The sequence below is a fragment of the Tympanuchus pallidicinctus genome, unplaced genomic scaffold (genome assembly GCF_026119805.1).
Source record: "Tympanuchus pallidicinctus isolate F22 unplaced genomic scaffold, pur_lepc_1.0 scaffold5, whole genome shotgun sequence".
NCBI lineage: Eukaryota > Metazoa > Chordata > Aves > Galliformes > Phasianidae > Tympanuchus > Tympanuchus pallidicinctus.
Window position 1 is genome coordinate 19,815,983 of NW_026294769.1, and position 144,179 is coordinate 19,960,161.

Here is a 144,179-nt window from a genome sequence, read left to right on the forward strand (position 1 = left end):
GCAAGGATGTCCCATACTGTGCCCAGAGCATAGACTGCCGCCTTTGAATTAGAGTGGTACTGAAAGAGCAGTGTATCTAATCTTAATCTTATGTAAACTTGTTTTAATTCTTTTTCATTGCTTTGGTTTGCAGAGCCCTCAAGGAAGATTGTGAAATGTGTATTAGCTACCTGAAAGGGCAGTTGTCTGCTATATGAATAAGTATTTAGAAACTATTCCAAAGTCCACTGAAGTTAATGGAAATATTTCCATTGATTTCAGTGGGCTTGGGTATGGCCTTTAGGCAGTTGTCTAAAAGGAACAGTTTTACTGACTTTATAACTCTACTCCCATTATTTACTGAATAAAAATAGAGGCAAAGCAAGAAAGCCTTCCTAAATAGGAACAAAACCAGAAACATGGGTTACCATAGTCTGTTTCTCTAGTGCCAGTTTCATCTCTCCTTTGGAGGCATTGTAGGCTTTATGTGGGATGGTTTTTGAGAAGAAAAGCACAGGAGAGTAACAAAAAGGGATAGAAAACTGACAAAATGCATGCCACTGAGAACAGAATTGAGCATGGGGCTACTATGAATGGTACAAGGCTTGCACTGATTTAGGCAAGTAGAAAGATTTGCTACCTCTGTCCCTTTTATCTACTAAACACTGTTACCTGTCTGATTGTGTTGAACTTCAAATCCTGTTCTCCATGCTAGTCCCATTTGCCTGAGGCCTGGTGAAAGCCATGTTCAGGAATAATGCAGAGATGAAAGTACAAAATGGCAGATTTGAGAGTGAGTGCTGCAGGGGAAAGACCGTACTGGAAGAAGGCATGAGATGGTTAAGTATTACCATAGGAAAAGCATGGAAATGGTTGCTTGCTCATAAGCAACATCCAAAAATTCCCTAAATCAGTTTCTTTATGAACAGAGGAAGCTGAACTATGGGGTTAGGGGCAAATAGATAGATAGATAAATAGATAGATAATGCAGTTTCAGAAAACCCTTAAAGAGCTCCACTGCCATGAAGGTTGAGAAGGTCATCCTGAAGTCTAGGGAAGCAGAGTGAAAAATAAGATTAAAGAAAACATAAAAGGGAAGTGTAGCATGCCTTTTTTTAATGAAGAAATGGCGTTTACAAACATGCTTTCCACTTTGTGCCAAAGCAGTGAAGGGATTCATACCCCGGGGCCTCCAACAGAAGAATGAAAGTAAGCATGGCACCCCCAGCTCCTGGCTACCAGGACTGTGAGTATGGGGTTATTTACTGTCTGGACAGGGTTTATAGGAGCCTAAAGGCATATCTTTATTGATATTACAGAGCACTGCTTCAGAGCTATATTTCACTCCATACTTTCTACCTGCTGTAAGACTCTTCTGGACAGCAGCTCACCATATGTCCGTCTTTCTGGGACAATCTGGATGCCTGCTTTCTGTTGAGTGAGGGTTCAATAGTGTCAGGGCTCAGCTCCCTCCTCCTTCTTGGGGGGCACAGCCTGACTGGGATGTGGGCCTGGCAGTTATGGTGCACCACACTCTGGGCCTGTGGGATGATGGAAACCATTACGCCATATTATACGAGTGTCAGGGGACTTGTAAAACTTTTATTGTCATTTAAATACATATTTAGAGATTGTTCTGCATGGATAATATTTAATTTTCACACCTGGTTATTTACTGTGATTGAAGTCTATAATTAAGCACCTTTGAAAAAAGGTTTTTAATAGGCCCCATAGATGTTAGTAGGTTGGAAGGACCAGGGGCAGTTTGTCACTGTGAAGAGTGAGAGGGAGCCCAAGCCCCGCTATGGGATAACTCCACACACAGGCATGGACATTTGCTTACATGGAAATTTTGGCCTCGTAATGGATCAGTCACTGCATCTGCCTTGCTTCTGCTAACAGATATTGGCAGGTCTCAGCATCTGGTCTAGCTGTCTGTGACACTGTGGGATTTCCACCTCTTTTTTAAAAGAGGAACTGACTCTTTCCAGTCTGTCTGATACCTTCAGGATCTGTCTGATTATTTCATACTTTGATGGAACACAAATCTGTTTTTCTTTTATTGGAAATAAATACTAGTTTGTTATGCATTGTACAATAGTCTTACAGATGCAAAAGACCTATTTTTTCACTGACTAGCATCTTGCTACTGTTGTGCAACCACTGGAGTTGATGGTTTTGCAAGGCTTTTTTTTCAGGAGCTAAGAACTCAGTCCAATACAGTAGTTGACTCAGGTCCTTTCCACATACACTTTTCATACATGAGCGTACATGGAAATAGCAGGAAGTTCTGGTGTGGGTTTTTACAAATGGAATGACCCCCATAAAAGACGAGATTTTGATTCAATAAAGGAAGTGACTTAAGCTCACTACAAGGAGAATATGCCACTTACACTCAAAACAGATTTTTCTACCAGTACAACGCGGGCTGTGGGTTCATCTCTTTGACATACTGGCAGTGTCTCTTAGCAGGCTGTCCTGAGCAAAATTGCCTCACGTTAATTTATGCAGATGTCCTTACTGTGAGTCAGAAATTTGAGCACGCTGTGTGACATCTCTAGTCTTCCTGCCTGTTCCCAACCACACCACAGTGATACACAGGCTTTACCAGAGGACAGAAGTGACCATGCAAGTAGACGTGGAGGGGCAGGACCGGGAGGAGGAGAGCAAAGCCTCACAAACTTTGCTATCTTCATTCCCTTGTGCTTTTGCACAGCTTTGCTCCACTTCCCATTGTGTAGACTCAAGTAATAATTTATTTCTCTCACTGGGACAAAATCAGGGAGGTGCTCCCTCATAGATCATCCACCTACATTAGGTCTGCAATGCTTTCCCATGGGAGTACTTTTGACATGTCTCTCTCACACCCTCATGTCCAAAAGTGCTTTGCTCTTCAGAGATGTTCAGGCAAGGCAGGTCTTAGTGGTAGCATTTTTGTTGAGGAAGAACTGCACCACCGCTAACAATAAGCACTTCTTCAAGAGCTAATTGAAGATAGAATGTATAACACCATCTGTAACCAGCCATCTGGTGATTCCCAATAACACTGCCTTCCATACCACAAGGAGGGGAGGAATTTATAGAATAGCAATCTCATTTGAACAATCTGATTTGGATAAAACTCGAGCCCCTCTTTGCCACCTCCTCAGCCATTATCTGCATTCACACTGGGTGAAAACACAGTTCTTGTGAGGGTTTAAAAAAACCGCTATCAGACTATGAATAAAAATGATGATGATAATCAGAAATGTATTTATTGGCTACCTTTGAACTTTCAAATTCCAGTCAGACAAGATGCAGGAAACTGAAATCTCAGGAGAGCCTTTATTCACAGAACTGGCAGACCAGTTTTGCATTCCCAAGGGATACTGCTAGCAGAGATAAGTATCTAAAGTTGGGACTGATTATCTGAGTTGAACTTCCAAACCTTCTGCAGTTTGCCATAATTCCCTATGCCTTCTTGTATTAATACATGAAGGGACTGCAAATTAATGACCACCGACCTGTCAGTTGTGAATCAACAATATATTGCAGGAATGCAAAAACAAAACAAACCCCCCTCCAGCACCAGTGGCTTCTAACGTGCTCTCGCAACATAAAAACATCTGACATTATTTTTACCACATATCATTAGTGAAATTTGAACCTGTGGTGAAACCTCAAGCGTCATTTTCTTTAAACTGTGAGAAAATTCTAGCAACTGCATTCGGTATCCTTGCAAATACAGATAGAGAATAGTAATGTGGACAGACCTGCACTTTTAGCAACACAAATGGCACCAACTATAATAAATATGAGGAGTGATTCCCAAACCGAAGACTGGCAAATAGTTACCCAGCTGCTACAGAAATAGCAAGATAGATTTTTTTTTTTTTTTAAAGAAAAGAAATTAAATGAAATGGATATTAGCTAGAAACATCTGTGTTCACCACAGAGCAAAATGCATATTCAGCAGCCAGTTTATTGGCTCTTTAGAGGATGTGAATGGTGCATTGTAAATAATGACACGCCTGTAATAAATTCCCAGTAAAAAAGAGAGGGGGACTGAGCTTGTTCCTCCCACAATTCACATTTCTGGGTCCCTGCTGTGAGTGATGATTCACAGCAGTCACAAATTCCTGTTTTCAAAATGCTATTGTATACTCCAGGGCTTTCATTAAGTTTTACACTAGCAAGGGAAATTTAAAACTTGAGAGAGAGAGAGAGAGGCTCTGTGGTGACATTCATTTAACACTCACTGTACTGCACTGATAGATGTGATAGGAGGGTGCATGTCAGAAATCAGTCTGTGTTGCTTTCTTTAAATGTAAAGAACAGTGCATGAAGCCCTGACAGTGTATAAGAAACAACTCAAAAACCACCAAAATTGTGACTTGACAGCTTTTGTGTTTTGGAGGTGTATAAAACATTGCATAAATGTATTGGGCTTCAGCATTTAATTTGTGCTCCTGCGGGACAGGCAGCTGTCTTAATTTCCTTCCTGACGCAAGTATATCAGGTCTGTGAGTGTTATGTATAAAAGATGTACTGCTCCAGCCTAACGGTTCCAGGATTGAGCTGGCTGCAAAGAAAGATCTCACTGCAGAGAATATACCTTTTCCTGTCAAACCTGGGTATCAAGATGTGCAGATGAATTTTCTTGCCCTGGCCAGGGAATTCCTAGGACATCATTCTGGTGCACGGTGTTCCAGCATACTCCCTCAACCGGGCCTTTCACCTCCAGGACGTGGTTTTATATTCAGCCTACATCATTTCAGCCAAACGGTTGTTCTACAGCTGCAAAGCACACTAATGAGATGAGTTTTTGGCAGACTCACAAAGTTCTCAGTGCCCAGAGTTACACATGTTGTACACTGTCTGCTGGCTACCTCTGTCTGCACTTAAGGAGACACTGTAAGGTTTTTTTGGAAGAGAATATATAACCTGGTAGATAATATCTTACACAAGCTTCTTCTCACAGTAGCAAATTTACCATACTCCATCCATTTGAAGAGGAGGAATCCTTATTCTCAGCTAAATTAAGGGCAGATTTTCTGAGAGCCAGGGCCTTTTTAAAAAATGATTTATTTTATTTTTTACCCAAGTGAAATTTCATCTTTTCTCTGGGACTTCTCAATCAAAGAAAAACTGTGTGTTGTTCATCTGGCTATACAGCATGTCGCTCTGCTTTTTTTGTTGTTGTTGGTGGTGGTGGTGGTGGTGGTGATGGGTTTTTTGCCCAGAAATTTGAAACATTCTTGCACACTTTTTAGGTATATTTACTCAATTCAGATTTTCACACTGGGAGCTGCACCCCACAAAGGTATGAAGACACAGTGGCACGAAAGAAAGTAAGATTATGCTGAATAAAATCTGTAACAGTTCCTCAGCATCACAGGCCTTTAAAGTTCATGGTCATTTGTGAGATTTGGGCCATTTTCCACTTTGAACAAGCAATTGGCCTAAAGCTTGAAACAGAACCATTATATTGAATTAAAACATAAAAATGAAAATTTTGTCATCTTTCCCTTCCCTGCCCTTACATTTCATTCTCCTCCAAAAGGGTAAAAGTTATGGCTTGTTTTGCTTTAAAAGAATATGTATAAGGTGGAAGATGTTTGAAACAGCAAACTAGTGGTAGTTTATTACTAATTTTACTTTGTTCAGGTGCTGGAGTATATAAAATGCATTGTTCTCAATGCACCAGGCTGTAAGAGTTCAGGGCAGCAGCTACCTGATGCCATCCCAGCTCAATATCTCCTTCCGTTCCCAAGCAGATGTCCTTGAGGCTATCCAGCCCTGAACCACAGCACACACCCCTACCTCACCCCACCCCGAGACTACATTCTGGGAGCCAGCACGGCAGGATGTGTAGCTCCATGGCAGCTGTTTAATTTTCCAGGGAGTATCACGTCACCTTTCTCAGAAGCTACTGTCTGCCAGCCAGCTGCCATTTTGTGGAGCAGTGTTGATACAGTGTGCTGTAGAAGCAGCAAAACCTGCATGCTCTCAGAGTAGATACTATTTTTGGTTCTTCTTTTTTTTGTTCTACGCTGAAGAACTATAGCTATTCAAATTGACTGCCTCTGCACGCTGAAAGTATGGAAAAACTTTTCTTTCTCAGGTAGGAGGAATTGCACAGCATGAAGGTGCTTCTTCCAGCAGATGAATGGGCAGTGTGTCACCACCCTAGCCCTGTGATGTCAGCATAGCAGGGAACGCTGACACCTTCTAACATCATGGCCATAGGAGGTAGTACGAATAGTGAGAAGCAGAAGAACTTTATGCCTGCAATAAAGTGTTTTTCTGGGGATTTTTTTACTTCTTTTGTTGAAGGCTTGAATTTTCAAAATAATTTTGTTTTAAATGTCACATTCATTGGCATAAAATACATCAAGCTATGTGAGTAGATCTGTCAATAGGTTTGTTTTCAGAAATAATATTTAATTTGAGACATGCCAAAAAAAAAATGAAACCACGACCCTGAGGTAGAATAATGGAAGGACTCATTTCTCTCTGTGTCATAAGAAAAAAATACTTTTGGTAGGACTCAGAAATTAGCAAATCACCAAAATTAACCTCTCTTTAATATCCAGCATTCTTAAGAGGAATTTTCTTTTATCTCTGAATTTTGATAGGTGTCTCTTTTTCTCCACTCAATTTCATGTTAATTAGTTTCATCTGATCCTCTCAGATATGTAGAGTTCTGACTTTAACATGGAATGTTGCTAGAAAACATTTACTCGGGGATATTATTGTTCTAAGAAAGCCCAAGTCTTTTGAATGCCACAGTATATTCCAAAAATGCATTTCTTTTGCTTTTGTAGAAACATGAGCTGATGCAGGTCCAAGTAGGAAAGAACATCACTAGAAGAAGTTAAGATGTGAAAACTGGATTTGGCAGAGCAAGTACTGTTTGCTAATTTAGCAGATGATTTCCTCATGCAGGCAGAACAAAGCCTGCATGTGTGTTTTAAGAACCTGAAACAAATGAATTAATGTTCCTTCTTAAGATACTGAATACTGTTTACATTCTGATTTTAAACTAAGACATTGTAAATCATCCAGTTTTTAAGAAACTCAATGCAATAGGAACGATTTCCAATATTATTTTAAAATATTATCGCATTGTCTTTCATAGAAATAATTCATGCTTTTTCTCCCAATTCTAGGAATCTTTTTCCCTGTCTCAAGGTGACATTCAGCCTAGTCACTTTCCACCATTCTTTAGAGCTTTTCATCACCCTGTTTGCAAGTGTCTTTTCAGTTAATATCATCAGGGACAGCTGTCTCTGGGGTGCTCTTTTTGATGTAAAAAGTCTTTACAGACCTTTCCTTTGGGTCTCCAAGCACAAAATCAACCATTGACATATGCCCTGCAGAGAGAGGAAGCCAGTAAAATGATATCATGGCTATTAAATGGGTTCAACTATTTTTGTCTTTTTTTTTTTCCTATTCCAATAAATTTTTTTGGAACCTACCCTAACGTCATTGATTCTACCCCAAGAGAAGGAAGTAGAAAATCAGTCATTGTGAGAGTCTGAAGCATTGCGCAGCAAACTGCTTTTAGCTCCCAGGAGAAACTGAAATATGTTCCCAAATAGAGGATTTAGAAACTTTTCTCTAAATTGCAAGAATGTGAATTATTCTGCTTAGAGAGAGATAGAGCATGAGAGAGAAGTGAGAAGAGTAGCTATACTTTCTCATCACAGCCCTATTCTTCCCTTCACCACTTATCAACATATAAACTTTGTTTTCCTGGGAGCAATGATTTTACAATCAATAGGGACAGTAGGAATTGTCAGACAAGAGATTCACTACACATCAAAGCAGCCCAACCTACAAAACTGGTACAAAATTCAGGAAGAGTAAGTGGAATTTTAGATGGTTATGTTTTGTTTAAAAGTGGCCTCTAAATAATAATAAAATTTGTTGGACTTTTATTAAAACCTATGCTCATGGTTCTTTGTTTCCCTCTTTGTAGCAAATTTGAAGGTTCCCTGAATTTTCATTCAATACTTCCATCTCCTTTTCAACCCCGGGGGGGGGGGGGGAGGGGGGTAGGGAATTCAGAACCAGAAGAAAGTTCAGACATAAACTTTGTGACTTCTGCTTATTTCTCACTGCATTCCACCACACATAGCAAAAGGAGGTAGCTGGCAACACGTATGTATAGCTTTCAGCTACTGTATAATGGATTTTGACACAGGCCACTGTGGTGATGACCTGTGCGAAGTGGACACCTGTTACGAAATCTCATATGATTTTGCAAAGAGCTCATGATAAATGTTGTCAGTTGAACAGTCAAGCTCTACAGGCCATGAATTCCTAATGGATTTCTTGGTTGTGACTACTCAGGCTGGGATATAAAGGTTGTGAAATGAAATCCAGCTGATAGCCAAATTCCTTTCTTTTCTCTGTGATACCACAAGCCACACAAATAGGATGAAAAAGGTCCTTGAATTTTAGCTCTAAAGGATTTTTCACCAGTGGTACTGACTAAGAGCACTTTTTGGAGGTCATCAGTTTATGTTAAATGAAATCATGATTGGAACTCCTGTCACTGGCTAGGCTTTCTTAGTGTCTGTTGCCTTGTATATATTACCCATTAAGTGAAGCAAGGTCCTAATCATCTCAGTAAGCCTTGCTTCTATTGTAACAGGAAAGCATAATGTGCAACATGTAGTTTGGACTGAGAAAACTCAAGTGAACAAAAGCTAATAAGAACAATCTTGTCCTGAATGCCTCAGATTTAGCAGATCTGCTTTGAACATTCAGCTGATTGCATCACTAGATAACTTAATTTTTAAGTTACTTCTACGTTTATGACTGTCTTCACTGTGCTAGTGTCAACAAACATGGAAACCACAATGATCTTAAATAACTGCTGGAGAGGGCTAGCACATTTACCATTTCCCTAATCATTATACAGTATTTGCTTAACAGAGGTGGTCTGATAAAAATTAGCTATAGTGTAGGGCCCCATTCCACATAGGAGCAAATAAAAAAGGGAAAATGTAATAACTCCACAACTTTAAGGATCACAAATGCAAAATGAATGCAGGTCAGTGTAGCTGCATGAGATCTCAAGTAAATACCAAGGTTAATTACTACTCCAGCTAATGATTTACTGTGGCTCCTTCCATACCTTTCTCTGACTCAGATAATATTTTAATCTGCCTTCTACAATTTGAGTAAGGCTGACAACTTCTCTGTCTGACATTTCATGTGGTTTCTAATGTAAGTGTTGTATGTAAAAGTAAATAAAAAAGACCCCATGTGATGTGCTAATGCCCAAGCAAAACATATGATTTCTTTCACTTAAAAGATGTGACACATTGCAACTCAGGCAGAATTTTCGATCCTAAGACCAGGAGACAAAGGCTATCAAGGAACCTGCTTATTAGAACTGAATGAATCCCATATGATATTATCACACATTTAGTTGCAGGGATTGTCCATAAATTTTAGATGTTTTAACCAGAGGAGCACCCCATCGTCTGCTGTTCTATTCACGGTCCAGCCTGAATAGAATCAGACTTAGGTCCTCTCAGATAGTACTAATCATTATATATACAGCTCTTTCCTATTCATTAATTTAATCCAACATTGTAACCACTCTCTGTCTGCCATAGGCAGCTCTAGAAAATATAGAAACCAACTGAATACATCCACAAACTGGGAGAAGTGTTTCACTGTGACTTTCACCAAAGTGGGATGTTGTGATACTTATCAGATGGTTGGCTTCCACTCTAGACTTTTGGAGCTGAAGTTTTGCCTCTTTCAAAGCATAAAGTCAATATTAATAATAATAACAATAGATCGAGATATAACAGTGCCCTAGAAAATAATAAATCATTCAGCACTTGTCCATCCTCAACCAAATTTGCTGCAGCCTTCAGTGTTTTTTAATTATTTTCTGCTGTAGGTTTTAGTTCTTTACTGGAAGAAAATGATAAGAAGGTCTATTTTAGCTCAAAAGCAGTTCCTATTCCAACTATGAGATCAAAGATGATTTCCTTTTAGCTCTAACTAAAATAATAAATCATGCACTGTTTTCTGGACATGTAATTGCAAATTCCTTTGTTAAACCTATTTGTTTGCCAGTTGCACTATGAATTATAGATTAATTACTCAATAACAGTTTTGAAGGTGATGCTTGATTGGGGACTCACACTCTCAAATTGCGGAGTGAAGTCAAACACACGTTTAGTTTCAGTCTGGCTTTAGCATATGAACCACTCTACAAAGGAGTCATAAAACAAAGTACAACTTGACAACCATGGATATTGCTGATGTTCCTTGTGTGAAAGAGATAAGATGAAGGGATATCTACCATGGAGAACCAGATGGAAAGGTCCTTATAGATGCTTGGTCTCCCGATTCCAACACATCTGTTCGGTTGAATTTATTACTCTCCAGCAATGACAGCCTGAACCATAGCTCATTGACATCAACACAAGTCTTTCTACTGACTTCAGAGCATTAAGATCAGATTCTGAAGGTGAATGCAAGTCTTCCTATTGGCATCAGTAGATGCTAGGTAGAGAAGATATTTGAAGAGCTGTGCCTAATTGATTTCACAACATTTTATCTTCTACAAAAACTCCTAACTGCTTTTTGATATATCACTTGGTCTGTTGTTTTTACAACCTTTATTAAAGTACGAAATTTATAAGCATGTAAATGCAGTACCATTGAAATATAATATAAAAGTTCATAAGATTGATAAGACATGGCAAACAAAAGAAGAAAAGCGGTTCATAGTTATTGTAAACATATAAACTACAATACAAATACTTTGTTTTGGTCATTCGAGAGTGCAAGAATTTTTAGTGAGAAAGTTTAGAAACTTACACATGGAAGCCTGGCTTGATTTAGGTCTCCTTACAATTCAACCGGTTAAAATTAATTGACTGAAGAAGGGAAGCTGTATAAAGATTCTATTAAAGTAGAAGTTTACTATTGCTATAAAGTATTTCAGCATGTAAGGTCATCAGTGCAGATCAAGAAAAAACAAACACCTTTTCCTGATGGTACTAATTGCATATTAATTTAATGTCATTCTGATGTAGAACTCCTGTGACAGCTTTTGCACTTTTAGAAATGAGGTAAAAAGTAGTTATCCCTAGTCTCTTGCAAAGTGAGGAACAATTTAAGCAAGAACTCTTCCATTTTGTATTTACTTTGCAGTACTAAAACTGTTCAGAAAATCCTTATGTGAAGCACAATTCTGCCATTCTAAATGATTTTATATTACATTAGTGAAGAATATTATTTACTCACTCCGATACAGGGAGAAGGATGAACTATGTCTTCTGTGGCATTAATATTTAGAAATACTGCACGAGAACTGTTAAAATATTTAAAAGCACACCCTTAGAAAAGGACATTATTTTGATGACTAGAGTGGTGTTGGAGAGATTTCAATAAAAGCACAATGACAACATCACCATGGGATGCTGAAGTGCATCTCTGAATGCATTCACAAAGACTTGGGACCAGGAAGACTCTGCTGGATGTTAGCCTTGCCATAGTTTCTCCCAGCATTACCCATCCAGTGATCAGGAACAGAGAAGTTTGGCCTATCTGTTTTTTCCTAGATCTAATATGAATATATTGCATGAAGGAGGGTCATTTTCAAGAGTCCTCCAACCACTTGGACTACACTTGCTCCAGCATGCTTAACAGCATGTAGCAGTGGCCGTGGCTGTATCCAGAAGCCTTTCAGTTTTAGAGTGTACTTAACCATTTTTGAAGATGCTGAACCTACCCCCACACCATACAGTTTATCTTGCATTAAGTACACTCATACAAGAGATGCTTTTCTACAGTTATTCAGTTTTACTTGCAGAGTATACTTGCAGAGGTTTATGCTAAGTCCAGACAATCCATGTTGACTCCACTGAGAAGCAAAGAGAAAGTCTATAGCTGTAATAAACCAGCAGTGGTTTCTAACTGCTTTAAGCCAAGTAGACCTCAGGACATTTTGATGGAAGTGATATAATCTGCATTTCCTACTTGCATATGCATACACATTCTTCCCTACATGCTAGTTTGGTGCTCACCAGCTCATACAGGTTATCAGAAATCATCTCATGCTTCTAGCTTACAGTCAGCAAACATTCCACCTCCCAACTCACCCTCAGAGATTTGCATAAACGATGAATTGCTGTTTGTCATCAGAGACCTCATGTGTTTTGCTGAGAAAGGTTTTAGAAACAGATAGTCTTTTCATTTTCAAGTTCAGTTTCAAATAACTAGATGAGGAGGAAATAGTTGTCATCTGTTGAAAAGTGAGGAGAAAAGAGACTGAGAAATACTAGCATAATTTTGGACAACTTCCAGGAAGAAAGAGGACATATTAGTCCTTTCTGAGGTTGAACAAGGTAAGTTAGTACTGCTGCACACTATATGCAAGCTGATGTTGAGGTCTGATATTCACCAGAACATAAAATGATTAGGAAACATTCATGCCTGAATCCAGATTTTCACATCCACAGAAAGCAATGCAGACTGGTAAGACTCTGACCATTGGGATGTTCCCAAGAGACAAAAACACAAGCTGAGAAACTGTGGCTCCAAGTAAGTTGGAGGAAACAGCGTATAAAACTACAAAAATATACATCAGCTGGTTAATAACCAACTTTGGATGGGAACCATGATTTGCACCTGAGTTTTACTGCTGTAAATAAGTTGGTTTGTCTAAATACATTAAAAAACAAAGAAAGAAAAAAAAAAAAAGCTTAATAGAGATATGGGGGCAAAAAAATAAATAAATAAATAAAATACTGATTAAAAACCACAGATACTTCTTGCCATTGGGTCTTATCTCCAAAGTGTTCAACTAGCATATATCTGGTATTGCAAACATCAGCGTTCCTTTCTTTTTTAGAAGCTGTTAGTATTTCTTACTGTCTCCACAAGTCCTAGCTCTCACCTTGTAAAGGCATGTGCTACATCTACCATTATGTTCACACATGCATTCACAGAGTACAGTCAAGTTTCTCACTGGGGTAAAATTACGGATAGGATTATTTTCCAGAAGTGCTGGACAGCATGTGCAATCATTCTATGGGTGCCAAAGAACAAATCAACAAGTAGGTCATGCAGAAGGACATTCTAGGGCATCAGATTTCTTGAATCAGCTGATTTTACAGAGAGCCATGACTAACTATTCCCCACAGACATGCAGCCATTTGGGCAGTCCTGCACAATTCAGGAGACTTGAGGCAAATAACGACAAGCTATACACCATACCTTTTTTCTTAGTAGTTCAAGGCTTGCGCTTTCATTTTTTATGAATTGAGTTATTTACTAGAAAGCAAATATATCTGTGCTTTGCATAAAAGTGGAAAGGCATGGCTGCTGCTCATTGAATCTTCTGGCTGAGGACAAATTCTGACCACTTCATGTACGGCCATGACTATTCCTATGCAGAAGATTTCTGAATTAAAATGGGCTGCATGTGGAAGTAGGAGGGTTCACATACACTGTAGTTTGTAATGTAAAGAGCAAATTTTTGAAATGATATAGTTTGAAAGGTGTGGAAGGGGAAGTAAAGATGTTATTGTGGGTTTATGTCTTTGAAAGCATTTTTTCTGTTGCAGAGGAGCCCAGTACAAAGGCAGATTCCTTCTCCCCTATCATTTCCCATCAGGTCACCTGGGTCCTCCTTAGCACCCCAGCTTTTTGCGCATCGAGTGCCACTGCCTTGCTGTGAGACCGCAGCAGGCTGTCTCTCATCAGCCCCTGCTGTGATACTCCTAACACTTTCACTCCAGGGAGTGCTTCCCCGCTTGATGCTGCTAGCAGATTAAAGCTGTTCTAATTTTCTATCCTAAGCCAAATAGATGCATAAGCAAGCTGTTGGATTGTTTCACTACAAGTGCAGCATGCCATCAGCCCACTTCCCACTCCCCCCCGCCTGAGCACTCATACCGGTGGACATTTGCAAGTAAAATGTGGGGTGGAGGGCAGAGGTGAGGGTAAGACACGCGACAGACAAGGAAGAGTTCCAGGAATATTTTTCTGCCAAACCCTATTTTTCAAGCCACTCTCCTTACTCCTATCTTTGTGTTAGTGTCAGGAGATGACTTGAAAATTAGGGAGTCTTTTTCTAGGATCAGAAAAGTCATCAAGATTCATTGGATCAGAAGAGTCTTTAAGATCCAATGTTTTTCAGAAATGGGCTGAATGAGCTCAGTAAAGATTAGATGCCAGTCCAAAAATACAGTGCAATACAATTTATTTTTATATGCCATCCTTCACACAAAGTACCACAAAACACTTTAGAGAGATGGAGAGATAATGCTTTACAGAGTTAGGTACAGCAACTCCCAGACAGGCAGAAAAGGAAAATGACATATGGAAATAGAGCAGAGTAAAAGGGAAAGCTGAAATTTAAAAGCAGTACAGATACAAGCAAGGATCCTCATGGATAAGTCCCCGCGAAAGGACTGTAGAACAATTCGGTGAGAGGGCGAGAGGATGATAAGAGAAAATTAGTGTCAGAAAGTAGGCTGGGAAACACAGGACAAAACTAGTAGCATTTTCATAGAGGAAAAAATAAAGAGGGATATCTGACTGTCACAGCAGAAGCTAAATGCTTTTTTTACAAATCCAATGCCATTGATAGGTGCAATAGTTGTAATAATGCATTAGAATGAGGCCCAGACTGAGTCTTACACACTAGAGGACCTACTCTTGTCTCAGAAATCCGCCCATCTGTGATGTGAAGGTTTTACGATGCCTGAGCACTTCAGAGGCATTGCAGTCATTGCAGGGAAGCTGCTAAGCACACGATACAGAGCTGGCTTTGTCTGGGGCAGCAGGCAGAAATACTGTGTGCATACACACATGCACACAGATGCTAACTTTACCTAGGAATACCTGTAAAAATACATTGTCAGGTTAAAGTTGAAACCATGCTTGATGATCCTAAAGAAATCTAAAGGGCTAGAGGATATTTATTTGTTGCGGGGGAGAGGGAAGCAGGTGCTGTGTGTGTGGAAAGATTCTCTTTCCCAGAGGATCACTACAGCCGGCTGGAAGATGAAAAGGCACAGGCTGCTGAGGAGTAGGGAATGGAGAAAGGAAAAAGAATGAAAAAAGGGAAGAAATTTTCAAAAATACGATAAAAGTATGCTAATTCTATTTTGTGATTTTGTCACTGCTGGCTGTGGCAGGCTTTTCTGACTGTAACAGCCCTGATGATTGTTTCTGAGAGCACATGGATGGCATTACAGCAAGCATACGGTGCAGCCAGCGCTGCCTCAACAGAATAGGCGCTGGACCAGGAGGTTATCACATGCCTCGTATCGTTCAAGCATTGCTGCAGTGATATGTCATTACATATACTTAATTCAAAGACATGAAGCTGGAGATGCCGTCGATGCTGCTGCTGTTATTTACCAACATCCCAGCAGCCAGGCTCTGACGAAAGGCAGGTGAGATAGCTCTGTTACACACCTCAGGATTTTCAGGGCTTTGTTTGTTGTCCTTGCCCTGCTAGCAATGAGCTGAAGCATACAGAACATCACTGTGGAAATGTGGGACCTGACTGTGCATGAGCTTGTCCCTACATAGGTCAGTGAATCCAGGTTCCCTCTCTCTGGCCAGATTCTGTCATTTGGCACAAGTCATTTAACACTTTGTGCTATTACCAGGTATTATTCTAAGAGTAGTATGTCTACCTCATTACTTTTGTCTTTCTTTGTTTTTTTTTTTTTTATTTTAATTCACAAACCTGAAGTCTGATGAGGTATCCATCTTTTGATGCCTATCAATGTACATCCAGGACAGTTCCCTGATTTACAAAAGAAACTTCAGCTACAATTACAGCACTGCTGCTTTTCCCTCTTGTACAATTATATCTTCATTATAACATACAGCCAAAATGGTGGTTAAAAACACATGAAAGAGATATGATTTTTTTCAGTTCTCATTGCTTATCTTTTTAATTTTTAATTGTTGCATGGCTGTGATCAAACACTGCTAGAATATTTTCTAATTTATTTCAAGAAACCATGCACCATTTTTAGACCTCGGCCAGATGAAATATCACACAATAGCTCACACAAGGTCTATTGGATGATCACCAATTCAAGTTCATGTGACATTCACTAACAAATACGCACTGTTATAACAAGCATATATTAAAATGGCAAGTTTGGGATGATGAGTGAGAGCCTCTCTGGGTATTGTTCATGTGCCTTTTAACTAAATTGTGACTTGTTTTATTAGCTTTATATTTAGTTTATTGGCACAGCCTCCTGAGACAGAATCAGCTGTTGTCCCAGTCTCAAAGAAGAGGCAATGTGCTCCTCTTGCCTCTGGCAGCTCTAATGACAAGCTCATGCTGAGAGTGAAGTGTGGCCTTTTGCAAGGACTTGCAGGAGCAGTGGCAATAGAATTGTGTGGTTTTAACATGCAAACTCACCTGAGCAGCTCCAATGTGCTGGGTGCCAGCCAGAGAATGGCACTTTTTGGACTGGCTTCACATTTGGAATCATAAAACTACAGGCTATCCCAAGTTGGAAAGAACCCATAAGGATCACTGAGTTCAACTCCTGACTCCACACAGCACAACCAATATTCAAATCTCTATGTCTGAGAGCGGTGTCCAAACGCTGCTTGAACTCCATCAGTTCAGTGCTGTGCCCACAGCCCTGTGCATCCCATTTCATGCCCACCGCCCTGTGGTGCAGACCCTCTCCCTGACCCCCAGCTGCCCCTACCCTGACACAGCTCCATGCCGTTCCCTCGGGCTCAGTGCTGCTCCTCCGCTCCCTGTGAGGAGCTGCAGCAGCCATCATGCCTCCCTTCACGTCCTCTGCTCTGCACTGAGCCAACACAGGGATCTCAGCCTCTCCTCATGCATGTAGTCCCCTGGACCTCTTCATCCAGTTACAGAGAGCTCCAGGAAGATGAGAGCTGAACTAAACAGCAGTTGCCAGTATTAGATCAGCAATGACTTTGCCTCTGTGAACTCTTCAGGATTGGACCATGTGACAATTCGCTTCTGACTCTGAGGGCCTTCAGATTGGTGCGCTAAGCGAAAGAGAGTGCAGCATTCTTTTAAAGATAAAAGGACTTGTGCAAATTTTACATAATCGTAGAATTATTCTTTACAGTGGATTTACATAGACATTGTCAGTGGGGAATTCTCTCAGCAGCTTCAATTACTGTATTTTCGTGCGCATTGTCTGATAGGAGATGTGCTGGATCTCAAATACCTGCTTACCTGATTAATGTGGATTATTCATCCCATTGTAATTACCTGTGAATTTTAGGGTAGCGAACATGTGAGAAGAATTTGTATAAAAGGCGCAGGATTTTTGAAAGGCAAATATTTCCCAGAAATCCTTCTATGCAGGCTGACACATTTCATTCCTTATGGTGATATTCTCTGCATTACAGCATTCGACTTGATGTAAATGTGATAGTGCTAAGTAATACTGACACACTGCAGTGGAATGCACTAAATAACCACACTAGAAAACACCTGGCTATTGAACAGTTTCAAAAACTGAAAGCTTTTCATCATCAATTCAGCTCTCAACAGAATGTCCCTCCGATGTCTGTTGTCTTCTATTTTTCCTCCTAATTAAAAACACACCATTTTAGCCTGTCACGCTGGTAAACCAGGCACACCAAATTCCCCAGCAGCACAAATGCATGCTAACAAACACAGTCTTAGTGTTAGGCACCGTTTTGCACGTTGCCTGACAACTAGGTCAGAGCAGCAACTGGTTCTGAGCTGTCTGCAGATGGATACAAATGCTGTTGAGCTTATTGGGTGTGATTCTGTTTTCATGGGATACATGCTCTTAAATCACTCAGTGCTCATCTCTGCAGGTATGGGCAGGCAGAACTGAAAGTCTCTGTTCATGCAAGGGGCAGGATGCAAGCATGCTTTGTTGTTTTAGAAGTCCTGCAGATTCATCTCTGTATCTGTGTGTATGACTAACAATTTCTTGAAAATCCCAGACTTACCTTTTATGGATTGTATTATTTCGTGGGTGCCAGAGGAAGAAGCCCTCTGCTAGAATTACCTGCCTGCATATTAGCTTATTTGCCTTTGGATACAAGACTTCTCAATAACTATTTTTTGCCTCTGATTTTTAATTGGCAAAGTACTTTCACCAGTAGGATTCCCACTGAACCCAAGGGAGATGGTGCAGAAACATGGCCATACTGCAAGAGGAGGTCACAAAGACAGACTCTGATGTTGGCTGGATTCTGCTAAGAGTTTTAGAAATATTCTTCTGAATTATATTTACTGACCTTGCTAATTTTCACCAATGCAATTCCACAGCATCAGGTCAAAACAGTCTGAAGCAAGAGTAAAGAGGAGCCAGAATCGTCTGAGCTACATTTAAAGTTAAACAGGGTTGCTGATAAGAGCTTTATGATCTTGAGCTCATTATTGCCTGTGCAAGCAGAACTATATTGATACATCAAATTGAACATTACCACTGTAAACCTGTGAGCAGCCTTCTTGTTCCACATTCCCAGCTCTGTGGGAATTGTGTACATTCCATGCCAGCACAGAAAGCAAATTCACAGAATCACAGAATAGGCAGGGTTGGAAGGGACCTCAAGGATCATGAATCTCCAACCCCCCTGCCACATGCAGGGCCACCAACCTCCACATTTAATACCAGACCGGGCTGCCCAGGGCCTCATCCAACCTGGCCTTGAACACCTCCGAGGATGGGGCATCCACAACCTTCTGGGCAGCCTGTTCCAGCACCTCACCACTCTCTGGATAAAGAATTTCCCCCTGATGTCCGACCTAAATCTCCCCTTCCACAACTTAAAACCATTTCCCCTCATCCTACACATATCAACCCTTTCAAAGAGTTGATTCCCCTCCCCTCTGTAGGCTCCCTTTAGGTATTGAAAGGCTGCAATGAGGTCACCCCCCAGCCTTCTCTAAATTCACAGTTTTTAAGAAGATGTGAGCGTTCCCATTTGTGTAAAAGTTCTCCAGCTATCCTTTTTTTTTTCCCTCTACCACATAATAGGCACAGTGTCCATCACCTTCCTCTGAAAGCCTTTTTTATTATCAGTGACCATAATCCAGGGTTACTGCTTCCTGACAGTGATGTATTGCATCTCTGCAGTTAACAACAAAATCTCACATAGCCCTCTAAGGACTCAAAGGATTTTGTCTCCTCTTCTGGGCATTGCTTCCATTTACAGTTACAGAGAGATGATGGTGAGCATGGGTTAGATCTGTACTGATAGGACCCAAATCCCTAGAGCCTGTTTATCATGTCATCACCAGTTCAGTGTTTTACCTATTTATTTGGTGGCAAAGAGTGTGCTTGTGCTGTTACCACTGGAAGTCTCAACCTTCTACATGTGTATGCATGAGCTGAGTCTGGAGGCTACAAAGTTAGAGAGCTGCAATAGTTCCCACAGTTGCCAGGTAGTGATCCAGAAATCAGTCTCAACTTTGAGCCAATAGACTCTGTTTCTGTTGTTCCTCAAGGGGACAAGCCAACGTCTGCCTCTTTGAGAAATCCAGCTCAACTCGTGCCTGGAACACAGTGCCAGACATGCTGACGTGCATTGAGTGAAGTGTTATAATTGAATGGTTTGGACAATTTGAGACTTGAGATGTGATGAATACTTCAGCAGAAATCCTCCTGATACTTTCCCTTCATCTACAAAGGGAGTGGGTGGTTTGATATCTGCATCACTAGTTATCCACCAAATCTTACTGGGAATAATTAACACCTGATCCAAAGCCATAGCAGTTATTTCTTAAAAAAAAAAAAAAAAGAAAAAAAAAAGAAAGAAAGAAAGAAAAAAAAAAAGAATTACATGCAGAAATGAAGAGATGCCATTTTATTATTAACCTGCTGTGCTGTACAGAAGAAATGCCATCATGTTAAGGACCAGATCCTGGTCTCAGTTATGTGTGTGAAACTTCACTAAAACCAAGAGGGGTTTGCACACATGTGGGCAAGATTTTGCCCAGAAACTCTGATAGCACCTTTCCTCACAGTTCATATTCAATGTGGTATCAATCTGTCTGAGAAATTCTGAGGTATACGAAAGTGGCAACAAGCTGAATTAGGTAGATGGTAAACAAAAATGCAGGTGATATAATAAACATACTAAAGGAGAGGTTTTTTTTAGTATGATTATGCATTATCTAATTCTCTTGTTAATAAGACCACTCTGATATCATTGTCAATTTGTATTTAGCTGTGTTATTGATAGATCTGAAAGGGTTGCCTACAGCAAAAGTTGTTCAGTTTTTCTCAATGTAAAATTCTGATTTTATTGCTTATAATTTTGCCCCTGTGCTGAAATGCTATCAGCTGCCTTTCTAGGGAGAAATTCTGTTGATATACTTTTGGGAAGTTGCTTTTCTACTGCTTCATCTAATTTTTTTTCACCTGTTCCTGAGAATGAGATAAAATAAAAATGCAGTTTATCAAATTAGAAATAAATTTACAGCTGTTTTACTGAGAACTAGCTCTTTGACCTTGGGCAAGGGATTGGCAGGTTGACAGAAAAGCCGCTTTGGCAGCAACCACCAAGAAAATCTACTTTAATTCCCCTGAACTGTGAGCCCTGAAAAATCTCAGCAACAAATTTGATTCAGTTAATTTTAGGAATTTCTTAAAATTTTCAAAGCACTTACTTCCAGATTTAATTAGAAATTGTCACTACCAACTCGTGCCCCACCCATTTCCTTGTCTAGACCCATGGTGCAGACATACAGCTGGGCCGACACTACCTTTCTTTGGCCCCTGCCTTCACCCTCACCTTGCCTTCAGCACTGCCTGCTCTTCTTCACAGTCGTTTACCCACCGAGGAGTTGACGGCAGAGGGATTTTCAGAAGCTATCTTGCTTTCTAACCATTCCAGGTGTCAGGATTGAAAAATCCCTGAGATCTGCACTCAGACGTGCAAGTCTTTCTTTGGGTCTTGAAATCAGAGCTTGTATGCCAAAAGCGTCTTTATTTTTCAAATATGACTAACTGGTCTATTTATTCATATGAAGTGGAAAAGTGTCAACAGGATGGTATGGCAGTACACATATCCAAGCTGGGGGATTGCCTTCAGACAGAGGAAGGAATTTATCTTGGATCTGTTAGTTCTTGGACTTTTCATATATCTTTCAACTTTCAAGACCTTTTGGAAATAGGAAACCATTCTTATTCCTTTTCCAGTTTAGGCTAGATCAGGCCATTTGCCTCTGAAATAAAGACTTCAGCTGTGGGTCAAGGCAGTGAATACAATGGCATTTTTTCTTGCTGTTAATTTTAGGAAAACATTTCACATTCCCTTCAGTCCAAACTGAAACTTGAGTTCAGTAATTCCTTGGCTTCATTTCAGAACTGACCCAGAATTTCTCAGTGTATGTCTTGTTTAGCACAATGCCTTGTATCTCTACTGCTTCTTGGTGGCAAATATCCGAGGGCTGGGAGGATAATTTAGGCGACAGCTATTCAACCCAGCAGACTTTCTATTAATTACAGCAGAGTGGGAGTATTGGTTTTTGTCTAGCTGGGAAAAATTATATGAGAAGAGTACATACCACTGCAGGTCAAACCCCCATGTTGTCCTGCAAGCTGCAATATGTCATGCCTGTGGAGCTGCACCCGCTTACAGAAGGTCTGAATTTGGTCTTGCTCTTTTCTGATATTTTCCCTTAGTTGCTCACTTTGTGGTCATTTAACAGGAACCTAGCACACATGCAGGAGATGTGTCACAACATCAGTTACCTGGGATTATTGTAAATGATGTGCCAGCACCTGAAGGAGATGTTAGGATGTATGTCAGATCATCATAATAGATACAGTGTTGTACCAGGCAGCACAAAAACAGATGTATTTATAATTCTTGCAGCTGCAACCCTGCTATTAGTTAAGCCTAAGAATGGAGCCACTGATAGATTTGTCATAGATGAGTTCTCTCTCTAATAGAAAGAAAGTGATGAAAGGGAATAGATGGTGTCTCAAGTTATTGGCAACACAGAGAGTCTCTAACTATATGTCTTCGATTCAGAGCCTGCCAGATGCCCATGCTTGTCATTTTTTCTTCCCCAAAGCATTCAGTGCCCTCTGTGCTATAAGCTGCTGAGGTCTCATTCTAGGTCACAAGGAGAGGGGGCAGATATATATATCAGAAGTCGTGCAATTACTAATAGTTTCCCTAAAGAGATGGATGATGAGGAAGCAGTGAGATTGACTTCTGCAATCATAATGTTGGAAAGCTGGGGAAAAATAGCTTGGCCAGGCTGGGAAGGATCATTCTCATTGGGTTTGTCTCTGCTGAAACTTCCGGGGAAGGAAGAGAGATAATGTTCACAGATGGCTCAGGGACCCATAAAGTAAATTCAGAAAGGAACTGAAGTCCTGGAAACATCATAACCACTTTGGTGTCATCCTGCACTGACACTGTTAAATCAGCTCTGGCCCTAACGTGGCAGTTTCTGCACCATATTTAATTACTTTCACCCTGTAATTGAGTAACTTCACTAACTGTTAATTAATTTTTCACATTAAAAAAAAAATAAAAAAGAGAAGGGTATATGTCTAGAAGTTTGGGAGACATCCATTAGAGATCAGCTGCCAAGCAAGGCTCCTAGGGTGAGAGCTGATTATTCAGACCTCATCATGAATATTCGGAGATGAAAATAAGAAGGCAGAGAGTGTAGCAGAGTGAGACGATCAGGTAATATTGTTATCAGGGAAGCAACTAGGGAGAAAGGAAAGCTAAATAGATTTCCTTCTTCTGGTGGGAGAAAAGGTATACAAAATGTGCTACATAACTTAAACACTAGGAACTAAGCTTGCCAAGGGACTGATGCAAGAGTCATGTTTTTCTGGGTTTTGAATATAGATGTTATCTCATTGTAGACAATTCTCTATGTGTCTTCAGAGAAACAACTATGTTAAGCCTACCTATGACCTCTGCTTTTAAAGACACTTTAGAATGCATGAACTTCAGCTATAACACAATTTTGATATACTTGGTTTCTTCTATTAATATTTGCCCTAATAATGGATCCAAAAGCCTACATCAAGCAATGTGGGAAGCAATATTTAGAAGAGTTAAAATTTGTGCTTTTAGATCAAAGTCCTGATGTAACACTAGAACCTGTTGATAATATCGTAGGACCACATGAAAAAAATCAATGTGTGTTTTCTGTTAAAAGGTTTCAGAAAAGTGGAAAATGCCCCAGCTGTGAAAGACTAGAAAAAACTGGGTATTATTAAGCGTGCCTTTTTGTGATTCTTAATGTCTATGTGCATAATTCCAAATCAAACATATTCACATTATTAACTTTTATAAGTTTATTAGTCTCAGTGCTAATGAAACCATTCATCCTTTGCAAATGCACATGGCTCCCTAATGAAACTTCAATAGATGGATCAGCAGTTAAGTGAGTACATCCAAATGTTTATGCCAAATTCTGCTTGCTGCAATGAACAGGGAGACCAAATCTCTTCCAGGCAGATATCTATACTAAGTAGCTCACAGATGTAATGATACCACCTATGTAATAAAAATTCTTTTTACGTATAAAGAAAGCTATGCATTTTATAGAATAATGGGATTTCAAATCTACTTTTCCTTTTGCTTACTCTGATATCAGCCAGAGAAATTTTACTTGAGACAACCATCATGAAAATTAGTGGAAATTCAAGAAAAATTAGAGGAAAAAATCATATATAATAAATATTTAAAAATATATTTTTGAACAAGAATGCAACAAGAATTCAGCATTCAGCATTCATGTGCTCATTAGCTGAGTTTTGAAATCTAAAGTTCACGTTGTTAATTACCTTTTTAAAACTGTTTTCACCCTTCCATCTCTTTTCTTTGTTTTCCCTTCCTGTATCTTCCCAGTTCTATTTTCTGGGTAGGTGTATATTTAGATGTTAAAATGAGAAGTAGCTGATATCCCATCTGACAGAATTCCTTTTGCTTGAATAATAGCTGTTAGTTTTCTTTTTTGACTTTCAATTCAGAAAGGGATGTTGAAAAGACACTTCTGACTTTCGGAGTTTCTGCATTGCTACTGTTTACATTCCTAGCCCAAACATTTGTGTCTTGACACTATAATATGTAATTTTTTTCTTAGTATGAATTGATTAAAAATGTTTTTGGTTTGAGACCTCGAAATTCTTTTTCATGAATTGAGAGAAAAGTGTTGGTTTTTTTTTTATAATTATGTTAAGCAAGAGAGAAAATACATTTGCTTGTGGACTATATATATTATCTTAATATTCATTATTTTCTACACTGAGGTATAAATACTATGCCTGTAGCCAAATATGTATCTGCACAAAACAAACAGAAAGCATTCTTAAACCAATGAAGTATTTACTTTTTTAAAGACATTTTAATCCTATTAACAGTAAATTATATTACCTATTGAAAAAGCAGACATGAAAGAAATATCTGAAGCATGCAGTTAATTATGATACCAAGTGAAACATAATATTTATGCTCTTCTTATGTAGCTGGAACAATTTTTCTTTCACTAACTGTGAGTCATCCACTGATTGAAGTCTTGAAATTGATGATGAGAGAGTTGGCTGGCACATCTGCCATAAAGGTTTCATTCTATAGATAATTAATACTAAAAGAAATAACTGAGTTTTATTCTTTTATATTCCCAGTTCTCTATTTTTTAAACAAAATCTCCTCCTCCTTCAACTCCATGTCTCTTTGTTTAGAGGTTATGTGCTTAAGAATATTAAAAGACATCAAAGTCTCTGACAAATCCAGGGAATGGAGAGTTCACTAAACAAGAGTCTCAACCACAATTTCATATCAAAGTTGCACTTCAGCATCAGAACATTCAAAATCTTTGGATCTGAAGTTTTATATGTTCATTTTAACGGGTGGCTCAGTATGTAAGCCTCCAGCTCTCTCCAGGAAGTTGAAGATGTTCAGGTAGCCAATTCTTATTACAGTACCATTCTGTTTTAAGAGGATGCTTTCTTCCCATTGTCTTGCTTAATTTTTGGACTTGTTTGTATTAGGTGTTTGCAGCGACTGTTTAATTAGTAAACTAATGCAATTGTGCTCAATTCTTACAGTCCTGATTCCGCATTCCAAACCAGCAGTGAAGTTGCAGAATGGCAGAGAATCTCATCTACTCCACCCTCTTTGCCGCTTTTTTACAATGATCATTCTTCATTGTTTTTTTTTTTCCTTCTATTTGATTTTTCTATCTTATTTTTGTTTTCCTTCCTTTGCTTTCTACTTTTTGTTTTCCTTCTTTCTCCAAAGCATGACCTTATTTTACCACTTGCTTTGAAATTCTGTTCGTATGCACCCTTCGGAAAAGTTACAAAGAACAAACAAAAAAGGTGTTCAGTGAGGAATACAGCTGCTCTCCTCCCCCAGGAAAACTAATTCATCAGCTCTTTGAAACTGTTTTCATTGTTCAGAAGCCAAGAGCTATGGATTTTGTTTGTTAATATTAGTGCCCTGCAAAGAAATGTCATCTGGTGTTACAAGTAGGAGGCAACCAACTCCGTGGAACTCAAGATGTCAGTTTTTCATTCCATCCTTAATAATTTTATGGGTTTTAGATACTAAAGGGTCTTAAGAACCAGGTTTTTTTCTTTTCTCTTTGTAGTGTTATGATTAAAAATATATATATATTGTTTACACTGCAACCTATCCATTTAGTCTGGAGTTGCCTTGCAAGTTCTTCTGTTTAATCCTTTAAAAAATTCTCTTTCTACAACAGATGACAGCCATCTCTTCAGTTTGAAGGACTCTTCCTGACTCTCTTAACAGTACATGCTCCAAACTTGCTACCAAATATTAGTCTACAGGTATATTTGAGTCCTATGTAATTACAGAGAGATGGAGAGCACTATGTAGGTACATTTTTTCCATTGCCTTTGTGCTGACTGGGCTGCATCACCATATATTAGCTAGACATGGCCCATAGCAGAGCTAGTTGCAGCATTTCTTCCTTCCTTTACAATAACCAGGCAGATACTGTCTGACTACATCTTACATGTGGTGACATGCATAAAAACTCTTTGACGTCCATAGAGAAAAGATCCAGTTGCTAAAATTAAACACAATTCAGAAGACAACAGTATAAGAAAATCTGAATGTCTAATATTTTCAGCACAGTCCCAATTTTCCAAATGCATGACTCCATTTGCCTTACCTAAATATTCACTGATAATTTTTATCCATCATTCTCAACTCTATAAGCTGTTAGGGACAGCATTTTGTTGTTTCTAGCTATCACCTCTTTACAACAAAAAGATGTTATCAGTTAAAAAGTGAGAAATGCAGTGTGGTCTGAAGAGCGCAATCGTAGAGAACACTATCAAAATACAGTATAAGTACTGTATTCCAATATATTCATATTCCAATCCATTGCTCCTATTTTTTTCATAGGTTGCAAAATGCTAGCAGTAGTAGTAGTAAGTGTGCATCAGTATAAAAAAGCAGTTATAATAGATAAAATAAAAGCCTCTCTAATCCCTATTAGCAATTTGGACTAAAAAGCAGGAGTAAATTCCCTGCTAAAAAATTTGTCTAGGAATTTATAGTAACATCTTATTTCTGCTAGTGTGACTTCTTTTAGCATCTCAGTTTAGTTTGCTACTGGAGTTGATAATCCTTGAATGTGAATAGGTACATACGGGTACACTGAATGCATGTAAATAGGAAGGACACCACTACCCTTCAAAACCCTGTAAAAGTTGACAGATTTTGTGATTTCCTTAAAAAAATAAATAAATAAATCAACTTTTATCCAAATTATACTTTCAAAAAGGGCTTTTTGTTTACTTTTGTTCTATTCTTCTGAAAATCTCATTGAATAGATCTCTTTGCAAGCTCAAGAAATTTGATCAGCATTTAGCTGTACTGAATAACATGACTTTGAGTGATGGAATTCGCATCCCATGACCATTGTCCAGCAAACATTCCTAAAAAAATGCCACTAAAGCCAAAGTTGAATATCTGAAAGTGGACATTTGCAATAGGAACCAAAATGTTTCTGTCTTGGTGAGACTCACTCTCTGACCAGGCAGCCTGCATCTCAATTATCCCTGGATTCACCTGCAGAAGGACACTTTTGCAAAAGCCTGCTGAAAATGAAAGGTATGAATGAAAAGCTGGGAGCACAACCTGGTCCACACAGTCTGACCTGTCTCCTGAACATCTACTGAAACTGATTGATCTACTGTCTTGCATCTGCCATTCAGTCCACAGTGTATTTAGATGAAGACAAGGAAAACATGGCAAAAATGAGTTTGTGTGTCTGCTCATTGGAGAATCTTTGAACTCATAAACACAGTAAAATTAGCTTATTGGAAAGTCTATGCCCACGATGAAATGGCTTCATTAAATGATGGGAAGAGGGGAAGTGCTGTTTGAGGAGTTAGTAGATTTCTTCCCTTGATTCGTGCCTGAAAGAAAAAAATATCCCAGATGTCTGCTGCATTGTGTGAACATATACATGCATTTAAATTACTTATATCATTACTTACAGATGTAATTGTGAAATATGTTCTTTTTGCATTCAAAATTAGGGGCAGAACAGATGGCGAAAATTCAGTTTAAGGCAATATGTCCATTAAAATAACCCATACTGTTTGTGTATTATAACAATAGCAGTCTTCAGTATAGCTGAGATTTTTAGCAGTGCCAGATTATGATAGAAATACAAATAGACTGTGAGACAAAATTCAGTTTGACTGAAAATTCACCCTGAAAGCATTCAGCTAATTTTTCTTCAGTGACTGTCAACAGAGGAACTCACCTCTGCATCCCTCTCCTTTTGCAACCTTGACTGCTTTGTACCTGAAAGTGAACAGAAAACTTCTGGAATTTCATGTGCTGGCAAAGCCTACACCATATTTTTTGATTCCCTGAGACTAACAAAAGAGTGCAAATTCCTCTGCTGGGACCTTTCTTTCCCTAAAGGAGTTATATATTATGAACATATATATTTATATGCTATATATATATTATTGCTACTGACAATGCAGCGTCTTGGTAGAAAAGGGAAAACGAGTGTGTTTAGCTGGGCTGCAGTATACAGTGGCCTGTATTCCAAATTATCCTTTCAGTTTTCCCTTAGTAGATCTTGAATTTATTAGCAATGAAGTTTCGATCATGTGATTTGAATTCACGATATTCAAGGAAATTTAAGAAAGAATTGCTAAAATGTCCACTGTATTATTAGTGTTAGTCTTCAAAGCACAACAGCGATAAAATTTCTTGAATCATAGCCAACTGTCCAGCAGTGTGTCCTGCCAATATCAGATAGGTTATCTAGGGCATTTTGGAAAAAGTGAACCCCATTTTGGCAGGCTGTTTCTTGATGGAAGGACAGCTAGCTCGAAAAGCTGCAGGCCACAAAGCTTGTCATGTTGTTTTCTAAAAAATCTTACGTAGTTTGCAGCCCAGCTCACTCTTTGCTAACACTGAATGTTGCAAGTGGTTTTAGTCTCGAAGAATATTTTTTTCTAAAACCAGTCAAATGACAATTTACAAACTAAAAACAAGACAAAAAAGGTGTATCATATTTTGGACTGAATCACCCATAAGTAAAGCACCAACAAAATATTTCATGCCCTTCATTTTCTTGTGATTCAGAGCAATAAAGAAACATAATAGCCACAAGTCTTATGTTTTGCCATAAAGTCTGGCACACTCTATATCATTTTGGAGAAGTAATTTCTGCTCTATTTTGTTCACTTGCACATGGTAAAGTAGTTAACAGGAACATTTATCCTTTTCCCTTATTCCATCAGTCCTGACATTTCAAACTATAATTCCCAGTACATTGAATATGCATGTTTTCAGTTCATTCAAGCAAATAAAAATGATGCTTACCTCTTACAGAAATAACGATCATTTGTGAGAAATTTAAAATCAGACTGTGCTTGTCTTTGGTGTTTGTACAGCACCAGGCACAACAAGAATCACACCTCTGGCTCGCATTAAACAAGGATTAGAAAGGTATGTCTTCCTGTCGCACATGCATGTCGAGGAGAATTTACAAGAAAGATGTAGGAGTTCTTAAGCAATCAGCTCAATAATATATTTACTGGAATTTGTTAAAATGCAGTTATCAGTGAGACACTGTTTCTTTAAATCCTATTTGTAAATACCCTAGCCTGTCTTGCTCCCATGGACTGGTAGAGCAGTTGGGAGTAGGAAGACTAACAGAAGATTGAAAGAGCTTGACTTTGTTTCTTCTGTTTGTTTACATAGACAAGGAGTCTCAATGAGGACTATGAAGTGATCTTTAGTAGATTTAAGCGGCAAATAATACTAAGAATTAACCATGAGAAAAAACAGTTCTAAACTCATGCTCTGAATGTGTATGTGTTTGTGTGGAAGGAGTGAGTTTGGAGATGGGAGCTTTATGAGCTGTAGGAGAGGATAGAAGTGTTTTCAGGATGCATGAGATACTTGAACATAATTTACATATAATTGCATGATGTAAGTCTTCCACTGGATCATTTTTAAGGACTGAGGAGCAGCTTTTGCTATGCATTGATTCAAATCTCTCTCCAAGTAGAACACTGTAGTTTTTGTGGGTTTGAGCCCTTTGTATAAAACTTCTCACGTTGTTATAGAAGGAGAAATAGAAGAATAATTTATAATTTCTGGGCTTCTTGTCTATCATAGCATCAGTATCTACTTTCAAGATCTCTTCAACTTTCTGTTCTAACTGCCTTTATCTCCAAGGTCTCACTGACTTTGCAGCAAAGAGCAAAGAGGCTTAATGGAAGATGACTTCAGTGCAGCTGTCCCCAGGTTTCCCTGTCTTTCAAGAAAACTGAAAGAAATATGCTTTATGATTTATGCTTTTCAGACCAGGGTCTATATTTTCTTAACCTTTTAGATCCAAATGAAACTCAGAGGAAAGTATTTGGCTTCTCTGAATTCGCTAGTTCTCCTAATTACTTTTTTAAGAAACCGTATTATTAATCATGTTTCTAAAACAGCCAAATAAGCCTTTTGAAATAGATTTAATTACTAGAAGGTCCAAACACTCTCTCCTCCTGTCAAGTTGGACAAGAGAAACCAAATACTTTATAGCAGCAGCAGAACCTTCCATTGATCTTAGAACAGCCATTAATAAAGCCAAGATCAACAAAAAGATTAATTAATTCAAGATTTAGATTGGTGTAAATGGGAAATGTGGCTAGAAACAATGAAATGGTTAGCATTTCACTTACAAATATCAGTTTTGTGGGTGTGAAAGGTGTGTATCACCGTTTTCCTAATTGCTTAAAATATGATATTGTTTACCATATTACAGTCTATTACTAAGAAACAGGAAAAGCAAATCCAGTAACAGACTTGTGCAGGCTGTGGATTCACTTGTTTACTAGGTGACTGATGCTAATCAGAGGAATGTGTGTATCCGTATGCTACTGTTATACTGTGGTTAACTTTCAGCAACACTTTTTTGTTAAATGGGAATAGCAACCTTTAATTAGGATTTGGGGTTTGGTTCTGAAATTGCCATACACCTGCTTTTTCAAAACAGATGTTTTATCTGCAGTGCAGTTTTGCTCATAATGTGTTATGACGGCAATAGCAGGTTGCTAACAAAATACAAAGGAAAGGCAATATCTACTCACTGTGTTCGCTTATACGAGGTTAATAAAGTTGACTGATTAGGAATATCAGTTTGCTTTTACCAACATCTTGCTATGTTAGCATGCCATGCTATAATCTATGCGAATGTATACTTCACTGCTCTGTCACTAAGACTCTAACTCAGTTTTAGTCAGAAAACAATTATAAAATGACTTGGCCTTTATATTGCACTTCATTTTTGTAGTATTTCATGCATCATCAGCTCTCTGTGTGTTACATGTCTCCATCCCCATTTTGCAGACCAGAGAAGATGAAGCATTGTCCAGTGCTGAAGGTATATGCTAGTGTGGCTAACCTCAGGCCATTATTGCCCCACTGTTAAGGCAACTCTTTTCCTTGAAATGTTAAGTAAATGCTTTAGCTAGATGATGCAAGAGGAATGCTTGGAAATTATATAGTGTAGATTTCTGAGCACATATCCAATTTGTTACATGAAAGGGAAAATCACTTCTGGTGCACAAAGAAAGACACAATTACCTTAATATTTTTAACTAGAATTTGCTTATAATATGTATGCAACTAACAATCAGTGTCCTATGTAAGCTAAGGGTACCAGTTAATTGTTGAATGACCAGGAAAGGCTTGGATCTATGGCTGATGTTCTAAGTCCGTTCTGCCCTATTTATTCCATAGTGTATCCCACGAGGGTTGTCCCACCACCATGGCCAGGCCTCCTGGGCAATTCACATCTCTTCTCTGTCAGTAAGATGAAAGAAAGATGTGCCAGCAGAAGTGAGGAGAACATTGCTGTGGTTATCTGGTGATGAAATTTCAAGGACTAAGTCATCAGTATGACTCTCTTTGTTTCAGCCTTAAAATAGTTAAGTGGGTTTGTTGTCATGTCTTCTCTGTCAAGAATGTAGTATTGTCACATTGAAGGTTAATGTAACCTTAATGTGTCAATAAAATTAAGGCACCGTGTAGTTTTCTAATGTGATATAGATATTAAGTAATACAACAAGAAAAGCACTGCATTATAACACAAATTTTTCTGTTGTATTAACACTTTCTATATTATAATAAAAAGCATATTGTGCTTGAGAAATGTGTATCAAATCTGCAAACCCTAAGTACTGGTTTCACCCAGTTTGAAAAATTTGTTTCAATCTGAACTTCTTCTCTATTATATTTGCTGCCATCCAAAACAACACTCTGGCACTCTCTAAGTAGTCCATTGCATTTGATGGCATGACTACATGATTTCAAAGAAGCAGACAAAACTCCAATAAGCAAAGCAGCTTTGTTGTCATGACTTAAACGAATTTTGTTTTTGTCTAAAAACCTATATATGTGTATATGTACAGACAAATAAGTGCAATCCAACGTTTTTCTGACTTGCATTTTTCTCCCCCTTTTTTAAATAACTTCAACTTTGTGCAAATGCTTCTCAGAATCGTCTGTGAGAAGTTACAGGCTGTAAAATAATATATATGGAACTCCTCCTCTGGATAGTCATTTCTGGATATGATCTGAAATGCAGTTGAGTCCATCTTCTAGACTCTAGTTTATCAACAGGCTCCTAGTGCATGTGGATCCACTTTAAGTTTTGGACTTACAGATGTACAAACTGAAGCACCTGTTTAAGTAATTTGCTGAATCAGGGACACAACGAACTGCAGCATCAAAAAATTATGTAAATAGGGGCTTATAGTTTAGGAGAACAAACATGCTGGATGCATAACTGAACAAAGACTTTATTGAGTGAACATTGTCTTTCTTTGTGTCTGCTTTTGGAATAGCTGTGACCACATCCTGCTTTATATATATATATATATATATACGCACATATATTTGTTATTTGAATGCAGTCAGTGACTACCTTTTACAGATTTCTTTTTATTCTCTGGTTTGATTATTTAACATTTGAGATTTATTACTTGATAGGATATCTACTGAAAGGACTGGAAAGATTCCCATTGGCTTCAAAGGACAATGAATTGTGCCCGGAGCTCTGGTACAGCAAACCATGTAGACACATGTTTAAACATTGATGTTTGCAATGGGAGTTGAGCACACGTTTAAGATAAAGCATGTGCTATGGGCTTTGTTGCATTGTGAAATACTTCAGCACATTCTTAAATGCTTTGCAGCACTGGCGCTATAACAACCTCCGCTGTTTATGAAAAAAAGAAAAGAAAAGAAAAGCACTAGAAGAAGTTACTGCTACTTTACAGTAAAAATATATCTAGTGAATGGGCACATTCACATCCTGTTTGTCCACGAGAAAGTTTACATACGCTGTGATCTATTCTTGAAAAGCAGAATTTAACCTTGACAGGAGATGAATGGATTGTTTTCTGTCCTTTTTCAACACTTTCAGTTTGGCACTTGTTTATGGTATCATTAATGTGCACATTTGGGAGAATCTAAAACCATCAGTAGCTCTGTATTATGAAATACCCTTTTTAGCATATAACAACTCCTGCCTCCTATTCACTATCCATTTTTTAGTGGTCTCCCTGTTATCATTTCAAATAGTTTTCAGAGTATGAAGTAGTAACTAGAACGGTCAAAGAAACAACTTACTTTCCAAATTGTGTACATTTTCATTAAGATTTCCTTAGCTTCCTACTCCCACCTACCTTTCTCTATAAAAGTAAGAAGAATGTGGAAGAATGTGCCTTTACCAGCTATTTATCCTTCATTAGAACTAAATATTAAGGTAAAAGTGCAGTCAGGAAATGCAAGACATTAAGGCTTAAAAATGTTGAAGAGGGGTTTTCCTCTTACAGAACTGATCCTTTACCACACAAAATGATTGCTACTGTATACACATCAGGAAGCTCACTGGCAGACAGGAGCTACACAAACTGCCAGTGAGGCCAAGGCACAATAAACTCATGTTTTTTTTCTCAAAGGAAGTATGCACAGAGAAAACTTCTCATAGGAGGATGGAGTTGGTCATGTCCCCTGCTCACGAAATTTCTGACAGAAATCCCGTGGAGTTTCAGAGGACCAAGCTTGCCTGTTCTTGGGCGAACTTGTCTTCGAGCTTCAATGAAATGTTATGTTCCAAACCATCTTCAGGAACTCAACAGCTTTTAGTATGTTCATGCTGCAAATTATGTAAGAATTATATTAACCAACTTTATAATGCATTTATATTACAATCAGAACAAGCGGTTCCTCTAATTCCTCTTAAAAGATTCAGTCTTGTAATGATAGCCATGTGACTTAATGGACTTTTGTATGGGAACTGCTGAGCCACGGCCTGAACCTCTGATTGATCACCTGAGGAGAGCCATGAGTCAGCCAGAGGAGCACAGGTGAAGGCAATTCAGCTGTGCTGCCGGAAGGGGTGAAGCCAGGCTGCACCCCTCCTAGACCTATTTAAGAGCTGGCTCCCACTGGGGAAGGTTCTCTTCTGGAGATCCCCTCTTTTGGTGTTTTGTGGTGAGCCCAGCTGAAGGGTAAGTTCTTCCACTTACTCTTCTTTTTGTTATTGTTGTCTACTTTGCCTAACTCTCTTGATTATATTGTGATTATAACATCTTGATATCTATTAATTATGTAGTTATATTGTGATTATAACATCTTGATATCTATTGATTATACAACTTTGAACCCCAGCTTGTCCAGACTAGATGTTGCCATAGTCCAAGCTGAATACCCACTATGCTCCTGTTATGAGTTCTCCTAAATCATTAGAAGTTGATTTTGATAAAATTATTCCAAAGAAAAGTGTAGATCTCAATTGTAGTGAAGTATGATCCCAGGAAATTCATGTACAAGATCATAGTGCTTTAATGACACTGATAATGCTTAAAGTTACCAAAAGCAAAAAATCTGAAAAAGAGTTGTGGATAGTCTCAAGCCAAGTATATGAAGACAAGATTCAAATAAAGGATATGGGAAGTACAGAACATTACACAAATTCCCTCAGGTTTTCATCTATTTCTAGCTTTAGCATCATGGAATGTTACTTAGAAGCATGATTTTTTTTTTTTGGTGAGGAAATAACTGTTTCTTTGGTTACTGTTCCTCTCCTATACTCCAAGACATACTGCTGTATCACTAAAATAACTGAAAAAGAGCACCAATTTTACTGAATGAAAAATTATGAATAATAATTGTTTCTCGTTTATACCTGCTGAGTAGAAATTATGAAAACAGAATGTTATTCAGTTGTTTGTTTGCTTGTTTGTTTGTTTTCCGTCCTCTAATTGCCCTTACTGTGTCTCAGATGTCTGAAAAGTTTTGGCCTGGACATTGCTTAGACAGACTTAATCTTCTGTGAAGTGTGAATAGCCTTTGAAGCCACCAATGGTAAGGCTTCCCAGGATGCTTCACTTAATTCTGTGTTGAAAGCGTTACTAGTTTAGACTTTAGACAAAAGACACCCTCTGTAGAAATGTTTTGAAGAGAAAATAAATAAAAAAGAAAAAGTGGAAAGGAATGAAACAGGCAATTATTTGTAATTGAAAAAACTATTGATTTTCCTTTTGATACATAGTCTAAATTATCCCTCAAGAAAAGTAGTAATGCATCTTTAAACAAATTTATTGGTTGTAGCTGTAAGTAGGTGGCTTATTTAACTTCAGTGCTACCACACTTTTCTGTTTTTATTGGATACAAAGGTAAAATGTAAATGAGGGCATTGGAGAGGTGGTTGGATTCAGGATTCTGGAAGGTTCCAGGTCCTAGAGGGCTCAATGACTTTCCATAAAGGTTACAGAATTAAAAAAAAAAATAAAAACAAACACAGATACAACAGAGAGAAAAAGGATAAGTAATTCCTGTTGCTACAGTGGAGCACACTATCTCTGGCATAATATATGATCTAAATGTTTACTCTTCAATACATAAGGATCAAAAAACTTATCTATCCACCATTGTAGATCTCCCTTCATAGAAAATGTTCTGCACCAATGTTATTTTCATTTCTTCTCTCACTCCTCAGTTTGCAGGTCTGTGTCTCTCAGTCCATTCTGTGTCCAAGGAGCAGCAGCCTGCTTTGCTTCACACCTCCAAGCTCAACCTTCAATTGGAAGCAATGTTTATGCTCCACTTAGAGATACATGCAATACAGTTTTCTACTTGAAGGCATCTAGATTTCTGTCAGATCTGTAGGCAAAGTCCTTCAAATCAAATCTGAAATTAAGTATCATAATAACAAAGCATGATCAGGATTTCAGACTTGTCTACCAACCATCTGCTTCTGCAGGTTTGTTTTTTTCTTGGCACTCCTCATAGTTCATGAACCAATGCTATGCATGAGGAAAGTCAGAGGCAGAATTACAGTGTGTTACGGTGTCAGAAAACTAAAAAATGGTTGTGATTTTCCAAAGTATAACCATGTGTCTGGCTAGCTAACTGGGCAGGTGGATGGCAGAAGAAAAACTCAGCGTTGTTCCATTGCCAGTGAAACTTATAAGAACTTCTTCTGTGCCTTTGAGCCTCAAGTTCATAGTTAGTCATATTTGACAAGGTTCAAGTCACAGTAGAAGCTTAGACATAAGCAGGACATTCCAACATATTTTTGTACTCTTAGAGCTATCTCCTTCTACTTTTTTTCCTGAGTCTGTTCTCTGGATCCCAAGGATATAGATGCATTCACTCTTCGACCTGTCTTTTGTGGGAGGGCTAATGTGTCTTTCTTTTATCCAGTACATAAGCTCTGCAGGGTATTCAAACTCTGTAGAGTATTTGTATCTCCAAAGATTTGAATTCAGTTTGGTTAAGATTATCAATGCATTCAGGAGTTTTTAGAGGAGGTCTGGTAGACATTCAACTCACTGTGATCTTGTCCTCAGGAAAGTAACAAAAAAGCTGTAGTCTACATTTCTGGAAATGCTGTCTCTTGTACGTATGGTGCTATAGAAAGGTTTAATGCAAATATTATGACTTTACCAGTGGCTTTCAAGAAGAAAAGTAGCTATGCATGTGCACGTTTCTCTTCGAAATAATGTCTTTGTGTTAGGATTGCGGTCAGGTAGGAAAAAGTGAACTGAAGAAACACAGATGAGGTCACAAACACCTGTTCTGGGAGATGAGAAGCATATCACAAAGTGATATTGCTGATATTTCAGTGATGCCCCTGTATGATGTAACAAAATAAACACCTTGACAACAAGACACTTAAATTGTTTGAGAACTACAAGGCCAAAAAGAGGCTTTAGCGAGTCAATGTGATGATAACGGCTCATAATGATTTGGAGTTCTTCTCCTATGAACATAGTAAACTTGTCACTGAAGAATATTAACAGCAACTTCACACCACGACCCCTTACAAGAAGCAAGAGATTAGGCAAAATGTGCCTGTGGCATCCTTTCTGGCCTCATGTGGATCATGATGCTTATGTCAAGGCCATGCCAGGAGTTCAGAGAAGGTCACAGTTCACCCTGTGTTTCACTTTTCCTAACTATATCTAGCAGCCCTCAGTCACCAAGGAGGGTCTGACCCAGATTTTCTTTCTTTCTTCTTAGCTTCTTTTTTGTACCTACTGAGCATCTACTCCCCAGGCCACAACTTTCTGAGCCTCAGCATCTCCGTCTCATGTTCCAAAACAATCTTATTGCTTTCAGGTCTTTTCCTCCCTTTGATCTCTCCTTCTCTATGGGCATATTACCCTTCTCGTTTTTTTTCTCCCTGATCCTCATTTCTCCCTTTCTGTAGATCCTCCAGGTTGATTTCATCCTTATTCCCATACTACTATTCCCTCATGCTTTCTTTTTATGTACTCTATATCCAGCTCTCCTTTCTTTAGTGACAATAGGGGGAGGGAAGAGGGGAGAAGGTCTGCAGCCTTTCCAAATGTTGTGTTGTTGTGAACACTTCCCTTATTGTGCCTGTCTAAAGTTTAGTTTATACAGGTGGCAGAATGAAATGCGCCATCTCATAATTAGTCCCACATGCACTGCAGGCAATTTATCATCAAAACAATCAGCAGTAACCCTTTGATTCAGTGAATACTGGGGATTATCAGAAAATTGAGCTGAAGGATAGGAGAAGAATAAGATAGAGCACTTTGACTTTGTAAATTCTTTTTTTTCCCCACAGAAATTTCATTTTTCCTGAAAAGTACTGACTTTGAATTTGCTCTATTGGACTTTTTTGTATACTTAATAAACTACTTCAATAACAGCAATCACCACAAACACTCTGTTATTTTCTGGGTAAGATGGTGTTCCCTTTCTGAACACTGCTGCTACTTCTTTTGTCAAGAAAAATTGTTTTTTCCCTTTTGTGTGAGAAAATGTAAGTTGAAAAGTGTACTCTCGTTTATTCACATACACAGACACAGGCACACACATTCAAGCATATACACTTTCCCATGCATTCACACACATGTGCATAGCCAAAGGTGTCAAAAGCCTCAGGCAAAAAGAGAATTCAAAAAGAGAATTCAAGACAATTCTTTCCATGGTAGCTAAGGATGATTATAGTGTCATTTACTACCAATCCTCACTTCACCCTTGATCATTTTCATGGAGAATTCCAGAAATTAGCTAAAAACAGGATGCCACCTAGATCTTAGGAACTGCCACAATCTGAACATCAAAGTAATCAGGGTACAGGGGAGAAATACGTATGCAACAAAAGACAGCAGCAGTCTGTTGGCCCTGCATGAGGGCATTTCTACCACTACCCTATATTTAGGAAGCAAGCAGATGTCTTACATTCATCCAAGGCTGTTTAGGAATTAATCAGTGAAATGGTCTCACTTACCCTATATCATTATACCACAAACTAGAGGGAGTAGCTCCCAACATGGTCTTCCACAGTAGGAAACATAGCAGGATCTCTGTCCAAGAGCACCTCATGAGGCTGAATATATACCAGTCTATGGAGTCAGATGACATGCATCACAGAGTCCTGTGGGAGCTGGCTGATGTGGTTGCTAAACCACTCTCCATCATATTTGAAAAGACATGGCTGTCAGGTAAAGTCCCCAGTGAGTGGAAAAGGGAAATATCACTCCCATTTTCAAGAAAGAGTGAAAGGAAGACTCAGGGAGCTACAGGTCAGTGAGTATCACCTCTGTGCATGGGGATCGTGGAACAAATACTTCTGGAAGAGATGTTAAAGCACACGAGATGAAGAGGTGATCCAAGACAGCAAGCATGGTTTCACAAAGAGCAGATTACCTGACCAGACTGGTGGCCTTCTATAATGGAGTCACAGCCCTGGTGATAAAGGAAGGACCACCGATATCATTTATCTGGACCTGTGCAAGGCCACTGACATCGTCCTGAACCAATCCTTATCTCTAAATTGAAGACATGTCAAATATTTTGAAGGCTGGACTAATTGGTGGATAAAGAATTGATTGGTGACTGTAGCCAGAGGGTTTTGGTCAACGGATCTATGTGCAGGTGGAGGCAGATCATGGGTGGTGTCCTGCAGGGTTCTATCTTTGGAATGGTTCTTTTCAACATCTTAATCAATGACATAGACAGTGGGATTGAGTGTACTCAGTAAGTTTGCGGATGACACCAAACTGAGAGGTGCAGTTGACAGAATAGAAAACTTGAAATCTGGGCCCTAGTGAACCTAATGAGATTCAACAAGTCCAAGTACAAGGTGTTACACTTCAGTTGGTACAATCCCAGATACATCTACAGACTGGAAGAAAATCTAATTGAGAGCAGTCCTGCAGAATTTTTTATCTTGAACACGAGCCAGCAGTGTGTGCTTGCAGCCCAGAAAGCCAACAGTATCTTCAGTTTTCATCAAAAGAAGGGCGGCAGACAGCAGGGTGAGGGAGGGAATTGTCCCCCTCTAGTCTTCCCTAATAAGATCCCATCTGGAGGACTGCATGGGGACTCCAGCACAAGAAAGATGTGCAGCTGCTGGAGTGAGTCCAGGGGAGGGGCATTTTAGGTTAGCTATTAGAAATAATTCTTTTACTCGGAGGATGGTAAAGTGCTGGAACAGTCTGCCCAGAGAAGCTGTGGATACCCCATCTTTCAAGGCATTCAAGACTAGGTTGGATGGGGTCCTGGGAAGGCTGATCTGATGAAAGGTGCCTCTGTCCTTGGCAGGAGAGTTGGAACCAGATGTTCTGTAAGGTCCTTTCCAACTTTAGCCATTCTATAATTCTATGACTATGAATCTATGATTCTTGCAACATATCAATTTCAGAAATGAAGTAATAGGGAAAACAAAAATCAGTTCTCTTATAAGCTCCTGAGAAGTTCTCAGTGTTTCCTCCTCTGTGCTTCAGTAGTTGCAATTTTTTCTCACTGCACCTCCTTGCAGCTCTCCCTTGTACTGAGCCAATGCTATGAAGGCTCCCAAGCCAGAAACTTTTAAGATTTTTCCACTGTATGTTACAAATTGATCATTATGGTCTATGAGTCAAACTGAGTTTACTTTTTAAACAAACAATATGTCAATAAGAAGAATGGACTAATGTTAACTTCTATTACCATAGATGTGCCTCGAGATGAAGAGTTTGATCTATTACTACTTCTTCAGGGCAACTTTCTTTAGCAAGAAAGGCCTGTATCACTGTGTTCTCTGTATCCTCTGTTTCTGTTCTGTCTATGTTCCTTTTGTTTTAGAGGCTTTTCAGATAAACTAATATAGTGATCAAAAGCAGTGAACTGAGTTCAGACTGGGCTTAGATAATAAATCAAGAGTATCTTGAAAGTGAAATTACCCAGCTAGAATCTATCCTTTGAGGTTAAATTTCACAACAGGTAGGTAGGTGAAGGTTATGTTATTTTAGCCACAGTACAGCGTGACCTAAGTGATTATTTTAAAATATAGTAACATTTTATGTCTGCTTTGTTGAAAGTCAGCTGATTCTGTTGTACACTCACCAGAAACTAACATGCTCTCCATGTTCTGGTAATTAACACAAACAGACAAATACAAACAAAACACTCTGGTCAGTGAAAGTCATCTGTGCCAGTCAGGTTGTACTCATCCTGTGAAAATCTTACATGCACTCAGATACGTGACATGGCAAACACAAAACCACACAAAAGGTGAATGCAAAATAACTCATTTCCATTTCATTAAATTCCTCTTTCAGAGTTGAACTGAAAATAACAATCTTTCCTTAACTCATAGCAGGTATAGAGCAGTGGTCATTGGCTGTACCTACACATGAACACCAATACATCTAATTTCAACTTACAGCAAAATGCTGTTATCAATAATAATAATAATTGTCATGCCAATGCTTCAAAGGAGAAGAAGCTAAACATTACCCTTCTCTATCCTCTTACTTCCTTTGAAGTTCCTTTGAGTAGTCCTACTCTTGTGAATGTTAAAAGGTCGCTGAGCAATGTCTACACTCCTCCTCACCTAGAGAGAGAAGCTAGGCAACCTCTTATGGACACTGGTAGTTCTCTCTGTTATGGCACAAAAATTGCTGTCTGTCACAGGGGTTTCTTACTCTATCATTTGGTGCAAGAATGGCCATTCTCCTAGGTTGGGTTGCCAGAATAGGTGTGTAAGGCCACTCTAATGGGTCTTCTCCTTGTCAGACAGTAATGAACTGGAAGGCATTCACTGAAGAATGTCTCATTATTTATACCTTTGTAATCTCTCTGTAGTAAACTGCACCTATAAAGGACAGATGAATACAAAGGAAACCTGAAGAAGTCCCAAACTCCCAACTGCATCAAAGAGATCATGGAGACTGTAGAGGTGGGTGGCTCCCCTGCTGTTTTCGCACCAGTACTTGTGGGCTTTTAATATTGGAAGCAACATATTTCACCCATGTCATCACTTAACCATATAATATGACAGCATCTATAGAACCGATTAGCATAAATCAACATAATACCCACTTTGTAGCATTAATATTGAAAACTTTCATCTTCAAATAGTGGTGGAGGGGACAATATATGACAAATTGTAATGATTTTGCTGAAGTGTTCTCATACAACATAGTATGTATAGATAGTATATGCATGAATCTGTATACACATGCATATATACTTTAATACTGTGCAAAGTACTGTACCTATGCCAATAGAATTATGCATTCCCCTAACAATAACAAGTCATTTTTTCTGTACTATTTGCTTAGACTTAAAGAAAAGACAAATTTCCAGGACGTACCATATGGAGAGGGGTGGAAAGAAAGGAGGATGTATTCATTTTGATTTCAAAGCACATCAGTATGTCTTTCAGTGCCCAAAGGGTCATCGTGCATAGAGTCACGTAAATAGAGGCTGCTTAAAAAAATAACTCGAGGTCACTCAGAGTCAGACCTCTAGGTTTGAATTACAGATAAACACATTTCAAAGAGCAAACTTTGGAAATAAGGTACAGGGGAGAACAACCTTACATGGCACTTCCATCAATTTTGATAAAGCAGTTTCAATTTTCAGTGTAATAATTCAAAGGTCTTGTGGCTTTCTGACAAGACTGAGTTTTCCTCCCCTCCTCCTCACTCTCTGTTCTTTTCTGTAGTGCTCTATTCACACTCCAACATTACTTGTTTGAAACATGAATGCTTCATTACATCTATCTGTATCTTCAAGAGCTCTTCCAAATTCTACACTTTACACAGCATTTTCAAAAACAAGAGATCTGCTTGGAGTTTAGATGGCAAGTTCATTTGGAGAAAGGAGGCAAAGTACAAATAAATAAAAAGTACTGTGCAGTGCATGACAGCAATCCTCCTGCATTAAGAGAAATACTTTGTACTCTCCAGCAGATGAGGCTGGGAAAATTCCTGCTTTTCTTCACGAATGAAAATGATAGAAAAATTTAAGAAGATTCTCAAATGCAGTATCTTCTTCACTCTCCTTTCTATTTTCCCAAGAGGCTACCCATTGCCCAGCACCTGGGGAAGTAGAAAACTTACCTTCGGCCTTCCTTGCTATCATACGACATAGTATCTCTGCACTCCCCCTTTTGATCACAACAATCTTTTTCTTTAAAAATGGTCATAACCTGGCTAGAGCATTGATTTGGTTCATTATAGTATTTATGAAATTATAAAAAATGTATTTATGTTCATAACTAAAAGCATAGACAGGTTCTATTTATGTTGACCTAAAAGACTTCTGAGCTCACAGTTGCAGGTCTTTCATAGTGTCGGCCTATTCCTGTTTGCTGGGAGCAGAATATGAACTAGCTGATTCCAAGAGCAAAACATGCACGTTTTCCTCTTTACCTGAAGGAATTCAAGTCCATTGTTTCCCACTGAACAGTGTCACTCCTTTCTTGCTGCTTCTCAGTGATCTCATTGGATTTCCAAGCGGACGAAAATAAGCAGTGATGACATACCTCCACACACCACTGCAGTGATCTTTCCAAGCCATTTCAGCTACTATTTCAGCAAGCATTGAGAATGTGTAGTACTGTTCTGAAATGAGTCTCTGTTCACAAGCTTTCTTTGGACAATTTGGTGAAACCTGCCCTGAAAACACTGACAGTTTTGTCTGAGACCAGGAGGATTACGGTATATGTGGTACTCCAACAATAACACCAAACTGAGAAGTATTATTAAGGGTCAGTTTAACTTTTGAACATATCGTATAACACATTGCAAAAGTAGCACAAGGTCAAGGAAAACATTCATTATTTAATTTGACTGTGAGCCAGCGTGGGGGTGATGTTGAAGACCACACTTCTAACCTTGAATGGAACTTCGTTTATGCAGTTCTTCCAACTTCATCTAAACTTTCCATTCTCTTTACCTTTCTCTGTTTCTTTCTTAGCAAACACACTACTGTCTTGGAGGATCCTCCCTTCTCCCTTGCTTTCTTTCTTTGGCAGTCAGATGAGGAACACTCTTAAGTCCTTTGTAAACCACATTCTGAGTCCATTTCAGCTGCATCTAAGCAACTCCATGAAAGTGAAAGTAGCAGCAACAATATGTCAGAACCTGATCTTACAAATCAGTGTCACTGTCACCCGAACTCTTCCTTCCAAATAGCATTGCCCCTTCATTCTTGCTCAATAAAAATGTGATTTTACATCAAAGGTAACCACGACAGCATCATGACAGACATATTTGTTTAGTAGGTGGGTTAAAGCAGTTCTTCAGTTCTGAATGCCAATTAATGTTACTACCCACAGACTCTTAAAAAAATCACTATTTCAGTCATTAAAAAGGTACATCCGAATGCAAGATTTGCTAAGCCTGAGTGCATGTAATCAATAATTTACATATTACTGGATAACAAGTAAAGAAAACAAAGATAAGAGCTTCAGTTTCAGGATACATGTAGCTATCCTATGAAAGTAAATATATTAAACATTCCTCCTATATTTTATGTCTCTGTATAAGTATCAGAATAGGTTTATATGTTGAAAATAGAATGTGCCAATTCTAAAATCTCCAGTCAAGACACTTCAAGTTATCCAGATTAATCTCCCAGCTAACAGCATTCTGCAGACAATTGCTCTCCAGCTCAAATCTTTCCAGTGATTATGGTAAAAAGTCAGCCAGGATATGCAGGCCTGCCAAAACAAAAGGCAAAACAAAATAAACAGAGAGTAGAGGCAAGGGGACTCATCATAGGAAGTAGGTGCGAATGGCCTCTGTTGTAGATTAAAGAGAACTTGGAGGAAGTAATTTACCTTTTTGGAGTATCCTGGGGTTGGGTTCTTATTCCGCTTTCCTTGGTACTTTGGGCATCTGTTTCTCTACTTTTACCTGAACAACATTCTTAGCAGAAGATCTTGGATCTCTCTCCTTTCTGAATAAAAAGGTCGCTATGAAGAAAGGTAGTTTTGCATTCTGTGTTGAAAAGACCACATACCTTTGACACCAGAGGTTAGATTGCATTCAAAGAGGGGCCTCATTGCAAAACCAGATTAAAAAAGCAAAGTCTTCACAAGGCGTGAAGTACACTTGAACTGAAAATTCTTGACGGATCTTTACCAGTACCAAAACCACTGCCACTTGGCAATGTGATCCACTCATTGGCCTCCTCCCAGCCATAGTAAACTGGAGTTTCTGTAACCCCAACGACCGAATGGAACTCAAAAGTGGTTTTATTAAGCATTTATGTGAAATGCTCTGTGACTTTCCTCAGGCTCCCCCTTAAGACCAAGAGGAAGCTGGGGTTCCAGGTTTTTTTCCAGAACTTTTTTTTTTTCCCCCATAAAATCTGGTAGTGATAAAAACTTAGTGGAAAAGGAGTGAAAGGAACCGATGAGCTTCTACTCTTTCCTGCCTTGCACTTTGGTAACAATTTTCTTTGAGGTGTGTTTCTTGGACAATACGCAAAGCAAGTCTGAATTAACCTTTACAGCCTTATTCTTCTGTTGTCCAGAAATCATTTTCTTTCAAGCAATTTTACACAGATGGCGTAAATAAAACCGTGGCAGAATTTTATGAGCTTCAGTGGATCCATGCTTTCATTCAAAACAATGTACACCCCAATCCAAAAAGCTTCTGATCCTGAAGGACAAGACCAGTACAAATCATAAACAATGAAAATTCCTAGAGTCCTTCTTAATAGCACCCCGACACTCCATGATAAAGCAAAGCCAAATGTGCATCCAGAGGTAATTTAGCTGAAGAGATCGTCTTTTAATTTTCCCAACAGTTTTGAAACTTCTGTTTCAAATGACAGCATAACAAAGATCACCTGTGCATCACCTGTGTGTGTCTATTTTTGGATTGGTTCTTTCACGTGAGGAATTCAAATGTTTTTTAACCTCCGTAGATGCTGTCTGGCACAATGGGAATTTAGAATATGAGAACTCTGTATGATGGAGGTGCAATGTAACTAAGGGAGAGGCAGCTGATCTGAGTAAGAATCAGGTCACCTCTTAGGGACCCTCTGTAGGGCACACTGACTCACTGCCAGGCTGCAGTGCCAAGCACTGTAGTTATTCCAGGGAAGACTCCTGAATAGCTTTTACCCAAACCTAAGCTAAGAAAAAGAGCGACAGAGAAAAACAATAGAATAAAAAAATAGGCAATGGTTTCCTTTAGACACTTCAGAGTGAATGCTTCTGCTGATTGTCCCTTAGCGGTCTACGTTGCCTTGCTCTTTTTTTTTTCTTTCTTTCTTTTTTTAATGTTTCCAATGCTCCTTCTGCCTGGAGATTTATTTAAGGTTGTTGGCTTGGAGCCCCTGGGTGGATTCCCAGTCCCCTGGGTGGATTCCCGGTCCTTTTACATCTCTTTATTACCAAGAGTGGCCTGCTGTCTTGCCAGGCCCTTAAAGTGTCCATCTGCCCTGTTGCTGTTGGCCACATTGGATGCTAATAATTCAGCCCCCCAAAATTATCCGGGCTTAAGTCCCACTCCTAAATTCTAGCAAAAGCTGTCCTCTTTACAGAGAAAGAAAAATACCTCTTTTAAACCCTAAGTTGTCCCTCCATAACATTTATACACAGAGTGCATTACTGCTATTATATTCTGAAATAGTTATTTCACAAAAAAAAATACATATATATCTTTTTAATAAGTGCTTTACTCCCCACTTATTTTTTCCCCCTTTATGCTGCATATACCAACAGGGGCCAACTTTATTTCAGTGCTGACTTGGATTTTGATGAATATGCTTCTATTTCATTTATTCTTTATTTGTGCAAAAGCTAGACAGTATTTTTTATATTGTTTCACACTTCCTTTTTGATTAAACTGTTATATTTGATTTTCCAGATATAAAGCAGAGCAGAGATATATAGAGAAAAAAAAAAAACACAACAAACATCATCTTTGATTCTCTACTGATTCACACACAGCTCTGTAGGCTTTGACCCAGAAGCCCACCCAGCACTGGAAATAAGTGTTCGAAATGAGCCAGCAGAGAGCAAGCTGTTCAGAATGTGACTACCAAGGCACTAATCATGGGAGAATAAGAAGTCATTTTTCACCTAAAATTAACAAAACTACTCAAACTAAAACACTATAACTTCTAACTTAGTAACAGACAACTCAAGTGAGTCCTTTGAAATTTAAATGATAGAAACAGAGATATCAAAGACCGTTGAAACTTAACTGTCATTATTTGGCATAGAAAAAAGAACTCCATACCATTAGGGTGGATAGGCTGTATACCTGCTCTTTTCACTGTACATGTAATTCTTTGTGGGTGGGGATTTCTCATTCTTTGTTTCTGGTTAGATGGCAAATATTGCCACCTGTGATACTTAGGGTGTGTAGATAAAAACCACCCTTCTTGCTGGGTGCCTATAACAGCTATGTAGCAGTAAATTTGGTGTATGGGTTCACCAGTGCCATGTGAAATACACATTTCAGTGAAGAAAATTCACGTTTCACGAGGGAAAGAAATTTACTGTTGCTTATTTGAGCAAGTCCATGGGATGTGGTTGAAACACCCAGGGAAAGAGAACCAGGCAACCCTGAAAAGTGAACACAGTCCTACAGCCCTTCACCCACATCCATCCACTCCAGCCTGTACCCTCTGCAGTGAGGGGGGGTGGCTTTGGCAGGCTGCTAGTACTCAGAATGCTAACTTTCAGTTAGAAAGCAAAAACATAAATTCTTGCAGAATGGCCAGAGGAAAAGAAAAAGTAGACAGTGAATGTTGGTTTTTGTTTTTGTTTTTGTTTTTTTTCTAGAGCAGAAAGCTTTAGGCCAGATCAGCTGGTCACAGCATGTTCTTAACTACAGCAGCTCTCCCCTCTCTATGCCTGCATCGATCCAGAAAGGAACCCCACTGCCATTCAGACCACAGAAGAGGTGAGATGAACAGGGCCACTCGTTTGCAGGGTGGCTGCCTCAAGCACAAAATGAGACCCCAGTTTGCTCCATATTGCAGACACAGCCAAGGCACAGCCATGGGCTCTTTGCTGCTGGAGCGCCTCAATGAGAGCTATGCTGAGCATGAGCCAGGAGGCAGAGGTTGTGCCCTGAAGATCTCTTTGTAACCTGGAGAGTTGTAGCAAAGTGCAGAAATCATGGCTAAGAAGGAGGTAGAGAAATCCTTGCAGCCCCAGAGAAGCACAGGAGCCAGCAACAGAGCTCAGTCTCCCTCAACTACCCCGTACAATGTCAGTTTCTATCCATTTTAAGCTAATTCTGCCTTTTTGAAGAACCAGAAGTGGCATTTGTGCCTTGGATGATCCTGTGAAAGGCCTCCAGGCTGTGAAGCTATCAGCTATCATCAATTATGTTTATTTCCCTTCAGCTCCCTCACAGTTCCTACGTCCTAGGGCCACCAGCCTGCTCACTTTGCAGACAAACAGCCTAAACTGTGCCACTCAGCTGCCTGCTGGTGGGGCAGCCTGCCACTCAGACAGAGCAGTCACCAGGACCTTACAATAGGAAGCAATGGCCAATTTATTTATTTGCTCAATAAGAGAACAGAGCAGTAGACAAAGTGCAGAACTGGAGTGGAGAAGGCCAAGTATCCTCTCATGCTCCAGTGTGCTCCAGACCAGATTTCTATTTTCTGGCCCCCAATGGATAGTTCACCGGCAAATGGCTGTTAACAGACATATGTGCATTGCCCCAGTGCTCCTGCAGAATTAGCAAACAGAACAACGCTGATGTTAATAATGCTGCTGCTGCTATGTCTGAACACTGTTTTGGCAAGGCATCATCTCCTTTTTGGTGGATGGGATTTCAGCTTGCAAATGTAGGAATAACTGAAATGTGTATTTCCAAGATTAGTGTAGACAGAGTGGGGGTTTCTCTGAGACTGCCACTAAACACTGAGGCAGTCAATAGCAAGACATTCTTGAACAGTGATTTCTAGGAATCTGATTTCACCCATAGATTCATAGGAAGATCTAATGCTACCATGGGGACAATAAAGCATTTACAACCTGTCTTGTAAGCCTACAAGACAGTTGTAGATTAAGCCATGAAGAAGTCAGCTATCCAGCCACTGTGTGCAGCTTTCTAAAAGGCAGTGACATGCATTTAGTGGTCATTCAAAAATGGAAAAGTCAAGAGAAAACATTTTTGCACTAGCTTTCATGGCTATTGCTAACCACTTTCCTTGTGAAGGGAGCAGTGTTTATGGGACAAGTGTGTGGAAAAGAAGGTTTAAATAGCAGTGTCAAAGGGTAATTGGCACAAAAGAGATTTCTACATTTGGAACAAGAGGAATTAAGTTTTCTTAAGCACATTGGGACCACAGAGGGCTTGTTGTTGATAGACCCACAAGTAGTAATATTACCAGGTTCACACTGAAGGTCAGAGCATGCAGTGAGACAACAGTTCCTTAGTGCAATGAGAGCAGGGTCATGACTCCTGTGTGCAACTGATTGATCCTCAGAGTTCAGGTCTGTGAGACACATGGGGGAAAAAGTGTGTAATTCACAGCATTCATTTACACTTGGCTTTGAAAGGTTTCTATTGAGGCAATTATCACCTTGGATTTTTTTGTTTTTAGTTACTGTTTGAAAGACAGTGGAAGGACTTGAAATTATACACGTTCCTCAGGATTTTATCAGCGGAAAGCGTTAGTGCACAGGTAACATGCAAGGGAAGATTTTGAAGCTGTTGGTAGCTTTCCTCCTCAAGGGCTTGTGACTGTAGACTGGTCTCCAGTTTCCATTCAGCAGGACAGTCTCCATCAATCATTGCCTCCTTATTTCAGGAGGAATAATCCATTGCTCCTTTAGAGGTTAATTTGTATTTCTGGGGGCAATGGAAGATATTCCAATTCAAGGTTTTAGAAGGAGCCTATTGATCCCACACACAACCTTAAATAAGCCTACTTTGCTTGCTGGAAATGTCTTAGAAGATCAGTGGAAGTCATTCTGGATCTTACGAGATCCTTGATCCAATTTAGGTTGTGCTTAGAAATGTCCTAAGCACATTCTTCTGGATTCCTGACCAGAATTACAAAACAGGAAGAAACTTCTCTGTAAATTCTGAATAAGCACAGAGGCAGGGCCATGGGAGTTTGGCCAGTGGTAAGTGAATACAGCAATCAATAAAGCTCGTAGTTACATACTTTCCTCCCAAGCCTCATTGCCTGGATTCAGGGAGCTTCCTACAAAACTGCACACAGACTGGACTGCTATGATCAATACTGGATGGTGGAAAAATACAACAGTGTTAATGCAGCTGGCCCCTTTGCAGTCAACAGAAGTTCTGTCATTAACTTCATTGTAGCCAGGATTTCACCTAATGCATGTTTTCCAAATCTAATATCTGTGATCCCGAGCACATTACTAAATTGCCAATGGGATCTGCCAACCATCACAGCCTCTGATTTGTCAAGTACTCTATTTGTATTCACCACATCTCTGTCGTGTAAAGGATTCCAGTAATAAGCTATTAAAGACATTTAATGTTACCAATTTAAAACTGAAAAACACAAACTACTGAGGTGGTGAAGTTGCCAGAAGAGACATCAGGCCCTATGTTAGAATATCTGATTCATCAGCTCCTATATGTGCAAAGCCTGCAGATTGGATAATTATAGCTACACCACTGAATAGTGTGTTTATTAGACCCAAATTTGGTGCAGTAATGGAAGCAGAATAGAGGCTGAAGTATCAGAAATGTTCACAGAGAGATTGCTGTGGCACAAAGGGCTGGTAAACATGGACAAATAAGGAGGGTTTACTCAAACACATTTTTTTATGAAGAGTGAACCAATTTTCAATGCTGCCTGCTTAATACGTGTGGTGCAAGGCAGGACAGTAACATTACACAGCAACCAAGGCACAGAAAAGAACTCTGTTGTATTATATTGTACTTATTACATAGCAGATGTCAAAATCACAGCTCAGCTCTTAATCAGGACAGCTTTCTGGTAGTCCCACTGGAGCAAGACTTAATTAAAAAAAAAAATTAAAAAAAATCTCAAATGCCACCTGTCTTTGCCAAGTCATCAGCAAATACAAATAAGAAAATACAAGTCATGGAGAAAATACAAATAGCTAGATTGTTAGTCTGATTTAGTATCAATTGTCTATGTTTTGTATGCACATAGAGAAACAAGTTACAGATGTTTAAAAATTATGACAAACCAGATAAAGACAAACACTTGAAGAGGATGCAGTGAACTGTCTTTCAGTTATATATCTGTTGTGGGACAGCTGGAGTATATGAGGTGAAAGTACATGGTGGGAAAAGGTAACGGTCCCACTTGGTCCATACATGGACAAAGCAGCTAATAATTGTTAAACAAATGCATTGTGAGAAACATAAACAGACAACAGCCCAAAAGGCAGGGGAAAAAGTCAAAGTGCCAAAGTAGTCAAAATAATGAAGATTTTCTGAATAGAACTTGACACTGCTGAAATTTATCCCCTTTTCCAGTTTGTGCAGTTTCACACAAGCATTGATATGTAACAAGCTCAAATGGGGGTTTGGTGCAGCCCACGTGTTTGGTGCCATCAGACATCTCTCGCTGTCTCACTGGTTTCTCACTGTCTCTCACTCTCAGCTCAGGTCAAGACTTCAAGTAGCCTTGCACATATGCCTGATTGTTCCTTGACAGCTCTGACAATAATTTTGTTTTGGTTTATTTTTTGGTTAAATATTTTTTGAATTCTCTGCAAAATGAAAGGCAAAGGCAAGCATTGCTTTGTGTCAGATTCTGTCTGCTGTGACTTGAAACATCCATCTTCTCTGGGAGGTTTTTCTACATATCTTTTTTCTTTTTTTTTTTTTTTAATGAAATACATTTTTGGAGAAAAGCATCCACTTAAGCAACACTGAGACACTTTAATTTAGATTGGGATCAGAGGACTCAAGGGGTACCTTCAGTCTATTATTCTGTAATTCAAAATGTCAAAAAAATCTTTCAGAAGTCATTCAAACCAATCCGATGAATTGATAGAAATGCATCACTTTTCCCGTTTAACTAAATCTGTATTTTTCAGGGTGAAAAATTGGCTGCAACTTTTTCATCCAGCTCTAATTGGAGCATTTCTCTAAAAATATTCATAGAACTACCCTTTTCATTTTGTCCCTTCAGGAAATAACTTGTTTGCAAGTCAATTTATCAAAATTACACTTTCCAATATAGAAAATGATAAGATATTTCAGATCCCTCTCGTGAACCATTTCTAACAGCAATGGGATTATGAAGAGAATACAAGGAAGAAAATATTACAATACATGCTAGATCTTTTTTTAAGCCTTTAGAAGCACATTCTTTAGCAAGGCTTTGTTTTCATCACCAAATTTATCTGATTTTTCTTGCTAGGAGTCATACAAGTTCAGATAAACTTCAAGAAGTTTCTTATGTCACATTGTTTAACTACATAAGGCTCATTTAACAAAATGGAAAGGACATCCAAAAACTATTAACACTCAATAATGTATCACCATTACACGTTTTAAAAAGATTTTTTCTCGTTAGGAAGAAAAAAAGACCTGGTTGCATTTAATACTGTATATATTTTACCTCTCGATAGATCATCACCTTTTAATCATGTCTCCTCGGAAGTCAGAAATTCAAGTATTTTGCCCAAAATATTGACACCTTTCATTCAATAACAATATGTATACTTGGAGTTATGAAGCAATGAAGCCAACACAGAATCTTTTGTTTATTTAATTGTTTAATGTTTGGACAAGTGCTTTGCAAGCATAATATGCTATTATTTTTAGTACTACTTGCACATACAGCTTTATCAGCAAGATATGAATAAAACGCTCTCAGCTTTGCAAGCAATTTTCTTGATTAATTTCTTTGTATAAAGCAGCAGAGGGAGCTCATACATTATTTTTGGTGTATCACACAAAAATGATGAATTACACGCGCACACACATGTGCACACGCACACATGTCTACATAACAGAGATCCATATACATGTGCACATACAGTCTGCTCTGGGACGAGCTGTGCAGCTATGGTGGCTGTGCCTGCATTAGTTGTAGACACCATTAGGAGCAGGAATGTACAGCAAAACAGCTGGGACTGGCTCTGCACATCTCCAGCACCTGCATTACGGGACTGGCTGCAGCCTGGCTCCTGAGCCAGGTGTCCCATATGGGGTTCTATGCATTCAGCAGGCTCCTGGAGGTCAGGGCTTCATTCAGCTCAGTTTTACCCAGGAGAAACCTGGCCAGAGAGGCCTTATACTGTTCTGGGACATGTAGATAGTACTGGGGATGAGGAAGGATACATTTCATCCAAATCTCATCATCACCACAAAAGCCATCTCAGGAAATTCTGGGTATCCTACCATAGTCAAATGTATTCTTCCCAAGTGGCAGTTGAGGTACCTACATACTTTATGAATTTTTTCTCTATTCTCTGTCATTATTGCAGTAGGTATGTGATGCTGTAGACACACTAAGACATGTGTAGAAGTCACCTTTAGGGCTGGACAAGCTTCCTAAGTCTATTTGCTTGTTGCTGGTTGAACTTAGGGGAACATAGGCCCCATTTTGTCTTCCTGAGATCTGACATGTAAGGAAGCTCTGATAGACTGGTACTTAGAAACACCTAGCACTCCCTCAAGAGCATGACTATACTTCCCATCAGTATGTTTGGCCAACATGACTACCATTCATGGTTTGTTTTCACTGTTTGCTCCTGTGAAAGTCCAGGTGCATGATGTGGGAACTGCACGTTGGCAGAGTAAATCCATAAGAAAGGGATGAGTTCGATGGGCTGTCGCTTATCTGCCTGTGAGCATCAGTGAGACACAAACCTGGAAACAGTGTGTAAAGTGGCCTGCTGGTGCGTTTTGCTTCCAGTCTGGGTGAAGATACTGGAAACTTTGCACTGTGGCTTGATATTTTCGCTGCCAGACCTTGAAGGAGCAGATATGAGTATGGCAATAAAGGGACTGAGATCACAACAGAGATTGGGTGGAAGGAGAAAATGATGGAGTGGTGGGAGCAGGGAGATGAGACACAAAGATGTGCAAAATCTTTGTGGTTTTAAAAAAATAATCCCTCTTCAGTGTGGGAATTGGGGTAAAAGGAATAGACTCTGGCAAAACGACTTGTTATATCCAAACAAGCTGTCCAAATCTGAGTAAAAAGCCCCATAAACCATAGCTGTGAAAGAGGGAAAGCCACATTGTTTTTATTTGTCTGTAGAGCAATATGTGTCACCATATAAATAGTAACTAATAATAATAACATGTGCTGCAGTGCTTCTGTGATATTTTTCAGTAATTACTGTTGTTGTAAAGGAGTTTAGTATGAAGTAAAACATCTCTATGAGAAAAAAAATTGGTACCTCTTTCCCTCTGATATTTGTGTAACTGAATTAAAATATGCAGATATGTTGAATTAAAATGATGTTTTTCCTATTTCAAGCCTAAAATTTCAAGCTGAATACCTTGAAAAATCTCTCCGCTACATGGTTCTCTCATACGTTATGAGGATTTTTATTTCCTTTTAGCAGCAGTAAATCGTCAAATGAAAGAGGCTTATATTGCACATACCATTGCGAGACATGCTCAAGATGTAACGTCAGAATGAACTATTTTTTAACCTAATATACAACAATTTAGCAGCATTAGAAGAACATAAAATAGATAAAAGTATAGCTTTTACAGCCATTCATCAATGGCCTTTTTTTGAAGAGTGCAGATACCTCCTCAGGCTAAGCATACATCTCTCTATTTCACATAAATACACAAAGTGACAGGGCTTCCAGTCAAAATAAACATTTGCTCGGTGTATACCTGATTTCCACCCGTTTCGTTCAACAGGAAAGATAGTGAGGTTAACAAACACCCTAATCTCTCATCTGCGCTAGGGATGAGGACACACCACATCCACCAACTTATGATTGAGTGGTTTTGCAGTTCGCTTTCTATGTGGATGTTCATGCGTTTGTATCGGTACTATTTAAAAGACAAACAAACAAACAAGCCTTAAGCCAAAATCACTTTCAGTTTTTAGAAACTGAGAATGGCTCAAGGCAGAGAAGACAAAGTCTCAGGTTTGGTAACAGAACAAGAAGCAAGAAGGATTGCTGAAGAGAGCATCGCTTGGGGGAAAATGCAGCACAAGGTGAGATGTAGATGGTATCACTGCTCAAGAAAAGATCTTACACATAATATCGAACAACAGAAAGCAGCTACAACTCAGGACTAAGATATCCCAATGCTTTCAAGAGTACGAGGAATGTAAATTTCTTCAGAGTTGAGGAAATCATTATACCAGAAACTATAAGAACCAATTTACTGTGTTTGTGGCTCTATGTTACCTCATGCCCTCATACTCTCATGGAAAGAAATACAATCTTGCTGCTTCTCCAGCAGCTCAAGAGCTGGAAGGGAAAGGGGAGCTGAATGCAGATCCCTTAAAACCTGGGGCCAAGCTCACCGAATATCACTGCACCCATCCCACTATGGATAACTTTCCTGCTGAATGCATGTTAGAGGATCCACTTTTGGATCCCATGCCTGGCTTGCCAAGCACATAGTCTGAAGCTTGCCATGTAAAATAGACTGAATAAAATGTGGTGATCTCACATTAGGATTTCATGCCACTTTACTAAAGAAAAAGCAGTTTGTGGTGTTTTAACAGTCATGATATTAGTCAAACTTGATTAACAGATTATATTCCACTGACATCACTTCTTTATTCTATTTACAATCTAAATAGCCCAGCCACTCAATTGATAAATGCTCATTTTCTTCCATCTCAATTAACTAAATATTCTTTTACTTAAACAAGCCCTCATTTTTCCATAGGCGCAGTAATAGATCCATTAACGGGGTCTATCTGAGACCAGGGATCTTTTATTTATGAGGACAAGTCCAAACGGCTACTATTTTTTAATGTTTTTATTTTCCTTGATACTGTACACCGTGTAATGGCTTTGGTCCAAACAGCAATCACACAATGGGTGCCTTTCCTTCTTTCTTGACCTATCACACTCCACATGATTTAATCCATTGTTTTGGATGTTGCTGATGATTTATTGTACGAAAAATGTAAATGATCTGGATGGCAGATGTTTTATATTTTCTGACCATTCATTTTCAGTGGGAATGTAATTAAAATTTATGAAGTGTATCTGCTGAATTGCATTGGCAATTGATGATCTCCTCCAGTGCTGTCTGTCTAGAGATGATGAGTGATTGTGGACAGTGAGATGTGTTGACAAGGGCAGAAACAGACGTGATGTTACTGTCATGAGAGAGGCTACCTGCAAAAAGGCTGCTGCTTTTTTTCTTCCTTTTTTCCCACAGGAAGAAGGTGGCAACCAGAGCTGTCTTTCTTCTTGCGAGACAGAGTACAAAGCCTCTGTGTACTCCTGAAAGCTGTCAGTCTTCACAAGTGCAATCTTTGTCTCTCAGTCATGGGCATCTGGAAGCCATGATATCACTTACAACAACCCATGTCAAGGATATTAATTAAATTCCCGATGGCCACCCGGAGAAGCTAATGAGTGTAAATTTCACAACAGCCCAACTCATAAGGCAGCACACTTAACCTTTTCAGCGTTTATATCCTTCCTCCAGGAGGGAAGCAGAGTGCTTGAGCTGTTTGCCGAGGGAGCGTGGTAAGGAGGAGCAGAGAAGGGACGAAGCACTCTCTTTGCCTCTGAGACGGAAATGGTTTGGGACCAGATCTGCTGCACTTGGAGAGCCTAAAAGCCCAAAACAGAGGTGGAAGGGTTGTCTGCAGAATTGAGATCCCAGGGAGCCCTTACCATCGTGAGTAGAAGTACAGTTCCCCACCGCAGCCCCTTCCAGATCCAGGTCTGGCAGCCCTGCTTTTAACCCTACATAACCCTACATCTGTAACTGGACTTTTCTCTGCTCTTGACGTAGCCCATTTCTTATGTTTCTGAGTGCTGTGGAGGAGAGAATATGTAATTACTACCATCCTCCTGTATAGCTCCCTCTCCAATAAATGTACAAGCAGCCTGGATTAGCACATCGTGAATATTGTAAGTGATGTAGGACTAACAATCAGAATCAGGGAGTTTCTGACACCCATCCTTACCATCAGAGCTTTTGATCACTTGAAATGTTTAAAGTGCTTTTCTAATCCACAAACCTCAATTAGTATACCTAGGGTCCTCAGTCCCAGTCCCATTGCGGTTACTGACACCATTCCAATGAGCTTTGCCAGGAAAGACAGAGTCCATAATGAAGGTGATGGTAGCTATCAGTTGATGAGCCCTTCTCTCACCAAAACCAGTAGGCATTTAGCCATTAATTTCAACAGCAAGCATTACAAGCTCAAGAACTAATCCAAGCTTCAGGCCTGGTGGTGGCTGTGACATTTGGAAGTGTGTGATTCAAACCAGACAAGGGATTGAAATGGCAGGTGCAGCAGATGGTCAAGATCCTGTTACACAAAGGCATTTTGATTCATCATCGTATCCCCCAGCTCCACTGCTTCTGCATGTCTCCAAACTGTGATGGGGAACTGCAGCAGGAGAGGAAAAAGAATGGGGTAAGAATGAGGATGCAAGGCCTGGGTTCAGCAGGTATTAGAGAAAAACAAGGAAGGAGACAGATTGTCTAAGCAGATCCTATCCTACAAGTTTTAATAAATATGGTAGAGCTCTGGGAGTCAGGCAAAGTTATATTCATCTTTTGATTTCGTTTCTGTCTTCTCAAGTGCCTCAGTTTCCCTAACCATAATCTTAGGTTACATGTCTTACCTGGTTTTGCATGCCAAAACTTCATTCGTTAATACTGATGTCAAAAAGGGCATTCAGCACCTCACAGGAGGCCCAGTGCACCTGCATTAGTTAGCCATAAATCATGGGAAACAAGACTTTGAAGTGCCAGAGAGATTTAATGTAGGATACAGAACAGAAGGGGAATGTGATGAACTGAGCCCCAAGCCCCAAATAAGGAATTTAAAATGCACTTTCCCCTTAAAAGTGTCAGCAAATGAAGAAAAAGAAGAGTGGGGGAGCCCAAAAGGCAGCAATTTTGAATGCTTTAGTTTTCTCTATTGACTTTAATTAAGCTCACCCAGGATTGCAGGCCTGTCACTTGGGGAACTTTTCCATAAAGAAAAAAGGAGTTTGCTCCCCAGGTGGGTTTTCCCAAGTTTCTCAGGCTCTTACCACAATATATGCCTGGCATCCATGACAGGGTCGTCAAAAATAATAGCTAAGGAATTCACTGTCTGTCATTCCAAAATAATTATGTATGGGGCTTTACTCGTACTTGAGTTGGGTTATATATTTCATTGAGAAAATCCACGTAGACTAAAATATATATTTATACGCATGCATGTAATGTATGGAGTTTGCACAGATTAACAGAAAAATAAGGAATATGGGAGAACAGAAGTCTGTAAACACACATATGAGCCATGTGGAGAAAGTAGGCGGAGATAATTGTCATCCCAAGGTTTGTTAATTACAAAATGCATTAATGTTTTATTAGCCCTTTATCAGTAATTAATCACCTACTCTGATGTAAAGTTCAGGCTTACAAATGTACCGTGGAAATTGTTCCTTAAATATGAGCCACATTGTAAGGGTTAGTCAGAATCAGAGCAAAGACAGCACTGTGTTCCCCTCAGAGGGCTGGAAAGGACTTACTTCCAATGCCTCAGCACATGCCCATGCCTACACATGCAATAGCTTTTGGGTGTTTGCAAAAGTGCAGGGGAAAAAAAATAGAAAGAAAGAACAGAGCATGCAACATAAGGGAAGGAGGTAGTATACTCGGTGGTATTCTTCAGGTGCACAGTTTGAATAAAAATGCAAAACAGGATGCTCCCATTCAGTAAATATTATCATTTTTATTCACTCATTAATTAAGTTGCTTAATTGCTGCTGTCAAAAGACTCTTGAGTTTGTGACTGGGGTTGTTGCACTGTTTTGATAGTAGCTGAAGAAGGGAAAAGGCAATATCGCTCAGTTTGCTCTTTACCTGATAATAAGAAGACACTGGTGATAGGAGATCGTAATGAAGGTGCAGAGATTACCCATGAAAAAAAGCATATTTTGAGAAAAAATGGGAAGAGGAAAGGTCAATTTTATGCACCCATAAGATGTTCTTTCACTAGTGTGATCAACGTACCATAGCTTGCCTCTTATCATTTCACTCATTACTCTAAGAAAATCATTTTTATGCACAATGTTTTTTGCTGTTTCAATCCAGTTTTGCCTCAAGACCCCAAAAACCAAAGTGGGCTCCAGCTATTTCAGTCAACACAGATTTTTTTTTTTTTTTTCCTAGATCTGTCTCCAAAGGATTATTTTAAGCTATTTTACGAGCCCTTTCTTCCTCTGATATAACACATGCATATGCATGTATTTCTGAGACACTAGCGTATTCACAGTAGGATGGCAACCAGTCCCACATCACTTCAGCCTGCCCTGAGATGCACAGCCATCTTACTAAAGGCATCTCACATCACCCTGACATGCTGATGAAGTGCTGCAGCCATGGCACAGGAAGGTGTGTGTGCAAATCCCATGTCAGAAATGAAACTGATCCTGCTGATGTGGGTCAGGATCACCAGGAGCAATTTCTTGACTATTACTACTAAGTGGATTAAATGAAAGATAGCTTTCACAGCAGGTCTTTGAGAAGTGGCTATGGTACATCTGAAGATGAATCCTAATGTACTGATATGTGTTTATGCCAAGAAGAGGACACATAGTGTTCCAAGGTTATACTCTCCTCAGGCTGGCTCTTGAGACACAGAAGGAAGCACTGTTGCACATCAGTTACTAAGCAGAAAAAGCTGAGATACTTCTTCAATTCAGTACTTGATCAATACTTACTGAAAAGTAGCATTTTTGTAGACATTGTGTTCCACTCTATCCCAGATACTCCTGCTAATGTCTTCTACCTTCTGAGGAACCAAGACCAGTTTTTGCTAAATTATACATTTTGTAATGTACATGATTGTTTTCTAGGAAAACAAATATTTCATATTATTGTGAGCTCCGTACCTCCAAAAGCTAAACCTAGGTTTACTGAGTTTAAAGGTTACTGGCCTACAGCATCACACAGTCTTAGCTGTCAAGTTTGTACAATGCTTACAGCTTCCTTGGAAAAAAACAGCAGCATAATTTTATGTCTTACAGGAACCTGACATGCTCATTGCTTTAATTCCACCAAATGATAGGGGGAAAATGAAAACTGATATAAGACATCCATTCTACTCATGGAGAATGTGAGCAAAGGAAAGTTTTCCACCATTTCAAACCTCCCAGTTACTATTCAGCTGAAGTCATAAGACACCTATTACCAGAGTTTATGGATCTACATAACATTTTTCAAATTTGCAGGCCTAGGATGAACTGGTCAGCTTTACCATGGGACAAGCTGAAAAGGTTGGCAGCCTCAACTACCTTCCCTGCTCCCAGGGTCCGGATGTCTAAGCTGCTTGTCAGTCAGCTCCCAGACTGCTGCAGTTTGCAGGATAATCTTTTCATGGCAGCCATCACCAGTTTTTGATTTGCCTTACAGTGTTCCAAGGTAAATGCAAGCTGATTTCTACTGAGGATGACACAAGAAGAAGGAAGTGCCTCTACCTCCTGTCCCCCAGAATGTGATTCCCACCAGAGTTCCAGTATACTGAAGTAAGGGAGATTTACCTCACTTCATATTTAAAAGAACACCCAAAGCTCTAAAACACCCATTTCACTGCAACATAAACCTAAAACAAGTGCACAGTGCAGAGACAGCACTGGAGAACCAGAGCACTCTTCTGTTTGATCCAGGAAGCTGTGGCTCATCCGTTCTCAATATTTCTACTTCCTGCCCGACTCTGAATACAGCGCTGAATGTATCCAAAGAGCTAAAGCACAAATTTTCTCCCTTCTTCTCTGAGCAAACGCTTTTTCTCTTTGCCTTGACCTTGCTGCTGCTTCTTCTCATGTTATTTTCTTCTTCTTAGGAACTCCTTTATCCAAATCTGGACAGCAGAAGTTACAAGAGTCACTCAGGAGCACGCTGGTTTTCAGAAGAAAGTACTGTTTCTTGCCTCTTCCCAGCAGTTTTCAGGTATATTCTGAAGCTTATTTATGTGCCTTTTTGCCTTCAGTGACCAGTGGTTAAATTATGCTCTGATAAAAGGCGAAATGAGCCAAAGGAAGGGGCCTACATTTTAACTAAAAAAAAAGAAGGTGATGTAAGTACTTGATATAAGTTCTCAAACGGCCACTTGGACCTAAGTAACTCCTTAAGTAATTCTCTGATAGGGTTGTGGTAGCTCTGCCTAGAGACAGTGTAATAAATTGCAGGAGCATGTAAGTCCCTGAGGACCTGGCAGATGAGCACATTGAAATTTTCCTTGGGAAAAAAAAATATAGAAGAAAGGAATTAGAAAAAGTAAAACACAAAGGTTCAGCTACTGCCCTTGGTCTTTTATATCCTTAACTTTGTCCCCAGCACTATATAGTCAGACCAGAGAACTTGAGAACAGGAATCAGCATCCTCTGCTGCCTTATAATGTGCCCCAGGGATGGCAGCATGTTTCACCAAGTTGGCAATGACTTCTAGTGGCATCAAGCAGAGGCCACCACTCGCTCCTACATCATGGCAAGGAACATCAAACCATCTCCCAGAGCTACCCTGAAGATTGAATCATAGAATCATAAAATCGTTAAGGCTGGAAAAGACCTCTAAGATCATCTAGTCCAACCTTTTAGTCCCAGCCCCATCATGCTCACTAAACTACATCCCACATGCCACATCTGCATGTTTCTTTGATACCTCCAAGGCAGCCTGTTCCAATGTTTGAACACACCCTTTCTGAGGAGAAAATTTTCCTAATATCCAAATTTCCATTTGCATTTACTGCCAGGCATAGGCAAAGTGTAATCACAGGACCTCCATGGGAGAGCCCCCAGGGGTCAGGCCATGAGGACACTGACACACTGAATTGTTTGATAGGGGGCAGCAGCCTCCAGTGTGCCATGAATTTCCCATCAATATTCAGCACATGATCCTTTTGGGTGGGTTGAAGGAGGAGGTGATGTTGCAGGGCTGGGGTCAGCCATGTCCCTCACAGCAGAGGGGCATCTAGGGACAATCATCGATGTGGGATGGGATGGGATGGGCTATGCAGGGCTGGGAGCAAAGCCAGGGTGACGAAGAGAAGTCATGTTCCCTGTTGACATCTTGATGCATGCAGGAGTTGAAGCAGGGGTCAGGGGGTGAGCAAGAGTTCAGCTGAAGGCTGAGCGATGGTGAGGAGGGGAGTCACAGGAGGTTCATCCTGCCTGGGAGAAATTCCTCTCAGCAGTAGCTGTCCTGCTGATGGATCGGCCTGCAGACAGGGATGGAGGGCTGCACTCACCACTCTTACGCAGCTATACTCCAGCCCCTGGAAGATGTGTGGCCCTGCAAGCAATCCAGCAGTGGGGAGTGGGGCAGTGAGAGGAGTGCTGTGCTAGAGGAAGAGTTTGCTGCACACTATGCTCACCATGCCTCGTCCAGGAGGGAGAGAAGGAGAAAGGGAGGGAAAGGTGGAGACATGAAGTGCGAGATGCGAGCAAAGCCAACATGCTTTTCGCATCACATGTTGCTAATGGGAGGAGCAGTTTGCTGGGAGGGCAACTCTCGGGTCACTTAAAGATAGCTAAGGTTTTATTCAGGCTACACTGCTCCACAGAGCGTTGATAGCCAACATCATTCTGATTTCCTGAGGCTGGGATAGCACTCTGGGTACTGTCCCAACATAAGCATTCCATAGACAATGCTGCCTTTCTAGCAGAAGAAAAAGATCATCGCAACTCAATTTGCAGTTTCCTGTTAAAAGGGTGGAATCAGAACAAATGCTTTGAAATTTTTTAAATTATATATATTTTATTATATGTTTTTTATATAAAAAGTAGAAAGAAATTGAAGTGATTATTTTATCTTCCAATTGAGCCACGATGGATCAAAGCAAAAAAGTATGTATCTCAAAAGTGACACATCCCTAAAAATTTCATGATTGTTGCTATTTGATGTGACACGTCACAGAATTCTATGTCAAGCTGAAGAAAATGTGACAACTTGTATGTAGCATTTCCAGAAACAGAGTTTAAGTGCAGCACTGAGAAGCATATCCACAGGATTTTTAAACTCCTTCTTGTTCCCAGACTTAAGAAAAGCAGCCCCATATGCTTTAAACTTCTGCACCCCATTAATTAAAGTCAGTGCTTAATAATAATACAGAAAATAATTGGCTAGATTAGAAAAGGCTGTGGGTGAGTTGAGAAGTTACCATTGCACAAATATTAATAAATCACTTTTCCTGTAATTAGCAGGAAAATAAAAAAAGTGTGATGTGGTGAGCTAGCAGCCGTGTTGCAGAAGTGTGCTGGCTAGAGGCTGTCATCTCTTCTCCTTCCCCTTTCCGCACACTCATTCTCCAAACCCAGATACTGCTGCTGATGCCATTCCTAACAGGGAAACCAGCAAGGGCAAGGCAGCGTTTTTAGGAGGTTGGTAGAAAATGAAGGAATAAGTAAAATGTGTAAATAAGAGTGTAAATAAGCGATTACTATTTTGAAATTGTTACCCAAAGGGAATAGTCCATCTTTCCAGTCTTTATCTCTGTCCATCGCACTTTCATAGAGATCCCAGGCAGTGTGGGTAAGCACTGAGCACTTCTCGCTTGATGTTTAGCATTTTTCCAAATGTAGCTCACCTGGAGAGAAAAAAAACACAAAGAGCTCTGATCCAAAGTACTTGTGGGTCTCCCAGATGAGGTTGATAAATAAAAGCAATGTTTTGCTAAACAAAAATAATGTTCACATTTAAGAACATCTCTAAGAATGCTAGCTAATTGTTTTCTTTTGGCAAGCATGTAAATAGCTATATAGTTTTCTTGCTTGAGCAAACACAAATAATCCAAGGTGTAAAATAATCACAGCCTTCTTGATTCAACAGATTTCCCAGAGGCAGCAGACTCTAAGATTCTGTGCTCCTGGTCTGTCTGTTCACCTGCCCTTGGCAAACTCTCACTCAGTCTCTGCATAGCTCTTCTTTAAATCACATCTCCCTGGTTTTGGAACTGACTCCCACCTCTAGATTGACTCTTGATCCTCATCTATAGGCCCTCCACTCTCTTCAGCTTTTCCAGGCAACTTTTGCTTTAAAAGCTCATGTAATGATTCTGGATAACCCCTGTTGCTTGTGGCTCCTAAGGCACAATGTCATGAAATTCTGCTGCCCTATATCTCTGTCCTTCTGCACACACATGTTCTGTTGACTTCAAAGGGAAATGTGCATTCACAATTGTGACATGTAAAGTCTCCTTGATGCTTTAATCTTCCAAAAATTCACTGTTTATTGATATCTTGGAATAAAAATGACTTTTTTCTTAAAAACACAGGGTAAAAATATTGACCATCTCTCCAGAAAACCACTGAGGCACGTCATAAACATTAAGCAAATGAATAGTTCCATTCACGTCCCACTAAAATTCACTTTTAGTGGGTAGCACTGCTCACACGTTTCATGGTAGGCAGTGTGTTAGGCCTTTTCTGAGCAAGGATCATAGGGGAGAAATTCCATCACCCAATGCACCAGACATACCACAACCCCTTCCTCACCTTCACCTCCCAAAACATGGAGTAGGAACTGCCAGCACTGGTAGTGACTTAATTTTTCTTCCAAGTGTAGGGCTAGTGGACAAGCTATAGACCTCCTGCCCATGTACACAGTCCAATCCACACAAAGATCAAGGGCAAAAACCCATCAACTTCAACTAGGTCCTTTGGGTAATTAACTTTTCTTTGGAGTGTCTCCTTGCTTTCACACTCATCATTAAAGCACTCATTACGCTCCAAATATTCCATAATTGCCACAATTATTATCATCACTTAATCTACGGCTTTCATTGGCATCACCAAATAACGAGAAGCAAATAAATATTGCTATGCATTCACATCTGATTCAAGAAAATCCTGGGGGTGAGATTCTGGGACTGGGAAGTTTCCCTATTCTCAAATCATTTTCACACAGCAAAGAAAGAACAAAGAGAAATGATGCTGTTTATTTTGATGATTCTGAGAAGCTAAAATTCACCCCGCTCATCCCAGGAGCAAACAGCTGGCAAACAGCTGACAACATAGATATCAGTCAACTCCCACGTAGCACACAATATAATACGGTAAATATAGGTAATAATGATATGACATGACAGGATGCATCCTTGATTGGGTGCATTAAAAAAAAAAAAAAAAAAAACAAAAAAAAAAAAACAACTAAAAACAACCTTGCACAAAAGTATATTGAAAAGGTTCCAGGAAGTCTTCCTTTTTCTTTTTGCCTCTTACTCTTCTACTTACATAACATGGTTGGATATTTGTGATTTTTTTTCTATAAATTATGGTTTCTATTTGAAACATTTTGCTTTAATTTCCATATTCCCAAAAAGTCATTTTACTATTTATGTGGTCAAATCCCTCCTAATGTGATTTGATGGCACATAAATAGCAATATGACTTTTTGTGTTGTCTATTGTTTATGTAGAGTTTTCAGAAACCCTATATTATAGCCTTGTGTTAAACCTTGATAATTTTCAGGGGTCATCACTATAATATATGACCAGAAGACTGCTACTGTGATGCTGTTGTCAGCCAAAAACCTTGCCTTCAAATGTGTGCCTAAGCCATAGTATAACATAAATCAAAATATGTGTCTGCTCAGCCATATATCCATTCTGTAACTTTAAATATTTTTATAATCATGGGTGCAGGATGGGGAACTGGGGACTTTTTATAACCACTGTTGGAAACAGCTAAACATCAAAAAATAAAATCTGCACATTATATTTCTAATGCAGAAATGAGCTTCTCCGTACATTTTAAACAAGGGCATAGGTTTACGTTGGGCAGTAAACTTCATGCCACTCTATATAACCTTCTATAGAGGCCACTGATCTCTTGACTGAACAGAGCAATTGGCAATCTTTTTATCCCTACACACACACACACAGATACATTAACACCAGTGTTTTTGCATTAGGCTGTGATCACCTCCCTGGGATTCTTAAGCTAACTGATGTCAGATGATGAAGAATCCCAAGAGAATGTTTGTGTACAGGCGTTTGTTTGAAAGGCCTCCATGTATAGGGGTGCCCGTATCTGCAACTGTGGTTGTGAAGACTTTCCTCCTCTCTTTTGCATTTCTAGCCTCCCATCAGCTCGGCTTATGAACTCCAGCCAGCTCTGAGTGCTTCCTGGATTACTGGCTCTGTCCGTGTTAATTCAGATGCTGCTGGACATCAGAATGCTGCCATTTCACACTTGCTGTGGAGCAGGAACGAGAAGGAGAATGTGAACCCTGCACATGCTGCATGCAAGTTTCGCTTGTGGGTCCTAACAAAGCAGGGCTCTCGTCTGCTCTGTGACCACTGCTAGTGTCCTATTGTGCTTTTGAAAAACATCACCATCCATTTGCTGCAAAACACCTCCTTCCAATAAGGCAATGCTGTATACTAGAATATATAGAAAAACTGGAGGACACTCCTCTCCATTCCAGAAGGAGTTAAGTTTTTAAAAAGCTGTCTGTGTCTGTGGCCAAGTTCTGCACAGCTTTACAAAGCGTGCATCATCCTCACACCACTAATTCCATCAGATCTGATAAAGCTAACTGTGGGAATTAGGACTACAAACACAGTATCAGGACTGTAGCATGTGAAATCCTTGGAGATGAAAGCACGACATAGTTTGAAAATAGTATTTCTATTAATAATGAATGCTCTCAATTTATATCAGATTTTGTAAAGTTTCTGGGCACGTGGTTTTTCTGTGGTTGTCCCAAATGCTCTCCTTTCAGATGGATTTGTTCCCTTTTCACAAACAGGCACCCCCTGCTTGCTCTGGGGAAGGCACTGAAGGGAAAAGGACTGTTAAAATTACAAAAACAGGGAATTGACTGTAATAAAGTGCAGGAAAATTCCATGTAAATGTGGCCCTTAATTTCTTAGGCCTCTGCAACTTATCAGTACCTTTCAACAAGGCTAATGTCAGGTACTGTACAGCATTCCTTATTTTCAGAAAACTGTTTCCTAAGGTCCAGATGATGTTATAAGTGGTATAACATGACTCAAAGTAGTTTTGCCAGATGTGATATCCCCCGTTGCAGCCTCAAATAGACTGAGAATGAGGAATGCATGCTCCATTAATTTCCACTGGAGTGAAGAATGTGTTACTCCTTTGCCATTCCCATGCTAAGAAATCTTCACATAGTCACAGCTTTATTTTCTTTATTTGGGAAGCCACAGATTCCAGCATTCTCCCATATTTGCTTTTTTAGGATGCTCACTTTTTTCCTTTGTCACTTTTGCGACACATATGCGCAGTCCTGTCTGTGTACACTGACACAAATTACGTCCTCAAGGGAATATCTACAATGACTTGTTACTTTGGGTCTTTCATAGCTGGTTTTCTCCTTTCAGTGATTAAACTCACAAATTTAGTTAATGTACAGAGCAGGTTTCATGCATAAATCTACCCCCCCATAATTGCTTTTAAAATGCTGGAACCACTTTCAGATGCTGTCATCCATTTCTTAGGTGGTGGCCTCCCTCTTTTGTGCATTCAGTAAATCAAAATTTACATGACTATTTCCCACTAGACATTTGTGTAAGGTAGATCAGTTCTCTGTGTGGTCTTTTTAAACAGCATTTTTGGCAGATTTGGAAAAAGACACTTATAAATAACAAGAAATGCCTAGGAAATCTCCTAAAGGATGGTAACTCTGAACAGTCTCAGACATATTAACAGAGAGAGAAGCTCATGACACACCTCTCTCACATTGTTACACTGGTCATTACAAATCGTTCATCTCACACTATCATTCTGAAGTGTTACTTTATTATTAAAAGTGTCAGAAACTTGGTCCTTTCTGAATTAACTCCTCTTCGCCTCTAAATGTCAAGAAAAAGGGATATGCATCTTTTTAGCCAGTCAGCAGAACTGCGCTAATTCACACTTTGCTAATCCCCACACACCGCTATTCACACACAGAAAATGGTGATCTCTCCCTGTAAAGCTTAAGCAGCACCCGTGGCACTGTAATGGGTCCCATGTTACTACAATTGCACTGCCATTATAATTATCTGTGACAAAATGTTTGAGACCGTGCTGGAGTACCCTTCTAGTTAAATTGTTTGTGTGAAGTCGAATGATCTATCAGGTCTCTTCCAACCTAAGCCATTCTATGATTCTATGACATTCTGCTTCCCACTGCCATCATTACTGAAAGCTTTTTTATGTGCCAGTTCATAAACTCAGTAGCTGACCGAGGACTCCCCAGTAAAAAAGGGGGAAGAGTTTCCTATATTTATGCCAGACTTCCCAGATATATATTCCTTTTCAAGACTCAGTGGCTGAAGCTCTTTATCCAAGAGAGCTCGAAACACTCCCAGGGTTTCTCGCACAGAGCATGGAGCACCTTAGAGAGGTTACCTCTCAGTTCATCTCAGGTGGTCTTCTGTTGTGAAAAGGTGCCAGCAGAAAACTGGAACTGTAGCCCAGATCCTCAGCTGATGTAAGCTGATATACCTCCACTGATTTCATACACTATGCTTCAGAGGAGGATCTGTCACAATTCATCATTGCTTTGAAAATTGTATGGAGTGATAATCACAGAGAATATTGCTACGTCTGACATATTGTACCAATATTGCTTAAATGTGTGTTTTTTTTTTCTTGCGTAGCAAGTTGCTTTGCAATGCATGAACAAATACTAAAATTAGGTTGATGCTAGTAATTTCCTGATTGCTACACTAAGCTCATAGTCTGAAAGCCTGAGAGTGGGAGAAACAGGTAAAAAGCAACAAACATGTTCTTAAACAAAAGGAAACCTTTTAAAAGCACAGATACAAAGCTGAGCTCAACTTCGCAGAGGTCGCCTGGTGACTCACAGAGCTGCTGGAGTGTTACCAGCGTACCTGCGGTGAGAAGTGACACCTGCCAAGAGCACTGTGGGGATGGATGATGTAGAAGAATTCTGCACCATGAACCCAGCCCGCTTTTTGAATGCCCTTCTCCTCAGCAGAACCCAGCAGCTCCCGGGGCAGCCTGGCACATCAGGCACATGTCAAAAGCAGTGAGCAATCTGGTTACCTGGCACAAACATGCACAAGTTACAATGAGATCTTCCCAATCAAACTATGGTAAAATGAGGTGTGGACAGCCAAATAATGGGGATTATCTTTTCGAAATCCTCAGTGCCCTCTCCACTGCAGTTGTAGCTCTCTCCTTTTCCGTCCTTGCTTGCCATCCTCTTTAGCTAGTTCCCACTGCTTTCAGGCAGCAACATTATGACTCGTGTAATAATTAAGTCATGGGCATCTGTTGTCCACATCTTCCTCTACCATCAGTGGCATTTCTCCCCTTTTGCATGAGGTGGGACTCCAGCCGGGCCAACATGCCCAAAGGATGTTGCTCGCCTTGGGCACATGTTGGTGCACACTCCTGCATACGTTGGTTGGATACCACTGTGTGACTGTGCAAACTGGTGGCTGTGAGTAACTCTCAGACTCTGGTTATGGAGACCAATAAAGAGCAGAGATCGTTACTTCCTTTCTACCAACTCAACTCTTTTACTACACACTATTTGACTTCTCAGTTTTATGCACTGCACCAAGCTGGATGAAGTGCTCAAAGTGAATGGGCTAATTTTAACTCTTTCTGCATGCAGCCTATCCATGGGTGGGCTGTGTCTTCTTCATCTTTATCAGTTATCTGGGCTTATCTGGCGGAAATCAAACAATTACTCAGGAGTATTCAAAAACATAAGCCAAATTAGTAAGCTAATACTGGCCGCATGAGAAACATTCTCCTCCTCCTTCAGCTGATTGGGTATGCTCAGACACATCGCCACAGCAAATATTTATTTCTACACCATTAACATCCTACTTCAGCCTATTAGAATTTTGGTGCTCTACTATATTTGTAGCTCCAGTAATTTAACAAGCTGTTTTTTAAAATTATATCAAAACATATATCTCCATAATAAATAACACAGATAGATTACCATCAATCTGGGCACTCAGAAATTATTGCAAAGCATGAGAGTTTCTACCTTCCCTTCAAATGATTTCTAATGTGGTAGTATAATCCTTCCTTCTCCATTTATTATCCTATTTATAATCTTCTACTAACCTTTATGTTACCATTTGTTCCTAGTGCTTACTCAAATAGGAAACCTGAACTTAAATCCTTCCCTGGGGTCTGGCAAAGATTTAGGTAGCACTGACTGCCGCTCTGCCCTTCCTCGCATGGCAGACCAAAAAGTATGTGGATTTATTCTTGCCCACAAAGATTCTTTCCCATTCAAAGATATTCAAAGTGCCACGGGCACATAAAAGGTATTCCTATGGCTGTACGGGCCCATAAACACTTCACTGAGAGCAGAACCTTGTTTTCTCAATGGACCGATGTGGATAAAATTGAATACCATGGAGGGAAGTAAAATCAGGTTATAAAAATGTACCCACCCATCACTTCATGTAGTGTACATGCCACATCCTGATCCCATCTTCTGCTACTCTGAAACCCAAGTGGCTCTATTACAGTCATCACATTTTGGATTCATTCCATGTCACCAGGAGCCAGAATCTGACTGTGTACAGTCATATCATTACCATTTCATAGCAGAGGTAATCTTAATGTGGACTTCTGATCCAAGCTACATAAGGCTTATTGACCTTATACTGCTCTCTCAGACTTGGAAACCCTAACATAAGTAAGCAGGTGTTTTTCACAGTCCAAGTGATCTGCAAGTATTGACACATTTATGTTTTCTGGTCTAAGAGCCACAGAAAGGGATACAAAATGAGATGCTCTACTATATTAGTATTTGTAGTCAGTACACACAGACTTTACACTGGAACAATGAAAACATGGAAAAATCTTTCCTTGGAGGGAACCCCTCAGCTTTCCCTTGCTTTCTTCTCATCACCTAACTCACTGCTCACAAAAGTAGGCATGAGACCATCCACCCAAGTGCCTGGTCCATGAAACATATCTGAGTTCAGTGGCAATTCTGGCAAAGCACAGAAGGTAAATTCTAAGGCCAAGTAGCCAGAGATGGTGAGGAGTGCTGCCTCCCACCAGCCAGAACTGTGAGAAGCATACATCTCTCCCGGCCAGCCACGTGTTCTTCAAGCACAGAAAGGCAGCAGTGAAACTAGGCATGTTTGATCAGCCTCCTGGACATGCAATTGGGAGCATGGAAAGGGAGAAGTCTCTCTCTAGAGGAAGGGAAGAGAGGGCCCGAGGAGTATGTGCCCCCACAGGCAATGCTTTGACAAACCGCCGTGTGATTTATCATCATACTCCCACTTGTAACTCTAACCTAACAGTGTGTCATCTTTACTTTTCATGTTATTTATTTACAAGTGCATTTTCAGTATCAACCCTTTCATTCATTAATCCTAATGTGGCCTTTTTCAATGTCTACTTACCATTTTAAATACTTACTATAATTTACAGGGCTTTCTTGAACACATCCAAGGTATATTATATGGGGCTAGCTTAATGGAAAGTCTTGTACACCAAAGCAGGAGAAAAGCACATTTAATTTATGGTGGCTTTGAATTTTGCTCATAATTTACTTCTGGAGAAGTATTCATATAAAGCCACACCGATAGGAATTTTCAGTGGCAGCGTAGGAGGAAAAAAACAATAAATGTTGATCTTATTATTCATTTTTATTTTGAAATCTTTCCCATGTTGCATTCTGGGATTATGTAAACTACTTATATCTTAGCAATGTAATTTTGGTGTCTCAATTGAAGGAAATCCAGTGTTATGGCATGTGGGCTATAGCAAGACCTTATTTCAGGTGTGGTCCTAAGAGCAATATTGAAAGCTTTTTGATATTAAGAGTCATAAGATTTCAGCCTTATGTATCCTCCACTAATATCGACACTAAGCTGAAGCAGCTTAGCAGACACAGTCACACCTAAAATTGATGGCAGTTCTAGACAGAGAAAAGGCTCCTTCAGCTCACTCCCTTCTTCTACCAATTCATTAGCAAAGTGGGGGCATCACCAGTTTCTGCTCCCCAGTATCAATTCCACTTCACTGTGGTGAAACACAAACACTGAGAACATATGGGGCTAATGATGTAATGGCCAAGACAATAAACATTGCATGGGTTTGATTTCTTTTTTTAAAAAAGATTGAAAAATTAAAAAAATAAAAAATAATAAAAAATAAAAAATTTAAAAAAAGCAAAAAAAAACCCCACCATCGCAGGTGGCCATTCCACTGTAACCGCCAAAAGGCAGGACATGGAGAAGCCTTTCTGACCAAAGCATCATAACAAAACAGGTCAAAAAGGAAAGAAAAAGGTTGCCAAAATACAGGCACAAAGCTCATCCTTTCCACTGAGGGCCAAGGGGCTCACCAATGGCTACTGCTCCCCCTAGCTCAGCTGGCAGAAACCGTGTAATGGGACAAAGGGTACAGCTTCAGGGGACAGGAGACACTTGCATGAGCAGCCTGCAGCCAGCTTGCTGTCAGCAGAAAAAGCAGGTCACCTGCCCACGTCTGCATGTCGCACAGAGCAGCCACTCGTTCTTGGCGGGCAAGAGCACTGGTGGAGGAGATTGTGGCCGTCTTCTCCTCCACCCCCGAGGCCTCTTTGACACCCTCTCCATCTGCCCTTTCTGGATATTCATGAGGTGAGAGGACGACTGGGGGCGAGACCAGAAGCAGGCAGGTACGCGCCGCTCTGAGCAATTCTTGGGCTCCTGCCACTGTGCTGCTGAGCCTGCAGCCTGACAGGCAGAGAAATCTGGCCAGCACAGCCCTATGGACTAATACTTTCCACTGAGAAGGGGAACAGCGGCTGCTGGAGTATTTTCTTAAGTCACCACAAGAAAGCAAGAGCCCTTCCAGCCCTCCACCTCCACCAACATAAAGGTTGTCTGTTTTCCATGTGCATGGACTTCTACAACATTTTGCCTTTGAGGAAGATGATTTCTGATTGCTGCTTGCAGGGAACAGAGGAAATCGTTTTTGGAAAAGGTCCAGCCAGAGCACGGCTCCTCCAGGGACATGTGGTCCTGCCAGACCTCCTCAACGCTACTGCACATGGCTGCCCAGCAAAGGGCCCTAGCAAACCACCCACCTTGGTCCCCCTTTACGGTGGGACCTTGGTTCTAAACGATAAGCATCTGGAAACAGAAATATCTCCAGTAGAGAAGTAGCACTAAAATCAAAACTCTCTTCCAATTTTGCAAAAGGACTGCTCTCTGCAGTTAAAAAAGATCAGGCCAGAGCAGTATGTGTGATATCAGTGCTAAACAAGACTAATTCGATGTTATACTTTGCTACGAGTCTTAGCATTTTTTCTTTCATTGGATATTATGACACAGTACCTCTGCGGTTTGTAAGAGATTTTAGAGATTGAACGTGAAAGATCTTGCAAAGCAAAAAAGATTAGTATTTACTGTTAATTTTAATAATAGCATGGATGCTCAGAATGTCTCACCTCAATCTTATTTTTTTAATGACCGCATCCTTGCAGTTCTAGTTTTGTGCCTGCAATTAATTGTGGCTATATAAACTCTGAGTTGCACTTAATTGCAACTTTGCCTGATCGCATTTTGACATCTGGCTCCTTGGTTATTCTTGCAGATATGAAGGCTCCTTTAAATACTTGCTCATTTGTCATTAAGTTAGGCTAAATAATTTCAGAAACTCAAAAAGGATGCATTAAAGAGACTAGAAGATAAACATCTCCCCTGTATTGACACTTCACCAAGAACAATCCCTGGAGACTCATTTGTGGCTTTGGCACAAGCAGTGAGCAACACATTGTATATATGGTATTGCCTCTGAAGCAGACCTGGAACTGCTGGGACCTGTAGATCTACACTGCAATCAGGGGTGCAATTTCCACATGTTCAGACATACTCAGGACAGCTTGAATGCAACCACAGAAGAACGTAATAAAAGCTCATGCTTTGCCTCCTACATACCTAGGCCCAGGCTGCTCCAGTATCAGTGTTCTTCCAATGCCAATAAGCTGAATGAAGCTTAACTCCAGGAATCTTTATCCCACTGCTTTCACAACACTCATTGCAAGTGTAGATACAAAATCTCCGACTTATCTCTGCTTCTTTCTTCAATAAAGTGGATCAGCCCAATGAAGTCTGTGATCCCTCTTCCTGAGCTGTCCACTCAAGTGGGGTAGAGTGCAACTTCCTACCCAGTCCTAATAATTGCTCATCCAGATGTGCATGGAAGCAAGAGACATCCCTGACACTAGACCTGCTTTTACAGTATGAGTACATGGATGTCACCATGGTACTCTTTTGAGGTACTCTAATGAGAAATAACCATATGCTTTGTGAAAGACTGGAGTGAGGCATCTTTTCTCTTAAAGCAACCAGACTTTCCTTCCCCTTGTTTACCTATAGTCCTCACCAACGAGTATTTTATTTTGAAGAGTGAAATAATGGCTTCATGCACAGAACTGAAAGAAACTGCAGAGATGGCCAAGATTAGACGTCTACCTCTGTTGTGCACCTGGTGCCCTTTTAATCATTTTACAGTCTGTCCTAGAGCATTTGCAATGGCTTTCAAAGGGATCAGCAGAGATAGACCATAGCTATTTCATTTGGAGTCTGACGTAGGTCCAAGCAATAATGAATCCTAGGTTTGAAAAGTACTTTAGCCAACTGAAAATGAACACAAAGAAGAAAACTGTGGCATCGAGGAACAGGTTTTTGGTAGCTTATTCAGGGATGGGAAGTCTGGGAAAGACAAAAAGGAATATAGAGAAAACCTCAAGGTAGAAAACCAGCACCTTCAAGGAGAAGGGCCAATGGTGGCAAGATGTTCCTTGGGATGTTCAGGAGTGTCAAAAAGGACTCTGAGGTTGACAAAGACAGAAAGCAATACACTGAGACAGGAAAGGGGCTGCTGTAATCAGAATGGAATAATCAGAATGGAATACAAGTATCATCTTCTTCTCACTTCTGAAGAAGAATAAATCCCCTGATTTGCAGAACTGGAGACCATTGAAAACCCTGAACACCAAGACCAGCAGAGGGATGGCAAAAGGCAACAGTGAGAGAAGTACAGAAGAAGCAGTTCCCTCAAAGGACAGCACAGCCCTGCACCAGGACAAGGGGGGCTGGGAAAAAGTGGGGCATTTTTGCTGGCCACACGTCATCAAACATTTCACTGATCTCTGAGACAAAATCTGGCAATACTGCACTGGAAACACAAAGGAAGAAACATTAGACTCCTGCTGCAGTGCTGGCAACACTGAAGGGAGCTGACTAGCAAAATCTACAGGGAAAGAAATGCTATTTTTTGAAGTAAAGTGTGCATTAGGGATTAATATATCTGAGTATTTGTTTCGCTTAACTTTGGTATAATACTCTCTATGTTGATCTAGTGAGCAACAACAAAAAAATAAAGTTAAAATAAGGTTGAGTACAGCCATTCAGCTGTCAATCTAAAATCTTATTAGACATGTTTGTCCTCAAATTCAAGTATAACATTTTTTTGATTGATAGAAAATGACAGATAGTAAAGTTATGCAATTATGCATGGAGGTGACATTTTTTCTCCAATAACACTTTAAGAATGTAAGAATTTTGTCATCCTCACTACCTGCCTTGTTGAGAAGATGTGATTTACACTTTTTTCTTGGGGGAAGGGAAAAAGGATGGTTGCTACCTCGGTGAATGATCTGTGCATATTTTAAATTGGAATATACATCCTTTTTATAGTACTCCATCCAGACAACTTTTCTGAGGAGAATTTCTCCAAGGCTGGATGCATTTCTGAGCAGCAGGAAGTGCTCGTGAACAGGAGGATGTCATGCTGTGGTGAAAAGACCTACCCTAACACTGTGCACTGGACACTGCCCAGAGACCAAACAGGGCCTGAGATTTCAGCCAATCCTTTCCCATTGCATGGGCCTCCACCCTACATCAGCAGTGAAGCTGCTGTACCTCCTGTTCCCACTGCTGCAGGGACAGGGAAGCTGAAAGTTGCAGGAGAAGGACTGTGCAGTGTGGAGGAGGCCCTGCACCTCAGGAGATGCACCAAGGAGAGGTCACACCACAGCCCAACCCTCTCAGCAGAGCTGTCACTGGTGCACAAGAGCAATAAGGCAGCATTTCAATAAGTTGCTGATAAACGTGTAGGAATTAGGCTAATGTTAAGCCAAAGATGATGTTTAAGAACTGTGCTATTAGGAAATATTCCTGTTTGATTTTAATGGGTACCTTTAATTCTAGTGAGGAGATCTGGCTTCACAGCTACCAATATAGATGATAAAAATAGATTTCAACACCAAGCCCACAGCTCTGGCTGAACGTTTTTGTTCACAGGCTTATATTCTGTAATTAATCTCACTTCAAGCTGTGGCTTAAAGTTTTTGGCTTGTCTGGGCCACATTGCATGAAGAAGAATTGTTGTGGGCTGCAAATACATAGACTGCTCCAAAAGTAATGCTTGCTATTTATTTCCATGGAAACTACAACAGGTCCAGTGAGAACATGAACACAGTAACTCTGCTTGATAGAGCAAATTAGCAGTTCTAAAACACTATTTTTCAAGATAGTTACCATTGTTAGCTCTGCGTTTTCACCAGCAAAGAACAAGAGTCCACATTCCAAGCTTGTAAAAATCTTCATCAGCGGAGGTGACCTGCTGATGCTGTCATCACTGCAGAAACACATCACCTCCTCACTGTATTCACATCCACTGTTTGGTCTCATTAAGTGTTCAGCAAGTGCTGATTAATGACAATGGGTGCAACTTTTTCCTGCATGGAGGAGTCTAACTCCACAACTTTGCTTCATATGCACTTTCATTTCAGATACCATTGTGTCAGACTGCCCCTCTGCTGCCATCTGTCTCATGACAACAACATATAGCAGGATACAGTGGGAAGGTTCAACCTTTTCTGCCATACCACCAATATTCGCCTCTGATGTTGTGGGCCAAAATAATAGAATAGGAGGCACTACTTTTGGAGCAGCCCTTGTGAAATATATAACATAGTTATTGTATGTAGCAACATTTATTTTGATTTTAATACTTTTATTTAAAAACAAAACAAAACAAAAAAGAAGAGAACAAAAACATAAAAGTAGTGGGATATTTGTTTTTGTGAAGCTAATGCATCAGTCTGATGTGATAGCAGTGGTGGCAACTCTTAGTGAGCTCTCAAGGTGCTCATCAGAGACTTTGATGAAATTTTACTCTCCCTTTGCTTCATCCTTGGCAATATTTGTTCACAAATATGTGTACTGCTAAAAATGGTAACATGAATAAGGCGTGATTGTGAAGTGAGGGATTATTATCTCCTATAAAAGTCTGATAAAGAGACATGATCAGATTTTTGAATTGAATATCTGATTGCAACTCCATATGTACCATTTGAAAGATGTATTTATGCCAAATGAAACTGGAGTTGCAATACATTGATGAACTAAATATATTTTTTTGAAATCTTGAAACCTGTTCTCAAATTTCCTTTGTCAGAATGGAAAATAAGGTTACACACCTTTCACAGGACTGCGCTTAGGCAATGCATCAAAATACATACAGTTATTTGCCATCACCTGAGTCAGTGCGGCACAGCACTGCCCTCCTCGTGTCCTTGTTTCAGCCCAGACTGCGTTAATAGCACACCTACATTTGGTTGTTGCTGAGCAATGGATGCCAGCCCAGGGCCACTAAGATGGTAGAGGACAGGGGGTAGCCACATTGCTTGCTGGGCCAGGCAGAGTGCAGCTCACAGGCTGCAGGTTGGATGTGCCTGGTTTAAGGAAACAGGACAGCTATCACTCTTTTTATCTAAGTAAGTTGTTAGAATATGAATATTATAGCAGTTCTCCAGCATCTCAGAAATGGATACAGTAGGACATGTGATGGCAGAAATGACTGAAGTTTTGACTCCAAGTCAATAGCTATGCTTTAATTATTACCAATGTTTGCCTTAAATATGAGATTTCTTCAGACCACATGCACTTTCAGTTCTGAATCTGTAAGTCTGTTTAGGTCTGTTCTGGTACATCTTGGGAAAAAAATAAATTATTAAACATTTTCTCAGACATGAGTTTGAGAAAGGCATGTTGCAGTGCTTTTGATAGCTATGGCTACAGCTTCTTGGATTTGTCATTTCGTACCTTGCTGTCTTATGATTTTGTCTTCATCCTCAAGAGCAAGCACTGACTGCAGATGTACACAATTACAGCTCATGGCTTTTTATTTTTTACAAAGAAATAAACATTAGTGATCAGCTAATGCAGCTCCTCACCCATCCACCTGCCCCTGGGATTTCCTTTACTGGCTGCTCTTCTCATTAACCTGCGTTAAGGTAACTTACCAGATAAGCACTCTGGGGAATGGGCGCTGACTGCGACTGCACAGAGCCTCCTAGCTGAAAGTGGTGACCTCTGTTCGGGGTTGCGGGAATCAGAGGTGTGAAGGCTGGCTAGATCACACTGCAGGATCCATCCCTGACTGCAGGAGAGCCATATGCTGCCTTCAATGACAACTCCAGAAGCAGGGACTTCCTCTGTTACTTCTGAAGTCCACTCTGAAATCAAAAAGAGGGAAACATACAATCAAAATCACAGCTGAACTTCTTGATATCCTGTCGAATTTTTCTTTTGATCATCACATCAAAAACTCTGGGACTGTCCTAAATTATCCTGTTCCCTACTTGGTATTGATGTCTGTCTGATACTTACACACTGTTAAATTGTACTCCTAATCAAAATATAATTCACTTAATCTTCTGTATAAATGAATCCCCTCCAGACTCTTAATCATTTGGATTACTCTGTGCTGGACTCTATCCAATTTCTTGATGACATTTCTAGATTGACATGTACCAAACTGTACACACTATTTTTGATGCAGCCTCAACCATGCTACATACAAGTAAACTGTCGCTGGAGCTTGTCAGAAGGACTCTTGAGGAAGCCAAACAGCATTGGCTTCATATCTTTTTTTTTTCTGTAAGAAAGCAAAATGCTTTGACATTTTCAAGATGAAGCATTTTCATTTAAGATTTTGAAATAACTTCCTGTTTTGCTTTTTTTTGGATAACACTTAAAATCCTCCGGACATGTGTATTGCATCCAGGCTGGAAAGCAGCATCTTCTGATTTGAACAGCTGCAAAGATATTCACTGCTGTATTTTCTCTCCCCTGCATGCTGTCACCTACACTGTCACTTACAAGCCTTATCATTACTTTATTATTTACTTTATTATTTATTATTTCTTTATTTTTTACTTATCAACTTTGCAGTAGTGCAGACCAAATAGAGACCCAATCTGCTACTCTCCACCTTGTCCACCCCCACCCATTCCCACAATATAAAAAATGTTAAATAAAGCTATGTCTAGCTCAGATCCTTGTGCAGCACCCCTGCAGGCAGCTCCCAATAGCTCAACACCACAATTTATCATTTTCCTTGTTTTATGGTCCTTCAGTTCACTCTCAGTTTACGTGACAAAGCTGACATTCACATCAATTTTAATTCATACTTCAAGTAAGATTTGAGGGAGCCCCATAACTACACGCTTCAGGAGAGTTCAGATACATTGCCTTTCCTTTGCTACTTTTGCCCAATATTGTAAATTTATATAAAAAGTTTGTCTGGCATGATCTATTCTCCATAATAATAATTCCGTGCTGTTAATTGTGCTTATGGTTTGATTTCTCTCTTAACATACACACCACAGAAACTGGACACGTAGTGGCTGGATTGATGCATTTTTTAAGCTTTACTTTCTACCTTCAGAAGTTCAGTATTTCATTTGCTTTTTTCCCCTGGCTCCCTGGTACTTTCCCATCAGACTCTGTAACTTTCCGTAAATAATTGCGAGTGTTCTTTAAGTTCATTAGCTAATTCCCTTAACACTCTGAAATGCATGCACACCTGCTGATCTGTATATATATTCAGATGCTTTAAGTATTCTCTTACCTGCTTTTCATCAATAGCTTTGACAAAGTCGTCATTGCTTCTTAATTATCCATTTCTCCTTATTTTTTTAACAGGTTTTTATAATGCATTTCAGTAGTTTACCTAATTTAGAACCATCATTGATTTAATCTTCCTCCTCATTTATTAATGCCTACCTTTACTCCATGATTTTTTCTTCTCTGAATTTATTTCAAAAGTTCCTCTTCTCGTTTTCCCTAATAGGCCTTACTTTGAGAGCTTTTCTTCTTCATACTGTTGGGTTTTTCTTCTTCTTTTGATATGGGTAGTGGTGATTTTTTATACATTTATTTATTTACTCACTTACTAATAACTTATTTATTTTCTCTCTTTTTTTTTTTCCTCTCTTTTTTTTTCTCTCTCTTTTTTTTTTTTTTTTAACTTCTTAGTCCATTGCAGATATAGTGCCTGTTTCATGAGATTCTAGGGGGTTGGATGGTTTGTTTTCATTCCCCCTCCATTTGTTACCACACATACAAATCGCAGCTGTATGGCTTGTCTGTATGACAGCACCTACCCATGACTACTGATACCACAGAGGCTGCCACCCCAAGAAAGTCCATTCACCTTCTTCCTCATCTTCAGCTGTTTGCTTACTAACCTGTCATGTATTTTCCATCCTCTAGACAGGGATAAAACTGTCTGGTCTTTCAGTACAAAACAGTGAATGTCTCCTCCCTTCTTGTGACCTTCAATCATAGTAGGACTGCAAAGAACAGTGGTGGCTGTTGGCACAGATGGGATCCTGATCTATGTTGAGAGACATCCAGAGAAGGGTCAAAAACATGATCCATGGAATTGAACACCTCTCCTATGAGAACAGGCTGAGAGAGCTGGGACTGTTCAGCACGGAGAAGAGAAGGCTCCGAGGGGACCTGAGAGTGGCCTTTCAGAATCTAAAGGGGAGCTACAGGAGAGAAGGGGACTCTTCAGCAGGGTCTGTGGTGACAGAAAAAGGGGAAATAGTTTCAAGCTCAAAAGAGGGTAGATTTAGGTTGGATATAAGGAAAAAAATTGTTTACAGTGAGGGTGGTGAGGCACTGGAACAGGTTGCCCAGTGACATGATTGATGCCCCATCTCTGGAGACTTTCAAAGTAAGGCTAGATCAGGCCCTGGGCAACCAGATCTAGCTGTGGATGTCCCTGTTCATTGCAAGGGAGCTGGACTAGATGGCCTTCAGATGTTCCTTCCAACTCTAAGAATTCTATGATTCTATGATCTTGCTGTTTTCCACTTTCCTTTCCTTTTCATGGTGGCATAGGACTAGTTAACAAGAGCCAGACATCTCACTGTGTGTGTGTGTCTATGGGCAGCTACTCATTACCCATTCAGTTTTGGAGTCTGTCAAGAGACTCTTCTCACTGTATGATATATGGGTAACAATCAAACACAAAGGTTTAAATCAGGCAGACATTTATTTGGGAAGCTGGGGAACTAGGGAGCACAACGGATTTTTTCATGAAAGATGATTGGGTAATCTGTTCCTTCCCTAAAAAGTGAAGCTCAACTCATGCTTGGAGCAATGCAGGGGGAGAGTCAAGACAGCTGTGTGCAGAAGCAGGCTGGTATACCACAAGGATCTGTAGAGGCAAGACATTTTGTATGAGACAATTTATAAAAGGCAAGACCCAAACAGGCAGAAAAAGATGAGGCACCAAGGAAGAAAGCGGAAAAACTTGTACTATAAAAGGAGAGAGCAGGGAGCCAGAGCAGAAAAGAAAACAGATTTCCACTTAGGAAAAAGAAAAGAGTGAGGTTCACATGAAGAAGCATGTCTGACCATGACGGATGATCAGGGAGCCACTTTTCAAAGCTGATATAGAAACTGGAAGAGTAAGCTGCTTGCCAGGGAGTGCATGGTAGGCAGGTAGAAAGCAAAGTATTGACTGCCGATCTTCAGCACCAAGAGCATTGTCAGATCAAGGATGTTTTCATTAGGAAAGACACTCAAAGTGAGTTATCTGTCAGATGTCTTCAGAAGGAAAATGTGAGTGCTCAGAGATTAATGAACTACTTAAGGAAGTCACCTGAATAGCAGAGCACACAGACTGCAAGGCAAAGGAAAGGGTTGTGAGGAAAGACTCCAGACCCATCTAAGAGAGCAGCGATCCCACACCGTGTTCTTAGAGTCAAGTAAAGAATCAGAGAATGAGAAAAGGGTCTGAACAGCAAATAAAGCTATTTCCTCAGCCAGGCAATACAGGGGTAAAGTAATGATTCCCCACAAAAAGGAAAGTTTGCCAGAAAATTAAGCTGAGTTAAACCTTGCAAAAGAGATTAAAACAAATAGCTATTTCATCAGCTGTCTAAATAAAAAGCGAACACAGAGTGAATAAATGGAGCTGATACAGAGGGCAAATGTAGCAGGAACTAAAGATAGCCTATGAATGGCCCAAAATAAAATGAATACCTTTGCCTCTACTTTCAATGAATATGGCAGGAGGACAAAGGGTAATTAGTGGAAAAGTGGGTATTAATACCTACCACATTCAATATACAGGCAGAACTCAGATAAGTGAGAGAGCTGAATACCATGAATTTTGAAGGCACGATTCCACTTGGAACGAGCGCTCTGATAATAAGCATCCTTCATTTAGCTATCAGGTCACAAGTAATACCAGGGCTGCACCCTACTTCAATGCTAAGTCTCAATTTCCTTCCCTGCACCCCTTCCAACCATACGTTCATCTTGCTCTTCATTTTCCCAATTTTTTTTTTAACAACGACTTCTCAGACAGTGACTTCTCCCTACTTCTGCTCCATAAAACCAATGATTTGCCTGAGGATTTTGGTGAACTTGTTCCCAAACACATTCAACATGGGATGGTATGAAAAGCTTTAGGCAAATGATTGAGAAAAGAAGAAAAAAAAAATAAAGGTCTGCCAAAATTACAAACATCTGAAAAACAGGGTGTATTGCAGATAGGAATATAAAACAGTAATAGTAATATCAGAAAGTAAGATGTTACACAACTTGTGAAAATACCTTGCCTCTGCTAACACAGAATTTGAGTGAGGGGTGCTCTGTCTATTTTTCCTCTCAGCAAACCACTCCAAGTCACAAAACTGAATAAAGAGAAACATTCTCAGCACCTTCCAGCACCTCACCTCCAGCTCAGTGTCTCCTCATAAGCCCAGCCCTATGAATAATGTGAAGGATGAGGTTCTGACAGAGTTAATGGTAAAGAAACTGCAACACTTGTACTGAGCTGACTGCTTTTCAGAAAAACAATACCCGCTTCCTCCTCTCCCAGAGAGTTTAATTTTCAGTGTGGTTATTGTTAGCCATCCTCTTCTAGTTACAAGCAAAAAGCAGAGTTTATTTTACATCATCTATATTCCTTCTTCCTTAGCGGTACTTAATGACATGAAGGAGCTGAAAACTTGTTCTCAGCCAAGCCAATATCCTATGAGTTATAAATGACATTTCATCCTCATATGCAGATTTTCTATGCCTAAGTGAATTATTTACAAGTTACAGCTTGTGGGCTCCAACAGTCAGCTGCCAGAGATTTACACCTACACTGAGTCCTGCTCTCCTGCTGGGAGAATGTGAAGTTTTCCACCACCCTTTAAGATCTGAAGACTTAACAGAGAATAACTCTTCCTGAAGCTGGCATTGCCTTTCTTGGGATGGTGGCTGACTAGGCATTGCTTAGGGAGAGAAAATAATGGTGAGCTGAAACACCAAGACTGACTGCTTTAGCAGCTTAAAATAGGCTCTTTTTCTTCCTCTGCATGCAGCTGCAAATCAAATGTATCGTGGATCATTTAAATACTGCACTTTCAGACTTGTAAGCTTAGTGCCAAAAGTAGTCATAGTATTGTTTTGTTTTGTTTTCAAAGGAAAAAAGCATAGAAAATGAGTGCTACTGTTATTTACAAACTAACAGGAATGTGGATAATAAAAAAAAAGGAAGTTACTTAGATTACTCCAAAAGCAATGCCTCCTATTTATTACCACAGACACTTAATGGATACAAAGAGCCCAATGACACTATTTGAAAGAGCAAATTCTCAGCTACAGAAAATTGTTTTTCAACATAGTCACCACCATTAGCTCTGCATTTTCTTCAGTGATGTTCAAAATGTTGCCCACACAGTCCATCTTTCATCATCCATACAGATGGAAATCAGAAGGTACCAAATCTGGATATGCAAAGGGTGTGGCAGGACAGTCCAGCCAAGACTGGCAATGTACTCAACAGTATTCCAGCTGGTATGGGGTCTGGATTTATTGTGTTGCAAGAGAATGATGCGATCTGGGAAAGTATCACCTTCAGCCTCATGTTAGTTCAGTAGATTCTGACTATCCTGCATATGGTGTTCTTTCTGTTCCTGTACAAGCATTCATGGGTCCCACCTGCTGCAAACTTTGTGATGTTCCAGTGTTGCCACTGTTGTTTCCAGTGCACTGCAGCCAATATTCAGCTCTGTAAATGGTTTCCTGGTTGTAATTTGCTGATATGTATGCATGATCTAATTCAGACCTCTTCATTTTGAGGTGTGACAGCTGTGCATGGCTATCTGGAACATGCCTTGTCTGTAACCACTGCTGAAAGGCAACACCCACCACCTCACATTCGCTGTTTGGTCTCCATAAACATTCAGCAAGTGAATGTCACTGGGTACTATTTTTTCTGCATGGAGGAATTCAGTTTCACGCCTTTGCTCCATCTGCACTTCCATGTCAAATGCCTTTCTGTAAGACTGCCCCTCTGCTGCCATCTGTCACATGGCAACAAAATGTAATGGGATATTGGTGGAAAGGTTCAACCTCTACTGCTGTACCACCAACATCCACCTCTGATGCTGTGGGCCAACATAATAAGAGACATTATTTTCAGAGAAGCTCTTGTAGAAATTCTCTGTGAAAGTATAAGTTCAGGTTTAAAAGAAGTGGAGCAGGATGAAAGCTTCAAAATCATATCAGATTTAAAGTAAGTTACTTGAAGCAAACTGTGAGGTGTTTTGAAAGCTGCGCTTCTCTTGCTTAGTCTTTTTATTGCTGAGAGAACTGCGGAGAGTAGAGCATTATGAGGTGGGATCACAGGTGTGTGAGCATTGACAACGTGGCGCTGCATTGCCAGGAGCCAAGTGTCCCAGCAAGCGTGTGTGCAGTGCATTCATGGCTCCTCCCTGATGCCACACCTGGGCTTTCCTTCTCCTTTGTTATCTTCATTAAACGGCAGTGTTTACACCCAGGGGGAAACCAGAGCAGTATTGCAATTTCAGATCTCAGAAAAGCAGTAGAAGCTGTCTACCTGGTTACATGCAGGTGGCAAAACATGGCAAAACTGTCATTTGGGGGGAACAGTCTCTCACTGGCAGGGAATTGGCCTGGAAGACATAGCCATTTCTTTCCTAATCAGGTATCTGTGATCCTGAAGTACTCAGCGTGACTCTCTCCTTACATTTGAATCTCCACTGATAGGAGGTAATCTACTACTTCTTCTGTTTTCCCCCCCATCCAGTTTGTTTGTTATATTATTAGGCTGCTTGTAAAATTGTTTGAGTATGCTTTTACCTAACTAGCCTTCTGGGGAAAAAGAACAACAAAAGACCCCTAAGTGTCAGGCTCCTTCCACTGATGGATAAGATATTGGTGCTAGATGAGCTCATCCTTCACTCCCCTCGGGTCACATGTGGAAGAGTCTCACATAGAAACTAAGCAGTCAGTAACAGTTCTTAGTAAGGTGTTTTCAACTTTCACAGCTCTGGGACTTGATCCAGATTGTCAGTTCAATACATATATACCTGCTTAATTGTAAGACAATAAATTCTCATTGACTGTAATAGTCACTATGTGTTTTGCTGAATTTGAGACCCATGTCAACACCTGAGGCTTGCTATCTGTCTGCTAATACCTGCCTGCATCTAATGCTGTCTCCATGAGCCTCCTAACATCATCTACCTCAGAGAGGGATGTGAGGAGTGCAGACGAGCTGATCACTTGTTTTCTAAAGTAGTATGTAGCATGAAAATCTAAAGTGGCTTTGAGAGAGAGAAATATCACTAGAAAGTAGATAAAATGTTCCTTCAGGAAAGAAGAGTAAAGCTTTATTTCATTTCATTCCACTTGCTGATAAAAGGCTTGTGTTCTGGTTGAGAGTCTTCCTCACCATACTAATAAATACCTTTTTCTTTTAAACCAGAAAACAGTAAAATGGCAATTTAGACTAGCTAAAATATATAATTACTTGGTCATAAAATGGACCATAAAAGTACTGTGTTGTTGAATCCATTTCATTAGTAGCAAGTACATAAAAACTTTCAGTGTATAAGGACATAAGCCTTGTTCTTCCTTGTTTTCAAATTAGTGGGTTTTTTTTTGTTGCTGCTCTTGGTTTTGGTAGTATTGTTTTTCTTTTTGCTCTCAGCAGCATTACTCTAGAAGCTGTGCATATACTCCTTCATTTTGTTACCTATATCAGTATAGCTTTGGCTTGTTAAACTCAAAAGTATTATCATAACTTGAGAATCTAAAACCAAAAACTGTATGTCACTTCTACCCAGGCTGAATGTTGATGTCAGTAGATTCGCTGTAACAGGCAGATGTGTTTTGGGCTTTCTTTTTGAATCCCAAAATCTGGGGATAGTGCAGATAAATTGGTAAATTAAGCAGTAGAGATAATCCTGTAGAGCTGCCTTCCAAACTTTCATCTCATTATTTGTTGGCTGTTTTCAATCTGAAAGAGTATACAAGTCTTTCAAGATGTGCATGTCTTAACTATAAAGTGTTCCTACTCAAAAAAACAATAATGGCAACAAAGAAAAATAGAACCTTGGGAAATAAGGAAACTTTTCCCCGGAGATTTTAATCGGTGGTTAATCCAGCATGTCTGCTTTGCAATGTCACCCATTCCTGTGAAACACAGCACTCTTCAGTGATCAAGAATCCAAGCTGGCATAAAGAACTTCTTCATTAGGACATCAAAACTGGAGGAATATTTTTGGTTTTTACTATAACTTTTTCTTGGAAGTGTGTTCACTTATTTCACGACCACCTAAGGCTCTCTAAGGCATGCAGCAACACAGTTTGAGACATCTCTGTGATGTTCTGTACATCATATAGTTGCTAACAACCTGTCAAAGTCATCCTGACACCAAACTGAGAAGCCGATAGTTTTAGTAACATATTAGCAGAGATGAAAAAAGATGGTCCTCATTATTGTAATAAAATCAACAGAGACACGCTGAGAATCAATTACTGATTTTGTGACCTGTTGAACTAAACCTCAGTGAAGTGGGAAACTGCACAGAGCATCTTACATTATCAAATGATTTAGGATAGAGCACTGTCTGAAGACTTGCAACAAGTCAAGGCAAATATGTTTCCTTAAATTGTAGCTTGCTTAATTACCTTGTTCATGAGCACAAAGATCAAATTGAGCAACTTAAGGTGCTGATGCACTGTGCCAGCTGGACATGAAGAGGAAATAATTAACACACACAAGAGCCAAGTTTAAGGATGAGACTCTTACTGACAACAGCAAGGAGATCCAAAGTTAAGGCAGACACTGTGTCCTTGACTGGATCCATGTGCCTACAATTTGCAGCACATATTGGATTGGGGAAGAGCACCATGTGTTGCAGCCATTTCAAGTAAGCAGATGGCTTTTTAAAGCACTCGATGTAGGGAAAGCAAAGCCCTTTCAAAGGCTGGCATTTCACTCTCATTATTTGTCACAGATTGTTCCACTCTTGCCTTTGCAACACCCGAGTATCATCAAGAAAACTTTCTTTCATGAAAGGTACTGTGCAAACAAAAATATATATATTTTTTATATAATGAAGGTACCAATGAAATAGGAAATTAGTAATGATATTTCATAGCTGTAAAGCAACATCCAAAATTATTTCCTTTCTCTTTTCTAAAACCTAGCCTTGAAGAGAAAACTGAAATTTGCTTAAAAATCTTCTTCATGCTCAATCGCTCTTCTCAAGGCCACAGCAACATCTTTCTTCCTACTGGAACATCTCCCAAAAGCAATGTTTTTCCTCCATAAGCAAGCTCAGCAGCACTAAGGTGCACAGTAATTGTTGACCAATGAAGAACCGAACCTACGAGGCCAACTTTCATGCATTACTTCCTGCATTTTTTCAGAGGATCTCCTATGCCTGCTTGAAGGCACCCAAGATAAACACAAAGAAACCACCTCATTCTAGCATATCATCTTGAAGGATGGACTCTTTGGAGTACTGCACACTACAGAATTGTTATGATCAGGGGGGCCAGATGTCACCAGCTGAGTCATTCATTTGATGTTGCACCATTGCGTGGTACTGCTGCCATAGATACTGCCCTGCCCTTATGGTGGCTGCTGTGATTCATTGAAAGTAATATCATCCCAACTGCCACTCCAGGGAATCTTGCAGGCATGATTTTCTAACACAGAACGACCCCTTAAAAATAACTGCCAGAAATACTGCACTTTATAAAAGGGCATCTTTATTAATTCTCACGGTGGGTCACCAGAAAGTCCCAGGAACTACTGTACTCATGGGGTAATTTGTAGTTATCAGAAACATTGCATTTAATGTCTTTATTCCAGTGGAACCGGAGCCCACTGGTTACTAAACAGCCTCCTCCTCTTAAATCACAGAAATTAAAGAGGAGAGAGACTCATCAGATTATTTTATCAATCCACTCTTTGAATGCAAAATTGGCAAATGTATAGTCTTTGCCGCCAAAACATTCAGAGCCAGGGACACTCACCACTGTGCTACATGCCACTTCACTTATCAGTGCCTACTAGTGTTTGGCCTTTCTCCTAAAACAATGAATTCCTGTGTATGCAGCACAGCACTTCATCCTTTGGATAGAGCCTCATCCAAAGAATAGACTCTAAATGACTGCAGAGTGCTGTGGACCGATTCACTCACCTGATCTGTTTATTCTTCCAACTCTATTGGAGTAGGACCTGGTGTTTCACTTGGGTAGTTAGACTGAAGGATTCTAAACTTCTATTTTTATCAAATGAAAGACTCTTCTCAGAACTAAACAAAAATTCCACAAGATTTAGACAAAAGTATTAACTTCACTTCTTCATGCTTGTGTTCTATGAGAACATCAGGTGTCAACAAATCTTACGTACTTGTATTGCTTGTTAAAACGGGTGCCAAACTCCCTGAAGATCTATCCTGTTTCCCAACACTGAAGTTCATTGTATGGTGGGTTGGCAATGGCAAAGTCCCCCAAAGAAGAGCACACAACAAGATGTTATGCATGAACTTATCAGCATTGTCCTAAAATGTTACTGTTATAAATGTCCTACAAAAAGAAACCATCACAGAATAGAGTAGAATGGCTATGGTAACTAGATAACATAGATAGTTATCTAGGCACAAAAACACTCTTTTTAAGCTCCTTCCAGTGAAATGCTTTCCTCTTGTATTCCAGGTTTAGTGTTGACTCAAATACAGTGGCTCAAAGTTACAAAGCATAGACTCTCTACAGCATTGAGTATGAGCTATAATGCTTTGGGCCATAGCAGCAACTCATAACAATGAGCCATAAATAATAAATTCCAACACATGTCTTACTCCGCAAGGGTGTGGAATGCGTTTCAGAGCAAGCTCCTTGCAGGACTGGATTAGAGGCCTCCAGGCTATGTCACAGCTTCTGAATGATGTCCAAGAACAAGTTATAGTTCTGTAGAGAGTATATCAAATAGGAAGCAGTTCTTTCCTTTATATATTACTTCCCCAGTCATTATGAAATCATTTTGTATTCACTGTGATAACACCAATCACTAATATACTCATTTGGCATTCATATGACTTGTCTTATGCACTTCCCCTGTTCTGTTGTAATTAACAATTAGTTAATGCAAATAGTAATGGACATTTAAACTCAAGTGTTACAAGACAGGGTCACTAGTAGCAGAGAATCAGCATGCTCACAAAACCAGCTCCAGACCCTTCAAAAAGCTCTTCTAATAGTAATGAAAATCTAACAGTAAATACATCACTTAATCAGAATCGAGGGTTATTAAAAGCATTTTACAGTGTTTTATCTGAAAACAATATTCTTCATTCCACCTCCTCTATTTGCATTTCCATAAGAGCGGACACATAGGCAGCTTTTCTCCTATGTAGCCCAGAAAAGATTATTACCATAGTTTTCTCTGCACAGCATTATTTAATGCATCAAGTACACCAACGAAATATGAAGTATGTAGGCATATTGTGTACAACCTACAACTTGGGGGTCACAAGCTGCTTTATACCAAGGAAAAGAGCAAGAAAGGAAAGTAAGCCTACCAAAAAAAAAAAAAAAAGTTAAACTAGTTTTACTTGTTTTAATTTCAGCAGTCCTTGAATAAACCTATAGCAATGAACAGTAATAGACTGCGATCTGGCTTAATACCTTCTCTCCTGCCAGGCTTGTATTCCTGGAGATGTTTTAGAGCTGGAATTCACTGACCTTTGTACAAGTGACACAGATCTAGCTTTCTGGTAAGAAGCCACAAATTATCATTGAGTGGAGCTGTGAGGACAATTTCTTGCAGAAAGCAAAAGTAGCAAAAGTTGATGTTTTGCCAACTTTACAAAAAGCCAAAAAAGAAAAAAAAAAAAAAAAAAAATCACATTTCAGCCAGGGTACTTATGTGAATTATTATCATAAGAAAGGACTGCCTTTTGCCAACTGTAATAGAAGTGGGAAATTTTCACTGTCATATGGTAGTGTGCTACCCAGGGTTCCTGTAAATAACAATAATAACAAATCCAAATCTAACTCAAGATCCAGTAGAAAGAGAATAGTAAACCTAGAAGCTCAACAGACACTTGCTAGTCAATGTAATTTCACCTGTTAGTAATTAAAGAAAATTAATCATTAATACCAATGACTGATTTCACATCATAAAGAATCATTATCACACTAAACCCTCACAAACACAGGAAGTCAAAATTTGTTGCAAATGCATGTTGCAGATTTCAAATTACCATTTGTTTTGTTGTTGTTGTGTTGTGATTGCTACACCTTGTAACTATAGAGCAGAAGGATGCTTTTACTTGCTTATAAGAGGTCAGAAAGAGAGCTGAGGAACCATTGGAGAGAGATAAAAAGAGCTAATTCCTGCCAAAAGAGACAAAATACAGCCAATTTTATATTAAACAGTAGTGAGCTGATTAGGCAGATTACTTTCTTCTCAAAACTCAATATCTGCTACCTCTTTTTGTTAAGACCAAGACTCAATTCTGTAGCTTCATTTGAGTAGTAGTGAGAACTGACAGTTCATTGCAAGATGTTTCCTCGTCAGATGACCTCTTGGGAAACTTCATTAAAACAAACAAGTAAACAACCAAACCAAAAAACAAAACTGTGACAATAGGGTGACAGAACGGGTGTTCCTCTGTTCTCTCAATAATTAGTGAAGTGCTCTAGATCTATTTATTTCCTCCAGATCTACTCAGCTACATTCTTACAAGGCCAGGATTTTGCTATTCTGCAATTCATTCATCACGGTGAACAGTGGTGAACTGTGATGAGTGGTGAACTGATCCCAAACTCTGAAGTATTTTGTGCAAAAATCTAATTGCATAACAAAAACACAAGAAACAAAACTATAGTGCCCTTCCGAAACTAAGGATTTTAGTCATTTGTCTATATTAGCTTATCTCTGAAAGGCATGCCAGGCAAATCTTTAATTACTTAGAAAGGTCAAGCTTCAAAACTATATATTTAATCTGGATTTAAAGAAGTATTTTCTAAACAGATGTGCTGGTATGCAAACACCTGCTGCTCCCTTTCTCTTGAGCATGCCTAATTTCAGTTACTTATCTTTTTTCTTTTTTTTCTCCATTCCTGCAATGGGTTTTTATTCAGGTCTTTCCCATCCTGGACATTGTCATTGTTCTCTGTGCTCCAGCAGAGTACAGTATTGAAGGCAACCATGTGGACTAGCAGATCTGTCAGTAGAGAAGAGCACAGACTGCTCTTTTGGGGTTTGAGTCACGATCTGCTTCATCCTGACCTCATCGCTATGCTGATCTCAGGCATGCTGCTGCAAGTGGAAGGGTATGCCACCACCATCAGTGCAACCACTACAATACATCCTTAGTCCCACTTAAATAGAATGGACCACACACAGTCTCATTCCTCAAGGCCATCAAACAAGGCTAAAGAGGGCAATTCTTCACCAACAGAAGACTGGTGAAACAGTAAGTTTTTAATCATTTCTTCCTCAGTCTATGCTATAAAATCAATCATAAATAGTCTCTGGGTGCAATAAAATTGGGAGCCGGGCTTCTAGAGCAAAAGGGGAGAAATAAGAATCTGGCAGCAAGTTTGGAGCCATCCCAAATATTGGGTGGTGGGTGGCAGGAAAGTGAAAGCCATCTGGTGGCTCAGATTTCCTGTATAAGGAGGTCCTCTGGTTTTGAGAATGTGGGCCTCAGCTCCTCCAGGAAACAAATGCTTGCAAAATGAAAAAGGAAATGTAATGGTTTGCCTGTGAATTTTGATACGTGATGCAGTAAAAACAGGGCTTCTAATAATGACATTTCTACATTTCTTCATTATGAGTCATGAGTAAACATGACATTTCTGCATTGCGATCTAGATATGTGATCAAAGATTAAAATGGAGCCATTTTAATATTTTAATTATTCTGGAACTGTCAGGCTTCAGAGTATGTTATGCCAACACCCAGTGCACAGCAAATAATTTGTAACAAAGAATTTTATCAATTTTAGCTGCTTTTTTCTCCATGCAAATTGTGTGTGAACGGGTCATTATTTTCTCAGATTTGCTCATTATTCAAATTGATCCACAATGAATAATTTATACTAATACTTCTTGTTCTGCAGCTTCTTCGCCACCAGTTTGTAGCTGCCTGTGCTAGTTTTGTCTGAACAAACAAATCATGTGGCCTCATTTCTGCTTCCAGATTGGCTGAGAATCACATTGCTGGTTAGGATACTCCTATTTATGAGGTTTTTTATGTGCTGTCTGCAGCTATACCCGTTCTCCATTTAAGCAGTGTGTTTCCACAAGCATTCTTATGACTCAATTCATTCATTACTATATGCACGGGAAGGAAGAAGGAGATGTATTGCAAACACAGCAAGGAGAATAAAGAGAATTCAAAGTTTTATCCTAGGTTTTTGTTTTCTTTTGTTTTTTTAAGTTTTCAGCCCATTCTTACATCCTTTTTGGCTAACAAGTCTTATTAACTGGAAGACTGCCTGTGGGTTTATCTAATTGTAGAAATCTTGCGCATTAGTACAAATTGGAAAGAAGAGCCTTCTCCAACAGTCAGTGGTATATCCATTACTGATATTTCATTTCAGGGTCACGGGCTCCAAAACGGCTAGGAACACCATTCTCTTATTAGTCAAGTAGCTTTAGGCACTTAACAGTGCGTCTCTCATTAAGCATTTCACTTAACAATTAGGGAGCATTCCCAGAGAGCTGGGTATCCATCCTACTATTCACCAGAACCTCCATTCTGTTATCGACCAGACCTAGTAATGTGATGTGGGTAAGATGCGAGTACAAGCTTTTTAATGTGGTAAACCTAAAGAATTCAGCTCTAGTATAGATCAGCTAAATCCTTCCTTGAGAAGTTAGTCTTCTTCATGCACCTACTTGCAGATCTTTCATTTCCTGCCACTTGTGGTAATCAGTCCTAATTTCACATGTTCAACAGGTAAGACAACCATTCCCTAAACTGATTCTTTCCCTCATGAACCTTTGTTCTGAAAGTGGTTATAATCTGTAGTCCAGCATGCAATGTCACAAAGGATGAAAGATATTAAAGGCAAGTATCCCCCCCACACAGACTGCCTGGGTCTTTCTACAGCAAAACCCACTTGGATTTGCAAGTTGGGCAGCTTGAATAATAAATTCTTTCAGCATCTCCTCAGATAGTCACACAGTCCTCAAAACGTCCAGGTCTCACAGGAGTGCTATCCTCCACCACAAGTCATATAAACCCAATATGTGTATTGGAAACATTCCTTTTGTGGTTTGTGTTTGGAAGCAACCCAAAAAAAAAAAAAAAAAAAGAAAGATGGGCTTGGATTGATCTGCCCATCAATTAGCATTATTGAATAATTTCTAAATTCCTGGTCTGCCAGATCAGCCACTTACAGAGCAGCTCTGGCCATATGATTGAGGGTGAGGGGTGAGGAGGGGTGCGGAGGGGAAAGGACAGCTTGCCACTTCATTTCGACTTCATACACCACATGGTGCACAGGGCTCGAGTTCCAGCTGAAACTGCTTTACAGAGCTCCTGTTCACTGTGAGTCACTGAGGGTGAGTCACGCACATTGACACAGGATCAGAAAGCCTTCCATTTTGCAAATGGCAAGTGATGACGACAGTTAAGCAAGGGAGTCCACTGTGACTCTCCTATTCCAAACTATGTCATTATAAACCTGATAGAACGCCTGCAAAGAAAATACTGCGCTCCAACTGCTTTGTTAGTTGTCCTTTCCTGGATAAAAGGAACATCCATACACATTTTAAGTTTCACCTTCACATTCTTTTATGCCTTCATTCTTGGAGGGGTGGCTATAGAACATGTCTGTGATACAGACAAATCCATCTGTCAGCCTACCTTTCCCTGCTTCATCCCAGTAATAGACAATACCAGCAGTTACACAGAGCCTTTCAATTAAAAAAAATAAATAAAAAAAAAAAAATGGGTTAGAGAGAATTTGTCAAATGACTACAAAATATTTTTCATTTTCCATCCTCTATAGATGCCATTTTTTACTTGATGAGTACCCCTAGATTTTGCCCTTGAGTCATTATGCACACACTCTAAGTATGTAAGACACTAAGCCCAACAGGCTGCTCTTCCCAACAGATGGAAGAGTTTCCCTTCACCACTTACAGAACTATTCATATGTAAATACAAATCTAATTGTATATCAAGTGTGAGTATTTAACTGTATCTTCAAATATCAGTAATCATATATTTTTTAATCTAAGAATACATTAAAAACGCCAAAGTTGATAAGAAAATTAACAGAAGATAAAAAGTCAAAATTGATGTCAATAGAAAACCTTCATTTGTCCTCTTCCTGTTTATGTGTCATGGCATAGCCCTTAACTACACCACTGTGTCTTGTTTTTTCACAGTATCTTCCCTATTCGATAAACAAGGAGAACAGGGTTCTTCAAACCAGATTACTATTCAGTATTACTCTTTATCCTCAACAACATTCAGTGTGTAACTACACATGTTGTCCAGCTCTTCAATGAATACAAAATTATTGTTTTCCTCTCTCCCTCTTCTTGTGGTATTGTTGTAACAGTCATTTAGATTTTTTGCCATAGTTAAGAAATTACTTTCACAACAATACTGTGAAGAAATGTGAAATTACTGCCTCTGGTTTAAATTCATAAAGACTGAGACAGAGGTTAATACAAAAATTCTCAGAAGTGTCATTTAATTTGGGATTTCCAACTAAAAATGCTGTGGTCTGATTTTGTAGAGTTTTGCACTTTCATAGTACTTTTTCTGTTCAAGGCAGATATCCTCTTGACCTCAGGTGTGGCAGTAGGAAGTCTGCAGCTCTAACAATCAGACCTCCAACACCTTACTCCAATCCCAGAAAATCAGCCTCCCTGTGGAAGTGTTTTTCCAAAGCAACTTGCCTGCTATGAGATGAAAAAAATTGGGAATGAAGCCGGGTTAGAATCAAGTTACTCTGCATGATGCAACCCTTTAGTAGAGTTCTGCGGTCAATCCTTTTCTTCCCCTACTTTTCTTGTCCCAGGCACAAGAGCCTTTTTCATTTCCACAACATGTAAGCAAGGAGAGTGGCTGCCTACAGCCACTGCATTGTCCAGATCACAGCACAGCACAGGATGCTCTTCTCAATAAACCAGACACAGGTTGTCAAATGAAAAATCCTAAGTAGTAATATCATAGAGAGAGTGCTATACAGAACAGGAACCAGAGCAATGATTAAGATTGGAGATACAGTTTCTGGCATTTTCTGACATTCTTCTTTTGAGTTTTCAACCACAGTGTAATATGTATATCATTGTTTCTGGTCTTATTTGTATGTTTTCCCCAGTTCCAACTTCATTGTTTTACTTTTATTAGTTTCTTTTACTTTTCTATCCTACCCTTGCATCCGTGATTGAATGAAGGCAATTCTCAGCACAGAAATCACCACATAAACAGTTTAAGCTTGATAAGGTCCAAACAACTGACAAGAAAGTCTTTCATAAACCACGTTTAGCAATCTTAACTTCAACCATGAGTGTCTTTGCGATCTGTCATTCTCTATTTCAGCTGGGCTGGATTGAAAACTGAGCCAAAACAAGCAGAGCTTGGAAATCTAGCCCATCACCACGTGGTTTTTTTGTTTGTTTGTTTTTGTTTTTTTTTGTTTTGTTTTGTTTTGTTGTTGTTGTTTTTTCTTTGCAGAATACTGCTAGGCCTTTCCATTTTCATCTGTCTGTCTCTACATGGGGCCCCTCCACCAAGGCATCCACACTGGAAAGCGTGTTCTACACACATAAGGCTTTTCTCATGCACTCCCTGGAGTAAACACTATCACTGAGCATCTCAAAATAGCCCCATTTAGCTATGTGGCAATGGGGTATCTGAATCCCTTAAGCAGCTTTGACAGTCTTGACTTGCAAGTATTATGGTTTGAAAATGATGACAGTCTGCCTTGGTGGTGATATGCATAATAATAAGATGCAGCACATATGCATTGGCCCTTCAATTTAGGCTTGACTGGAGACTTAGCAAACCTATCCTCCAGCAAAACTGACGGTCTCTTAGCACAACAGTACAAAGGTCACAGAAGGAGAGCTTCCTTCCATTGAGGTAAGACCAAGCCAGGTCCTACCATCTCTTTTTTTTTTTTTTGTGTGTGTGTATTATATACAAATGTATATGTAAAAACATGATAAAACAAAAACCAACATAGTTGATGATTTTAAAATCTACAGGAAAATATTTGATGCTGCACTAGAAGGAAAAGTATTGGTATGAAGCATAAATGGCAGAGCAGTGAAAAGAACTGACACAAAGCATACTGGCATGTACAGCAACACCCACACAATCAAAAGCATTCAAGAAAATTTTTTAAAAAATCAAATGACTAAAGATCTGACTATGCAAGGAAGTCTGTAGCAAAAGTAATTTCCATCCACAGATATCCTAGGGATTTGTATGAGGTAGAATTTCAGGAAAGGGTTGAATCTGTTGGCAAAAAAAAACCAAAAAAAAACCAAAAAAAAACCAAAAAAAAAAAAAAAAAAAACAAGAAAAGAAATGAGGGGTGAAAAGAAAACTTTAAAATACAGGAGGATACTCCACTTGACACTTTCAGTTCATCTGTGCTCACATTTAGAGATGCTTTTGACCCCAAAACTTTGAATTTGGATATATTTACATTTTGGGGTTCTTCAAAATTAATCAGATATCACAGCCAAGTTTGCATTTGGCCTTTGTCCCAAGCAAAATACTTCAATCCAACTCTTTCCAAATTTGGGCTGCTCTATTTCACATCCTAGTTTGAATCCAAATCTAGCATTTCTACTCAGTCTTTACTTGTGTCACTTCATATCATATCACAAAGCAAGAGCATGCAGCTGGGTGCAATGTAATAATGAGACAAAACATAATGAAGTTCAGCATAACATACCTCACACAATAACACCACAACAGCTACCTTTATCACTTACAATCACGTTTCATTGTTTTGGGTGTTTTTTTTTTTTGCTTGTTTGTTGGGTTTTTTTGTTTTGTTTTGTTTTTTTAAATTGACAGGCCTGTTCATTTCAGATGTTTGGAAATTCAGAGTATAAAATGCAGGAGTACCCAGTGAGCCCAGTGTGCTTCCACGGCAGCATTTGTCTCTTAGTTACAACAAGGGTAATGTTATCAGCACCAAGCAACCCAGATGAAAATTATCAATTGGTTACCAAGAAACCTAATGATTTCATCAATAATATTTTACCAGTTACAAAGGTCATTTGGAGAAGTAATGCCACACGAAATGTGCTTGTGAAGTGGGTGATGTGTGGGTGGCTGTTAAGGGTCAACACTTCATTTCTCATTTCTTTAATTGATACTTCTGGATGAGTATTAATTGAGCTGCAATGAGAAGAGTGTGCCGTTTGACAATGCAAGTGACAGGATAGAAGTGCCATTTGCAGAGTGTATATAACCACAGCTAACACCCTCAAAGCGTTAATTCCATTTTATGTCTTTCACATTTAATAGCAAATTTGCCATTTAATCTTTAAGACAGAAGTTACTTATTCTCAATCTACCTCTCACTTGCACTGATATAATCTCATGCCACTCAGACTGGCCTGTGGCATGAAGCACATCACACTTTCAAATCAGGTCCATTTTTTCATTAGCTCATATCCTTCCTGAGATGCCCTCCTTTACAGATGGCTGATCAGCAATCAACACTAGTTTGTTTCAATCAGAAAAGCAGCCGTAACTTCTCATTTAAAGACTGTTCCTGGAGAAACGCATTAGTCGAAGGCATAAAGCTGGTACTGGGGCAACACCAACTCTAACAACTGATTTCTTTTTAGGATTTTTTTTTTTAAAGACATATGCTCCCTTTAATGTGGAGATACTTTTTTTTTATTATTATTTTTTTATTTTCCCTATGAACCATAATGAAACCCACACCTTAGTCTGTTGCAAGAAGCCTTTCACATAGCCTGGGCAAGTGCCAATAAGCCTTAAATTTGGAGAGTGAACACAAAAGGTAGCGAAAGCCCAGGAGAAAGCCAGGGAATAGTTCCCATATGTACATGCTGACACTTTCTCCCTCTCTGTTCCTCCTCCAGCAAGCCAGTGTGCTGCCCTTTGAGCCTACTTGACTAAGGTTAAGCATTTACACTTTTTCAGAGGACAGTCAGTCCACTCGGGGAGATACTGACTTTTATAGCAGGAGGCTTCAAAATGATTTTCTCTCTTCTTGGGCAGTTCAAAAACACACGCGCACAGAAGCAAAGGTCAGGTGTCATCCAAGTGGTGGGAGAGTGCCAGCTAAATGCTCAGGATATATTTTTATATTGGCCTCAGCTCAGCCTCCAATTCTTTGGAATCTACTCGGCACCTACAATTCACTCCAGTGCATTAACCCCAGGTGCAAATGATAGGATTCAGCCTTCCAAGCTTGTGGGTGCAGTCAGATAGCTGGATAACTTAATGATATCATTTGCACTCACAAGCTAACTGCAGGCACAAAATAAAGCTAGAGTGGCTGGAAAAAGAGAGAGAAAAGAGGTTTGCTGTTGGTTGTTGGTTTTTTTCCCCCCTTCCCTCTCCCCTCACATTGAAATCATGCTTCTTTCACTCAGTGAGGAATTGTCTTTTCTCTTTCAGTCTAGAAAACACAGAGCCACACATCGCTTCTTCCCTCTGGTAGCCATTTGCAGGTGAGTGCATCAGACTCCTGTGCAGCATTTTTCCTTCTGTGCTCAAAAGCCAGCATTCCACAGACTGCTCCCTTCCCTTTCCTTACTCATTTCCTTCTCCTCATTCATTTCACTCATAGCTGCTTTCATGTTAAGCTTTATTCCAGCGTTAGCTTTTGCCTCATCCCATCTGCCTTTAACTTTGTCCTTTAATTTTTTTTTTTTTTTTAAACTGTTGACAATTCTCTGCTCCCCAGTTAGTTAAGACAGATTGCATTTCACCCATTAACACTCATATTCTTTACATCTTCACCTACATCCCTGACTGAACTCTCCTCTTCCCTCTCCCATTTTCTTCTGTGCAGCCAGGCCCAGGCCTGACACACAGAGGGCAAACTGTCTCCATGTACATTTGTCTCTGCTAATGTTCTGTACAAGCACACATATAAGCACGATGCCCACATACGTGCATTTCTTCACCTGTGTTATCAGAACCCACATCTTCACAAGGCCGCAGAGTACAAACACAGAAGATGCTGTGCTTCTAATGGGACCCCCATCATTTACTAAGATCTGTGGATGCCACAGACAAACACAGAAATGCTAAATCAATAAAATGGTGCTGGTGAGAACAGCACTGGTGGAGGCACCCACCTTGTATGCTTTCTTCACTAACGAGGATGGTTGAGTCACTGCTACTCTATACCCAAACCAGACATGAGCTATGCACAAAGGTACTTTGAAACTTAATTACTCCTCTGGTTTAGTATGAAGCCAGTGCTCAAATGGCTGAATTGTGCCATTTGGAAAGGACAATTGGTTATTACACTTATCAGATTGTTTGTGACTGGAATGGGTTAATTTTCCTAACCTTTTCTGTTCTTGTTCCACTCTTAGGGTTGTCAAAAGGATGGATAAACGTGTTGCTATTTTCTGGTTTTGTTTCAGTGTCTATCACGAGAGTGGACCAATTTCGTACCATTTGCTGCTTTCATTACTGTCTCAGGGTTGTCACAAGAATTGATAAATTTCAGACTGTTTTTCTTGTCCTCATTACAATCTTAAGGTTGTCATGAGAATGAATTGATTTTGTGCCATTTTCTGTTCTCATTACAGTCTTTGTCATGAGAATGGCTTCATTTGGGGCCATTTTTGTTCCTGTTACTTACAATCTTTTGTCACAAGAACAGGGATTATTTGATGAAAATGAGAAGACAGCATCTCAGACACTGAGATTCAAGGATAACTTGTTCCTGTGACAGAGATCATAACGAGGACAGAAAGTGGTACAGAATATATCCATTCTCAGGATGATTTTAAAAGTTGTGATTTTGTGACCCTGATTGTGCCAACTGACTTCACCAGGGGGAGAATCCACCACTTGCATTGTAGTAACTACTGCTTTGTTCATACTGCAGGCAGATTTTTCACTGCTCGGCAAGAGAAAATACGTTTATACAGAGGCTATAGAAAAAAAATTACATTTCTAACTCCTGCTGAGACTGAAAAGCTGTAGGTGCACTGGAGCTTCCAACAGGACCTAGCCAGGAGTCATCTGGATGAAGGCTATCATTATGTAGTAATGCATTATGGGAGGTGAAATGCACAGCAAAGATGAGGTCTGGGCTGCCTGGCTGATTCTAGGTTTGGCTAAGCTGCCACTGCAGCCAGCTTGGTTGGGGTGCACAGGGGACTCTGAGTTCAAATTAAAGCAAATTAGTGATTCTGAACTAGCTCCTGCCACCCAGCTAAAAAATGAGTTACTGAAAGGGCAAAAGTTAGATATCAGGGCATGTACAACATCCAGGGCCCAGAAAACCTAGAAGTAATTATCACAATCTTGAAAGTGATCAAAGAGAAAAAGCAGAAAGTACAAAATAAAGAGGAAACACAGCACTTTGGGGGGGGGGGGGGGGGGGGAAGAAGGGAAATAAGTATTGGAATGAGATCAAAGATAGGAACAGAGAAAATTAGGGAGAAGTTGTGGATGATGACAGAACAAAATCAGAGAAGGAGAGCAGAAAGAAGAATGCTAGCACACACCCAAACTGTCAGAAATATTTGGGTTTGGTTTGTACAGGTCAGAGAGCTGAGAGGAAGAATGAGAGGACAAAGAGAGAACTGGAGAAGAGAAAGACTTTTAGTGTGAGATCAAAGCAAAGCTGCCTGTGGATAACCCCCTTGATGAGATGGACAAGGAAGCCCAAAGGAGGCTTCAGGGTTTGCCATCCACTAATTCTGTAATGGTAAGCAAGTGGCAATCCACTGTTTTGAAAGATTTTCTACTGACTGCCTTTGATTTCATCAGCTTTTATTTCACAGCAGTAAAGATTTTAAGCACAGACTCCCAATTTCACCAAAAATGAAAGCAAGGTGTATTTATGTGACTTCCCTGGGAGGCAAGTGTCCCAAGATGAGATCCTAAGAGAAAATGGTGACCTGGGAGCCAGTATCACGAGGAGGATTCAGATTGTAAAGAAGCCCAGCAAGACACCATGATAACTGAAGTCCATCACTGGGACAGCATAGATGATTATCCTGCATTGCTGTCTGGGAAATTTTCAGACTTATTTTCTGATATTAAGTGTGCCTGAGCAGTGAAAGAGATCACCAGTAAAAGGGAAGTGAGGGGGATGGACATTCCCCACTGGCTAAGTAAAATAAAGCAGGAATGCTGCAATAAATAGACCTGACAGATGACCCCTGGTATTTCCTAGGCCAATTTCTATGAACATTTTATTGATCTTTTACATTCTGATTTGACCGCCAGAGTCTATGATCCTTTGCTTTGTCTGTCCCATACCTCCCCCCACCCCCACGTTTACCATATGTACCTAATCTCACTGCTCTGTCTACCATCTGCCATTGTTTGAAGTATATGGGAATATAAGTTTAATCATAAAAATGGTGCCCTGGCTCTGTACACTACATGAATGCTCAACTTTCACAAGATGAAGTGACCTCCAAGTGGCTTACTGCTTTCCATTAATTTCTCTGTATAATTGAACATTTTTCGGCATCTCATTTAACAAACTGTTAAGCTCCTTATTGCACAGAAGGGCCATGTGATGTGCAGGGATTCTGAAATGCTTCCCCTCATTCACCATTCTGGTACTAATATCCTGGGCATTATTAGTAGTTCACAAAGCCAGCACATTTTCTTTTTGATAAGTGTCCCTGTTCTTCCCTCCTTTGTCCACCTCCAAATGCCGCCTAGTACTTACAAAGAATAAAACCACACTGCCTAACCAGCCTGGTGCTTCAGACTGCTATCCCTACTCACTCCGTTGCCTGCAAGGGGATGTACTTATATCAATGAAAGATAAATCCCAGCTAGAAGTACAGGTCCCTGACAACCTAATCACTGAAACCCTGTCAAGTAACCCCTAATTTTAAAGCAAGTGGTTAATTCCCAGCAAATTGATTTATGCACTGTTTGAGGTTTGGCGAGTTGTGTTGTTCATCTGTTATTACCAGAAACTCAGCTCAGCCTATTCATTTAGACCACTGACACAACACAGTGCATCTCCCAAGAAAATTTCCTTTGTCAGCACATCTAGAATTTGCTAATTAAATCAACGATGACATTATTCACTTTCTGAAAAAAAAAAATTCTCTCTCTTGCCCCCTCTAATACATATCCAAGCACAGTTTTTAATAGCCTTTTGCAAATACATTGTCAGAAACTTTGAATAATCTTTCTTAACTGCTTTCATCAGCCCTAGATCACAGAGTCATAGAATCATTCAGGGTGGAAAAGGCCACTAAGATCACCCAGTCCAACTGTCAGCCCATCCCCACCATGCCTACTGACTGCACCCCTGAGTGCCACATCCACACATTCCTTGGACAACTCTGGGGACAGTGACTCCACACCTCCCTGGGCAGGCTGTGCCACTGCCTCACTGCTCTGAGGAGAAATACTTCCTGATATCCAACCTGGAACCTGCCCACCTTAAAACAAGTCTTGATCCCCATCATGCCAATAGAAGTCACAAAATAACTTCTGAAGAGTGTGTGCCCACGGGTGTATGTGGCAAGAGCAGGGGGAATATGATTCTCATAAGCAGCTGTGAGCCTTCCTTCTTCCAAGCACACGCTGAAGTGTGACTTTCATTAAAATGATAGGGTTAGCCAGCAAGTTCTTTTCTTGTCTGTATTGTTGCAGCAGAAGTGAATTCAAAACACTAGAAAAGACAGGCTGTCCCCCAAGCCCTATAATTACAGGTCCATAGTATCACTGCAACTCTTTGTACTATTTAAGATGCAGGGAATAAAAGAACATTGAAAATAACCTTTTTGAAGCATCACACATTTTTTTCAAAGAAGGCTATTTCCCTTGAGAGGTTAAAAGCAGCTAAGTTATTACAACAAACAAACAAAAAAATCCAACCCTATCTGTGCTCAGTCACCTGCGTCACCGGGTACAGGGTGGAATTTATGGATGGATGTACTCAGGTAAATGCCTCTGGTGGTGCCCGGGACATTTACCTTTCTGGACAACATTAACCTGGTGCAGTAATTCCCTAGGTTTATATAGGCTTAGTATATCTTTTACCATCACATATCCTCAAACTGCTCCGTAGCACACCTGTATGTGACCATGCACCACAAGAACTGGCTTGTGACATCTTGGATGTTCACAATGCAAGCAATAAGAAAGGTGTTAGTGATGTTCCACCTCCAGCTAAAAACCATGTTCTTGGGGCATAACTAGGTAGCCCATGATATCACATCACCTCTGTGTCAGGTGCTTTATTCATCATCACCAGACCAGGCCCAGCCTTCTGAAGAGAAAAACAATATGTAACCAGGAAATGGGAAGTTGTTTAAAAACAAAACAGCTCCATCATGTAAATGCAAATCTAAACTGAAGCATGGCAGTTTACCACCTCCAAACCTTTATTTCAGGATAGTAGCCATCTAGTTCACTCTTCTGAAGAATTAAAACTGAATTTCACTTTTCAAAGGAATCTGACTATCAGAAAGCCTCAGAGAAACTGAACCAAAGAGAAGTACCTAGACATGCCATAATCTTCCTCTTCAAAGGTGGATTGCAATCAATCTTGCTGTGTACCTACTGTCTTCCAGCTGACAAAGACCTTTCATTATCACAATTTATGACTGCCCCATATAGGTTATATTGAAGCATAAGTGGTCCATGGTGCCATCCCTTCCCAGCAGTCTTGAGGTAACACCTCTTTAATCAATTTCAAAGAATCCTTGATTCTTTTCATTCTATTTAATTCTGTTTATTGAAGTCATTTAATACTCTTGTTTAGTCAAATAATCCTGATGTATGCTCTTGGCCCGCTGCTGAAAGGTTACCATGTTTCAGGCTTTCATTCTTCATTTCTGAAGCAGCCATGCAGTTTTTCCACCAACTCATTGCTTGCTAATGAACTTTTTTTAAAGCAGGCTGTCATTTTGTTTAATGTTGCAAAATAAGGCAGTCTTTAAGTGGGATCTGATTTTGCTAAGATATGTCTAAACTTAAGTGAGATAATGGATGTAACAAAATACCACCAAATATGACAGCTTTGTTCTGCCAATGTAATTTGCTGATTCTGGAAACCAAATGCAGAACAGTCTGTGCCAGTCTCAGAAAAGTGGCTTGTTTGACAGATATAGACCTGCTTAAATATCAGCATGCACTATATTAAATAGCGGAATTCTGCATTCATTTGTGAGTTTTAGTAACTTGTCATAACAAGGTTTTTTTTATTTTATTTTATTTAAACTGCCTCATTGCTCCTATCACTTTGTCGCCCAAGTGTGTTTGGCTGTGTTCTTTTTCTTTCCATCCAAAGGTGGAAGACGACATGACCTGACAAATACACCAAACTTCCCTAGTTATAACAGTGTTTAAAAAAATCACAACTCTCTCTTCATTTATTTCAGGAAAAATAAAAAAAAAGGTTCTGTCTGCTGGATAGTGAAGAAATCTTGAGTTGGACTTGGTCATATTCTTTCCACGGCTGCAGAAAAAGATACCTGTGGGACAAGAAGGCTCTAGGAGCACAGGCTGCTCAGGTACTGGCTGCTTTCTTTTGTTGATCACATGACATCAAGTCAAGATATGTCTTCAGAACCATGAAACAGAGATCCCAGCTATTTTGTGGTAGCCAGGCACTCAGTGGTCTATAACAGCTTTTGCTGTATTTGCTTGCATTTCATATTCAGAATTTCAATTTGTGTGATCAGGAAATATTGGATTTACCATGATTTTGTACTCACTTAGATTTCTTAACACTTCCCAACACACACATACATATAGCCAAGCAGGGCTACCTTCTATTTTCTTGCTACTGACACTTTCACATCTATCAGACTTATTTCACCTTATCCTAGAACCTCTGTCTTACACAATCCCTTCCTCCTCTTTACAGTTCTCTCATATTACTTTTTTACACTCTCCATTTTTCATATTTAAAGTTTTAAGGTGCTTGGACCTTGGCTTTAACAGTAATATTTGTCTTCACTTAGACATTTGTATACCTTAGTAAGGTCCTTGTGCCTCTCTGTGTGGCAATGCTGACACTTCCAAGTAGAAGTGACTGCAATTGTCACATAGTACATGTAGCCAGTATTTCCCCAGTAAATTCTGTCCAGGAACACGTTGCTGGTACTTTTTTCCCCTGCAAAAGGGGCATTCAATATGATATCCTTCTTATCGCTCTCCTGCATTTAGACTAGGTTTTTGTGAGTTTAATTTCAGATGCTAGGAACCTCAAAGGATTTTATTTTTTGGACAACAAATATTACTGAATATATAAAAATTCTTCTCATTGGAAATGTGTAGTCCAGCCCACCTGAACCAAAGATGTATTTTACCACTTTTCTAAATTTCTCTTTAAGTTTATATTTACATGCATGGATTAAAATCAGCGAAGTTTTATTTCAAATTAGTTTTAATCTTTCTACTTACAATCCTGTTATTTTTAAAGCAAACAAAGCTATTTTTTAGGTTGATTGAGTGGTTTACACTGTAGATTTTAATAAATCGCAATGCAATAATATGATAGAAAGCACAGTGACAGAAGCAGGGAAGCACAATCCCAGGCTGCATCAAATGAGAACAAGCCCAAATGCAGAAGCTGTAGATACAGAAACAAAGAAAGAGAAAGCACTTACCTTCAGAAGGCCTTCAATAAACAGGGAAGTCCAGAGAAATACATGTGCCTCTACTGCCAATCCTTAAATGAGGTCTGGGAAAAGGGTGGATCTTGGCTCAATCCCTTCTTATCACTCAGCTGCACTGCATACACCTGAGCTCCTTTGAGTTGCCCCTGCCTTTTCACCAGGTGCTCAATCACTGGTTCAGGCCATGACTTAGCATTTCTGCTACATAAATAATAATTAAAATGAATTAAGATAGTAAGTCTGTTTCTCAACTCACAGTCGTATTGCTCAATGTGTAGAATGTCTTTCATATTCTGGTGTACATCAGCTATTTTTAGTCAGTCATTAGGTTTACTTTGCAAGTATATGATATTCTAAATGCAAGGTAATGAATCGACTGAGCCAAACCTCCTCTGAAGTTACAGGTAGTACTAGTCTTCTCTTTTCCTAACCCACTAAGGCTCACGCCACACAGTCAGTGGTTTATTCTTGCCACTGCTTTCAGTCACATAATAGAGAGAATCAAAAAATCTTTCCTTGGACTGATGTGGCTATTTAACTATCCTCTTTCTAATTATGGAGCTGAAAAGCTACAAATGGCTAAATACAGAATCATAATATGGTTGGACTAGATGACCTTGCAGGTCTTTTCCAACCTTGTGATTCTATGAATGGCCACAGCATTATCTCTGGAGACCTCGTAATTTCTTCCTAAATGGGTAGGGCATGCAAAGTTTACTAATTTAATCCATGAACCTGACATCATCAAAGACACTGCAACCAGCAGAGCGCTGCTCTGGGTCTCATTTCTCTCCCAGGGAAGTGAAGGGGGAAACACAATCAAGGTCCTTTACACTAATCTGCCAACTTACTTTACTAGGGGCAGGGTGGCAGGTGCTGGGTTTGGGGAGAGGGATGCTCTTTGGAAGAGTGGGCCCTAGCATGAGTGAGGTTTGCACACCTTGGGAAGGAGTGGGATTTAAAAATGAAGTAATTTAAATGCTATCTCCACTGATAAGAACAGCTATTCAAGTTAGATTTTGATAATGTATTTTTGTAGCTGCTTACATGGCTCAAATTGTCAGCTGCTAAATGACCCAAGATGGATCAGCTTCTTTGGTAAAGAAAAATCTTGTTATTTTACAAATTTTAGCAAAAGCACAAATTGCTGGTAGTCTAACAAGGAGATTTGTTACTTCAGTTCAAGCTGGTAAACCTCTCATTCTCCTTACAGTTTTCCCCCAAAGATTGAAGATAGAACATCTTTTTTACTGCTTAAGTCAGAGGCACAAGCAAAGCACATTCTTATGCACACACATATGTATTAGAGGGGGCAGGAGTATTCCTTCTGAAAGTGTTTCCTGGAAGTTTTGATCTTATCTTTTCAAGAGTGGCCAAGATGCAAAATAAAATGTTGACCTGACACAGCTCAGAACATGTTTGAAGGTCAATTAGTTCTTGTCATGGCTGGCGCCTACTTGCAAATTACTGAGATATTTTCCTTAAGTTAGTTGGACTGACTGATCTCAGAATTTTTAGAGTCATATTTCATTTATGTGTGAGAAGTGACAATGAAACATAAATGCTTTAGGTTTGTCTTTAGTGTCTTCAGCACCTATGAACCATGCACGTGCAAAAATAAGGTTAATACCCCTAGTCTTCATATGTAAAAATCTGAGGCTTAGCTCTCACTAATTTTCTCATAAATGAATTTGGCAGGAGAAATAGTGAAGAAGTTCCAGATTATTTTTCTATTAGCCACTAATTTAAAATATTAAAATGACAAAATATAAGCATTTGGTAACACCTGCTGATTAGTGATTGAATGCTAAGTCCTGCAGACAAACATAACGATGACTAGTAGCATTATAACTTGTATTTTGCATAAAGTCTCAGAACCCTGGTAGCTTCACTGGCCTTCGACACAGGTGGAAATTTACTGCTCAGAAACCCATGATGCATCATGGGGAGGAAAGTGCACTTTTTTACTAAAACTATTCAAAATAATCCATCTTTTTGAAGGCCAAAACTAAGAGAAGCTATTTGAAGTGGATTTAATGTGACTTTCACTGTAGATGATAGGAAGCCAAAATGAGACATTAAAAAAAAAAATCCACAAAAAATAAATATACCACATGCCAGGAGTCAGGGAACCAGGGAACCACCTATTCACGTGGGCAAGTCAGAGAGGTGTGCAGGAGACACAGTTGCCAGATAAAATACATTACAAATTAATTGACAGCCAAAACACTGATGATCTCAAAAATCAGCAGAAAAAGGAGTACCAAGAGTATTTAAATACATCTGTGCAGAGAGTTTAGTTCTGATTTAAAAGTTAAGATTCACTGCTTAAGTTAAACAAACTTACGAGATTACACCAGGAATCCAAGCAAAATAGTAGAGGCTGAATTCCAATATTCTTATTCACACCAAGTAGTTTTATTATATGAAAGATGCTATTCACTTCAGAAGGCTACAGGAGTCATAAGTCCTATTCAGAATTAATTGATGCTCTAGATTTGGGTCCCAAGTGTGGTAATTCCCTTTTAAATTATTTGTCTAAACACAGGTCTGGAGAGAGAATGAACGACACCAAGAGGACCGCATAGTGGGTATGGCTGGATCCTGAGCTGCACAACAAAGCTCAACCCATCGCCATCCCTTCTTGGGGCAAGAGGCATCTCCTGGTTTTCCCCCCATGTACAGCGGTTTCAGGTGCACAGTACACACTGGGCAGCATACCTTCTCTCCTACCACCTTCGAGACTTAGTAGAGTTGTGCTGCTGCTAAGAAAAGTCATAAATAAGACAGATGAAGGGAATAGCCCAAATCTGGAATACATATTCTCCCAGCTCTCACTGACCAACAACTTTGGGCAGGTACCTTAACCCAGTATAGCTGCAGGAGACCCTCCAGTTTCTGCAGCCCTACCAGCCAGAGGGCTTTTTCAAAAAAAGCCACAATTGAAAAGCCTCTCAAGGCAGCACAGAAAGTCTCCTGAGCCTCATACCTGCACACTAAGGTACATAGTAAGTTTCAAGGCAGGATATTGCATAACTTCACTTCTACTCAGTGCCAGATCAGCAAGGCTGTTTATTCCATGATGAACTTCATTTGGTTTGCACTAATTTTTTCACATTGTCAGCAAATGTGCACTAATGAACCATCTGAACAAATGTTCTGTGGGTCTTGCCTTGGAAAATCTGTTGCACATGCATTTCTGAAAACTCATCTCAGTCCAATAATAGCACTCATTTTTGAAGCTAGCTTCACTGCAAGTTCTGGCACCTAGCTGAAGTGTAGTGCAAAAGACACTGGTGTTGTTGGGTAGCTATTTGCTCTCTCAAGGGCAGATAAGCCAATGTTGTAATTCTTTACTGCATGGAGGTCTAAAACTTGACTGTATAGTGAGTGCTACTGTGTCATTATCAGAGGGACTTCTATTCATTAAGTCTGAAGGATGGTATCAGTAAGCAGTCCTCCTGAAACTTACAGAAAAGATAGCCTCTTTTCCCTTAATTAAGGGATGTAGTATAGTGGGGAAATACTGGTGATAGGTGGACTGTTGGAGTGGATGATCTTGGAGGTCTTTTCCAGCCTTGGTGATTCTATGATTCTATGGTTCTATAAAACACCCATGTACAATTCATTTCTGTTCACTACTCAGTCCTACAAACTATTTGTTCTTAGACTATATTTTAATTTTCATTACACTTTTTTCACTCAAAAAAGATATGTTTGTGACTTCAGACCACTATGTGGTCTCAAGGCCAGGCTGGATGTGGCTCTCAGCAGCCTGGTCTAGTGATTGGTAACCCTAGACATAGCAGGGGGGTTGAAATTCAATGATCATTGTGGTCCTTTTCAACCCAAACCATTCTATCATTCTACGTAAACAAGTGCAAGGATTTTGCTCACTGCTTCCTCTTCACTGTTACCATTTTCATCATCACTCCTGGAGCATAACGAATGTGCCCTCCCCACCCACCTCAGGATCTTCTCCAGCTTCAAGAGGTGGCTGTGGGAGCTGTGTGTATGCACTAGAGTAAGGTACAGTAAGATTCTACTCATATTTGAAGAAGGGAATCAGGGCAATTTGAATGCTTTGCAGCTGGGTACTTCTCGCATTTGGCACAGATATTCTGAAAGATTAACAGAATGTACTTTGAACCACGTTCCTGATTTTGTACCTTTTCTTGTGCGTCAGTATATTAGTGTGCTTCAATATGTTACTGCTCTCTTTTATTCCCCTGGAAAAGTTTTATCCACACTGGAAAAGGGTCCTAAGTAATGCTGGGCTCCCACAGTGTTGTCAGAGACCTCTCTTCCAGTCACCTTAACCTAATTTTTGCATTACACTTGCCCCTCTGACCCTGACAGAGAGCAGGAATGGGCAATCAAGGTTACTTCACCATAGTGCAAACACTGTGGTTTGTCACAAATATAAAATAAGGTGACCCTTGAGATAGTAGAGCAGCAATTCAAAGACTCTCCTGTTTGTCCTAGCTAATGAGGACTAAAACATATTAGCCTGTAATGGAGAGAGTTTTGGTCACCTTCCCTCAGGAGATACCCGCAGTGAATGTCCTTTAGCAGTTCAGTAAAAAAAAGGCTTATCAGCACGTTTTCTCTAAGCCTGTGTACACAATAGGGGAATCACAAAACAGAATGTATTATTTAGAAAAAAAAATGTTTTGCTAAAAACTTGATAAGAAGGTTTTGGCTCTGTGGCAGAAAGCTTAGTTCAAAAGAGGAAAAGACACTGCTCACCAGTCATAGCCGCTATCTCACTGAGGATGCCAATGCTACAGTCCTGCCCTCGCAGCACCAAGCACAGGGAGGCCTCCAGAGGCAACCCAGGACTTTCCAACTCTGAGCTCTGAGATGTACATGGCCATGGGCAGCTCCCAGCCCTTCTGTGGTTCTGGCTGTCCCCACCTGGCCCCTGGAGCCTGCATGATACCATTGGTGCGCTGGGCCCTTAGGCTGCCATCCTCATTGAGCAAACCAGACAGACACCCTCTGAATGAATGAAACATGCTGCCTTCCATTACAGCTGCTCATGCAAAAAAAAAAAAAAAAGAAAAAAGAAAAACACACACAAAAAAACAAAACAAAACAACAACAACAACAACAAAAAACAACAAACAACCCACAAAAAACGGGGCTGGAGAGAGTTCTGATAATTCAGGTATGATTAAAAAGAGGATATTTACTGGCTGGTAGACCTTGGGGAGAAAAAAAACAACAACACGGCAGCGCAGTTTCTATATACATCCCTAGGGAAAAGTTCAAGAAATAAGAAAATGCATATAACCATTGTTTGTGTGCATTATGCAAGCTTTAAAAAAATAGATAGGGCTGAGTTTCAAAGTATCAGGAAAAGTATTTGGGCTGCATTTAAGTGAGAAGGATTAGCTTGCATGATGTTGATTTATAAATGGCAACAACCAATCCCTTATATTCTCTCCTGCAGTCATCTCTCCTGCACAGTAATTCCCAGTGTTCCCTTTTGAAAGCCCTTGATACTCAGTTAGCCCCAAGGTATAATGTTTGATAATATAACTACTGCTTCTGTCACTGCGTTTTGTACAAACGCATTATATGTGGCCCAGAATGGTAAAGATTTATGTATGGGTATGGAAAATAAAAATCAGCATTGATTAAAAGCCCCAGATAGACCATCCAATCCCGCCCAGAGAACATCAGTTATTTTGCATTTTGACGTGGCGATTGATAACTCATAAATGCAAGCAGGAATGACAAATGCGGATGGAAACTGGCTTTGACAAAAACGATAACAGTATCAGTCTCGAGGGGCGATGGAGGTATAAGCAGGAGCTGTTTAAAATATTTAATCATTTTATGAAGGCTGCAAGATGTTGTTTGACCCTGAAGGAGTGTGAATGTCACATGGATCAGAAATTGCCAAGTCTTTGAAGTGAAATAAAAAAAATGGTGTTATTATAGATCCTTCTTGACATCCTATCATTTTTGTATAGGATTAAAAATATGTATACAAAGCTCTAGATAAAGGACTCCAGCAAAAGATGTCTTGGTTGAAGGGGAAAAAAAAGTAAAGACATACTGTTGTGAATTTTTACTTCAAAATCCCAAAGCGTCTCTTTTATATTCTTCTGGAATGGCATGAATAGAAACAGCAGCACCCTAGTAAAAAGACTCCTTTGGTTTTTAACTACAGGGTAAATTACGCTTTACTTTTGTTACCTTGGGTCTGACTTTTGGTCTTCAAAGAAAATCTTTTTATTTTCTCCTTGTACTTAACCGAGCAATGAGTATTGTGTGAGAATGTATATAAGCATATCCATATGACCCCTAGCTGCAAGATAGCATTAAACATATTTATTTTATTATATACATGCACAAAGGTATGCAGTGCTCAAGGTGTGGGATTTTTATAGGAGAGGGAGGAACTGGCAGCTGAGCGGCGAATTGACGCAATTAATTCTTATCTACATTTGTGTTTTAAAATTTTCCAGGTCTTCCAGAAGACTTGGAATCTCACTAGTCAAGAAAAAGTACCAAAGCCACAAGTAAATTCTGAGTGAATATTCCCATATGAATGAGGATTAGTTTATGCTTCACTGTGGTATATCAGCAGATGAAATATTACACTGTATATTTTCTCTTTATCTGGTGTATTTCTTCCCTCCCTCCCTCTTCCTTACCCTCCTCTCCCCCTGAAGTCACTGTTTTTGTTTTATTTTATTATTCGAATTTTGTTTAGTCAGGGACATGTGGGTGTTTAGGAGGACATTTATTTCACGGGGGGGATTTCTGAAAGCCACGGCTCTTTTAGGGTCTGGTTTTGTCTTGTCCTTGAAATATGCTTTTTCTTTGCTCTCCAGTTTGGCCCGTTCCATATATTTCTTCAGGGCAATTAATCATTTAGACTCAACATATAATTTGTTTATTCAGTAGTTGTATATATGCAACCTTTCTTTTCTTCCATCCCATTAAAGATTTTGCTTTCCTCTCACAGAGGTTTCCAACAAACCTCTGTTTTATGCCTCTCCCCTAACATTCGTTGCTGGAAGCGTGCAAACACCTTGCTGGCTTTGTATAAGCTCCCCTCGCGCCTCCCACGCCGCTAGGAAATTGCTCATATCCCACTTTGCATCAGACCCGCGTGGCACTGCGCGGTCACAGCTCTTTGTGCACCCTGTGCGAGTTGATCCTTTTATTTGCTTAGCATCGCACTGCTGCTTTGTTCCTGTCTGTGGAAGGCATTCTGCCTGCGCTCATTTACATGTCCCATTGATTTCAGCAAAGTACAGTACATGGCATTGCAGTGAAGACCATTGGACTTAGTGCTGTGATTGCAGCAGGGCTGCACCACCAGAGCCCTCCTCCTGCAGCACCTCGAAGCAGCAGCATGACGAAGTGGCCGAAAGTGCTGTGAATGGCATTACACCAACTGTCACCACTCTGCCCGCTGGAGCTGCTCCATCTCCGTTATTTATCAAGGAAATTTCAGGGTCTTATACTTTTTTTTTTTTTTTTTTTTTTAAATTTCCTCCTGTTCTTCTGAATTACAGAGCTTTTCCTCCTCTCTTCATAAAGCAGATCCCCTCTGGAGTCTGGGTGACCAGACCAAAGCAGAATTTTGTGACCCCAGCATGGATCCTTACAGCTGTGGGTGCAGTTAGTGCTGGCCCACTCCCCTCTCAGAGCAGGGAACAAATCTCAGTTTGCCCCAACCACAAATGGGTAAATTTGGCTTCACTATAATTCCTGGGAGCTCCAGTTGAGGAATATGTACTTTTAAATACAAGCACAAATGAACACAGCACACAGCCATGCTATTTTCTATAGCCGCAGTCCTGGAGTTAGACATCTAGCTGCTTTTAATTGGAACTGTAAGTCATTCAACCGTCAAAATAAATGCTGGTCAGAAAGTAGCAGCCAATTTTATAAACCGGATCCATTAAATGGACCTTGCATGCATTTAGCTCTCTCTGCACGCGCCACAAATGGGAAATATTTGTGCCTGCAGAACAGGAGCTGATGCTGCTGTTGACCACTCCGGAGCTGCCCTCCACTCTCCTGCCCTGCCCTGGGCCTCCTCCATCTCACACCAGAGCAGGAAGGTGCTTTGTGTTGCATGCTTTCTGTACTCCCGAATGCAAATTTAGGTCAACCACAGCAGCCACGAGTCCATGATGTATGTGTGAATGAGTCCATGCTCCTTGTAAATTTTTTTCTTTTCGATGAGTCATTTTTCAACGTTTTATAATGCTGGTTTTCAATCTTAACTTCTAAGGAGTGACAAGCTTCCCTTGGAACTACATTTTATCCCAGAATTGACCAAATCTTAAATTGAGAAGGACTAAAAGTTAAAGATACTAACAACGACATATTGTGGTTAACTCAAAACATTTTATTTCAAGATGAAAAATTTTTATTGCAGAACAAGGAAGGACGGAAGGAAGGAAGGAAGGAAGGAAGGAAGGAAGGAAGGAAGGAAGGAAGGAAGGAAGGAAGGAAGGAAGGAAGGAAGGAAGGAAGGAAGGAAGGAAGGAAGGAAGGAAGGAAGGAAATGGGATGAATTTAGATCCATTTCTATAACCTTTCTGTGAGCTGTCAGCAACTTGTGCTGGCCCCACTACTTCCAGCTCTGCTCCCCAAACCTCTAGCCCCTCTCCCCCTGGGGATGTCCTTCATATCGTCCCTTAAATCTGCTCATTTGCCCCTTTACTTTACTCAGCCCAACACATAGGATGCAGAGCCTGGGGAACCTCTCCAACATCAATTCAATAAACAGGAACACAATCTACACCATTTGGGGGACTGAAATTTGTGAGTCGAGTGAGTCCGGTCACTCCAATATTGAAACACAAGCTCCTCATGCTGGATAATCTGCTGCCTTCTGTGTTCTATGTAGGTCTGCTGAGGCTGTATCATACAACAGAAACAGGAACAGTTTGGTCAGTGTATTTAATTCACCCTTGTTTCTTTGCCGATCATTTGTTTATCAGGCAAAGGCTGGTCTAGAGTGTAATCAAACTGAAGAAGATGAAATTCCCACTAATTAGGGAGATTTCGGCACTTGCTAGATCTTTTCAAAGATGAAGAGGTTAATCATCTGCAGTCAGACAGTAAGAAATGAACCTCTTGTCTCTTACTTCATCCTCTCTGCAGCTCTTCCATTTCAACATCCTTGTTACTAAATCTGAGACAATGTGTAATTATACAGAAGGAAATCTCTCTGGGGTATAGCTGAAGTTGCTTAAATTGTGCTGATTTACAAAGATGAAGGATTTTTATTTTTTTCCCCCAACTAGAAAAAAAAATTACCTTTTTTTCATAATGGCAAACAACCTCCTGCAAAGTCAACTCCTTTTCTGAAAGTCATTGCTAGTTTTATAATTTCTGAGTCATTAGATAACAGATAGAACTCCACACTTAGTGGTTTCAAATGTTTATGGTCTGCAATTCATTCTTAATGAGCTCTCTCCATGTCTTTATTCTTCTTCACACCCTCCTGCTGGGAAATGTCTTACTCTGCCTTGGCTTTTGTTAATGATTCCACAATCATTTCAGAGCCATTTCTTCTGCCTTATGTAATTCTGACACTGCATAAGAGCCTGGCTCTGCAGCCTCACAGTTGGAAATGTAACCTTTAATGTATTAATTTCTCTTGCTCAAAACAATTTAACCTCTGTCTTGGTTTTGTGATTGCTAAGTGTTCCAATTAAATGCCTCTTTCATTTTTTGTCCTGGAGGGCTTGATCTTACCAGTATTATGTTTAACATACCCTACCTAGCAAATGATGAGCACTCCAGGGTCCCCTCAAGTGTTCTTTATCAATCCATTATCTATCTCATGAGTGTCTGTCACATTTTCAAAACAACAACAACCGAAGAGATTAATTAAACTAGTTTTAAACACTAAATAACAAAACCCACTACAAGTGGAAACAAATAATTACAAAGCAGGGGAAGGAGTAATCCAGGAGGAATAAAAGCACTCCTCCCCCAACCCCCTTGATCAATAGTAACCAGTGAATGCTATTTAAATGCTGAATACTCCACATAGGGATGCAGCCGGGATCAGGAGCTCTAAGAACGTGAGAATTAATCACAGTAACGAAAAGTCTCTGTGCGCTTGTCTTTTTTTATTTCACCACCTGGCACTTAACAAAAAACATGCCCTGCAAGTTCTGAGAGATTTTGTACCGGCCTCCAGTGAGAAAACATCTTTTCGAACAGTGAGAGGGAGCAGGAGCAGGGGGAAGGTGGAAAGAGTGGAAAAATATGCTCAGGTAGGTGGCTGCCCCTAGTGCTATCATTAGTGAAAGGGATCATGACAAGTCAGCTGCCAATTCTCTGTGGTACAATCCCAGGCTTTCTTCACTTCCTCTTAATGCTTTTTGCCCAAAGTCAAACATTTTCATAGAAACATAAAATCATACAATCTGAAGTTGGAAAAGATCTCTAAGATCATCCAATCCAACTGTCAGCCCATCCCCACCATGCCCACTGACCACGTCCCTCACTGTCACGTCCACGTGGCTCCTGAACACCTCCAGAGACGGTGACACTACTTCCCTGGCCAGCCTGTGCCACTGCCTCAATGCTCTTTTGGAAAAGAAAAGTTTCCTAATATCCAGCCTGATCCTCCCCCGGTACAACTTGAGGCCATTCCTTCTCATCCTATGACTTGTTATAATTAGAGAAAAGACTAACCCAACCTTATCAAATCAGCTATTTTGCATTACATAACTGAAAGACTGGTAGTAGTGACTCAGTGGCAGCCCAGAGCACCACAACCTGTCCTCCTTGCTCTTTCATAGCACTTTGTGGAGTCCAGTTGCTTGAGAAATAACTTCATGTGTTTCTTGTGTTCCTCTCTCTCCACCTCCACTCATATACATATGCACCTGGTCTGCACTGAAAATGGTGATTTTCTGAGAGAAGAAATCAATTCCATCCCAGCTGAAACTAAGACACATGGAGTCCACCACCTGAATTCCTTCTGTTGTTTGGGGGCGCTTCCTAGGTGGTGCTCTGACAAGCATTGTCACCACATCTCTAAGTTTGTTGCAGTAATCACATGCCAAAATTGAGCTGGTTCTCAGCTGCCTATTGCTGTACCGTTGCCAGCATGGTGATTCAAAGGGCACCTTTTTGTTGCCCAGGCATAGGCAGCTCTTGCAATTAGAATCACCCTGAGCATCTACATGATAGGCTGGGAGATATGACAAAGGGACCTCTGGGAGACCCAGACAGTATCAGACTTGGCAGCTGAGGGACCAGCTAGATAGCCAAGGTGTCTCAGATGGTCCCAGGTACCTTGATGTAGGCAAATTAGTTGTGACTCAAGTGTCTGGAGCTCTTTAAAGAACTGATGAAACTTCGTGTGTGCAGGGCAACCATTATCTGAAATGCCACAGTTTGGTGGTAACAAAGGAAAGCAGTGCTGTGAGCAGGCAGGATGGCATCGCTCCCTCAAAGTCAATATTTACAAGAGATTGCCTGATGGGAGTGCAGATCTTCTCCATCCTCAGACTAATCAAGAGCCAAAGGAAGCAGGTCAATGTTTCTAATATTCAGCTCTCCCCTATTGCTTTATGTCCACATTTCTGCATAGTGAGGAGACCTTTTCAGCAGTAATGAGATCTCAGCATCCTTTTCAATTATATTGTGGCCAGAGAAAGCTGTTGAATAAATGCATTTTTATTTTCAGGCTCACCATTTTTACCTGTATTTATCACAACAGCTCCTGCAATCACAGCCGTGAGGTTTGTTTTTCATAATTATCTTCTACCAGAGTGTCTCACTTACTTGCCTCTTGCTTAAAAAGCAAAACTCTTCCTGCTAACAGACCATAGTACTTCAGGAAGATATTGGTAATTTGTAGACTGCCATTTTACATTTATGGATGTTATCAGTGCAAGCACAACCCATAGTGTGTAATCAATCCTTGGTTAAAAAAAAAAAAATACATATATATATGCATTTTGTCTCCGTTAGGAAAGAAAAAAGAAGAAGAAGGGCAGTCTATGGCCAAAAACATGTTCAAGAGTGTTTAAAAGTACTTTGAAGATCTCCGAGGAAGAAGGAAGACTTCTAAATGGTGTTTCTTCTGCTGACATGCCCTTTAGCATGTATCCATATGCCTCTCAGCACAACAGGACCCCATTCCTAACTGAAATCCCTCAGTATCATATAAAAGAAGAACCAATTTAGAATAAATTGCACAGCCAGTTCAGATAAAAGTCACACATTAAAAGTTACAGTGAAACAATCATTTGTCAGTACTTTGGAAACCAACTCTTGTTTAAAGTATATTGATTATAAGCATTTAAACTCTTCATTATGATCATTTAAGCCATTATCTTTTTTTCTGTCTATGGCATTACGTACTATGAGAAGTAAATGAGGTGAACTCTTGAGGCGTCCTCTAACTTTGGAGGAGTTTTATCATTCTCTGAGAATATACCAGCTGTATTTCATTTCTCTAGAGGATTCTACTCTTGAGAAAACGGTTAAAAATTTTCCAACATAATCGGGCTTTCACTGGAAAATTAAGAGTTCATTTAAATAATTTTTTTCACATAAAGTGTCTTTTTATGTAGAAATTTTCAACTTTACATTGTAAATGGAAGAACTTCAAACCTGAGAACTTCACTTTTCAACACAAACAAAAATCATTTATATTAACAATTAAATATCTTTGGGGGAAAAAAAATCTGCCCATTTTCAGCTTTAGAAAAAGGAAATACAAAATATATATGGGCAAAATGCTGTTTTCTGATAGTTCCAGTGCTGAACTCCCTAGTGCAGTTAATGGACCTGATCATAAGGTATTTGTTCAGTATTCTCTTGGGAATTTCTCCAGTGTTACACATGCAAACGTTACATATCAGAATATTAAGGTTTTGAAACTTTGAATATGACTTCTTGGAAACAGTATTCACTCAATATCTATCAGCCTGTGCAACAAACTTCCTCCTTGGTTATCATCAAATGATGAATGCTCTTGCAGACTTTCTCAAGCTGTGGAATGGAATAATACTGTGAGGAACATTTTTTTCTGTGAAGTAGTTTTTTCATACAGCTATGCCAAAGCTGAGCTACTTCTTCTATATACAAGAGATACTGCACAGGCAGTATTTCTGCTTTTGCTGATCCAGCAAGAAAGACAAGCAAAATGGCTCTCCTGGGTTTGCATCTGTCCAAAAGCAGCGGGGAATGTAAGGATAGGTCTCCTGTGCTTTGAGAAAGGAAGTTTCTGTTGGAGCTTGTATGCTGCAGCCAAACTTAATTAACAGTTCAAAAGCAACTTAGAAAATTATTAGTGGGATTTTTCAAAAGCTTAGCTCTGCAGAAATCCATTTCTACCCACAAGATTTTGGACAAATTTGCACATACACAAGATACAGACATTAGAGAATCAGGATTTTTTGAGTTGGAGGGGACCCTTTATGATCATCTAGTCCAACTTCCCTACAATGAGCAGGGACACCTACAGCTCCCTCACATTGTTCAGAACTTGGTCCAGCCTGGCCTTGAAAGTCTCCAGGGATTGGATTTCTACCGTCTTTCAGGCATCCTGTCCCAGTACCTCACCACTCCTATTGTAAAAAAAAATATTCCTCATATCCAATCTAAATCTTTCCTCCCTTAGTTTGAAACCATTACCCTTTGTTCTATCACAGCAGACTCTGCTGAAGGATCTGTCCCTTCTTTCTTACAGCCCCCCCTTTAGATACTGAAAGGCCACTCTCCCCAGAGCCTTCTCTACTCCAGCCTAAACAACCCCAGCTCTCTCAGTTGTTGTCATAGGGGAGGTTTTCCATCCTTTGGATCATTTTTTGGCCCTCCTCTTGATGTGCCCCAACAGGTCCATGTCTCTCCTGCACTGAGAACTCCACATCTGGATGCAGTACTCCAGGTGAAGCCTCATCAGCACACAGTAGAGGGGCAGGATCACCTCCCTTGCCCTGCTGGCCACACTTCTTTTGACGAAGCCCAGGATATGGTGGGCATTCTGGGCTGTGAGGGCACATTGCTGGCTCATGTCCAGAAAATCTTTTTTGGCAGGACCATGCTCAACCACAACAACAATAAAACTGCCACTGCCCAACAGTTACCTCAGCTTTTATAGGTACCTACTACAATGGATCAACATACTCACCTATGGCACCTACAACAGAAAGCCACTGAAAAAAGAGCCAGACGTGCATACATACACACGCAACAAAATTTTGAGAAAATTCACATACTATTCCATGTCAGTAATATGCACTTGAACTGGTTTTTCAGATGTGCACGTGCTAAGAATGAAAGCAACTATTTTCAGCTGCTGAATATGCTGAATTGGTAGAACGGGGCTTTATCGAAGAGGTGTCGGAGAATTTGGTGATTGTCACCTGTAGATTAAGCACAGTGAAAAGGCACCGTAAGTCTGAACTGTACTCATGTAGCAAGAAGCTCTATGAGTGGACTCATGAGTAGAACAGTGGATTCAAAGTACTTTTCTACACTGTTTGTCTCTCTTGTTGACAGTCAGACTCTCAGTAAAGGGATAGCAGATTCCTACTGGGAGGCATAAGGCCTAAGGGCAAGCCCAGTGCACATGACTGCTCCATCTTCATCCTGGCATCTATGGCAATGAGCTTCCAAAAAAGTAAGTCTGGCTCATTTGTTGTGAAAGAAAAGGGGTAAGAGAGCCATGGTCTAACCATTCAACACTATCAGAAGGAAAAAAGAGCATTATAGTTTGCATGTTTTACTGAACAGATATATATGCATATATGAAAGCCAAATCCTATGAGTCTTATTTGAAGCTGTTTCTGAACCAGTAGATCCACCACTTATCTCACTGTGGCTGTGTGACCGCATGCATGCATTGATGCCGCGTTGAAGGATTTGTTTTACATGTCCCTCTGGACACAGGCCTACATTTTTGTTGTAATAATAGTATTTCCTTGTATTGTATAACACATACCATTGGGTATGTGTTGCATACTCAGCACTTAACGCTGAGTATCTAGGATAATATCAAAAGTTACTAAGGGAAGTTTGAAACAAGTAGATGTAGTAATCTGGCAACCAATTTCAGTCTTTTTGTGCAGTGATAGATTTAATAATTTATAAATCAGTGGCATGAACAAAGCAAGAAGCAAAACAGATCTACCTGTTTCAAAAGTGTAAAGACAGTTAACCTTTAAACAGATGGATAATTCCAGACAGCACAGTAAAATTAATAGAGCCTAAACTGTAGGTCTCAAAGCTGCAGAATACATCTTGGGAGACCATGTTTTTGAGATCATCATAAATCAGTTTTTTCCTTATCAGTCCCTTATGCATAAATCCACTACAAGCCCTGCTAGATTATGAATATGTATGTCATGACATGACAACTGATCCAATACTCTAGCATCAGAAGTCCTGTGATCTTATTGCTTATACCAAACCATCAGCTTTTTCACGTTATGCAGAAATACCGCAACAACAGCATGAAGGCTAGATTGGGAAAAGGTAAGATGAGGAGATTTTCTGCAGAGAGTACTTTAGCAAATGAAAGTGCGGAATCTCTTCAGAAATCCCATTTCCATCTTTGCATTATTCGCAATTCTTGTCCTCATTAAATCAGATATTTTCAGAGATGTTTCAGTTTCCCAAACCAAAACCTTTCAGCTTTAGGGAGAGGCAGGAGGCAGACTGTGAACTACTAGTAACTTGACGGCCTGTTATGCCTTCATGAACATATACCGTACCCATACAAAACAACAAAGCTGACCATACTCTGAGATGGCTTAAACATACACCCCACACGCACACGCTTATGCTGACCAGCAACAAAAATTACTAGAAAATGTATTACTTTGTTATTCCTTAAAAAAGCACTATTCACAACACATTTGATACTAGGATACATTTATAAATATGGGATGTGATCAAAAAACAAATGAGAATGAGGGTTGGGATGGAAGTGAAGCTCAAAGGGGGATGTTACATAGCTGCCAGGCTCAGATATGCCAGTCCCTGAGAGACTCTTTCATTAGCAATAGGGAAGATGCTGGCTGTGGAATAAACATGAAACTTGATCTGATGATCTCTTGCCTTGATACCACATAGGCCGCTGCTAATTATGAAGCTGCCTGACAAGCAAATAGTGCTCCGTATTTCCAACAACAGACAAAATCAGCCAATTTGTCATTTTAATGCCTGATATAACTTTGAATTTTCATAAAAGCGGCATCGAAATGAAGAACAGAGATTCCGGTTGAAAAATAGGAGAACATATTTCTCTTGATTCCCAAAGTTCTTTGTATTTTTCTCTCATCCCACAATGCTTCTTCAACTCTGATCTCTGCGGAGATTACTTTCAGGGCTCCCTTAATTGCATGGACATGGAGGTTTCCAGAATAACAGCAAGGCAGGGCACTCCAGTGAAACCAGAGCAATGCAACACTGGTGCAAATCTGCTGTGCATTGAAAACAACTGGAATTAGGCCTTCATTTTAATTTACTCCCATCCTGCATAAGAAGTGAGTCTTTACATGAACAAAGGCAGAGATGAGGAGCTGGAACCAGATTTGCACCCACTTGAACTTTAAGCAAAGGGGTATTAGACAGCAACAAAAGGGAATTTTTTGGTCCTCCATATTCAGCACGGACAGCATTGATCACAAAGAGACAAAGACAGCGTGAAGAGAAGCAGTGCAATACTAGAGGTGGTTTGCTCATGTTACACACAGAAAACTTATTTGAACAGACATATGCTGAACAGAATATACAACACAAAGCTTCTAAGCTATATGTGACCCACTTCTGCAGATATCTACAGCCTGTGAGTATTCAGTATCACATTAACATAAATGCCATTAAGTTTTGGCCCTGTATCATCTTTATTTTTTTTATAGATACATAATTATCAAAAAGAGGCTGTTAAGTTTTTATAGACTTTAAATATAGTCTATCAGTTCCTTCTATCTTGCTTTGCTTAAGGATTCACCCCGCAGAACAATTGTGTGGCTGCCACATTGTTCTGCTCTACAAAAAAAGAAATGTACTTCTGCTTCATGGAGGAAGAAGAGGGACGTTCACCACAGCCTGCCAGGTACACAGGCACTGGGAACACAGCAATGGATACCAGCTCACTGCAGGCCAGGCAGGGGCATCTCCAGCCCTTTAGTTTAAGAAAGCTTGGCGCCTACTTTTTAATGTATGTTATAGCCTCAATAGTTCTGCAACACCATAAAAATAATAAAGAGCAATGTCCCATGGCCAGGAACAGAAGTGATTTCTACCAGGATTTATGCATTCAGTGTAATTAATTCTTATTTTTCAGCCTTTTTTAAGCCAGAAGTGGTTACTTAGTTCAACTTAGTTCAAGAGGACAAATTACTTTTTTTTCTTTTTGAAAAAAGTGAATTTACTGTTTCATCTGTTGATGGGACTGAGAGGAACTTTGCGTTGTGTTTAAGTATATTTTTATCTCGTTGTCTTACTTAGAGCTTCCAAAAGAGACACTCAGCTTAATTTTCAAGTGGCCAAAAAGTGAAACAAAGCTATGTAATTTTCACAATTTATTTTATTTGATTTTGTAGTTTTCCCCACAAAATGGGGACAACATACATTGGTATGATATGGCATTGATATGGGCAGCAAATCCTTCCTGGGAAAAAAATGATATGTTTGTTGTGTATAAAATAACAAAGTATTTTATTGTTATCTTTCCTGCTGGGTTTAGTAGCTGAAATACCTCAGTGTTTTCACTGAGCACTACCATGTTTACAATACAAATAAAGCCCTACGGGAGTCTCATTTGATTTCATTGCACTGTTCGTAAATTAACAAGAAATGGAGACTGCTCTGAATGGCAGGGACAAAGAGAAGATACATACAGACTGGGAACTCAGTAACGGTGAAAAGAAAGTGGTCTTTGATGACAAAACAAATCCCTAACCAGTAACTGCTGGTTGCACCAAGGCCACTTCCAATGAGGGGTCATGGTGTGGTCTGTAAGACTACGGCACTGCTGCAGACAATGACTGAGGTTAAATCCTGCTGTTGAAGTCCCATTTTATTAATTGCACTTTTTATTCCTTTCTGTGGAAGGGACTGAAAGCAGTAGAGAGCAGCTGCTTCAAAGTGCTGTACTTTCATTGGTTTTGTAATGATATATTTTAACTGTTTAATCAATGTTGCAGTGGCAATACAACAACATTGACTCCACTGATTGGAAATAACATTGCTTAGCCAATGCTCTGGTCTTAATGAAACTGGAGGCCTGTCATGAGGGGACAGGCACAGATCATCAGCACCAGGCTTGCTGTACATTTGCTGTACAACTCCACTGGGCAAAACCAACAAAACAGCACCTTGTTAACCCATGTTTCTTAACCAGCTAGTACCTGAAGAGAACTTCTAAGGAGGCTGAAGTCTGCCAATGGTATTCCCAATTATCAACAACTTTAATACTTTGCTATTTAAGACTCTGATAAAGCAGTCTTGTATACTTTGGTTTGGATTTGTTCTATTTGAAAAATTCTCTTACCATTTTGTGACATTTTCTTAAACACAGTTAAGTCCCCTCTTCAGAATGTCTGCATGAGCAACTACTGCAATTCTTCATAGAGCCACCACAGGAGGTGAACATGCTCTCCGCTTAAGTATATGCTGAATTGGGGTATGAATGGCAAAAACACACAATTGTATAAGACCTAGCTGTGAATCTTTCCGTAGAGATAGGATGTGGCCTCATCATTTCTGTTAGTTCCCCCAACAATTTGTTCATGCAATGGAAATCTCAGGAAAAAAAAAGCTGGAGACACAGCCAGCCACTCCATATATGTGAGTTACAACAGACACTTAACTGCTTCTCCTTATGTATTTTATTTTTGCTTTCACTTGGCTTTAATCCTCCCAGAGCTTTGGCAGGTTGAAGAATTAGAGGGTTAACATAAATGTTTGGTGCGAAACAGAACTGAGAAATTTGAGGTGAATTATTTATTCAACTAATTTAGCTCTCTTTCCTGTTAATGAATTTGTTGCTTTTTTATAAATGCCTTTTTTATTTTGCCTTGTTTGACAAACATTTTGTATGAATATGTTTCAGCTGGTAGCTGAGCTTGTATTGCTCTCCCACTCATTGATCATGAGGAACTAGGAACTAGTTACCCAGGATTCTCAGTGCCACTGCTGACCCCAGACTGAGTGACCAATGCTTTTCCAATAGCTTTCTGGTAGGTGATAGGACTGAGATTTAGGCAGAAAAAGATCTAATTCTTGCTTTCTTTTCAGCTGCTGCTTTCTTGCTTTCACAACATGTTAGGATAGGCTACATCTTCATAAGTAAAACAATTATCTGGGGGTATATTTATGAGCTATTTCACCATAAACTCAGCTTGGGTTTGGACCGGCCGGAGTTGTTTTCAAGCATACTACCTTGGCCAGTGTTTTTGCAACATTTCAACAAATTAAAGAATATGAGCAGAGAGATACAGCTGCTCAAAAGCTACAAACATGAAGTAATTTTAAAGCCTTTGACAGAAGCAGAAAGGCAAGAATTTGTGATAAAGACACAGCTGCAAACAGCTTCAAGCCTTGAAATAACACAAGGAACGTGTATCAATTTCTGTCACTATGAGCGCTGACTGGTAAAACTTAATATCAGCCTTCCCTCCCTGGTGAAGGAGAGATGACATTTCCATCATATTGATCTCAGCCCAGGCTGTGTCAGAGGAGAAGGGCAGAACAACCAAGGCTCACCTGCATTGGCTTCTCCTTGGCCACTATGCATTGGGTCCCAGGAAGCTGGGCTAAGAGAAAGCTCTAGAGGAACCACACGTGGCACTGAAAAAGAGAAACAAGATTACAGAGGGAAAATGGGCTTAGCCATACTTGTAGGATCATCCAAGGCACTCACCATGGGGAAATTTTTATATTTGCACATATCTACCTTGGGAAAAGTTGTAGTAACTGAACTCCTTTGACTTCTACTAGAAGAAAAAAAAACACAAAAACCACTTTTTAAGGGCAACTAAATGCAGATGATCTTAAATGCAGGCAAGAGTAAAATTCTCATCAGGAGCACAGCTTTTGCTCTTCATGGGATACATTCAGAGGCTTAAGGTCCAGCAGGCCATACTTAACAGCACTTTTTTAATTGCATTGCTGTGTTTATCACATACATATTATCAAAGCTGCTGGCACAATTATTTTTTATTTTCTTCCTGCAAGTTGATGATGTGTGAATGAAAGTGCTTCAGTGTTTTCAACACTGTCCAAGTCATGAAACAAAAGACAAAAATATTTGCAGCACTTAAATTGAGGAAGGATGTGAAGCTGTTCATAAACATGTGTCTTTAATTTTGTTTTTGTCATACATTCCTTACACTTTACAGGGCAAATTTATTTGCAGAGTTAAATTGTGAAAAGACACATAACTAGATAGTCAAGGAGTTGGGAGGGGCTGCCACAAATTTCTCATTTAGTTCCTTCTTCAAGAACTCCTGTCAGGGTCCTCATCAAGCTCCTTCAAACTGAAGACTCAAAAGCTCTGGGCAGAGTCAAATGTAGGGATAGTACCATATCCCATAGATAACAATGATTCTTTTTCTTCACTGAAATATTTTGGCTCTATCAAAAAAAAAAAAAAAAAAAAGAAAATTTTTGGTTTCCTTCACAAAAAGAAAACATTGGAAATTCTCATTTTATAGTGAAGAAAATGTTTATTTTAAGTAAAATGAAATGTTTTACTTGGCTTCAATTTAATTTTTTCAGATTTTTTCCCCATTTTCCTAGGAAACTAAAAAATGTTGTTTCAGATCAAGTACAGAGACACTTTCCCTCCAATATTTCAATGCAGCCAGCCAACTGAAAAGTCAGTTATGCATACAGCTTTTGATAAAAGTAGCAACTTTTGGCTTTGCTATGCTACGTAGTGAAAAAAACGGGAGAGATTTCATTTTTCCTTCATGCAGGCAGGAAATGGCAATATGATTTTCCACTCCTTTAGCTAGAGACTGCTGACTGAGATAGGCTGAGAAATAGACTTGCACAAGCCATGTTAGAAATACCATCCCACAAGGAGTAGAGGTGACAGGCTGCATCAGTACAGAAGGTCATCTACAAGCAAGAAAAGGAGAGCTAACGAAAGAGGCTGGTGAGAGGAGAGCAAATGGACTGAGAACCTATAAAGAGAATGGTGGTGTGGACAAGATGGCTGCTGGGAGCTTTTCTGCAGCAGGGCCCAGAGAGGCCAGGCTGGTGCTCCAGGCTGGAAAACTCCTTTTCTTGCCATGTTGAGGGCATCAACATATGCCCTTGCTAAACCCAAGTGCCCTCAGCAGCTTGAATATGAACTAAGGGTAGGGAAGCATCCACGTACAGGATAGTGGCAGGAAATTTAATGTTTTGGAGGCCCTGATGGAAACTGTAAGCCCCTGCTGTTCCTTAGGGAATCTTTCCAGTGTTTGCAACTGTTTTCCTCAATGCTCGCAGTTATCCTTGATTTCCTTAAAAGCCTGCTATACACACAGAATCAGGGAATTGGAGAATCATTAAGTCTGGAACGACTACTAAGACCAACTTGTCCAACCACCAGCACACACCTGCAAATGCTCTAGACCACGTCCCTCAGTGTCACATCCACACATTCCTTGAACACCTCCAGGGACGATGACTCCACCACCTCTCTGGACAGCCTGTGCCACTGCCTCGTCACTCTTTATAAGAAGTTTTACCCAATATGCAGCCTGAACCTCCCCGGATGCAACATTGAATGAAAAGGCCATTCCTTTTCACCCTATTGCTGTTATCTAGAAGAGGCCAACCCCCACTCAATATTACCTCCTTTCAGATCACTAAAGAGACCAATAAGATCTCCCCTGAGCCTCTCTTCTCCAAATTGAAGAATCCCAGTTCCCCCAGCTGTTCCCCATAAGACTTGTGCTCCAGACCTCTCACCAGATTTGTTGCCCTTCTCTGGACTCGCACAAAGAGAAGGAACTCACTGCCTGAAAAATGGAAAGGAATAGAGAAGACAAGGCTGTTCCAGGCTGTGTTGTTTCCCCAGGAGTCCAAATCTATGCAGGATAGATTTTTTTACCCAAACTTAATTTCTGAATTATGTTGTTTAACATGCTGCAAAAATTCAAGTCTCTCTCTATCGTACCACTATAATGAATATGTAGAGTACAATATTTGCATTAATTTAGGAAGAGACCATTGAGCTGATGAAGCCTAGCACAACTCATGAAAATACCTAAAAAGGAAAAGTTATAATTTTTTTCCTGCCCTGGATAAAATAAGCATATTTTCCTAGGCATGGTCTGCTTTTCATTCCTCCCTGTAGAACAAAAGCATTTCCCCCATCCAGTGTACAGGACCCACTGAAGTGAATGGGGTGTGTGTTTGCTTTGTTTTTCTTATTAAATATAGATTTGTGGTCAATCAGGAGTTGTAAAAATATTACTGAGGTGGTTACAGCCAATAATATTTCCCTTTGATAATTTTATGGCTCTGTGGTCAAGACATGAGTGTCTGGAGTGTGAAAGGAAGCAGGATCTGATTCTGCATGCCATTACCAACTTGCTAGTAATTAAAAAAAATGAAAAGTCAACAAAAAAAATGCAGCATATTCACACTGTGGCTTCTGCTGCAGCAATCACAGCCAGCCACACAGATTTGCAGAATAGGTCCTCACAACTGGCACTACTTTCTCTCCTGTCTACCCCTTTATCTTTGCAATCATTGATTTTCACGGAGTCACAGCATGGCTGAAGTGAATCAGGTCCCATCCCTGATCCAGCAGGGCCACTCAGGGTGCCCAGGCCCATGGCCAGGTAGTGGCTGGAGATTGCCAAGGAGGAGACTCCACAGCCTCTGGGCAGCCTGTGCCAGTGTTCCATGCAACTAGGAGCTTTCCCCAACATGTGAGAAGCTATCACTGGAGATGTGTATCATTGTATGAACACTGTTTTATCACACACATCTGGCTTAGACAAGCAAATACCATGTCAGGATGAGAGCATTCTTGGTTATGGGGAACTCCCCTTGAGGACAAGGAGGCATCCTGACTGTGGTTCCTCATCTGCTATCAGAGATGACAGAGGGGACATGGACCACATTAGGACCCAGCGCTGCTAATTTAAGAGCAGGAAGCAATATCCACAAGGGAATTAGCAAGGGTTGCTTCTTTCCAGCTGTCTCAGCAGGGAACAGTCAAAGGTCTGAAGATGGGCTTTTGAGTCTCCTACAAAACAGAATAAAGTGGGTGCTACCCTTTAGGAGACAGTCAAGCCAGTTAGTTATCCAAGACTGTCAGCTCCCCCCTCATCCTCTGCCTGTGAAAACAGATGTTGAGTAGGTCAGACCTGACAAGGTGCTTAGCTGACAAAACATGGCCCAAACCATACTATTTTCCAACACCTGTTCCTTCCATCAGCTCCATGGCTGCCACGCATAGAACCTGGGGTTCATGCTCCAGGTTGTTCAAAATGGACTACTTGTCTACAATGTGGAAGGAATTCTGAATCATCCAGACAAAAAATGAATCAAAATCTCAACCTCATTGTAATGACTCGAAGACATCGTCGTGTGAAACATAGAGAGGCTCTGCATGAGAAGCATTTCACGAAGACCTAAGTGGCCAGACATCAGGCAGCAGTATTATTCTTAAACCATCAGCCTCAGGTATCAGGTGAGGATGCTTTTTTGCCCTTCCTTCACATTCTGGGGAGGACAAATGAAATCCTGGTTACTCCCATAAATGACTTTCTCCTGTTTAGTAGGATATAGGAGATGAGTAACCACTGCTACGCAATTTGTCTCTGCAATTGTTAAGGATTGCATATATAATGACACAATGCATATCAATGCCAGTATGAATACAAAGTACAAGAAAGAAAGAAAAGATTTCAGTCCTTTCTGAATATTTTCGTGCAATGTCTAAACGCAACATTTTGAAATACAAAGGTACAGCTTTTTTTTTGTTTGTTTCCTTTTTTTCATTTTTTTTCCTCTTCTATGGGGGGAATGAGGCAATAATTATTCTCCCCATCTTTTTTCCAGAAATAATGTATTAAAAAAAAAAAGTGCCAGCATCTTTTCCTCCCACACACTTTTTCTGGTTTTACTCCCCTTTAGGTTTTTGGTGGAAATAAAATAGAATCCACTTACAGAAATGAGAGAAAATTTTGATTTGTCAGTTGAAAAAAACTGTTAACACTTGCAGAAAATTATATAGGCATTTTCTATTTCGTATTTTTTATCAAAACTCAGGATATTCTGAAGAAGATGAAGTGTTATTCTGAAGTATTTCAGTTTGTCAGCTTACTATTTTTCAACAAATACTTTTTCAGTCAGAAATTGTCAATCTCCCTTTCTTGACAGATCTTTCTCTAACTCCCTTTAACCATCATTGGCATCAGGCAGCTCCTGGGCCCACAGTGAAATTTTTTTTTTCTGACAACAATTTTCAACTACTTCGGCCTTTTCCCCATCTCCACACCCAACTTTCCCAGTGAGGGTAAGAGAGGGATCCATCACACATCTCATCTGAGCACCTTTCTGGAGCAGGAGAGTTCCCTGCTCCAGAAAAAATTCCCAGTTTTGCAGGGAATTTATGATAGCCAAAGGTGACTTGAGACCAGGGATGGATTGCCTTCTTCAGCAATTATGGAAACATTTCTTGCAGGTTTGCTTATTTGGTTTTGTTTTGCTGTGGCTTTTTTTTTTTTTTCCTGATATTGTTATTTTTCCCTGAAGCACAAATATGGATTTATCTGGATGTTAATATCTTCCACAAATTAAATGATGTCTCATTGTGGGGGCAAGAAGGGGAGCATGTGCAAGATTAGTTAATAGGTCTCCCATCTGTACTGTCTATGATCTGATGATAAGCATACCTAGAAACGCAGGAAACAATTCACAAAAGCAATCAGATAATGAGGAATATTATTCTCAGAAGGTCCTTCCTGTGTTTGAACAGGGGGAACAAATTAAAAGCTTAGGTTGTGTGGTAGCTTGGAAATAGTGCACATGGTGGCTAAGACTCTTATCAGACTCAGCACTGAAATAACATTTTCTGCTAAAGAGCTTGAAGAAATATGCTACAAAATTATTAATAATGCATTAAAATTTGCAAGAGCATGAAGGCAGTGATAGTAGAGCTGCACACTCACAGAGTCTAAAGTGGAAGGGAAGAGGCTGTGGCTTCCAGTTACAGCTCCTGCCAGCATTAAAGTAAGAAGTGATCCCTGAGATTTGCTGCAGATAGCACCATACCGAGTGGTGTTTGCAGCAGAGCAATCTTTCCCCCAGTCTTTGAGAAGGACTGTCACCCAGCCCCTGGAAAAGCTCCCCATGGCTGGGCTGTCAGACTTGTCTTCAAACCCAAGGGGAGTAATATGATGATTCTGACAGGTGATATTCAGCAGTGATGCATCAAAAGGTGATCTTCAGGCACCACTCATTGTTTGCTCCATGGAGGAAACCAGGCACACCAGTGTGTGAGCCAGATCCCCAAATAGCAACATCCCAAGGCTACGATTTGGGTTTGTAATATCCCCTTTAGAAAATGTCACCATAGCTTGGTAGGGTGTTGGGGTTCCTGCTGAGAGTGATGTGCTAATATCTGGTTTCTCCATTTCCCTCCAGCCTGTAATTTGTCCTTCTAGCATGGCTTCAGTGAAGCCTTTATGCTCAACACATGTATGCTCCAGGTACATGAGAAATCATACTGAAGTCCTATGGAGATCCAAGCAGAGATGTGTGCCCCAACAGCTTGTGCTAACAAAGAATCACAGAATGGTTTGGATTGGAAAGGATCTCAAAGCCCACCCAGCCCCGCCCCCCACCATGTGCAGGGCTGCCCCCCACCAGCTCAGCTGGACCCATCCAACCTGGCCTTGAGCACTTCCAGGGATGGGGCACCACAACTTCACCGGGAAGCTGTGCCAGATCCTCAACGGTCTCTCAGTAAAGAATTTCTGCCTAACATCTCCTCTCTTTTAGTTTAAAACCATTCTGCCTTGTCCTGTCTCTACCAGACCACGTAAGAAGTTGGTCTCCCTTCTGGGTATAAGCTTCCCTGAAGTACTGGAAAGCCACAGTAAGGTCTCCTTGGAGCTGTCTCTTCTCCAAGTTGAACAGCACCTACTCTTGGCCTGTCATCATAGGAGAGGTGCTCCAACCCTTTGATCATTCTCACAGCCTCCTCTGGACCCACTCCAGCAGGGACATGTTTTATATTATATGATATCTATCAGGAATTTGGGTCCCATGAGATGGAAAACTCACCCTCTGCTATTGGCCCATGCCTCTACTATTGGCCTTAAAAAGCCAATCTTCGTGCTTTATTAATAAACATGTAGATACCCCATTAGTATTTTACTGAGCATTATTCCATCTCATCTGAGTTGCATTCTGACACTATTTGAAAAGTATGTGCTCTGTATAATCAATGGATATGAAGATGTTACAGTGTATAACCAATGGATATTAAGATGTTACAATCACAAAATAAACAAGAGAATTAGGCAAAATAGATTATGATAACAAAAGAGAATAAATGGAAGGCTTACCCTTATGCTGGACTCACCCACAAAACACCAGAAGAAGGGATCTCCAGGCAAGATCCTTCCCCACTGGTAGCCAGCTCTTAAATAGCTCTAGGAGCCAGGCTCCACCCCTACCGGCAGCACAGCTGAATTGCCTTCACCTGTGCTCCTCTGGCTGACTCATGGCTCGCCTCAGGTGATCAATCAGAGGTTCAGGTCATGACTCAGCAGTTCCCATACAGTGCCCTTTGCCAAAGACTTCTTTTTTTTCAGTGTCATAATATTTCCAACCATGTGATAATACTGTGCAAGAGAAAAAAACCAGGTGACCTCCTAGAAGCCTGAATAATGGAAAAGTGCCTTTGAACAAGACAGGAAAAAAAAAAAAAAAAGTAGAAAGAAAACCACCAAGAAAACAAAAACATACAAAACAAAATAAAAACCCACTGTTTTCCAGGTATGATCCAGATCTGTTATACACAGCAAAGTTGGTCAGTATAAATCTTTATTTTGTGTTTCAGAAGGTATGCAATAGAAAACCCATTCTAACAATAAATGCTAGTCACCTGAGGTCTATAGCTTGTTTTGTAGCTCAGAAAAAAAAGCCTCTGTTCACCCCTGGCCAACCAAGTTGCATTTTCTGCTATTATTAATGCATTGCAAGGTTTTTTTTTCATATCAATTTGAAATTATACATCTGGGAAATCCCAGTACAACGGCAGTCAATGCTTTGTTTCTCTGTGTGGCCCTTTGCAATTACTAGAATGTGCAAATATAATTTAGCACAGGTAAAATTCAATCAGTCACCCTAAGCACAAAGAAATCTCCATCTCCCAGAAAAAAACCCAGAGAGTGTTTCCCTGCAAATGGCACAGGGGAGCTGTAAGAGTTTCTAAAACAAATTTATTAGAATATTTAAATTCAAGTTGTAATGGGAAATTTAGCTCAATAGGTGAGGTGGCAGCGTGCTGGAACCCGAGCGACGCAGACAGCAAGATTTCCAAGCCCACAGCTTGCTCAGACTGCAACACTGCTCAAGATCTCAGAAGGGGATTGCAAAGTCCCAGCACACAGACTGCTTCCAGAGCAAAGCTTCTGAGTTCAAACAGGGCCAGGACACCAAGGAGCAGGAATAGAACAAACCTCCACAGAAGAGGGCCAGCAAAGGCACTACAGCAGATGGGAGAGCATGTCCTTGGCCATTACCATCTCCAGTGTGGCAGTTTCAAAGGGAAGTGGCTGAGGTCTGGGCAGCGGCAGCCCCACAGCTTGGTGACCACTCCTGGTGCCATGGTGGGGCAGGACAGAGGTATGGCAAATTGTGGAATTGCAGAATCACAGAATGGTTTGGGTTGAAAGGGACCCCAAAGCCCACTCAGCTCCATCCTCCACATGGGTAGGGCTGCCCCAAATCAGCTCAGCTGCCCAGGACCCCATCCTACCCGGCCTTGAGCGCCAGCAGCTCAGGGGCACCATAGCTTCCCTGGGCAGCTGTGCCAGTGCCTCAACAGTCTCTCAGTAAAGAATTTCTGCCTAACATCTCACCTAACATCTCCTCTCTTTTAGTTTAAAGCCATTCCCTCTTGTCCAAATGCACCGTGCACAGACAACATGGAGATGGCCACTGATGTGGCTGGAAATCAGGTATAGGTTGTGGCTCGGTAGCTTTTCTAAAATTAAGCCTTAATAAGGAGATGCGGCTTTGAGGGAAAAAAATGAGGGGAGGCAAAACCACAAAGCTTCAGGACAGCTGTTTTTACGCTCTTCAAGTGACTTCAGCACCACAACGTTTTGTTCTTCTCCAGCAGCAATCCCCCCCCTTCCACCACCTGCTATGTTCAATGGAAACTTTGTCATCGGCTTCAAAGGACTCAGGATCAGGCCTCAGACGTGTTAATAAGCAACAAGCGTTAGAGTAAGAATTGCATTTACTGTGAGCTGTGGCTGCCTGCAGCGATCACACCACAGCCTGTCATGGATTGCTTTGTGAGGGAAGCCCATGCCCAAAATTGATCAGGGCATGAGAAGAGACAGCTGAGAGATGTTCCTGCTCTGAAGAAATTGGGGAATATGAAGGGGGAAGAAGACAGGAGTCAGCAGCAAGTGGGATTTCTGGAAAACTCTGTGGAGACTCCTGGTACAACTAGTAGAGAGTACCAGGGACGTGATGTGGGAGCTCTCTACTCAGAGCACTGCTGAGGCTGCACCTTCAGTGTTGTATTCAGTTTTGGACTCCTTACTGCAAGAAAGACATCAAGGCCCTGGAGTAGGTCCAGAGAAGGGCAACAAAGCAGTGAGGGGTCTGGAGCACAAGTCTTATGGGGAGCAGCTGGGGGACCTGGGATTGTTCAGTCTGGAGAAGAGGAGGCTCAGGGGAGACTGTATCGCTCTCTACAAAGACCTGAAAAGAAACTGTCATGAAGTGGGGGTCAGCCTCTTCTCCCAGGTAACAGCAGTAGGATGAGAGGGAATGGTCTTAAATTGTATCATGGGATGTTCAGGGTGGATATTAGGAAAAATTCCTTCTCGGAAAGAAAGATGAGGCAGTGGCACAGGCTGCCCAGGGAGGTGGTGGAGTCACCATCTCTGGAGGTGTTCAAGGAAAGTGTGAACGTGGCACTGAAGGATGTGGTCAGTGGGCATGGTGGGGATGGGCTGACAGTTGCACAGGGTGATCTTAGAGGTCTTATCCAACCTTAATGATTCTGCAATTCTGTGAAAGAAAGAAGCAGCAGCCTTGCGCATCCTGAGCTGTCACAGCTAGAATACCAATAGAAAGGGCTCTGTCTTTGGACATACACAAATCCACCACTCCCAGAGCAGCCACTTTGAACATATAAAGCGTTGATGAACAAATTCTTCAGAAAACAGAATAAAATAACTTTCAAAGAAAGTAAAGTAATCTCCTTTGTCACTTCTTCTAGAAGAAGTAATCAGCAGATCAAAATATTTTTGAACACATGCATAAAGAGTTAGATGATAGTATCTAAGGTAAAACTCGAATTTCATTCTGTCCACAAGACTTGCCTTGCTATTGAGGCTAAGGTGACAGTTTTTCTTTCACATCACGGAATCACAGAGCAGACCATGGTGATGTAGCTGGAGAGGTCCAACCAGAAAGAAAAGTGGACTTCTACAAAAAGGGAAGGATGGGAAACCAAAAAGGTACAGGGAAATCAACAGCAGAGATGAGAGATGGCCAGATTTGCTCGTTCCCTGATCTGTAATTCTACCAGAATCCCTTTACCTGTGACTGCAGTTGGGGGTGTTTCTGCGACCCCACACTACCACAACCAAACAAATTCTTTCCCACTCAGCAGTTGAGCGGCTAGCCTGGGCCCCGTTCTAAGTTACTTCCATCATATGATGGGCAGCTTTGAAAAACAGGCCTGGCAATGTTTTTACAACCCTTCTGATCAAAAACTCATCTGCTCGTCTGCCCACTCATTTTTCTGCTGCTCTGGACCTCACTGCCCCTCTCAGTCTTTGTGTCCTTTGCTCCTGGAGCAGTGGCATGCCATTTGGTCAGACTTCCTCCCTTCTTCCTTCTAAATCACTCAGTTGCTTCCTGTTTTTATATCTTGCCCTAAGCCCTTCCCTTGGAGCACAGCTTAGGACTGGCTCTGTAAAGCAGCATCCACACTGTAACATCTGCTTTGGAGCTTTCCAACAAGGCTCCTCAAAATCTCTTACAAAATTTTTTTGGAGGAAGAGGGGGAAGTGCTGTTTACAGTCAGGAGTTAATGATTAATCTGTTCTCAAATTCTTTCTAAGTTCCAGTTTGTTCGGAAATTTAAAAAATGAAAGAAAAAGGTACCTATGCTTACCCTGGAGATCTCACATATTGCTATGACCTCTGCTTACCTCACGGATTGCTTTCTTTTGGGTATGACATTACTCCTGGTGTAGGCTGAGAAGCTGTGCCCTCAGCTCTATGGTAAAAACCTGTTTCCTCTGGAATCAGAGCACCCTGAGGAAGAGAAAGAAAAGCAAGCAAACCCATCAGAACAGAGCCTGGCACATCATAAAGATGCAGCATTGTTATCAGGTATCATTCTAACGCACTTGCTGCTCTACACCGCTAGAAGTTTTACGACCACAGAAACAGCCCACACATACCTGCCGACGTGTGACTAGCCATAGACAGCTCTCAGCGTGTTAGTTTCATCTCGCTCAAGAGACAAACAAGAGATCACAACCGGGGCTGCTGGCACACGCTGATGTGAGCAGCAGCATGGGGTTCTGTCAGGGAGTCAATGCAGCAACCAAACCCAGCGCTCCCCTTCCATGACTTGCAATGCCTGCAAATCTGGCTCAGGAACTGAGCTGCCACCCAGAGACACGCAGCATAGCTGGCCTGAAAACAGCAGATACAAACATTTTGTCCACAGTAGATTCAGAATAAATAAAACAGAGCCAGGCAGTAGAGGCCCAGGGAGAACAAGATCTGTAACAAACAAAATTGAGCTTAAATGCATGAAATCTCCTGTTTTGAGCGGAAAAACATAGGCACGCACCTGAATGCTGATGCTCAGTTGGATCCCACAAACAACACAAGCTGCAGCTAACGCTTACAGCTTTCCTCTGCAACTGCTGCACTGCTGTAACTGGTCAGACACTGTATTTGGGAATCTCTTCAGAGTCCTACTTTTCAATCAAAGTTTAAATTTCCAAGCAAAGGAGTTTATACAGAGCAAGCACCTCATTGTGTCACTGTTTCAGCATGTGAGGCGTGTGGGGTTAGCACTTCCTGGGCAGTGGAAGGAAGGAAAAGCCAAAGAAATAACAGTGAGATTTGGCTTTTTCCAAAGTCTTTTCCAAGAGTTGTCATAACTCTTCTTCTCAGGTACAACCTCCTGCTATAGGAGATCTGGATCTCTGCTGTGGTTCAGTTGCAGGGTGAAATAGCTAGGAATAACACATCAGACCCACAGCAACACAAAGATCCCGCTGATCTCCAAATTCCTGCTATAACTCCTTCTGTTCCCTGCACCTCTGGGGCACAGGTGTCCAATACCACTCGTGTGACTCCTCCCACAGGGCTCATGTGGTCACCCCAAGCACCCCAAGAAGAAGTCCATTTCCACTTCTCGATGTTAAAGAGTTAATCCAGCTGGGTTTCGGGGATCTGGGAAACGAGGCAGATGGGACAGCTACATTTACAAGAACATTTCTTTTGAATCCAAACTGTTTCCCCAAGTGTATTAATATGAATTACCAGGAGATTGTCTCAGGATTTATATATGCAATATTCCAAGAGTGAAAAAAAAAAAAAAAGAAAAGCCTGAGCAGGAAGAGTCACTTTTAAATTAAGATAAATTACTCGAAGTTTCTTTTTAAAATATATGCATGTCCATTGTTTACGATGGTGGAGTTCAGAATGCTGAATGTGTCTGCAGAGAGGATGTACGCCTCCCCTGCACAACTCTTTGCTCCAGTTGTAGGAGAGACAGCCTGATAACAATGCGAGGGAAAAGAGGGTGAGAAGAAAAGTGAAATGTGGAGGAAAGAAAGAGGGAGAGAAGGAGAGAGAAGAAGAGCACGCAGCATTATTGACAATTGCTAATCTTTTGGTGGGTTGAGAGTTTTAGGTGTAAAGTGGAAATTAAATTTTCTCAGGATGTACCACAGTACAGCTCCTCTCCATTTGCATAATCAAATCAAAGGTAAGATTCAGCAGCACGAATGCTCGATCTGCCAGCAAGCTGTTTCCTTCTTAGTGAGAAATAGGGAGAGAAAAAAATCTTTTAGGAAGTTAGCTTTTTCTCATGCAGTTCATATTGTATGTGGCACAGGCAGCAGATATAGAATTTGCTACAGTATATTAGTTTGATAACATTGTAGAGGGTTTCTCATCAAATGCAGAGATGGGGAATTATAGTTCCAAGGCCTAATTTAATAACAAAGTATACCGTTGTTAAAACCATTTTTTTCCTGCGCTGTATAAGCAATGTGTGCATTGTATGAAGAATCTGGGAAGAAAAATTGAAGAATTATGCAGACAAATACTGGTATGTGGCCAGGGCTTAGGAAAACATGTAGCTGCCTCTTGGTGTCCTTATTACCCATAAAAGAACATTTCACATGGTCAGCAGCTCAAATTTATGTGGACCCTTAGGGGTAAATTTTCAGTACAGTGAATAGAACTCACACATGCAATCACGTTATTGTTAATAGGAGTTGTGTGGCTACTTCTTCCACTCTGTGCTAAAAATGTGCCCTGTGCTGCAGAAAGCTAACCATCCCCAGAATGCTCCTGCTGCCATTCTTCTCTTCCATCAGAAGTCCTCTGGGAGCAAAGATGAAGGATAGAAACTTCACTTTCCTTTTCTAATCATCCGGCTACATGCAATAGGGTTTCAAAATCAATTCCAGATATAGCAGAATTTTGGATAAAATCATGAATGACCACAAGGTGCTATGCCCTGGTAAGGTACTTGGCTCTCATAGCTTCAACATCTATAAGAGTTTTGTGATGGTTGGCAACACGATGTCCACATCACTACATCTTCTGCTTGATTACAGGGTTGGATGTGCCTCTCTCTAATGACCGGAAGTACCCACTGTGCAACATGAGCCCATTTTTATACCACAATTTGATCTGCAGCACTCCCCTTCTTCCCCGCCACCCTCCCACCCCCCCCACATCCCAAATAAAATAATACAAAAAAAAAAAAAAAATCAGCAATGCAGGAAGAGCTCTTCTTTGTTAGTGCTGGTTGGACATCATTTTTGAATGGACTTCTTCCATGGAGTGACAGAATGGCTTACTATGTACAAATCAGAGACCACTCTGCACACGCCCTGCAAAGCAATGAGATCCTATCCAGCAGCAGGAAGATCTCACATGGAGGGAAACACTTGGCTGAGGATGTAGTTGATGTTTCAAATACTTTTTGTTCAGTCATCCTGCATATGCATATGCATATGCATATGCATCCATACTGCAGAAACATTCTGCCTGATGGGGGAAGAGTTTCATATCCAAGTTTCCTGAGTGCTTTTCATGGCATTGTCTATAGAGCAGACACTAATTTTATTTGCCACCATTCCATTTCTTTTTAATTAGATACGCTAGTTACTCAGAGCCTTGCTTGGGATTGGTTTCACAGCCCGTCATATTTCTTAGACTATGAAAGGACAATTGGCCATTAATTCAAAGCAGTGCTAATAATGGTGGCTACGGCTACGAGGAGAAACAAATGGGAAGGACTTTGCAAGACCCCTCCACCTTTAACCTTCTTAATACAAATTTAGATTTAAGTTAGACAAACAAAAACATTGGCATCTCAATTACACTATGTATAATCGCACCAGTCCCTTCGGCCTATGTAATGATCAGTTCCTTGCACATAAAGGAAAAACAGAAGACAGAGAGCAGTGAGGCTGGGAAATTACACAGAATCCCATAGACATGTCATTCAGAGAGCAGGCTGCTGTGGGTAGTAATGGGGCTCTGGCTGTCATGCATCTCATGGCCCAAGCCCTGAATATTTTGAGATATTGTCCTTCGAAATAAGCTCACCCACCTTGTGCCCTCCTTACTTCGTTTTCTTCCCCATATACTGTTTGCATGGGAGGTTCCTGCGGGTGTCAATGAAATAGCTGTGCCATATGGCTGCTGCACACAGCAGGAAGGTGGAAAAATCCAGAAGGAAAAAAAAAACACAAAAAAAAAAACCAAAACAAAAAAAAACAACCCAGCAACAACAACAAACAAAACAAAACAAAACAGAAAAAAACAACAAGAGCATCCCTTGAAAACTTTATGTAGCAGCTCAGCAGAGCTACAGCTGTGGCCACAAACAGAGGCAACAACTGGAATGTTAGGCGTGATGCATAGGGCATGGCAGCAGCGCACCGCCTCCCTGGAAAGCAGCTGAGCTTTATGTGCCATTTAGCTGAGAAACTCCCTGCATCCTGTAAAGCTCCATTAAAGCACACAAGCAGGTGTGGCAACCCTGGTGTTTGCAGTGGTAGATCACTCAGCTCCTCTTGCCTCCAAAGTACCCTCCACTGGCTGCCTTTCTCCAGGTGTTTGCGGAGGAGCCTAATGAGACTGATTGGGACATGCTGATCAGCTTTCATTATGAGCTGTTTTCTAGCAGTCCGATTAGTCAAAATAATGGTATGTGCTGTGCATGTGTTTTATGGCTGTGCCTGATTTTGCTTTCAAAACTAAAATAAGACACCTGTTTTCCCCACCCTGTCTTGCTGAGTAGTCCCTTTAAGAGCATAACCTTTTTATCAAATATATGATATACCATCAGAGCTGGGGAGCTTCATACACACATAAATATCACTCTTCCAGTTTGTGCTTTTTATACTACAAGAAGAATCTAATGGAAATAAATTCAGTCCATGGGTCAATTACAGGCTTATTTTCATATTTATGGACTTAATACTTCCACACACAAAAAGATTCTAATGATAGCCTAAGGCGCAGAGTAATCAAAACAACAGCTATTGAAAGGGAAGCAACCAAAGAAAAGTACCACTTTGAAATTCTACCCCCATCTCCTCACATTGTTATATACAGTATGTAAAAATGCTTTATCGCAAATGAATATGATTTTTACCTACTCACCGTCAACCTAACATTAAAAAGAAACTGAAGGCAAAAATCATTACCAGGGCTGCTCTGAAAGTAATGCCTCATTTTATTATGTTGGCCCACAGCATCAGAGGCAGATGTTCTTGTATGGCAGGAGAGGTTGAACCTTCCCAGCAACATCCTGTTGTATGACAGATGGCAGCAGAAGGGGCAGTTTTGACAAAATGGCATCTGACATGGAAGTGTTGTGTACGAAGCAAAGGTATGGGATTGAATTCCTCTATGCAGAAAAAACGCACATATTGACATCCATCAATGTTTACTGAACATTTATGGAGACCAAACAGTAGATGTGAGCACAGCAAGGCGGTGGAAGGTGAGTTTTCAGCAGTGGTGACAGCCATGTGAAAGACAAGCCACATTCTAGACGGTCATGTGCAGCTGTCGCACCCTGAAAAGAAGAGTGTCATGATCAGCTCATCCACCCATACTGGGGATTATGACCAGGAAACAGTGTACAGATTATTGGAAACAACTGTGGCAATGTTGGATTATAGCAAAATTTGTGCCAGATGGACCCCACAAACACACGCAAAAAGTAAGAACATTTTATGCAAGTTTTTCAGGCCCTTTTGAACTGATATGAGGCTGAAGGTGATAGTTTCCTGGATTGCCCGTGACAAGACATGGTATCACCACTATTAGCCAGAGACAAAATGGCAGTACATGAAGTGGTGACATGAATTCCCCATCAGAGAAGTTCAAGTCACAGCCATCAGTGGGTACAGCCATGTGCACTGCCTTTTGGGACAGGAAAGGGGTGATCCTTCTGGACTTCCTGCAAGCAGGGCATGCCATCAACTCTGACCACTACATTGCAGCACTGACTAAGCTGAAGGCTCAAACTTCCAGAGTCCAGACAGAGAAGAAGATAACCTTTCTCTTGCAACATGATAACTCCATGTTCCATATCAGTTTGAAGACTGTGGAGCACATTGACAGTCTTGGCTGAACTATCCTATCACACCATTGTATAATCCTGATTTGGTGCTTCCTGACTTCTATCTGTTCAGAACAATGAAAGATGGAGCAATGAAAGATGGAAATGCAAAGGCAGCATTTTCCTAACAATGATGCTGTCATAGCTGCTGTGAAACGGTGGGTTACCTCCATTAGTGCAGATGTTTACAAGTGTGACATGCAGGCTCTTATTCACCATTCAGAATTTGCTCTACCAAATAGTCATGACGACTTTTGTATTTGGTGTAGTTTCCAAGAAAACAAAAAGGAGCAACCTAAGTACAAGAAAAAAAGCCATACATTTTCCACCTCCAAATTCAAGAAATTAACGCTCTGATATGAACAACAAAATCTCCTTTCTTCTTCGTTTCTGAGCTTCTTTCACCAATCAGGGATGTCTCTGTGCTCTATGGTGATCAAAGAATGCAGGAGGCATCCCTAAGTACAGATGGCAGCCATCTTCCAAGTCCTTTGTGCTGTCATGCAAGGATGCATGGGAACAGAAGGGACACACTTAAGCTTCTGACATCATCTGGAACAAGACGGACCACTCAAGCAATCACCAAGCATTTTGTACATTTCAACTTCCTCATGTTGCTTCTTGAATAACTTAGTTATCAGCAGTTATTGGATTGGAGCATCATGAATTTGGTTAGATAAATTATATGTTGTTACTTGGAGAATTTTATGAAGATGTAATAATCTCTATTGACAGTGCATCTATTAGTTTGTCACAATGTTTTCTAGCCATCAGGGGGATTTTTACTGATCTGAATTCAATGCAAAAAGGTCCTAAACTTCAATCGTTGGTTCTCTAGAAATCTGACATGAGAAACAGCCAAAGAGAATATTTTTCTCATTTGCTGATTATTTGCACAGCCCCTGAATGCCTATGAATAAACTCTGCCACACCACCTGACAGAAGAAAAATAGCCATACAGGAAGCTTAATATTTGCTGTAACCTCAGTTTCCTGGAGCTGGAGCGCTCCCTTAAATAATTTACAGCTCTAAAAGCAAGATAAGACTATCTCTAGTTCTGGCTTTGTTGTGTGTCCTGGGTTATTCTAAACCATTTTCTGTAAGGGACATCCATCATTGCAGACTCAGCTTTACCTTCATCCCACACAGACATGTGAGAGACAGCAACTGGAAAGAATGCCAGCACAGGAGATAGTCTGATGTCATTTTAATGATTGTAAATTATTTAAATAAGAGTGCTGCAACCAGAGTGCCAGTCATTTGGAAGTATTTGCTAAAATGTCTGAAAGATCTTGAGTGTCTTTCTTGTGCACACACACAATGAAAATAAGGATGATGACTTTCATTTGAGAAAGAAGAAGTACACAAGACAGGAGAAGAATTGTTCAATTTTATTCCACAGGACTCTCAGACAGAAGGGAACAACTTCACCTAGAAACAATTCCATCAATGTTTGCTATATTCCACTACCATTAATAAGATCAATGTTTTTGAAAGCGATAAACTACCCAGCATACCTAGAACCCAACTTTCACCTTTCCAATCAACATACTAACGTCAACTGATATCACTAATATTCAACATCAAATTTTCTGGGGTCCAGGGGGCAGAGACGTTCCAGGAGCTGCCAGAACTGTTTTGCTACAGCCAGAAATGAAGCAAGAAGGGAAGAATTATGAGGACAGTAACAACTGTTGTGATAGATTTGGATATGAAACTGCCCTGGCAGCTGTGACCCTAGCCTGAGTTTAGTGGTGGGCAGTAGAAGCTCCCTAACCCAGAGGGTAAGGAGGTAGAGGAGCACCACAAAGAGCACCAGGCTGACCTCTTGCCTCAGGAGCTGAAATGGCTTGGACTGTGATCTTTTCAGCTGCCTTCTCCAAAAGGAAATTTTAAAGACAGCACATAACTGAAAAGATACCGGCAATGTCAAGAAATGCTTTCTGTGCAGCATTACAAACTCTTCCACCACAGATTACAGCATGAGCCTTCTCTGCTGCACAGGTATTATCTCATCTCTTTAAAAGATGAGTGCATTCAGCCACAGAGAGGTACTGTCTGAGGTCACATAGAGAGCTGGGAATTAGGACCCACCAAATTGCACTACAACAAGGTAAGACACAGCATTTACTGACTTCAATGGGAAGCTCGATGTAAAGAAGATGACAGCTTTCCATCATTGGATGTGCAGGGGCTCCATATATGTTGGCTTCAGGTCCCCAAACCATAGCAAACGGCACGCTTCCTGTGTTTTCTTCAGTTGTGTTCCTCATTTCAGGCCATTGTTCCAGGCAATATCTTTTGTTTGGGCCTTGGCAGGCAG

The 144,179-nt window shown here is 40.2% G+C and overlaps 2 long non-coding RNA genes across 2 annotated transcripts; one reads left to right on the forward strand and one right to left on the reverse strand.

Annotated features, from left to right (window-relative positions):
- Window positions 1-42,579: 42,579 nt before the first annotated feature.
- On the reverse strand, window positions 42,580-105,843 carry LOC128091384 (uncharacterized). Its single transcript, XR_008211379.1, has 4 exons — window positions 105,772-105,843; window positions 105,136-105,275; window positions 77,640-77,852; window positions 42,580-43,978 (listed from the first exon to the last, which is right to left on the reverse strand). It is a non-coding gene; the product is annotated as an uncharacterized LOC128091384 (long non-coding RNA).
- On the forward strand, window positions 86,038-88,287 carry LOC128091383 (uncharacterized). Its single transcript, XR_008211378.1, has 2 exons — window positions 86,038-87,022; window positions 87,154-88,287. It is a non-coding gene; the product is annotated as an uncharacterized LOC128091383 (long non-coding RNA).
- Window positions 105,844-144,179: the final 38,336 nt, after the last annotated feature.